Source organism: Anolis sagrei, chromosome 4, assembly GCF_037176765.1.
Source record: "Anolis sagrei isolate rAnoSag1 chromosome 4, rAnoSag1.mat, whole genome shotgun sequence".
Classification (NCBI taxonomy): Eukaryota; Metazoa; Chordata; class Lepidosauria; order Squamata; family Dactyloidae; genus Anolis; species Anolis sagrei.
Genome location: NC_090024.1, coordinates 221473087 through 221617265, shown reverse-complemented (window position 1 = coordinate 221617265; position 144179 = coordinate 221473087). Strand labels below are relative to the sequence as shown.

General features: G+C 42.0%; 1 protein-coding gene across 1 annotated transcript; it reads left to right on the top strand.

The window, feature by feature from the left end:
- Positions 1–51026: 51026 nt before the first annotated feature.
- LOC132773145 (opsin-5-like) lies at positions 51027–140488 on the top strand. Its single transcript, XM_060772130.2, has 6 exons — positions 51027–51239; positions 106421–106508; positions 116998–117160; positions 119282–119409; positions 132120–132448; positions 139590–140488. The coding sequence occupies exons 2-6, from the start codon at positions 106421–106423 to the stop codon at positions 140175–140177; spliced, it is 1296 nt and encodes a 431-aa protein (XP_060628113.2). The 5' UTR covers positions 51027–51239; the 3' UTR covers positions 140178–140488.
- The last annotated feature ends 3691 nt before the right edge of the window (positions 140489–144179 follow it).

Sequence of the window (144179 nt, the reverse complement as noted above, 5' to 3'; positions counted from 1 at the left end):
AGTTAATTTCCAAATTCCATTTTCCCCCTTTTTTGGTCATGAAGAATGGGGCTGTTCTCTTGACAGCTTTCTAATGGAAATAAATGACTTTCCTTTTTTAAAACCAAAACATCTGATCACATGAGACTCTCATCATGTGGAGTTTTGAACTAAGGTGGATTTGAAGTCATCCTTCATGTGTTGGGTAGAAGAGTATCCTTGAAGTCTGCTGAGAATCTAATTGTACTTGGAAAGTGAAAGAGAAGAAGAGAAAAGTTAATTTTGTGATAGAACTCGAATTGAGAGAAATCTCACTTAAACAGGGCAGTTCCATGGGGGAGATTCTTCTCCTACCCTACACTTGAAGGGGGATAGGTTCATTTAGGGCAGGGTGGGCAGTTCTGGAAGGTTAGGGGACTACGCTGGCACCTCAGGAGACTTTGGGGGACCAGGTTTCTATTGTGCACTCTGAAAAAGAAAATCTAAAATGCTTTTGCCCCACAAATATGTCCCATGGGTAAAGAAAGGTGGAGCAAACTTAGCAAACAAACAAACAAATATTCCACACCAAATTCTTTAGCTGGCGTTTTAGACATGTTCTAGTCTGCCATTTGCCATTTTTGGCCACAGAAAATTGACCAGACTGGGGTGAGAATGGCAAAAATGAGTGCCACACTCCTTGGAGGGCATTTGGGGGCACAACTGTAGATCCCGGGATTCTAGATGTGATACCATCTAGAAAATGTATATAATTTTTAATAACTACACACTTTGGATATAGGTACGGACTTGTCTTGCTGTTCCTACCTAGAGGTTTCTATATAAGGCAGTCCAAGGATTCTAGAATGTTCTGGAAGATGGGTACAAACATTTGGTGATGCATACATTGTTTTGAAGTCACATCTGATTTACAGGAACCCAAAGATAAACCTATCATTTGGCTTTCTGATACAATAGTGTGTGACATGCCTAAAGTTACCTAGAGCCCTTCAAGACAGGCCCTATATCCAGGGGCGGCTCAACCCATTATGCAAAATAAGCATTTGCAGTATAGTTGATTTTGCCCAGGGGCGCTCTTGAGGGAAAATAGACCTTGACATATGCGAGTTGTAGTTACTGGGATTTATAGTTCACCTACAATCAAAGAGCATTCTGAACTCCACCAATGATGGAATTTACCTAGGGCCGCCTTTGCCCACAGGCTATACAGGTTGAGGCATTTGAGAAGCTGTAGTTCAAGAAGTTACTTCACAAATTCTGTACCTGCATAATTCTGTACCTGTGAATCACCTATCCAATTTAAAATGTGGCTAATTAGTTCTAAGAAAAAGGCTGCTATGTATCTCATTTTTCCCCAGAGTGAATAACTTTTGAATGGTATGCCATTGGCAGTCACCCTGTTGAAAATTACCTAGAGCCACTTCTGCCTATATCCCAGGATCTGATCCCAGGATATAGGGGCTGCCTGGAAGGGCCCCCAGTGGGCTTTTATGACTGAACAGGGGCCCCATCCACACAACTGAATAAAATCCCATGTTATCTGCTTTGAACTGGGATATATGTTAGTGTGAAGTCAGATAATCCAGTTCAAAGCAGATATTGTGGGTTATTCTGCCTTGATATTCTGGGTTATAGTGCTGTGTGGAAGTGCCCTGGGATTCAGATCCTGTTATTTAGTGTCATAGGGCCCTTCCACACAGCCCTATATCCCAGAATATCAAGGCAGAAAATCCCACAATATCTTTGTTGAACTGGGTTATGTGAGTCCACCCTCAGATAATGTGGGATTTCCTGTCTTGATATTCTGGGATAGAGGGCTGTGTGGAAGGGCCCATATTCCAAAGTCAAACCACTGCTCCATTCTGGCTCTCATAGTTTCCTATAATTACTGGTGATGAACATCCATTAATGTATTTATGACAGCCAGTAGGGAGTATGAATCCAAATCCCTGCCCAGCCATGGAAATCCACTGGGTGACTTTAGGCGAGTCACATTCTCAACCTCAGACAAAGGCAAATCTTGCCAAAAACCTCCTTGATAGGTCCACCTTAGAGTCTTCATAAGTTAGAAATGACTTGAAGATACAGAACAACAAAATGCATTTTGATTTAACTTTTCAGTAATATAGGTTTATAGTATAGAGAGAGTTAGTACAGTATAGTGGTTTGAATGTTGAAGTACGACTGTGGAGATCAGGGTTCAAATTTCTGCTTAGCCATGGAAACCCGCCAGATGACCTTGAGAAGGTGATATGCTCTCAACCTCAGAGGAAGGCAATAACAAATCCCCTCTAAACAAACTTTGCCAAGAAACCCCTGTAATACATTTCTCTCGAAGTCTCCATAAGTCATAAATGGCTTTAAGTCACACAACAACAACAATATAGGAGAGAAATACTGGGGGGGGGGGGGGGGGGGGCATATATAGCTGAAAAATATCTAATTTCTTAACCAGCCAGCAAGTCTATGGCAAGCAGGGAAGAGGAGAAAAGGGGATAGAAAATGACAGCCCAAAGATCATTTGTGATTAATCAATATCATTAGTACATACTAACCAGCCATTAAGAAAATTATCCTGAGAAATGGGAAATCCATATGTTTTGACCTGATCTCACTTTAGAGGAAGGAACTGGCAAGGAACTACACCAGCACATTGTACTGGTTTGAGCAATGGACAAGGACTCTGGAGAACAGGGTTTGAATCCCAACTCAGTCATGGAATACTAACTGGTAACCTTGGGCCCTTCCACATAGCCCTATATCCCAGAATATTAAGGCAGAAAATCCCACAATATCTGCTTTGAACTGAGTTATGTGAGGGCCCGTCAGCGTTCTGGCCAGTCCCGCATTAATTCAGCACAAACTAGGAAATCCAGTACTTCTGGGTCTGGACTGCAGAATACTTGGGGGAAGCGGGGGAGGGCCTACGGATGTTCTCTTGTGCTAGTCTCAAGAGAACGTCTAGATACCCATGCCAGAAAGCTTGCACTTCCTAGCGTGGATGCAGACAGCCCCCAAAACATCTGCATGTCTTTAACGTGAATGCTTCTGGAATAAAGGCCTATGTGGAACTGCCCTGATTCTACACTCAGACAGGCCCGTAGCCAGGATTTCGTTTCGGGGGGGGGGGGGGTGTGTGAATTTTTTTCAGGGGGGGTTTGGGTGGGGGCTGAGTTTCGGGGGGGGGGTGAGTCTGAGTGAAAGAGGGTCTAGCCTAGCAAACCTTTTGTATCATTACCCCAATACCCCCATGCATATGGGATATATTGAGTATGGTGATCAGATCATGATATGAATAAACATAACAGTTTAAATAATGCACCAGTAAGGCCTTTTCGCGAACCACCATGAGAATTTCGGGGGGGGGGGGGCTGAAGCTACATGCCTGCACTCAGATAATGTGGGATTTTCTGCCTTGATATTCTGGGATATAGGGCTGTGTAGAAGGGACCCTTGAGAAAGCCGCACTCTCCACCACTGGGAAAACTGCCCCTGAATACATTTTACTCCCCTCCCCAAATAGTAGGTTTGCCATAGGGACACCAAAAGTTAGAAATGAGTTTGGAGGCACAAAACAACAGAAAACCCCATGAAAACTCATGTGGTTGCCATATCAGATGACTTGAAGGCACACACACACAGATACCATACTTTAACACAAGAGATAACATGTTTCCTATATTGACTTGCAACAAATCAATACTTTTAACAATGATTAAAGTGCGCTCAATAGAGTAATAGATAAGCTTATCTAATGTGAAAATAAAATCTGTACAAAATAGCCAATGAATTCACAAATTACCTCCTGACCATAATGTTGTAAAATACTCAGCTGCAATTCTGGGCTCCTTCACATTCTTCAGAAAGAAGAAAATCCTATATGAATTTGGGAGGGAAGTGGGAAGTACGTATAATAAAACCAATCCCAGCTGTCTCATGAAGGGGTCAGTTACATTCAGAAGCCTAATAGCTGCTTTATACTGAAGCTGGAGATGCTTGCAGACGTGGGTGATCCATGTGCAGGTTTTTCCATTCCAGAGGCAGAAGCAGGGAACTATGTTTTAAGCAGCCCAGGTGTATTGTATTGGCTGATTAATTCACTCTTGCAATGGCAAAAGTCATAAACAGCATGCTTGGGTGTGAGTTCATTTCTGAAGTTCAGTTCCAGAAGACTACTAATACAGTCCACTTCTGGCTTCATATATTAAACCCTTGAATCCATACCTTATGGGAGCTCTTCCAAGTGTTCATCTACAATACATTGTAGAATTACTGCAGTTTGACAGTACTTTAACTCTCATGGTTCACTGCTATTGAATCATGGGAATTTATTTATTTATTTATTTATTTGTAGTGTTCCCTCACTTATCGTGGGTGTTATGTTCCAGGACCACCTGCAATAAGTGAAAATCCGTGAAGTAGGGGCACCATATATGTATATCGATTTCCAAGGGTGAAGCCGAAGCAAGGAGGGATTTAAAGGCTGTTACAGTAAGTCATAACAGGATCAAGTATGTGTGTGTGTTAAAGAAAACCTTATACTGTTGATTATTATGTGCAGCTGCTAATGTAGGTCAACTAGTAAGTTTGGTCCACACCCAGTGGGGTATAACTGTATGAGTTTTAGTATACAGTTCAGCTTTTTTGCTCTGAGGAGCCTTTGCTCAGGCATTTTGCTCAACTATCTGTACTGTTCTCTCATTTGGATGAAGAAGCCTTATTTTGTATTGCTTACAAGGACTATATAAGTTTGTCTCACTGTTTGTTTTTGTTTGCAACACTGCAAGTTTATGTTTTAACTCTGCTGATAAAAATAAAGATATTCTGTTCATTTTCCTCTTGCTTGTGTGGAATTTTATTGTGTCTTCTGCATTAGACCTGACTGCAACTCGCTATGCGCAACAAAGGCACCACACACCTTTTTTTATTTTGCTAGCTATCTCTACTTTGCTTTGCAATCTCTCTTGATTGGCTGCCTCTCTCCCGAGGAGGAGGGTGAAACCCCCTTCCACACTCCATTGTTGCCAGGAAGCGGGATTAGAATGCCGCTATGGGCAATGACAACCATTCATAAACTGGGAGGCAAAAACCCACGAAATAGCGAGTCCGTGAAAAGTGAACCACAAAGTAGCGAGGGAATACTGTATTTATATTTCACCCTTCTCACACTGCAGGGGACTCAGGGCGGATTACAATGCACCTATACATGCCAAACATTCAATGCCATTTACACATAGAACATATAAAGACAGACATAGAGGCAATATAACATTTCAGCATGTCTGGCATCATGAGGGCATGCTTGGTTCCAGCTACGTGGGGAGCTGCTGCTTCACCGTCCACTTATGACACCGGGTCCTTTGATGGAGTACTTCCTCATTCTTCTGCACGCTGCTGGAAGGTTGTATTGCATTGTAAATTAGTTCAATTAGCCTCCCCGCATAAACGATACCTACATTTCCTACTTGACAGATGCAACTGTCTTTCGAGCTGCATAAGTCAACAGCAAGCTAGACTATTAATGATCGGGAGCTTACTCCGACCCAGGCTTGCATTGAACTCATGACCTCTTGATCAGTAGTGATTTAATGCAGCTGGCTACTAACTAGCTGTGCCATAGCCTGCCACAGTTCTAGTTTTACAAGATCTTTAGACTCTTTGCCAACGAGTTCGCCTGCCCCACCAAACTACATCTCCCATGATTTCAAAGCATTAAGCCATAGCAGTTAAAGTGGCATCAAACTACATCAATGTAAATGCATCTCTACTCTGTTAGTAGGAGAATATTTCCTGCTTTGTTAGTAGTGACTTATACATCTGCCATTGATCCACATGCTTCGTGTGAACGTGACAAAAGCTTTTCTACATCCAGTTTTATTTCAGATAAACTTAGCATGTCATTGTTTTTTTTTTTTAATCATGTTCATTAAAACTGCCCCAAAGTATTTCAAGATTAGTTATTTCAATTGTTAGTTTCTAGCTACATTAATCCTACGGGATACTAGTGGTCGCATTGTTGTTTCTGACTTATTGTGACCTTAAGGCACATCCAAATAATTTAAAGGCATGAGATCCCACCTGATCTTGGAATCTAAGCAGGATTATCTCTGGTTAATACTTGAATGGGATACTGCCAATGAATACCAGTTTGGATTCTGAACATATTGCTAACCAGCAAACAGTAGGAAGTAATTGCTAGCCATTCACAACTCACATCTGTGGATTCTGTGTTATGTCATTTATTCGACAATTTTACTAGGAGTGCCTTTGGCTGCACGATAAAGATGCCAGCAGCCTGATACATGAGCTAAGCTCTACATGTGTCAGAGAAAAATGAGCTGAGAAATGCAGGGAAAATATTTGAATATGTGATTATCATTAATTCAAGGACCTATCTTGCAAGTCCTTGGTCCACAAAAATTCTCAACCGCACACATTGATGATATGCGAGAGATTTATTCATCTGCCGAATGGTGTGACACTTCTCAGCTCAGCACTGTTGGCCCTTAGTGTCTGCTGGGGCTTGGTTCCAGGATCATTTGTGGATATCAACATCTGTGGATGCTCAGGTTCCATTATACCCAATGTCAAAGTACAATCATGTGCCTTTTATAAAACAACAATATCAATGTATTGTGGAAGGCTTTCATAGCTGGAATCACTGGGTTGCTGTGACTTTTCTGGGCTGTACAGCCATATTCCAGAAGCATTCTCTCCTGATGTTTTGCCCACATCTATGGCAGGCATCCTTAGAGGCTGAGGAGTCTATTGGAAACTAGACAAGTGGGGTTTATATATCAGTGAAATGTCCCGAATGGGAGAAGGAACTCTTATCTGCTCTAACAACTACCATGTCAGACTACACAGAGAAGCTAATGAAATCCACAAGCATGTGAACAATTTCAACAGAAAGGAGGAAACGATGAAAATGAACAAAGTCTGGCTACCAGTATTTTTAAAAAGCTAAAATCAGGACAATAAATAAAGTTCAACACTCAAAAAGCAGGGGAATTACATGCAAGAATCAATCAGGGCCAGCTAACACCTCCAAATGAAGGATTCCCCCAGGCAGGAAACAGCCAAACTTTGAAGCTGCAAAGCCATTAAATGCTAAGCAAAGTGGTCAATTGCAACATTCACACTTGCCTCAAGCAGACAAGAGTTCTTTCTCCCACTTGGTACATTTCACAGATAAACCTCATTTGCCTGTTTCCAACAGACCCATCAACTTCTGAGGATGCCTGCCATAGATGTGGGTGAAACGTCTGGAGATAATGCTTCTTGGAACATGGTCAGACAGCTTAGAAAACTCACAGAAACCCAATCATATCAAGCTTTGCTTTGGGGATTATTACAATTTTGTAAAATATGGTTAAATCCATGGATACAACTGTAGCTTAGTTTTCTTAAATGGCACTGGCAGCTAATGGCTCAAATGACAATAGGAGGCACTAAATCCATTCTGAGTTTTAGTGTGAACTTTAAAGGCATGCAGTTTTGCTGCTTGGGGAGTAAACTAAATCTTGATGCCCTTTTCTAGACAGAGATCTGTGTAGTTTAACAGTAGGGAGAACCTTTCAGGGCTGGCAATTGACCCCATGGTAGGAACTGGGCCTCAGGAGGTGATCAGTGATGCAAACTGTTGGCACTGATGCAACTTATAATTATAGGGAAGGTAAATCCTTTGGTTATGGAGAAATACCCTTTGGTCAATCCTTTCCTCTATTGTCACCAAGGAGGAGTTAGAGATGGTCTAAGGTAGGGGAAAGGTTTTCCCCTGACATTAAATCTAGACATGTCCGACTCTGGGGGTTGGTGCTCATCTTCATTTCTAAGCCAAAGAGCCAATGTTGTCCATAGACACCTCCAAGGTCATGTAGCTGGAATGTCTGTATTCAGCACCGTTACCTTCCCACCGGAGCGGCACCTATTGATCTACTCACATTTGCATGTTTTTGAACTGCTAGGTTGGCAGAAGCTGGGGCTAACAGCAGGAGCTCACCCTGCTCCCTGGATTTGAACCTGCAATCTTATAATGAGCATGTTCAGCAGCTCAGTGGTTTAACCCACTGTGCCACCAGGGTCTCCAGAGATGGTCTGTTTGTTACAAAAAAAAATAATTATAATCTGCACAAAGAACATAGACTCATTTTCTTCAAAGAGTGTTCAAGGCCACTCCTGGGACTAACAATATGTTATTTAAATGTAAGAGATAGCAAGCACACATTTCAAATGAGTAACTGCATTGTTCAAGTAGTTTATTTTAAATGTGATGCTACTTAATACTCCTTTGTGATTCATAATGTCCTTCAGAGTTAATACAGTCATTGCAAACTGGTCTTGTTGATTGCTAACACATAGTTTTTTTCCTCTGGCAGAAAGTAAATAATTTTTCCATGCCATGTTGAAAAAGTCTACGCCAGATTGAAATTTTAAGACACACAATTCTATCTTTTTGAAATAATCTGTGCAAGACATTTGCATGAATATATATATGTGTGTGTGTGTGTGTGTGTGTGTGCGTGTGTGTGCGTGTGTGTGCGTGTGTGTGTAGGTCTTTCTTTCTGAGATGTCAATGTGGAAATTAGGGATGAGAGAGAAACCTGTTTGGTTTGCTATGCATTTTATACAAACTGACCTAATTTGGACAGCTTTCAGTGCTGAAGGAAGAAAACAATACAGCTCTCTGAGCAAAACAGGAATGCGCATATTTCAAATGTCTTTATTTGTAAAGTGGTCCTTCATCTAAAACCAATATGATTATCATATCTATCAATATTGCTTTGTTTTGTTTTCCATCATACTCAGTCAAAATGGAGGTAGTTACCATATTCTGTGAAGCTTGTTATTCAGAGGTAGCTGTGTTGACCATGCAGCAAAACATAGCAAAAATTAAAAAGCACATGGAATGGGTGATCCTTTTATTAAGTCAGCTCAAAAGGCACAAAATACATTATACTTTCTCTGGTCATTCACAGTGTTGTTGTTTTTTTTTAAATGAGGCATGCATGTAAAACCATCCATGCTTGATGAAGTGGCTTGTGAGTACCAAAAACTTACTTAATGTGTTTTGTGCCTTTTCTTGGCACACTGAAGGCATCACTGAAATTGGATTTTGCTGTATTGTGTAACTCATGTCAATGGTTTATGTTACATGCTTGATGGAAAAACATATCAAAAATGCAGATTTAATGTATATTTTAAAAATTGTCCTTCCATATACAAAAGAATGATGTCTGCTTACCTTAAGGTATCTTCATTTCAGAAGCAGAATTTTGGGCTAAAAGAGGGATCATGCTTTGATATTGCCACCAATATATTGCAGATCATGCAGAGACATACCAGTAGATCTAGATGCTAGAATAATTTCTGCCCACTCCTGGTGTAAAGGAACACTGCATTGCACAACCAAAACTAGTATTATATCGGGTTGCTGTGAGTTTTCCGGGCTGTATGGCGATGTTCCAGAAGCATTCTCTCCTGACGTATCCGCAGAGGTTGTGAGGTTTGTTGGAAGCAAGGCAAGTGGGGATAATATACCTGTGGGATGCCCAGGGTGGGAGAAAGAAATCTTGTCTGTTGGAGGCAAGCATGTATGCTGCAATTGATCACCTTGATTGGCATTGAATAGTCTTGCAGCTTCAAGGCTTGGCTACTTCTTGCCTGGGGGAATCCTTTGTTGGAGGTGGTTAGCTGGCCCTGAGAGTTTCCTGTCTGGAATTCCCCTATTTTTAAAATGTTGTTCTTTACTTACTGTCCTGATTTTAGAGTTTAATTTAAAAAAAATACTGATAGCCAGATTTTATTCATTTTCATGGTTTCCTCCTTTCTGTTGAAATTGTCCGCATACATATGGATTTCAATGGCTTCTCTATGTAGTCTGACATGGTGGTTGTTAGAGAGGTCCAGTCTTTCTGTGTTCTCAAATAATATGCTGTGTCCAGGTTGGTTCATCGAGTGTTCTGCTATGGCTGACTTCTCTGGTTGGATTAATCTGCAGTGCCTTTCATGTTCCTTGATTTGTGTTTGGGCAACACTGCGTTTGGTGGTCCCTATGTAGACTTGTCCACAGCTGCATGGTTTACAATAGACTCCTGTAGAGGTGAGAGGATCCCTCTTGTCCTTTGCTGAACGTAGCATTTGTTGGATTTTTAAAGTGGGCCTGTATATAGTTTGCATGTGGCTTTTTCTAGGAGAGAATGCTTCTGGAACATGACCATATAGCCCAGAAAACTCACAGCAACCCAGTGATTCTGGCAATGAAAGCCTTTGACAAGACTATTTTTCCTGGGTCTTGTTTTTATTTTTCAGTGCCTGTGTAGTTTATGTAAAGTTTTAGCATAATATAACTCAGATGTGGGCAGCTCTGGAAGTGTAGGTGTCTCTATTAGCTTCCCAAAAGATAGATAGACAGTCCTCTCCTGGGACTAAAGTGGCCCTGCTTTTCTGAAAAATCTTTTCTGAAAAATCCTGGAAATGTATCCATTTGCCCTGAAGGGCATTTTGAGTCAAAACAGTTTAATTGCTTTTTTTTTCAATCTCCAAGGGAACCAGGGTGATTCTCAAAATGCTTGAAATCTCCTCCACTCCTATAGAGCATCTGGAAACAGTGTTTTTAGGCCTTGGGGGGCACAAGCAGTTCATGGGCTGTGCATTGTTCAAAACCACAAAATATAGTCTTTTTATATGCTCTTATTTTACAAACATTTTATGCTTTATTTGTTCCCCAGGATAGCTTTGTGTGCTGTGCCTTGTATACTTCTGTTCAGTAATGGCCTTTGTCTTTGACAGCATAATGTGTCTCAATATGATTATGGGGAACCACTTGCTCAACTGAGTTTCCTTCTCAGAGGGGGAACTGCCCAGATAATGACATTCAATGCAACAGCCTACATAATGCCTTGCAAATATCTGGCTACAAACTCCAGGAGAAGAAATAGGAAATGATGGATTTCAATATAGCTGATGCTATTAAAGAAGTATAAAATATCTGGGGAACCCCTTGCTCAACCATAACTGCTAGGTCTTGTTTGAGATGATAAAATACTTTGATCAAACTGTACATGTCTGTTGAGTGATTTCAGCTCTGCTAAAACTAGGGGTTTGGGGGCCTGCCGTGTCTACCTTCCCAGAAGGCCAAATCACACACAGGCAGGAAGAAGGCAAAAGCAGAGGTTTATTCTCAATGGTCAAAGAGGATGTTGCGGAGAAAGCACTCCAAAGTAATGATATAGCACAACTGAAAATAAAGAGCATTTTTATTTCATTTGACAGCTATTCAAGAAACTTGTGCCAACTCCTGATTGACTCAGAAACTGTCCAGCTAGTATTTGTGCTCTGAGTGGCTTAGGACTCCATTGTCTGTCACTACTGGTTGGCTCTTGGATGGTGGGAAATTGGAGCATTTGAAGTGTCAGTCCATTTAGTGGTTCACTTCTGAGATGGTTCTCTATCTGAAAGGAATGCTGTGTGGCATTAGGTAATGAGTCCTTGATGAGCTTAATGGGCTGAATCCAGTGGAAACAATAGGGTGAGCTCATGCTTGGGCAAACTTCAGTCCTCCAGGTGTTTTGACTTCAACTCTAACAGCCTACCAGCTGTTAGGAATTGTGGGAGTTAAAGTCTGAAACACCTGGAGGGCCAAAGTTTGCCCATGCCTGAGTTAGCTTAAATTTCACAGTGGGTGCTTGATGATGATGACCATTTCAATAGGTGAGGCTGGCTTGGGAGCTAAGCCATTCCCACTGACATCTGGGATAATATCAAGGAAATCAGGAAAAGGAACCCAGAAACTCTGACGCAACTACATTATGTGCTCCCCTCACATCTCCCATTTCATTGTAAGGGGATTATGGAGATTAAAGTAAGGGGGTCTGGGTGTGATCAGGCAGCATTCCAGAGACAATTCAAACAAAGGGTTACTGTGAGACAAAGCTTGTGTGCGCTTGCTATGTCTTAGCAGAGCTGCGGGTTCTATTGTATATAGTTTTATACATTTCATCATTTGGAGGTCAAATTTCTCGATATCATTATCAGGATGAGAAAGGCTGCTGTAATGAAAATGTGTGTTTCTGTTATTTCAATTTTAAAAATATCTGTGACATTTTTTGCCTGGGCTAGTTTAACAGTGACTCTTGGAGGGTCAATAATGCCCGTCACTATCCTGGTTTTGGATGGACAGTTTATGAAGAATCCTCTGGCCTCCAGTTGTTTGGGCTGCTTTTAAAATGACCCAGTTGCTCTCTTTCCTCTTCTCATTTCCCCACTTTGTTCTCAACTTCCTTCACTTGGTGTTGTTTGCACTCAGCTCACTTGGGGTGTGGGGAGAGGACAGGGGCAGAATCATTTCCTTCTATATGGACTCAATCAAAAGCAAACCACTGCAGCTTGTTTCAGGATAAAGGCAATACATAACCCAGGATGCTGATGACAGCATTAAAGCAGATTATCTTTCTTACAGAGGTGGACCATGATATTTTGCTGACTGAGGTGTAGAACAAGGTGGCATTTCTCCTCCTGACCCATTCCACATACAAAAGTTAAGCCGGGATTTCAAACGAACACGTCAGAAATCTCAAGATAGCATGCTCTGCAATTGCCCCAATTTGTCTGGGCCAGTTCCAATGAATCTCCAGCCATCCCATTTTTTTCAGTTACATTGAAAATGTTCCAATTTCTCTCTACTCCTTCTCCAGGCTCACATCTATTGTCCAGGCTCACATCAAGGGGAATAGAGAGGTGTAATGTTGCTCCTTTTTCTAAATCTAAGTGAAAGGAGATGACCTCTTCTAGTTTCTATGCTCTTCTTTTTGACCCAACTTGGATACTGCTTGACCACATACATTCTGATTTTCATCTGTGAAATTTTGAAGAGTATGAGATAAACCATTCAGAATGCATTGTCCTGTCTTCTACCACTTTGCCATCCCTCTCATCTTCCTTTGGCGTCTCCTACTAAAAGCAAATACTTAATTATGTTTCATGATGGTGCTGGTTCTACTCTGAACTCATGGCTAAATTGTATGGCCTTGTGTATGAGTGGAAGTAGAAAAATGGCTTCACTAGCACAGCCCTGCTACCCTTATCAGAAAAAAAATCTTAGAACACAGAAGGAGACAAATATCTAATCTATTTTTTCTAATCTAATACACAAAAATGAGTTTTCCCATTGTTTAAAGCCTAATACTATAAAGGCAACAGATCCTATCTTAACTTGGAAGTGAAGCAAGGTCAGTTCCGGTTAGTGCTTGCTTTAATATGATACATAAAGCTAAAGCAATTCCTGACAGCATCAAGTGCATTATAGATCTAGATTGTGGGAAGTAATCATGCCAACTCATTGTTCGTCTTTGGTCAAAATTCTTCTCAAATACTGTGTCCTGTTTTGGGTATCATAATTTTGGAAATATGTTAACAAGCGGAAATGTGTCCAGGGGAAAACAATCAATATGTTAAGGAGCCTGGAGACCAAGAACTATCTGCTTAGTCTGGAGAAAGAGGTGGTTTGATAGCCATCTTTAAATATCTGATAGAATATCACTAAGAAGAAGGTAGCAAGTTTGTTGCATGCCGACCCAAAGCATAGAACCTCATCGAATGAATTCAAATTCCATGAAAAAAATATTCTACTAAAACTTTAAGAAGGTGAGTGTAAGAACTTTTCAACAGTGGAACAAACTACCATGGGAAAGGTTAACTTTCCTTCATTATCGATTTTTTTAAAAGTAAGGTTCTTTGAGACCTCATCTTCTTTTATGAACCGGCACAGGCTCTGAGATCTGTCAGGGAGGCCCTTCTCTTGGTCCCACCACTGTCCCAAGTACGATTGGTGGGGACGAGAGAGAGGGCCTTCTCAGTGGTGGCTCCCTTGCTCTGGAATGCCCTCCCTAGAGAGATTAGGTTAGCCCCGTTCTCCAAACCTTTTGGTCTAGCCTAAAACATGGTTTTAAAAATGGGCCTTTGACCTTGAGCAGACATCAATGGTGACATGTGAGGACTGATTGTTCCGTCTGTCATTTTAGCTTATTAATTGAAGACAGCTAGTTTCATTCGCAGGCCCTGCTGCATTTTATACACTTTAAAATCTTATTATGTGATGTTATGTAAATTCTTCTTTGTGGTTGTAATTTTATGTTGGGATTGTTTCATGCTTATGTATTGTTTATTTTATGTGTGGCATTCTGGAGTGCTTTTGTGAGCCATCCCAAGTCCCTTCGGAGAGATGGTGGCAGGGTATAAATAAAGTTGTTGTTGTTGATGATGATGACCTGACAAGGATGATTTGAGTGTGGATTCCTGCATTGACAGGAGAATGGACTGGATCACTCTTGCAATCTCTTCCTACTCAATGATTCTGCACATTTGTAGTGCCTGGCATTAGAGACTGTTGTGCACCTTCAAGTCTTTTCTGACCTAAGGCAAACCTATCATGTGGTTTTCTTAGCAATATTTGTTCAGAGAGGGTTTTCCTTTGCCTTTTTCTGAGGCTGAGAGAGCATGACTCATCAAAAGTCACCCAATGCATTTCCATGGAAGATTGGGGGTTTCAACTCTGATTTAGATTTAGGCATTTCTAATATGGCCTAATATAGAAATCTCTGCAGCACAATAAACATATGGTAGAGGCCAAGAAGGAAATCCCATTCCTTAACAGAAATTAGAAACTGGAATTATCAATGAGTCCTTTGTAATGATCCTCCAATATTGCCTAGCCACATCTGTTCATGAACTGATTCATCCACTGTGCTGCCTTGGTTTATATTAAAGGTGAGAGAGATGCCAATTGTTTCATCAGAATGAGATACCAATCAGTATAAACAAACTTCAAATCAATAGATTGTTACACAAGGTGCTATGAAAGGCAAAGCCATAGAGAATTCCCAAATTCCTTTCTGATCTGGAAGAATGCCCAAGAGGATGTAACATTTGTCCTCTTTGCTGATCTTTCTTGGTGCTGGAAAAGTCTCAAGCTGCAAAGCCACGAGAGATACCAGAATATTATGCACTTTTAGTTCTTGGATGTCAGAATGGTAGATCAAAGTTCCTTTGTGTCTCTAGGATGTTGGTTTATTTTTGCCTCTTTCACCAACCCTTTAACCTTGGTTTGTTGCTGGGTGGCCTGAAAGCTCAAACCATGTGAAAGGGCCATTGTTGAAATCATATATGAAAGGCAGAACTTTAATATATGTTTCCAACACTTCTGCTTTGATGGTTTGGAGTGGAGTCAGACAACATATTGATGTGTCAGTCAATTCACACACATATTTATCACTTGATTATTATAGCATAAAATAATGGTTTATAATCCAGTGGTATATGTGAGGCTGCCATTAAAGGTAACTGAGAAACTCAGATTCGAATTCATCGTTCAGAATTGGACCTAGCACCTATTCACATTAGTGTAACCTCAAACTATTGCTTTTTTTTACATCTGTAACAACTTTTAGGTGATTGAATCTTGAATACTTGAAAAAGTGCTTCTTCCATTATTAGCCTGCCCAGTGCCCATGCCATGCACACATCTGTAGATACGCTATTCCACATCTTCCCCTTACCATAAATTTGTAATGATGAAGGCCTTAGAATGACTTCTCTGGAGAGGCACAATGTTTTGATAAATTAATTTGTACAGCTGGACCTTCACATTTGTGGATTTAACTTTTGCCCACTTTATTATTTGCATGTTTTACCTATAAAGCTCTAGGTCTTCTAGTGCAAATCTGTGGTTGACTTTTGGCAGATGTTGACCATACTGTCATGATGAAGGCCCTAGAGATTCCTAGACAGCATTTCTTCTAAGCATTTGTAGGTACTCTAGAATGATTCTTTGGTCTATCTGTAACAAACGTTGACCATAGAGTTGCATGGGAGAACACAGAAATTCCTATGGAGGGGTTAATGGTTTTAAAAAGCTTTTTTTTTTTTCAAATTTCCTGCATGTATAGTCTCCATGAAAGTGGAGGACATAGAGTGATTGATAAAAAACCTTTTCCCCCAAAAGGATAGCTGCTATGGCAAAATAATATTGTGAGTTGGGATATATTGCCTATGAAATGCCTCAAGTCTCAGTCGTTTTCATTTGCTGCTGTTGAAGCACTCAAAGATAATCTGGAGCAAAAGCATAGCAGGATTCAGCTCTCAAACATATTCAGTGAGATATTAACAGATTGGCAGATGAGTCTTCTATAAGGAAGGAATCATCTGTAAGAAGCTGCCTTGTGCAGAAAAAGACTGGTAATCCACCTGAGCCCAGCACTATCAGCAGCTCCTGTGGTTCAAATGGGTCATATACATAATTCTTTTCTTATAAGACTTGGGGCAGATTGTTATAATTCTGCCATTGTTCCCCGTCAAAAATCTTATTTAAATGCATATTTCTGCACAGAGAATGCACAGCATTGAAAGAAAGAAATAAAGAAAGAAAGGGAATTGTTTGTTTGTTTGTTTGTTTTAAAAAAACCAAAACAATTAAACACTACTTCTTTTGGAAAAAATAGAGAGTAAGCTTATGGCCAACATCTTCTCTTCTTCATGTAAGCATTAGCAGTTCCTTCACTGCTAATACAGTGGTTCCCAACTTTTTTTGACCAGGGAACACTTGACCAGGGACCACCTTGACTAGGAACCAGTCTCCGACATTAGTACCAAAACGGTTACAAATCAGTTTTTGGTCAATTTTAGATTCGGTTTGGTTATTTGAGGTGCTGATTCAGAAAATTGAATTGGATAGACCACATCAGCTCTAGTTTCTGATACAGAACATATGCCATCCATTAGTTGCTATTTGCTTGCCCACAGAAAACCATAGTTAATAAACTTGAGCTGATGTGGTCTATCCAATGAAATTTGCTGAATCAGCATCCCAAATAATTCCAGTCCTAAAATGAGGCATCCTCGCTTCCAGTTGTCACATGGAATGGCTCCATTCAGGAGGAGGGAGGAAGAGGAGAAGGAGCAGTCAGGAGGCTTGTTATGCCTTTTGTGGGTAGTCAGCTTCTCCCCTACCAACATTCCCATTGCCTCAGCACTATAAGAGGGTTTTGTGAGACCAGTAGTAATGGTGAGGTCATGGACCATATTTTATTTCTTGGGGACCACTGGTGGTCTACAGACCACAAGTTGGGAACCACTGATATAATGTCTTGTGGTGGAAAAGAAAGAAAAAGGAGAAAGAGAAGGGATATCATCACAACCACCACCACCACTATCCTGATCAGTGGGGGAAATATGCAGTTTTGTAGAAATGATTGACTGTTAAGACCCTAAGCCAGCAGAGCCCATGGTGAAGAATGTTGGGAACCGCAGTCCCACACTCGGTAGGAGTATTCCTTGATTTATACCTCTGGCATAAATAAATTAACAACTCATGTTCACAATATATCAAACACCATGCACATTTTTTCTGTTACATAGTAATCATATGTTAAGATCATTCCATCTTCCATGATTTGCCATTTTACAAAATGAGCATCACTTAGAAAATATTATATTTCTGAAAGAAAAACTCAGACTTAAGAAGAGATATGTTGATGTCATACAGTTTATGAGAAACATGTGCTAAAATGGGTGGTACAGAAATGACCAAAGAGTTCATTTGTATTGAACATCTACAGATATCTCTATTACATCTGTAAGAGGAAAAGCAACATGTTGTGATTAATGCTCAGGCTCAAAATTATATTGGAAGAACACATTCTATTTGGGGAAAAGCAATTTCTTCCACAGAGTACCTAACTATACACCTACAAATAAGGGATCACATCATACCACTTCAGTGCTACGATAGTCCTTGCCCCACAAAATTCCCTTTGGATTTAGAAAGTGGCTTAACATACAAAAGAGCAGTCCTGCATTTGTTGGGAGATCATCTGGGAGCTATATGATGCTGTGGGTGATTCACTTCAGAGAATGGAAATTACTAATTACAAATATTTGTAGTTAATACGATCTAACCGTTTTTTCAATCACAAAGGGACTCCATCATATATATTCAAAACAGGATGGTGACATGGGATAACTCTCAATATAACAAACACTATTTGTCAAACAAGCTGCCCTAGCTGTCAGAAGGTTATTGACACTACATCCACATTTCTGAATGTTGTAGATACATAAGAAAATAAGAAGAGCCTTACAAGATCAGACCAAAGGTTCATCTAGTTAAATGATTATATTTTGGCAGAGCCTATTGGCTAGCAAAACCTCTCTGGGGCATAATGGATTGATTTAAAATCAAAGCAATATATGTCCGTATTCCTAAACATACTTATTATGGTGCAAGCTCCATTGGCCAGAATGGAAATAACCTCTGAATAATCATGCATAGGATTGTGTTGTATTCCATTATATTGTATGGCCATTACTCTATACAGCTGCATGCAGGATTGCTGACTCTAATTAAGATTTAAATCACTATGGAAAAAGTCTGTTCCATAATTCATTTAAAACATGTTCCCCAGTTTGCAATGCATGCATTCTTCAAGCAAATGTGCATAACATCTAGTTCTGTGAGAATGAAAATACTTCGGTTTGCAACAAAAGAGAACTTCTATGCTATTTTGGATTGTACCCAAAGCCATTTTCTCATGCAGTCAATGTGCTTTTTGCATTGCAGAATTACAGCTGCATAGACACCTAAGTAAGAGACAATTGTGAAATGAATGGATTTCGGTTTGCTTCCGAAGCCTCCACAAAGATGGTACAATACAGGCCACTAAGCAAGATCATCTACATGAAGATAAGGGCTGCAAACCTATGCACACAAACTTGGGACAAAGGACAGGACAGGAACAGAACATTTTTACTGCCTGAGAAGAACAACGTGGGAATGTCCTCCTTCCAATTCTATATTCCAAAGCTGATGTGACTGATAATTGAGTCTTATCTCAAACATAGATGGTGTGAGAATATGTTTTATTGCATTACAGGTAGCAGGATAACTTATAGAATATAGATCAGGCAGCAAAGCTCCTACAGCTTTGTTGTAGGAACATAGGGAGCTACTTTATATTGAATTAGACCATTCTTCCATCTAGCCCAGTGTCATCTCCTCTGATTGGCCGCAATGGGTCTCCCGAGTTTCCAGCATGACTTTCCTAACTCTCCCTAGAGGTCCTGGACATTTTCTGGTGGTCTCTCATTTGAGTACAACCAAATGCCCCACATTTTCACTGGGCTTAGGGACACAGCACACCCACAAAACTGAAGAATTGCAAATAATAAAATTGGCATATTTTTACATGACATAATATCTTTCTAGAAATCTCTAGTTATTATTATTACTAGCCATCCCCTGCCATGCGTTGCTGTGGCCCAATATGTGTATATGTGTTTTGTGTGTGCACATATATATGTGTGTGTGTGTGTTTGTTTGTGTGTGTGTGTGTATGTGGTTTTGTGCATGTGTTGTAATGTATTTTGTATTTTTTTGGCTTTTTAAGTCTCTTCTGCTGTGTTTTTCAGTGTTTTTATGAGTGATGGTCACTCGTTGGCCTGATAGGTGTATTGTGTGTCCATTCATCCAGTGGTTTTTGAGTTATGTTATTCCCACAAACAAACATTACATTTTTATTTATATAGATTATTATTTCCTATATTTACACCCTGCCCTTCTCAACTCCGAGGGGGGACTCAGTTCCTCTGTTGTAATTCCACGATCAATTTCCATTGGATCATACTGAAGGACATCCAGATTTCTAGAAATTTATTTTATTTATTTATTTCATATATTTATATCCCGCCCTTCTCCCCACAAGGGGGACTTAGCACGGCCTCACATGAGCATCAGAGGATGCTAACAGCATAAATGCCATAAAAATTACAATTCACAATAAAATCATATTAAAACATTATACAACATCATCCATAACATTTAACAATAAATTAATAGATTAACATGCCAGTAAAACCAAGCCGAGCCAGGAGAATCCATATAGCAAAATCCAAAGATATTCTGTCTGGAATTCTCTAAGTTCTCTAGCATGAATCTATGATCAACTTTCAGCAGAGGTTGATCATAGAGTTGCACTAGAGGATCTAGAGATTATTAGAGAGAACATTTTAATCAAATCCACGAATAATCAAATTTGCAAAAGTCAAATCATCAAATATGGGAGGCCAACTGTATTAACTGTATTAAACTTGCTTACGTTTGCTGCTGACCAGTGAGAAGGATGGAACATGAGCAACAAAATTGGCCATAGTAGCAACAGATATGAAACAAACCCAAGTGGACAAAGTGAAGGAAGAAAAATTATGCTGCCTTGGAGTATAGCAAAGTCTCCTTCTTTGGAGGTTTTAAACAGAGGCTGGATAGTCATATGTTAGAAGTGCTTTGCTTGTGTATTCTTGTATGCTGTTTGTTCAACTGAACAGCCCTTGTAGTCTCTTTCAACTCTATGATTCTATGAGTTTAAGAATAAGCAGAGGAAGGGGCTGGACTTCCAGGAGAGTTAGAACTAGGAGGCTGTATAGGCTGCCTTTGGGAAGACTTGCATGAGGCTGACACCATAAGATACTGGACTGATAGACACCAAACCTAGTGATGACACTGTTGGCTATCTCTCATCCAGCTATTAAACAGAGTGGAGCTGCTTATTTTTCATGATCAGATGGGATCTGATGTCTTTAGAATATTTACAGCAGTCATGGAGGCAAAACCTCTCATTTATTGCACTACAGGAACACTGAGTTCTGTTAATCTCATGCTAATTCAATGGGGAGAAGTGGGAGAGCAATTCATGACTAGGTTAAGAAGTGGTTCTCAACCTGTGTGTCCCCAGGTGTTTTGGCCTACAACTCCCAGAAATCCCAGCCAGTTTACCAAAGAAGATAGTGCCATCTTGTCTTCAGTGTCATCAGTTGGGAGCCCCTCCCCGCAACACCAGCTGCTGCTCTGGGACCAGAGTAAAGAGAGGGGTCCAAGAAGATATTGTATTTAGTTTATTTATTGTATTGTATATTACTTGTAAGCCGCTCTGAGTCCCCTTTGGGGTGAGAAGGGCAGCATATAAATGTCATAAATAAATAAATAAAAAACATCTGGGGACCCACAGGTTGAGAACCACTGAGGTAAAAGAAACTACTTGTTTTAACATTCAGACACCAAGGGCTGTTAATGAACAAATTACCTTATTATATTTGTTTGGGATAATGGGGTAACTACTAGCATGGAAAAGGCAAGAAAGCTTGGAGAAGAGAATGATGCTGGGCATAATAGAAGGTAAAAGGAAGAGAGGCCAACCAAGGGCAAGATGGAAGTGACTGGCTTGACCTTGAAGGTTCTGGGGAATGCGATGGCCGACATGGAACTTTGGCATGGGTTGGTCCATGAGGTCACGAAGATTTGGAAGCAACTGAATGAATAAACAACAACAATAACACTAGCAGGCAGTTATATTTTAGAGAATCACAGAGTTGGAAGGGACCACATGGATCATGGGTCCAACACTCTGACATGTGAGTTAAATTTATTTTGTTATTTCCAAGCTCTATTTTGAGCCCTATGTTTAGTGGAAAGGCAATATAGGCATTGAATAATTAGTATTTGACACCTGCTCCAGCAACCTCTTCTTGTATTTTTTTGGAATGTGTATGTTATCCATTACTCAGATCTTAAATTATAGACTTATGACATCATGGGCTGCTGGCTCATTCCAAATGTTCCTTCCCTGCTAATAAAATAAATAAAATAAGTATTAAAATGATTACAATATTTGCTCAAGAGTACTGAAATAGAAATGTGCTTTATCCAAATTAAAATATTGATTAAAAAACTAACTGGCAAAATGTCACATTTAGGTGTAGCTTTATTTCCCTGCTCACTCAGCTGTTTCATGCCTAGAATGTGAATTCATTTAAAATCACTATAGCTTCCATAACATGGAAAATAAGGTACAAATCTGTATGTTGCTAAGCGCTGGAAAGCAATGACTGAACAGCACCAATACTTACCAGTTGGCATCACCCTACAGACAATCTGAAGTAGTTTTGTGCAATGTAAGGTACTGAAAGGGTGATGTCATGATCTACCTCTGACTCAAGATCTGCACCAGTTTGAAAAGATGCTGAAATGAATCTATCCTGAAAGTGGGCCCAACATTGTTATGTTGAACAGGCTAAGACCAGACATATCTGTGATGTATGAAAAAATAATATGTGGTAAGTAGTAGACTGGGTTTTCCAGTCAGTAAAGCACTAAACGCTTTCCAAGTTTGAATCTGGACTTTAAATGAGCTATCCAGGGTGCTGAACCAATTTTGAAGGATATGATTCAGCACTTGGATAGTGCCATTGCAGTTCAGATTTAAGAGCTGACCCACTGTCCCAGTGATTTGGAAGCTTCCAGCTGCCCTATATGTGAACTAAAGGATAAGCTGTCTAGCTGTTCTACTTTAGATTATGGTAAGTATAGTTCCAAAATGCAACTTTCTAATTTCTGGGCTGTGTTAGAATGTAAACAACAGAGTGGAGAAACGTGAACAATTTCCTGGCTGATGTGGAGTTGTTTGTTCTCCTAAAATGCAGCAACAGGAGGCTGCAGATTGGATCAGGACATAGGCAGGAGGGAGAAAGAGTGGTGTTTAACCCATTCTAGATTAAAAAGGCCATTTTATGATAAAGATCTCCCTAATCAAGTGCTCTCTTCTGGTGAAAAGTTATAAAGACTGAATCTTCTCAGCTATGGGCAAGGAGGCAGCGGTAAAAGGCCAATATTTAATTAGAAATACCCACTCCCACTGCTGATGTACTAACTTCTTTTTTATTATAAAAGAGAAAGAGAAAAAAGGAGAGAAATAAAGAAAGAGAGAAAGAAGGATGGAGGAAATGCAGACAGGGATACTTTCATATTACGTTTGATCCAAAGCGCAGACTGGTATGTATATTACAAAAACCCCATAACTGTAGAACCCAAAGCCTCTGTAAGCATTTTTTAGGTTTCCAAGGTAATTCTATGATATGCTTCTCTTAGAAGTTACTATTGAGTTGCATTGAATTCTTACAGAGGAGACTTCTCTAGGAATTTCTAGGTCCTCTGACAAAACTTATAATGGAAAGGAGGTAATTTTGTCCATATCTGCAGTTTCACATAAACACACTCTGACCAAGGATGTATCATCTGTGGATACAGGGGTCTTATTGTATTCTCTCTTGCAACAGGAAGTGAATAAAAATACATGAAGGCCTCTGATCCTCTTTGGTCCTGGAAGCTTCAAACCATCCAAAGAAGCATTCCACTATTTCCATTTACAAACAAACACACAAAATGCAGATGGAGACATAGCAACCAAAATGTATTCATATGCACACAATGGACAACTGAGTGAAAGGCTTTGGTTGCATTTTCAGTTTGTTGGGCAGGGGTATCTTCCCATGGCCTAAGAGGCAAACACTTTTCTCAATGGAACAGGAATCCACATGGCAGCAAAAGAAACCCATCATAGTGGTCTGAAAGACACAGTAAGACTTTAACATGTATTGTTCCCGGCTTGGCTGTTTAATATCCACGGTTTCTCTCATTCCATTCCAGGTGCATGACAAAAACATCTATGAATCTGAGTCATTCTGAGGGCAAGATAGCACTCTATTGTGTAAATAGAGTGGAAGCCAAAATGTTGAAGAGAATAATGAGCAAACGAGCGTGAAGTACGACTGTGTGGCCAGAAATTTTGCCAAGTCATATGTGGTGGATCCACTGTGAGTGCCATTGGCCCAGACCTATTGTGAGTGCCATGGGACCCCCCACAAAGGACTTGGCAAAATTTCTGGCCACAAAGCTATAACTCCATATTGGGCTCACAACGCACTACATCAATGACTCAGCCCTCTTCATAGAAAAAATCAGTAACCTCAAGCTCAACACCGATGACATACTGATCAGCTTTGATGTGGTGTCTCTGTTTTCCAAGATCCCATTAACAGACACCATCACATTAATCAACCAGAATTTCAAGTCATTCCTGCCACGAAAAAAAAAATCTCAGCCCTGTTTCACTATTGCCTCACCCCAAGCTACTTCCAGTGGGACAATGAGTTCTATGAACAAAAAAGATGGAGTAGCCATGGGGAGTCCTCTCAGCCCAGTCATAGCAAATTTCTACATGAAACACTTTGAAAAACAAACCCTAGAAACAGCAAAAAAAAAAAAACCCACCACATGGTTCACATATGTGGATGACACCATCACCATTTGGAGCCATGGAGAAGAAGACCTGAACAAGTTACTGGACTACCTCAACAGCATCCCCAAACATGCAATTCACAATGAGAAAAGACAATGAAGGAAAACCGCCATTTTTAGATGTCCTAGTCATCTGCAAACTCAATTTACAGAAAATCTACATGCATGGATAGATATGTACATAAAAACTCCAGCCATCACCCAAGCACAATTAAAGCCTTGACAGACCAAAAAGAATCTGCGAATACCACCTCCTCTAAGGTGAACTGAACCACCTAAACTGGGCTCTAATGGCCAATGGAAACTCTGCCACAGACATCAGAAGAGCTGCAAGACCAAGAACAAGCCACAAGCATAAAGACAAAGATCCACCCAGAGGAAAAGTGTTCTTACCATACATCAAGGGAACCACTGACCGCATAGGGAAGCTGATGAGGAAACACAACCTACAAACGATCTACCCATTAACAAAATCCAACAAATGCTACGTTCAGCAAACGACAACAGGGATCCTCTCACCTCTGTAGGAGTCCACCATGCAGCTGTGGACAAGTCTACATAGGGACCACCAAACGCAGTGTTGCCCAAACACTAATCAAGGAACATGAAAGGCACTGCAGACTTCTTCAACCAGAGAAGTCAGCCATAGAAGAGCACCTGATGAACCAACCTGGACAAAGCATATGATTGAAGAACACAGAAATGCTGGACCATCCTAACAACTATCATGCAGACTACACAAAGAAGCCACTGAAATCCACAAGCATGTGGACAAGGAGGAAACCATGAAAATGAACAAATCTGGCTATCAATATTTTTTAAAAAAACTCTAAGATCAGGACAGTAAATAAAGAGGAACTCTCAAAAACTGGGAATTCAAGACAAGAAACAATCAGGGCCAGCTAATCACCTTCCAACAAAGGATTCCCCAGGACAGAAAGCAGCCAAGCCTTGAAGCTGCAAGGCTATTCAATGCTAATCAAGGTGATCAATTGCAACCTTCACACTTGCCTTCAACTGAGAAGAGTTCTTTCTCCTGCCTGGACATTCCACAGGCAGGAAAAAGGTTCTGCAATGGTTCTAGAACATGGCCATACAGCCTGGAAAACTCACAGCAACGCCTACCAAGCTTGATTTCAGATCTTGGTGGACTTCTCCAAGATGCTGAGCCCATCCCCCAAATCCCAGATTTAATTAACCTTCTGCATGTGTTTATGGCTAATTATTTGAGCATCTAAAAGGAGAGGGGTTCTGCCCTTTGTAGTCCAAAAAGTGACATTTGCAAGCATTGGATTCTGGCAGCCAATGGCTACTAGTCATGACAGGTATGCATGATTTCTAGCATCAGCGGGTGTACGTCTTTGCATATCAATTATTAGAGTAGACGTGAATGGGATGGTGCTTTTGCCCACAAGTTCTGCTTTTGGGCTTCCCACTGAGATATCTGATTGACCACCGCAGGAACAGAATGATGAACTAGACAGGCCTTTGATCAGACCAGCAGGGTTCCTCTTATATTCTGAGAAGATGCCCAACTTCTTGGAGTTTATCATTTGAGTGATATAGAAGCATGCTGCCAGGATGCAGGTGGAAGCTTTTATATATATTTTGGGGCCATTCTAGGAGAAAGCACAGAGACAGAGTTGCAGAGGCAGAAAAACTATCAATAGCAGCAGCATGCCAACAGAAATTACTATTTTGAACTACAGCTCAGAGAATCTTTCAGCCAATATGACTGATAGCTATGTTGGCCCATGGGTTCTCAGAGTGTGTTGTCATTAACTGTTGTCCCTTTGTCCCTGGGAACAAGTCACTGAAGAGTTGTATTCAAGGTTCTGTCTCTATTTCCATCACTTTTTACTTTTTGCCATGACTCCTTCTGCACAGTACTAGCAAACATAGGACTAATATGTACTTCTTTTTTTCTCATGTCAGGAGCGACTTGAGAAATTGCAATTCGCTTCTGGTGTGAGAGAATTGGCTGTCTGCAAGGATGTTGCCCAGGAGACACCCAGATGTTTTGATGTTTTACCATCCATGTGGGAGGTTTCTCTCATGTCCCCGCATGCGGAGCTGGAGCTGATATAGGGAGCTCATCCGTGCTCTCCCCGGATTTGAACCTGCGACCAGTTGGTCTTCAGTCTTGCCAGCACAGGAGTTTAACCCACTGCGCCACTGGGGGCTCCAACACGTACTAATTGCTGTGGTCTGTGAGAGATCCTCCACCACCAGTTGCACCTCCCACTACAGCCATTGCCCATTGGCACATTTGGTCTCTTTCCTTTCTAATAGCCTCTTGACTCATAGGAGCACATAAACGCATCACTCCGGAAAGGTTTATTTATCATATCAGGAGCGAACCAAGGGTACATTTGTATTGTATTTTAAAAAAACAAACAAAAAAACACAAAGTTTGAAAACTTGGCATTATATTAAATGCCCTTTGACCAGTAGTGGCCACTTGGAGTGCTTCTGGTGTCGCTGTGAGAAGGTCCTCCATTGTGCATGTGGCAGGACTCAAACTGCATTGTAGTAGGAGATGTGTGGTTTGCTCTTTTCCACACTCACATCTTGTGGACTCCACTTTGTAGCCCCATTTTTTAAGATTGGCTCTGCACCTCATGGTTCTTGTAGGTCAGAGAATGGTCCAAGGTAACTCCCAGGTTTTGGGTGTGATGCAATGCTTCAGTGGGATTCCTCCCCAGGTAATCCTCAGCGCTCGAGATGCTTGCCTCTTCTTAAGATGAAAAGCACACATCTGTGTTTTAGATGGATTAGGAATCAGCTGGTTTCCCTTGTAATAGGCAGTAAGAGCACCTAGAGCCCCATCTCAAAGTGCCCTGCTTGAGCGGTGATGGCATGATCGTCAGCATAGATGAAACTCTCTGTCCCTTCTGGCAATGGCTGATCATTTGTGCAAATGTTGAACATTGATGAAGCAAGCATGCTTCCCTGAGGCAGGCCATTCTTCTGTTTTCGCCATCTGCTTCTTTGGCTCTGGAACTCAACAAAGACGTTCCTGTTTTGTAGAAGATTTCCAACAGGTGAGGTGGTAGTACTTTGTGATATGTTTTTCTCAGGAGAAGGCGATTTACAGTGTCATAAGCTGCTGACAAGTCTATGAAGACAGCTCCTGTAATCTGCTGCCTTTCAAAGCCATCTTCTATGTGCTGAGTCACGTTCAACACTTGTGATGTGCAGCTTTTGCCTTTCCTGAAGCCAACTTGCTGTGGAATCAGACATAGGCCCATTTTTCCATAATTCTATGCAGAATAAGTCTATCCAGAACTTTGTACAACAAAGGGGAGGTAAGGTAATACCTTGGTGAGTCTGAGAGCTCTAACTCTCTATATTTGCTTGTTACAGCTCTATTTCAGTCATGTTTCCCATCCCAACCATGCCAAATCCAGTAACATGGCTCACTGCAATGACAACAAAACGTGTTCTGGAGAGAAAGAACATAGAAGGAACAGTGTGAACTTCCTGACTAGAATTTCATACTGGATGTTTACTAAAACATAAGTACGAAAACCCTATGTGATTTAAAAGACTGGTGCAGTGTTTATTAATGCTGCTAAAGGTGTGGAGCTTCAAATGTTCCATATTCCTAAGTGAAACTACCTGGAACTTGTTTGGTAAGTCTTTTGGTTCATGTTGTCTCATTTGGCAACAAGTGCTCAGTTTACACAATAGGGGCATGGCATGGCATGGAATAGCTGTTTATTAGGATGTATGGTTCCATTCACTGATGTCTTTGTAAAGATTTCCAACAGGATGTAATTGTTTTCAGTCAAAGAGGTATTATTCATTCTAGGATCTCTAACTGACATGCCATGCCAATGTTTCTGTTTTCTTAAGAACCTAAAGAAGCCCTTAATCATATAAGCCAATAAGGATTGTTCCTTCCTCTCTATTTACACATGAATACAAACAGCAGTGAAAAATTTGGCCGAATCACTCTCTAAAAGTTGATAGATAATATCTTAAACAAGCATTAAATGTAAAAGTTCAGCCATTTATCAGTTCTATTGTACATATGCAGTGGGATCAATAGGGATTTAAATACACTTAGAAACATGAACAACTGTGTTTAATGGGCCTTATTCCCAGGAAAATGTGCAAATTTCAGCATAGCTGCAATGAAAACTGGATTTGTCTTTTATGCAGCACATAACTTATGTGTTTTTTTTTCAAAAAAAAATCTTTGGCAAGTTACATAGTCACCATTAGTTGATGCTACCCTTGTTAAAGGATTTTTTTGTATCACTCTCCCAAAGACAGCTCCTGAGACAATGAAAAATTAAAACACTTAAACAGCACAAAGATAAAAAATATATATAAGTACATTAAAATATTCTTTTTAAACTGTTTCAGAACAGTTAAAATGCAGCAGTTTCAAGCACTGAAGACCATTTGGAAAAGTTTTGTTTTGACTGCCCATTGATGACCTAAATAGGTGAAAACAGTCTTAACTTTTTTGAGTAGGGGGTTCCACAATTTAGCTGCCCTGTTATATGTACCCATCAACCTAACATCACAGATCTGGGGGCATAAAACAGGGCCTTTTTCAGGACATCAAATTTCTAGAAGGCTCATATGGGAGGAGACAGTTTTTCAGGTGTACTGGCACCACATCATTCAGTGCTTTGTGGCTAAGAAACACTTCACAGAAGCCAATGTGGTGGAGTACTTTGAGCATCAGATTCTGGAAACCAGGGTTTGAATCCCCATTCAGCCATGGAAACCCACTGGATTACTTTAGGTAATTCACACTCTAAGCTTATGAGGAAGGCAAAGGCAAACCCTATATGAATAGATATTGCCAAGAAAACCCCGGGGAAGGTTCGCCTTGGGGTTTCCATAATTTGAAAGCTATGTAAAAACACGCGACAATAGGTCAAAACAATTTGAATTGAGCTCAGTGTCACACTCCAGGCCTGGAAAAACCTATGACCACTGCACCACACAAGAGTCCAGAAATATAAGCGATCGATTCATTGTAAAAACAAATAAAATGCATATAAAACATATTTTAAAAGCAGGAATAAGAAAAGAAGATGTATAATCCAAAAAGGTTTAGCAACAGGTGATAATCAAACAGTAATCCAAATGTCTCAAAAAGTTACAGTGGTAACAAAGTCCAAGAATAGCTAGAAATTACAGGTACAGCATAAGTCCACAAGCAAGAAGGTACAACTAGCAAAAACTTGGACAGGAATACAAGAACAAGAGCATAGAAAACTTCCAGGACATTTAAATCCAAAACCAAGGCTTGACTTGAACTACAAAACAGAGAACTCAGGCTTAGCTTCTCACTCTAACGTTACATTGCCTGAACGGACCTTAAGGTAAACAACTTGCTTAATAGACACCCATGAAATCATTCCATTTCCCATGAATTTTCTCCATATTTTTTCCCACGTAATCTCTCTCAATGATGCAGTCTATTTTCTGCTCTGATTTGTAAATGAAGGCTTTTGTTGATCTCCATAACTACAGGTGGTTTCTCATGGAAACCCTCCTTATCAATCAGCGCTTCACTCGATTCCTTATTTGTTCTTGCTACTTCTGAGTCCCCTAAATGCCCTTGAGGCCCTGTACTTTCAGAGTCAGTTTTCTCACATAGATAATCATTATTTCCCAGACTTTCCTATACTTGAGGGGCCATCACTTTGTGTCACAGGAAAGCTCACAATCCTCTCTAAATCATCAGTTAAACCATCAGCCTCTGGCTGATCTACAACACTCAGAAGCAAATTAGAAGCCAGTGCAGTTCTTATAAGACCGGTGTTAAATGATCTCTAAAATGCACACCTGTCACCAGTTTGGCTGTTGCATTTTGCATTAGCCACATCTTCAGAATGTTTTTCAAGGATGGCGCCACACAGAGCACATTACAGAAGTCTAATTAGGAGGCAGTGAAGGCATGAATAACCGTGGCCAGGCCTGCTTTCTCCAAGAAAAGGCACATCAGTTGAAGCTGGACAAAGGCACTCCTGACCATTACAGCAAACTGGTCTTCCAGGAGCAGTGCTGTGTCCAAGAGTATCTCCATGCTACAAACCTGATCTTTCAAAGGGCATATAATCCCAACACAGAACAGTAAGTCCATCTAACAACTTTTTAGCTCAGTATACCACTTACAATCAATCTCCAGCTTCTCTAATTTAAAAAGTATCAAATCTCTCTGTTCTCTGTCTCAGAATCAATGTGTGTGTTTTCCTTAAGGCTAGAAACTGATTTTGGTAACTGCTGATTTGTAAACAATAAGACCTCCCAAACTGTGGGGGATAAATTTCATGACTCTCATGGATGCCCAAAACCAAACCGTATATTTTTGTTTTCCTATAGGGAGAAGGAGTCTCCCTCTCCCTGATCACCTGCTGCCAAATAACTAATCCTATCCTAGCATTCTTCGTGTAGCTTCCTCAACATATAATTGAACAACTTCCAGTCCAAGATTACTATAGAATTACACTTGAGGACCAAGAGATACCTACAAACAATTTTGGTAGTGGCAACTGTGGGTTTCTGAAATCACAGAAAGTAACATTGCGGCTATAGGATCCTGAATTTTTAGCAATGGGATCAATTACCATTAAAGCCTGAGCCCAAGTTGCCATTAAGACTACATTCCTCCACCACATACTTGGAAGAGAGTTCTGCTAAATTAAATGGAACCTACTTTATTTATTTATTTATTTATTTATAGTATTTATATTCTGCCTTTCTCACCCTGACGGGGACTCAGGGCAGGTAACAATGCACACATACATGACAAACATTCAATGCCGTTTTTGGCATACAAGACATACAAGATAGATGGAGGCCATTCAGCAGTTTTTCCACTTCAGATCCTGGAGGTTGCTCGATTTGGCCACAGGGGGAGCGGTTGCTTCATCCACTATGACGCTGAGACTTTTGATTGTAGTTTTTTTTTCTTGTCAGGAGTGACTTGAGAAACTGTAAGTCGTTTCTGGTGTGAGAGAATTGGCTGTCTGCAATGACGTTACTCAGGGGACGCCTAGATATTTTTGATGTTTTATCATCCTTGTGAAGGTTTCTCTCATGTCCCCAAATGTGGAGCTGACAGAGGGAGCTCATCCACACTCTCCCCAGATTCGAACCTCCGACCTGTTGATCATTCAGTCCTGCCGGCACAAGGGTTTAACCAATGTGCCACCGGGGGGGCTCTTATCATAGTATTTCCTCCTTGCTCTCCGGCATTTTTATGGTGTCATAAATCAACCTCCACAATTTTAAGTAGTCCCTAATTTCTCTACTCACAGTTCACAGCTGTCTTCAAACTGCTTAGGTGGACAGTAAGCTGGGCTATTTTTAACAGCTTTTTTAAAAAAAACAAGTATTTACAGTCTTGTGCTCAACTGCGACTCAGGCTTCGAACTTGCCACCTTTTAGTCAGCAGTGATTTATTGCAGCTGATTAACCAGCTGTGCTACCAGCCGGGCCCAGCCCAGTATCAGTCTGGCGCTAATACTGGGTTACAGTGCAATTCCATGCGTCTTTACTTCTGTAACCCAGTATTAGCCATTTGTGTTCTATCTGAAGATTGTGACAGATCATAGACTTGATGCCTTCAACAATAAACCTCCTTCTTCATCCCCTGCTTCCTAAATGATTAACAAAAATGTTAATCCAGACTAAATTAAGCCCCATTGATCTGAATGGTCAGATTTAATGTTGACTAAACGACACTTATCCAGCCAATTCTATTTTTTATCCATTGGGGAAGAAGTGGTTCAGATGCTGAAATTATTTGGTTGACTTTGAATATATATGATGATGAAGGAAGAAGACACTGTGCTTTGATAGCAAAATGTCTTAGTCCTGTCCTTGGGAATTCTGCTGTCTACACAGAAGCTGGCTTTTGCTTTACTGTCACCTTAGTGATATTTTGTAGCCAAAAGTACCAGGAAAGTTCCAGGCTGCAGAAATAAAACTTTCTACAACTACTTATTTTATTTTACAGTCAGCCCTCGACATCCATATCCTTGTAGATACTGGGACCTGAGCATTTTCGTAACCACATAGGGTCATGGAACAAACCACAATCAATAGCAAAGGCCCACTGTACTTTGATTTATATTCTGCCTTTCCCCCAATATAAGGCTCGTGAAAATTATGGTTAGTGCAGAGGATGATGATGATGTTGTTGATGATGATAGAAACATAGAATCATAGTGTTGGAAGAGACCTTGTGGGCCATCCAGTCCAATCCCTTGCCAAGAAGTACGAAAATCACATTCAAAGCACCCCATCCAGCCTTTGCTTAAAAGTCTCCAAAGAAGGAGCCTCCACCCAGGCATGTAGCTGGGGGTGGGGGGCCTTTGGTGGCTTTGGTGGCTTCAGCCTCTCCCCCCCCCCCCCCGAAATTCTCATGGTGGTCTGCAAAAAGGCCTTACTGGTACATTATTTAAACTGTTATGTTTATTCATATCATAATCTGATCACCATGCTCAATATATCCCATATGCTTGGGGGTATTGGGGTAACGATACAAAAGGTTTGCTAGGGTAGACCCTTTTTCACTCAGACTCAGCCCCCCCCCCCCCCCCGAGACAAACTCACCCCCCACCCCCGAATCAAAATCCTGGCTACGGGCTTGCCTCCACCACACTCTGGGGCAGAGAGTTTCACTGCTGAATGGCTCTCACAGTTAGGAAGTTCTTCCTGATGTTCAGGTGGAATCTCCTTTCCTGCAGTTTGAAGCCATTGTTCCATGTCCTAGTCTCCAGGGCAGCTGAAAACAAGCTTGCTCCTTCCTCCCTATGATTTCCCCTCACATATTTATACATGGCTATCATGTTTCATCTCAGCCTTCTCTTCTGCAAACTAAACATGCCCAGCTCTTTAAGCTGCTCCTCATGGGGCTTGTTCTCCAGACCCTTGATCATTTTAATCTTCCACCTCTGGATACATTCCAGCTTGTCAACAAGGGAACTTGGTCTAACCAAGGCGGAATAGAGGGGTAGCATGACTTCCCTGGATATAGACACTATACTCCTATTTATGCAGCCCAAAAACCCATTGGCTTTTTTTTGCCACTGCATGACATTGTTGGCTCACGTTTAACTTGTTGTCCACAAGAATTCTAAGATCTTTTTCACACATACTACTGTCAACCCAGGCATCCCCCATTCTGCGTTTCATTTTTTCTGCCTAAGTGGATGTATCTTGCATCTGTCCCTGTTGAACTCATTTTGTTAGTTTTGACCCATCACTCTAATCTGTTTATCTGATGAAGATAAAGATCCAAATTCAGTTTACCATGATCAAGGGACCATATATGACAGGCTGATAACAATTGAAGACCTGGAGAAAAGAGAGCTGAGAAGGGGGTAAGACTAGCTTTCCATGAGAGGGAATTTCACACAGCTTGGGAGCAGTCACCAAGAAGGCTTTCCATCAACATGCCTGATTATAAGACCAAGCCAAAGCTCTCCTCTGAAGACCCCGAAACTTGGACAGACTCATATTGAATGATGCTAACTTTCAGACACTCTGGGCTAAATCTCTATAGGGCTTTATAGATCATAACCTGCATTTAGCTGGGACTCCATCCCACTGAATTAAACAGTGCTTACATCTGAGTATATAAAATTGCCATTCAGTCTTGATTTAGTTCCTGCAGTGTGATCAGGCACTCTCCCTTTCCATACCCATTTCATTTGCATGCCAGTCTAAAAAGGAAAGCAAGAACATCAGAGGGGTTCTCTTCTTTCCTTTCCTTTTTCATAAATACTCTTCCTATATTTAACTGGGAGCCAAAGAAAATATTTTCACGTAGACGAAATGAACCATACATGCATAAGTGATGGTCGTGACTAGAGACTAGCCAAGACAGGCAGAGCCAACAACTGATTTCATTTAATAAACACAAAGTGGGCCAAGCTTCAGTGCAGACTAGAAATCGCCTTCTGCTCTGCCTGCAAAGAGCCTAAAGCTTCGCACACAGCCCTTCGCCCCAAAGGAACGGAGCCGAGTGGCCGGCAAAGAGGTAACCAACTGCATTCTGATCTTCAATGTTTGCTTTTCTCTTCTCTTATTTAAAATTCATTCTTTAACAACAGAGTCCTGGGAGGTGCAGCATGCAAACACTTTTTTGTTGCATTATTAATTTATTAGTTGTGTGCATAGCATGCATATAGATATGCGATACACACACACACGTACATGCATACATGGCATAAATAAATATGATAATGATTTTGATAAGATGAAGTTTGAGTATGTATACTTAGAGGGCTTAGAAAAGTTATTTTAATGTCCCACAGTTCCCACAGGCAGGGGTGGCTCAACCATTATGCAAAGTAAGCATTTGCAGTATTGTTTATTTTGCCCAGGGGCGCTCTTGAGGCGCTCTTGGGGGAAAATAGACCTTGACATATGCGAGTTGTAGTTACTGGGATGTATAGTTCACCTACAATCAAAGAGCATTCTGAACTCCAGCAATGATGGAATTAAACCAAATATGGCACACAGAACTCCCACGACGAACAGAAAATATATATCAGTGATTGGTTTTGGGGGGGGGGGGGAATACTGTTTGCTTACCGTTGAAAATTACCTAGGGCCGCCTCTGCCCATTTGAGAAGCTGTAGTTCAAGAAGTTACTTCACAAATTCTGTACCTGCATACTTATATGTGAATCACCTGTCCACTTTAAAATGTGGCTAATTAGTTCTAAGAAAAAGGCTGCTATGTATCTCATTTTTCCCCAGGGTGAATAACTTTTGAATGATATGTCATTGGCAGTCACCTTTAATCTAGATATATTTGCAGTACTTTTGAAGTATTTATTCAAAGCGTTTATTTAGCACCTCTTGGCTCACCAACTGTCCGAATCTGGCAGGGACAATCCTGGTTAATCTTCCACTTTCTTCAAGTGTTTTTAAAATGTCCCAATTTCTTCCTCCATCTCCCAATTTCCCCTTCATCTGCAGCTTATATAAATAGGTGCAATCTTAGTTAACAATGCAAAAGTAGTTTGCATTTAAGGGAAGGATGGGGAAAGAGAAGAGGGGTGGAATCCAACCTTTCTCAGTAGGATCAGGAAAAAGTAAACTACTGGAGGCTTTCCTAACTTTTGTGTTCTTTCCTATCAGTAACTTTTCCCATCTTGAACACACTCTGATTTCACCAGGCCACACATGTCTGTGGTTTTAGTCATGAAACTGATTAAATAATTGGCTTTAAAGGTTTTATTATGTTCTAATGATTGATTTAATGCTTATGTTTTTATTATGTGTATGTTTTTGGCATCTAATCGTTGCCTATATATGTAAGCTGACTTGAGTCCCCTATGGGGTTGAGAAGGGCGGGGTATAAATACAATAAATAAATAAATTGATGAAGAGTATGAGAAACATGACTTAAAACGCTGAGCATAAAGATATCAAACAGATAAAAAAGTATTTTTTTAGCCAACAGGAATTTTTTTTATTTTTAAAATAACACTTGCAGTTAAAGGAGATAAAATTGTTTCTCCTAGTTTTAGGAACTAAGGTTTATACAAAATTATACAGTCTTAGCTGTCACCTGGAAGTTCTTGCAAGATGGAGCCAGACTGACTTCCCTTGACAGAGAGTTCCATAGCCAAGTTTAACTTCTCTGTAGCAAACATTGGACAAATTAAATCTTGCCATTTTTCTTAGTAAATATCTGTTTTTCTCTTTCTCTTTCATTCCCTTCTTGCTCCCTTAAACTTCATATTAGCCTGGGCCTCAATCTTCTTTCATTTCATGATTTATTTATTTAAACATATACTGTGGTTTCTCTTCAAATCGTATACTGTATTTCTTCAATCAGTTGGTACTCACCTTTAAGGCCTTGCATGGTCTGGGGCCAATGTATCTGAGGGATCGTCTCACCCCCTACCAACCCCAGAGATCCCTCCGTTCTGAGGACCAAGTTCTATTGGAAGTCCCCAGTGTCAAGACCTTGCATCTAACGGCAACCAGACGCAGAGCCTTCACAGCAGTGGCACCATCAGTCTGGAATGCTCTGCCACCTGAAGTTCGTGCCCTGCGGGACTTACCAGCTTTCCGCAGGGCATGTAAGACATACCTGTTCCAACAGGCTTTTAATGTTTGATACTGTTGTTTTTAAATTGTTTTAAATTGCTTTTAAACTTTGTTAGATTTTAGCTATTCTTGTAAGCCGCTCCAAGCCCCAGGGGAGTGGCGGCATATAAGTTTAAATAATAAATAAATAAATAAATAAATAAATTGTAAGATTCACAAAAAATTCAGCACCAGAAAAAGATTTATACAATAGAGTCTCGCTTGTTGTTGTTCATTCGTTCAGTCGTCTCCGACTCTTCGTGACCTCATGGACCAGCCCACGCCAGAGCTCCCTGTCGGCCGTCACCACCCCCAGCTCCTTCAAGGTCAGTCCAGTCACTTCAAGGATGCCATCCATCCATCTTGCCCTTGGTCGGCCCCTCTTCCTTTTGCCTTCCACTTTCCCCAGCATAATTGTCTTCTCTAGGCTTTCCTGTCTCCTCATGATGTGGCCAAAGTACTTCAACTTTGTCTCTAGTATCTTTCCCTCCAGTGAACAGTCGTGGTTTATTTCCTGGAGGATGGACTGGTTGGATCTTCTCGCAGTCCAAGGCACTCTCAGCACTTTCCTCCAGCACCACAGCTCAAAAGCATCGATCTTCCTTCGCTCAGCCTTCCCTAAGGTCCAGCTCTCACATCCGTAGGTGACTACAGGGAATACCATGGCTTTGACTAGGCGGATCTTTGTTGCCAGTCTGATGTCTCTACTCTTTACTATTTTATCGAGACTGGACATTGCTCTCCTCCCAAGAAGTAAGCGTCTTCTGATTTCCTGGCCACAGTCTGCATCTGCAGTAATCTTTGCACCTAGAAATACAAAGTCTGTCACGGCCTCCACAGTTTCTCCCTCTATTTTCCAGTTGTCAATCATTCTTGTTGCCATAATCTTGGTTTTTTTGACGTTTAGCTGCAACCCAGCTTTTGCGCTTTCTTCTTTCACCTTGATTAGAAGGCTCCTCAGCTCCTCCTCGCTTTCGGCCATCAGAGTGGTGTCATCTGCATATCTGAGGTTGTTAATGTTTCTTCCAGCAATTTTCACCCCAGCTTTGCATTCATCAAGCCCCGCACATCGCATGATGTGTTCTGCATACAAGTTAAAAAGGTTGGGTGAGAGGATGCAGCCTTGCCGTACGCCTTTCCCAATCTTGAACCAGTCTGTTGTTCCGTGGTCAGTTCTTACTGTTGCTTCTTGGTCCTTGTACAGATTCCTCAGGAGAGAGACAAGGTGGCTTGGGATGCCCATCCCACTAAGAACTTGCCACAATTTATTATGATCCACACAGTCAAAGGCTTTAGAATAGTCAATGAAGCAGAAGTAGATGTTTTTCTGAAACTCCCTGCTTTTCTCCATTATCCAGCGGATATTGGCAATTTGGTCTCTCGTTCCTCTACCTTTTCTAAACCCAGCTTGAACATCTGGCAACTCTCGCTCCATGTATTGCTGGAGTCTTCCTTGCAGGATCTTGAGCATTACCTTACTGGCATGAGAAATAAGGGCCACTGTACGGAAGTTTGAGCAGTCTTTCGCATTTCCCTTTTTTGGTATGGGGATATAAGTTGATTTTTTCCAGTCTGATTGCAAGGAAAGCCTTTCAACATTACAGTGATCCAAATATATGCCCCAACCACAGCTGCTGAAGAAGCAGAAGTAGATCAGTTCTATGAGGATCTGCAGGAACTACTGGATAATACACAGAGTCTCGCTAATCCAACATAAATGGGATGGCAGAACGTTGGATAAGCAAAAATGTTGGATAATAAGGACGGATTAAGGAAAAACCTATTAAACCTAAATTTATGTTATGATTTTACAAATTAACCACCAAAACATCATGTTTTACAACAAATCGACAGAAAAAGCAGTTTAATATACAGTAACGTTATGTAGTAATTATTGTATTTAAGAATTTAGCACCAAAACATCGCAATGTATTCAAACAGCTGTGGATCCAGGCAGGAGGCAGACTGCGTTGGATAATACAGAACGTTGGATGAGCAAAGGTTAGATAAGCAAGACTCTACTGTATATATATAGAACATGATCTACCTGGAAAAAATGTTAGACAAATTCATTCCCTTAAAGCTATTATACTTCAGCCATGGGTGGAGAGACACCTGAAAGTTCATATATATTGACAAAAAGGATTTATGAGAGTCTTGTATATTTGTGGTGGCAGTGGCAGAACGGGTTAAACGCTTGAACTGCTGAACTGCTCACCTAAAGGTTGGCAGTTTGAATCCGTGGGAAGGGGTGAGCTCCCACTGTTAACCTTAGCTTCTGTCAACCTAGATGTTTAAAAACATGCAAATGTGAGTAGATAACTAGGAACTGCTTTGGTGGGAAAAGGCAAAAGATGCTCCAAGCAGTCTTGCCGGCCACACGACCAGGAGGTAATAACGCAGGCTGCTTGGCTTGAAATGGAGAAGAACACCTCCCCCAGAGCCAGAACTGAGCACCGCCTCTAAAAGCCAGAAATGAAAAAGGAGAAGCCTTTGCCCTGTCTGTGTTTGTGTGTCTCATTGTATGTGACTGTAAGACATTGAATGTTTGCCTTTGTCTGCCGTAAATGCTGTAACCCACTCTCGGTCCCCTAGGAGAGAAGGGGGGGGGGGGGGATATAGATAAAGTGTATTATTATTATTGTTATTATTATTATTATAAGCATGTGGACAATTTCAACAGAAAGGAGGAAACCATGAAAATGAACAAAATCTGGCTACCAGTATTAAAAAACTCTAAAATTAAAACAGCAAAACAGCAGAGGGAAAACAATCAGGGACATCTAATAACCTCTCAACAAAAGATTGCTCCAGGCAATGGTAATCAAGGTGGTCAGTTGAAACATTCACACCTAGCTCCAGCAGACAAGAGTTCTTTGCCCCTGGTCTTTCCACAGATATATGAACCCATTTTCCTAGTTCCAACAGACCTCACTACCTCTGAGGATACCTCTGAGATGCAGCCGAAACGTCAGGAGAGAATGCCTCTAGAACATGGCCATATAGCCCGAAAAAACCCACAACAACCCAGTGATTCCGTCCATGAAAGCCTTCAACAATGCATTATTATTATTATTATTATTATTATCAAACCTCTTTGCTCCAGATGTATTTTCTTATAACTCTCGCCACAGCTGTATTTTCATGGAAAACGATGCCTGCCTGATCTAGTTAAATGGTTTCAGAAATCAAAAGTGTTGCAAACTGCCCTGAGAATCCAAATTGATGGTCAGCCATAGTGGTCCTTTTAACCTGCCTTACCTCAGCACTTTTTCTCCCTCCATGACGCACTTTATGTAGACACATCAGAATCAAGTGTTATGTCTATTGCACTTTAATAAGTGTTATGTCTATTACACTTTAACAACTTTTTATTATCTGTGTTATGCCCATTGCACTTTAACAACAAGTGTTACTCCTATTGCACTTTAACAACTTTTTATTACCTGTATAGTTGATATAACTTTGTGTGCACTTTAAGAACGAGGGATAAGCGGACTGACAGTGTTTTATTGTGAATTTTCTACATCCTCACCCATGCTACTGTCCATTCCCTGGTATTGGTATCTGTTAACCCTTCTTGTAACCAGTGGTAGTATAGATAAGGAATGGAGTGGACTGAGGAGTCCCGGAAGTAATATAGCATGGGATGAAGCTATGAATGCAGACTGCGTCATGGAGGAGGGAGGGTGTTCCAGTGGCCGGGGAGCCCCCATAGAAGTCGTGGTGGGGAGGGGGAGATACGGGAAAGGGAGACCTTTAATTCGGCCTAGGGAACGTGGATCAACATTAGTAATTCCAAAGCGGTCTCCTGATGTGGGAAGTTGGTGTAACCAGGAAGGCGGTCCCGCCGGGTTGAAGGTGGTGCTGTTGAACGCCAGATCTGTCAATGGTAAAACAGCTTTCATCCAGGATTTGATCCTGGATGAACGGGCAGATCTGGCGTGCATCACAGAGACCTGGATGAAGCTGGAGGAGTGAATTTGACCCAGCTTTGTCCACCAGGCTTCTCTGTGCAGCACTAACCGAGATCCGGAGGGCGGGGAGGCGGGGTTGCAGTGGTCTATAGAGATTCCATTCGTCTGACCAGGGGCACCATCCCGCAGTCAACAAAATTTGAATGCGTCCACCTGAGGGTGGGTGACTGGGACAGTTTAGGGATTCTGTTAGTGTACCGTCCACCTCGCTGCACTACGGACTCCCTGACTGAGCTAGCGGGGGTGGTCTCGGACCTGGCGTTGGAGTCCCAACGGCTACTTGTGCTGGGGGACTTCAACGTCCACGCCGAGGCCATCTTATCGGGAGCGGCTCAGGACTTCATGTCTGCCATGGCAACCATGGGGCTGTCCCAACAGGTATCTGACCACACCCACAGTGCTGGACATACATTGGACTTGGTTTTCTGTCAGGGATGGGAGGAAGGTGGCGGTGTTGAGGAGTTATCCATCTCTCCGTTGCCATGGACCGACCACCACCTGGTCAGCTTTAGACTCACTGCACCCCCTAACCTCCGCAGAGGTGGAGGACCCATTAAGTTGGTCCGCCCCAGGAGGCTTATAGATCTGGATGGATTCCTGACGGCTCTTGGGGAATTTCCCGCCTCCTCGGTTGGTGATCCTGTCGATGCCCTGGTCGCTCTCTGGAATGGGGAGATGACTAGGGCAATAGACACGATCGCCCCAGAACGTCCCCTCTCGAGTAGCCGAGCTAAACCAGCTCCTTGGTTTACTGAGGAGCTGGCAGCGTTGAAGCGAAAGAAGAGGGTACTAGAGAGCATGTGGCATTCGGATCCGAGCGAGCCAAATCGAACACGGTTTGTGTCCTTTCTAAGGGCATACGCCGCGGCAATAAAAGCCGCAAATAAGACTTTCTTTGCGGCCACTATTGCGTCTGCAAAGAACCGTCCGGCAGAACTGTTTCGAGTTGTCAGAGGCCTGTTAAAGCCCACCATGCAGGATGGGTGCCCTGATGACTCGGCAGCTCGCTGTGAAGCCTTTGCTCAGTTCTTTGCAGACAAAGTCGCTTTGATCCGCTCTGGTCTGGATACCATATTAACGGCAGTCTCTGAAGATGTAACACGAGCATCTGCTTGTCCGGTTTTGATGGATTCATTTCAATTGGTTCAATCCGAGGATGTGGACAAGGTGCTTGGAGGAATGAGAGCTACCACATGCATCCTAGACCCCTGCCCATCCTGGCTTCTGAAGGAGGCCAGAGGGGGATTGGCCGAGTGGGTGAAGATGGTGGTTAATGCCTCCCTTCAGGAAGGCATATTTCCAGCCAGCTTAAAGCAAGCTGTGATAAAACCGCTGTTGAAAAAACCATCACTGGACCCCACTCAATTCGTCAACTATCGGCCTGTTTCCAATCTCCCCTTCTTGGGCAAAGTCCTGGGACGTGTGGTGGCCTCACAACTCCAGGCATTCTTGGTAGACACGGATTATCTGGCCCCGGCACAGTCTGGCTTTAGGCCGGGGCATGGTACCGAGACAGCTTTGGTCGCCTTAGTCGATGATCTGCGCCGGGAGCTCGACAGGGGGAGTGTGTCCCTGTTGGTGCTGCTGGACCTCTCAGCGGCCTTCGATACCGTCGACCATGGTATCCTTCTGGGACGCCTCGCGGGAATGGGTCTTGGAGGAACTGTTCTACAGTGGCTCCGCTCATTCCTCGAGGGTCGGTCTCAGAAGGTGTTATTGGGAGACTCCTGCTCAACCCCACAACCTTTGTCTTGTGGGGTTCCTCAGGGTTCAATATTATCTCCCATGTTGTTCAACATCTACATGAAGCCGCTGGGCGAGATCATCCGGAGTTTCGGAGTGCGATGTCATCTGTACGCGGATGATGTCCAACTCTGTCACTCCTTTCCACCCGCTACTAAGGAGGCTGTCGAGGTCCTGAACCGGTGCTTGGCCGCTGTGACGGTCTGGATGGGGGCGAACAAATTGAAATTGAATCCAGACAAGACAGAGGTACTCCTGGTCAGTCGCAAGGCCGAACAGGGTATAGGGTTACAGCCTGTGTTGGATGGGGTCGCACTCCCCCTGAAGACGCAGGTTCGCAGTTTGGGTGTGATCCTGGACTCATCGCTGAGCCTGGAACCCCAGGTTTCGGTGGTGACCAGGGGAGCATTTGCACAGTTAAAACTCGTGCGCCAACTGCGCCCGTACCTTGGGAAGTCTGACTTGGCCACGGTAGTCCACGCTCTGGTTACATCCCGTTTAGACTACTGCAACGCTCTCTACGTGGGGTTGCCTTTGAAGACGGCTCGGAAGCTCCAATTAGTCCAACGGTCGGCAGCCATGATACTAACTGGAGAGGAGCGCAGGGAGCGCACAACTCCTTTGCTGCACCAGCTCCACTGGCTGCCGATTTGCTACCGGGCTCAATTCAAAGTGCTGGCGTTGGCCTTTAAAGCCCTAAACGGTTCTGGCCCAACCTACCTATCCGAACGTATCTCGGCCTATCAGCCCACCAGGACCCTAAGATCTTCTGGGGAGGCCTTGCTCTCTATCCCGCCTGCTTCACAGGTGCGGCTGGCGGGGACGAGAGACAGGGCCTTTTCTGTGGTGGCCCCTCGGCTCTGGAACGCCCTTCCCATGGAGGTAAGATCAGCCTCCTCGCTGATGGTATTCCGAAAAAGACTAAAAACTTGGATGTTCAAGCAGGCATTTGGTTAATTCGGTGCAATGAATGTGTCGACTACGGATTGGTAATATGGATGATGCAATTGGACCACGATTTTAGTTAGGAGATGTATTGGATTGTGATTTATGTGAAATATTGTGTATTATGTTTTTTACGGTTTTAATTGTATACTGTGTACTGTATATTCTGTTGTAAACCGCGTTGAGTCGCCAGTTAGGCTGAGAAACGGCGGTATACAAGGACAGTAAATAAATAAATAAATAAATAAATAAAAGTGGATAGACAGATATGATGATAGCTAAGAGAGACAAATGTGTCAGGTTTAGGAAGACCCCCTGCTAAAGGACATCATTGAGACAGTATTTTGGCTCAATGACAGTTTTGCATGTATACAGGGATACTGTTGGGAGAAGCTTGTATTCAAAGACAGAGCTGATTCTGAGATTCTAATTAAACATTTCTGTCTTTGAGGAGATTTGTAAAAAAAAATATTTTCACAATACATTCTTCTCCCTTTTTCTTCCTATTATATCTTATCTCCACTTTTGGAATATAAACCTGCAGGTATGGATTCTGCTGTTTGTAATCTCTGCAAAACATCTAGCATGTTGCTGTTGGCTTAGCTGTTGTTTTGTATGCAGCATGTTCTGAGATAAAGCTTCCTCCCTGCCTCTTTCCTCATTGCAAAGAACTACAGAATAACTATAAGATGGCTCAACTGATTAATGGAGAGCCCACCTTACCTAAAGGCAATTCAACTCTGCAGTTTTCTAAACGCCTGTTCCAAGGACAGTATTATTCAGTTCAGTGGGACTTTCTCTCAAGCAAGTGGGTATAGGATTGCTGTCCAATAACATCACTCTGAAACAATGAGGTTTATTTTTTTAAAGGAAATTCAATTAACAGACCTTAGAGCATGAAACTAAAGAATACGAATAAGATTATCTATAAAAGCATTATCTATTTCAAAGAAACAGCAGCCTAAAACAAAACAGAAAGTCAATTCAGGCTGGTGATTCTTTGAATGGAAGGACACCTTCTGTTCAAAGAAGAACTGGGATCCAGAGGAGGTTCCCTGCTGAAGAAAAGGTATGGGGAATCTTTGCAGAGTTTCCCTTTGCTTTCTACAAGCCCCCAGCCTGCATCTCAGGCGACTCTGCAGGGTTTCAGCCACCTGAACAGCATTTTCACCTATCCATCCCTTCATTTATAATCCTACCTTCCTCCCAGACTGGGATTCAAATTGGTTTACAAGGCATAGTAAAGGTAAAGGGTTTCCCCTGACATTAAGTCCAGTCATGTCCAACTCTGGGGGTTGGTGTTCATCTCCATTTCTAAGCCAAAGAGCCAGCATTGTCTGTAGATACCTCCAATGTCCTGTGGCCAGCATGACTGCATGGAGCGCCATCATTTTACCTTCCTGCCGGAGCAGTACCTATTGATCTACTCAAATTTGCATGTTTTTGAACTGCTATGTTGGCAGAAGCTGGGGCTAACAGTGGGAGCTCACGCTGCTCCCTGGATTCAATCCTGTGACCTTTCGCACAACAAGTTCAGCAGCTCAGCACTTTATAGGCAAACCCAGGCCCAGGGACCGGATGCAATCTATTGGGCTCTTTTCTCAGGCCCTCCTCTCTCTCATAATCCTATCCTTCCTTCCTTCTTGCTTTCCTTCCTCCTCCCCTCCCTTACTTCCCTCTTTCTCCCTCCCTTCCTTACCTCCCACCCTCTTATCCTTCCTTACCTCTCTCCTGCCTCCTTTCCTCTCTCCCTTTCCCCTTCCTTCCTTCCCTTTTGTCTTTCCTTCCTTCACTCTTTCCTCCCTCCCTCCATTCCCTTCCTTCCATCATTCTCTTCCTCCCTTTATTTCTTCTTTCCTTCTCTTTTTCCTTCCTCCTTTCCTCCTGGGGGATGTTTAGCTGGGAAAAGAGACAGTTGAGAGGGAGCATGAGAACCATGTTTCAAGATTGAGGAGGAGGAGGGAAAAACTAACTTTCTGCTGCTGGAATAGAAAGACCAGGGCACAAGGGAGCAATGGTTTCAAATGGCAGGGAAAGAGATTGGACTGAAAAGATTAGGAAGAACTTTCTGATAATAAGAGCTGTTGGAGAGTGGCATAGGTTGCCTTGTAAATGTGGTCGAGTCTCCTTCTCTGGAGGCTTTTCCACAGAGGCTGACTATAGGGAGTGCTTTGATTGTGCCTTCTTGCATAGCAGGGGGTTGGACTGGATGGCCCTTGGGGGTCTCTTCCAGCTCTAGGATTTTAGGATTATATATCACTAGTAGGCATTATGGGGTCTAATGGATAGACGTTTTCTCTCACATCTACCATTTCATCTTGATCAATGCTAACCTTTTCGGGATCCAAACGTTTCTCATCTTTACTTTCTGCCTCCGAAAGAGAAGAGGAAGGGGAGGAAAGAGCAGGGAGGGGACTTGGCAAGAACCCCCTCCCTCCAGGACTGTCCACCCCACTCCAACTTGCCATGCGGCCCTCAAGTTAGAAAGTTTGCCCATTCCTAGTTTAAAGCATGCTAAAGTTGAGATTTAAACAGTATTGAACTAACTATAGAATTATAATAATGGAGAAAGACCTTTAAATCAAGGATTAAATACTATACAGTACCATAAAACCCCTTCTCTTATTACCAGGCATTTTCCAAATACCTGTCAACTTATTGCAACCTACTGAATTTCATATGGTTTGTTTAGGTAAGAAACACTCAGAAGTGGTTTTACCAGTTCCTTCCTCTGAAATATAGCCTACAGCACCTGCTCTTCATTGGCAGCCTCTCATCCAAATACTGATCCTGCTCAGCTTCCAAGGATTTTTACAGTATTTAGGCCCTCTCTAAAACCTGCTGGAATAGAAAGTCTTATCATGCCACTAGAAAGGCAACAAGGAAGGAGCAATTCTAGCTACCTTGAGAAAGAAATTACAGAGTATAGAAGCAGGTACAAGGAAACACACTCCTATGTTTGCACCAAATGTGCCTCTCAAGGCAATAAGATAGAGATAAATGTGCCCCTTGAAGATCTCAGAGGTTGGGCCAGCTCATATGTCCAACCCCCCTGCCAAGAAGGAGGAAAAGCACATTCAAAGCACCCCAAACATACAGCCTCTGTTTAAAAGCATCCAAAGAGGGAGCCTCCACCACACTCTGGGGCAGAGAGTTCCACTGCTGAACGGCTCTCATAGTTAGGATGTTCTTCCTCATGTTCAGGTGGAATCTCCTTTTCTGTAGTTTGAAACCACTCAAACTACCACACTAGACTGGCTCCATATGGAAGATAAGAGTCTAAAAAAACACCTGGATCTGAACTGTAGAGCGCTTTTTAAGCCATAACCAGCACTTTGAATTCTACCTGGAAAAAAAGACCGGCAGACTCTGCAGCTGTTGCAACAAGAGAGCTGTGTATTTCCTGTAACCAGGACCCATTAGCAATCTGCTGCAGCTCTTTGGACCAACTGAACACTTCAAAGACTGCATCACAGTAATCCAATTGAGGTGTAACTAGCCATGTGTCACTGTGGCCAAGTTAGATGTCACAAGGAATGTATGCAGCTGGCAGACAATCTTTTCCAGAGGCACAGGGACTAGTACAATGTCAATTGTAGGTATGGTCAGGCACCAAGGGCTCCCAAGCTTGCAAAGAACCCCTTGGATTTGTTCTTTCTCTTTACAATTGCAGCCTGCTTCTTCATCCATTGCTTTCTCAGATGTTCAGTGGTAGTGGCTAGGAGGATGAACAATAGATGCTGCTGTATGTCAACATCCCAAACAAGTAAGTGGTGTCAATGATGACAAGTGGAGAAATAATTATAGTTCATGTCAAAGGTAATGGGAATGTTGACTCACTAAGGAACAGGATCTAATGAGGATGTCTGATCTAAAGATATGCAAAACACTGGAGCCTGCACTGCACTGGGGATTGTAAGGGAAAGGAACAGAGTTTAGGGAGGTTGTCTATACAAAGTAGACAAAAGTAACTTTTCAGAAGTTCTTGGAAATTGATATGAAAGACTTAGATGAAGGGTTAAAAGGCATGATCAGCAAGTTTGCAGATGACACCAAATTGGGAGGGATAGCCAATACTCCAGAAGACAGGAGAAGAATTTGAAATGATCTTAACAGATTAGAGAGAGGATGGACCAAAACTAACAAAATGAAGTTCAACAGTGACAAATGCAAGATACTCCTCTTGCAGAATTCTGGGGTTTGTAGTGTAGGGAGGAGCCTTTAACAGCCTCACTAAACTACAAACCTCAGAATTCTGCAGGAAGCAGAAACCGAATTTAAAGTGGATTCATTCTCTAGTGTGATGAGGTCCTTAATGTGAAGGGATCATCTTTATCTTTGAGAAGCTCAAATGTGTCCAGAGAAGGGCAGCTAAAATGATCAAGGGTCTGGAGAACAAGCCCTATGAGGAGCAGCTAAAAGAGCTGGGCATGTTAAGCCTGTAGAAGAGAAGGCTGAGAGGAGACATGATGGCCATGTATAAATATGTGAGGAGAAGTCATAGGAAAGCAGAGTGAGCTCCAGCTGTTAGCTCCAGCTTCTGCTAAACTAGCAGTTCAAAACACGCAAATGTGAGAAGATCAATAGGTGCTTCTTCTGCATGAAGATATGGCACTCCATGCAGTCAGGCTGGCCACATTACCTTGGAGGTGTCTACAGACAAAGCCAGCTCTTCGGCTTAGAAATGAAGATGAGCACCATCCCCCAGAGTCAGACACAACTAGACTTAATGACAAGGGGAAAGCTTTACCTTTTAAATATATTTCATGCCAAAATTCCATACAAAACTGACCCCAAAGAGCACATGGATTTGTATAGCATGACAGACATTTTAAATTTCAGTATCCATTTGTCAATGCAATGTGCTTACTATGGCAAAGCAATGCAAAACAGAGTAGCTACACTGAAGTTAAAGGGGGAGTTAAATGAGGAGCGGTTCCAAAAAGAAAAGAAACTGGACAATTGCTATAGAAAGGAGCTGTGGAGGAGCAAGCCTTCTGCAGCTGTGGAATACCAAAAATTTTAAGGTGTGCCGAATTCTTTGTTAGAGATTTTAAAAATGCTTTCAGGATGTTTGAGGTGATGGCTGTACAGTTATATGGCAAACATTCAGAAATGATCTGGATTAGTGAGCTGGTAGAAGATATATTACTCTCTCCTTCCAGGTCACAAAGAGAAATGACAGGTTGGGAAGAAATTAAAAAACGAGGAAGCCTGGAGCTCAGTGCTACCCAGAATCCTTGTTATGTATCTCTTATCCCTAACTCCAGATTGGGAGCGGGGGGGGGGGGGGGGATTGGTAATTGTTCACTGCTGAGGAAAAAGAACTCTTTCGGTGCTCAATTTTTCTGCTGAGCAATACAGTTTGTAGATTTGTATGGAAATTCCATCCATACTATGCGGTGGTGTGACCTTAGTAATACATGTGGGGAAAGCCTTTCACATCATTACTTTGCACTTGCTTGCTTTTTTTGCATCTGTTTCCTTTTTCTTTGTTAATTTGCAGACCTGTCGGCTTTTTTGAGTGGTTACTCCTGACAATTTTGCCGTCTCCCTGGTAATTACTTGGTTTGTATTATGTCTCAGTTTATATTGATCTTTTTTAGGTTAAAGTATGTGTAATTCTTATTGTTGGGATGGGTGTTGAAATGTATATTGGATCACCTGTGAGCTCCTTTTGAAAACCTTCGAGGGAGGCAGAGAGGAAGGAAGGAATGGCCGAAGGGTTTGAAACCTACTTAACAAACACTACACATCTTTCTGGACTGTATCAACATAAGCCAATACTGGGGAACACTTCACGGTTGTTTTGAGCAGTGCTGGTTTCCCAGCCCAGAAGGGGTGGTGGCATCCAGATGTGCCTATACAAATCCTATCATCATTGGCCATGCTGGCTTGCAGAGAATTGGAACTGCAGCCTAGAGGGACTTGGATTGAAGAAGGCTGAGCATTTGGACTTGGCTTGGTCTGGTCCTGCCATTTGGCACAGGGAGGCAGCCATCTAGGTGGCAGGTGATGGTGGGGAGATGTTGCAGGACACCTGCATGGGCCACCTGCTTTGTCTGGCTGTTTTTAAATGGCCCTCAGGGGAGTACTGTCCTTTCGTGGTGTGATCAGATCTTGGAAAAGTCTCACTTTTGGGAGAATCTCCTATGATTACTCAGCCAATGCTTCAGGGCTATTAGAGGTTGCAGTCAAAATGTAATGTCCCCCAAATCAGGCTCAGATGCAAGTGTTTGTGCATGGAACAAAGTGAATTCTGCTCGAAACAAACAACAAGCACACACAATCCTTCCAAGTCAGTCCTGTTGTAGTCCAGCCTTTGATTGTACCTGTACCTGATCTCTCTGGGGATTCTGGGCCTGTTAGGTAGCTGTTGATGACCAGCAAGAGAATCAGGGGATTCTAAGCCCTGAGAATGAGAACAAGGAAGGCCACATTCCAGAAGGACTGTTCAGTTCCCTTGAGTTGCAAGGTCAGAGGTAACTGAGCTCAGGGGAGGAAGATGCAACTCCAGGTGGACAGGCTAATGAGCAGCAGTTAGATAGGAGACTGATATTCCATCAACATAGAGTTTCTCATGAGGCAGTACACTTATTAGGAAAGAAGCCTTTATCAGGTTTTGAAAGAAAACAGCATGGTTTTCTGTCTATATTAGGGGCACCAGAAGATCATTTTCTCAGTCCACATTGCTTTTGGAGTGTAAAACTCTTGCCAAGTCAAGTCTTCCAAGGGGTTTCTAGTTCCAGGTTTCCTTGTGTTCATGTTTCTTGTGTTCATGTTTCATGCTTCAAATCCTAAGGACTATTCCTGAATTGCATGCTTTGGATTTATCCTGCTTTTATATTCCTGTGTGTGTGTGTGTGTCAGGAGTGACTTGAGAAACTGCAAGTCGCTTATGGTGTGATAGAATTGGCCATCTTCAATGATGTTGCCCAGAGGATGCCTGGATGTTTTTGATGTTTTACCATCCTTGTGGGAGGCTTTTCTCCTGTCCTCACATGGGGAGCTGGAGCTGACAGAGGGAACTCAACCCACTCTCCCTGGCTTTGAACTGCTGTCCTGCTGGCACAAGGTTTTAACCTACTGCACTACTGGGGGCTCATGTACTCTGAGGATTATTCCTGTTTTTGGACACTGGTTTTCACACTATCTTGCTGAATTGCTTTATATATATTCTTCAATAAACTGCTTTGTTATATTGCCTTGGACTGGTTCGTGTGTTAAGTACAGAGGTGAATTCCAGCCTTGGAGCACAACAGTCTCCCAAATTCGGCACCAGCTCAAAACCTCTGAAGATGCCTGCCATAGATGCAGACGACACATCAGGAGAGAATGCTTCTAGAACAGGCATCCTCAAACTGTGGCCTTCCAGCTGTTTGGGCCTCCAACTCCCAGAAGCCCTAACGAGCTTGTTCAATTGTCAGTAATTTTGGGAGTTGAAGACCCAAACAGGTGGAAGGCCACAGTTTGATGATGCCTGAATATGTCGATACAGCCCGAAAAACCTACAACAACTTGGCACCAGATCTTTACTCAACCAATGCGCCCAGTTGAACTCAGCAGAGGTTGGAGGGGAGAAAGGATTTGGGCTGAACCCGACAGCGTCGAAACCATTCAGAGGGACAGACCGACCTATCGATCCCTCCATCCATCCCGGGGACTTTTGGGGCACCCAAGTTCTTACGGAATGGAGGCATTCACCCACCCGCCTCCCTCCTTGGAAGGCGTGCGTGTTGACTTTGCCCAAGCTTGAGCTTAATGATAGAGAGTAACCTCCCTCCCACCCCAACCCCCTCGCTCCTTCAGGGCTGAAGATCAATGCAGATCCCCTAGATCGATGAATCGATCCCGAAGCCAAGTGGTTGATCTCCAAGGAGAGAGAGAACGTGAGAGAGAAAGAAAGCAAGCAAGCGCGCAGCCCAAGAGAAGGGAAGCCCCGGGCGGCTGGGCGGCCCCTTCCCCTCCTCTCCTCTCCTGGCCCCCTCCCACCCCTCAAGTCCCCCCTCGCTGCCTCTCTCCACCCCCCGTGCCTCCTCCCTCCTCTCGTGGCACTCCGTGGGTGGCAGAGGCAGAGAGAGAGAGAGAGAGAGAGAGAGGCAGGACTGCGGGCCACTCCGCGCCCTTGCGCTCCAGTCGGGCGCCGCAGTAGGGGCTGCTCTTGCCGCTCTCTTCCTCCTCCTCCCTCCCCGTGGGCCCCCCAAGTGGGGAGGAGGCGGAGGAGAAGCCCACGCTCGTGGCTGCTGCCATGGCGGCTCCCCAAAGTTTCCCGGTGCACAGGACGGAGCCCAGTTGAAGGAAGGAGGCGCCCCCAAGTCTCCCCTCGCGAAGAAGGTAAGGAGGGAGAAGGAGGAAGGTGGGACGGGACGGGATGGGAGGCAGGCATGGGCGAGAGGCAAGAGGGGCCCCTCTTTCTTCTTCCGTCCTTCCCCACGTCTCTTCCCCCGACCTAACATTGGGGAGAAGGTGTGCGCGGCTCTGAGCAAGGAAAGGGAAGAGAAGCGAAGAGAAGGGACGCAGTTGCAACATCCACACCTGCCTCAAACAGACAAAGAGTTCTTTCTCCCATTCTGGACATCCCACAGATATATAAACCCCCTTTTCCTAGTTTCCAACAGACCTCACAACCTCTGAGGATGCCTGCCATAGGTGCAGGCGAAACGTCAGGAGAGAATGCTTCTGGAACAGCCTAGAAAACTCACAGCAACCCAGAAGGGATGCTGTAGTAGCCCCAAAAGAAGAATACCGCTTTCCAAACCTTTCCAAGCCCCCCCCCATCCCGAGGTACTACTTACCCCTCTGTGCATGATGCGGAGTAGGAGTGGATGGCATTCCCCTTTCGCCTTTCCACGCACGCAAACGGAGCCGTCACCCGATTCCTATTATCGCCCGTAATGATCAGTGTAAATAAGCGAAAGGGCTGTGGAATAGAAGAGCCCGCGTTTCCCTTCTGCTCCTCCATCCTGGCCAGCTCTGAGTGGCGAGGCTTGGACCCGACGCAGGGGCCAGAGAGAGGCAGGATATCTGCCAAGGATGGAAGGATCCCGGCTGGGAAAGACGGGTTGAGTGTCTTCCTTCCTTCCTTCCTTCCTTCCTTCCTTCCTTCCTTCCTTCCTTCCTTCCTTCTCTTCCTTCTTCTCCTCCTCCTCCTTCCTTCTCCTCCTCCTCCTCCTTCCTTTCCTCCTTCCTTCCTCTCTTCCTTCCTTCCTTCCTTCTTCCCTTCCCCCTTCCCTTCCTTCCTTCTCCTCCTCCTCCTCCTCCTTCCTTTCCTCCTTCCTTCCTCTCTTCCTTCTTTCCTTCCTTCCTTCTTCCCTTCTTCTTTCCTCCCTCCCTCCCTTCCTTCTACCTTCCTTCTCCTCCTCCTCCTTCTTTCCTCCCTTTCTTCCTTCCTTCTCCTCCTCCTCCTACTCTCCTCCCTTCCTTCCTCTCTTCCTCTCTTCCTTCCTTCCTTCCTTCTCCTCCTTCTTTCCTTCCTTTCCTCTATTCCTTCCTCCTCCTCCTTTTCTCCCTTCCTTCTATTCCTCCCTTCCTTCTATTCCTTCCTTCCTTCCTGCTTTCCTTCCTTCCTTCCTTCCTTCCTTCCTTCCTTCCTTCCTTCCTTCCTTTCCTTCCTTCCTTCCTTGAACCCGGAGAGGGAAGGGGAGCTTCGCTTTCCCTCCGAGGAGGTGTGGTCCTCCAGCGGGAAATCTCTCCTCCTTCGGTGAGAAGTTTGTGTGTCTCTAGAACGCAACTTGGTGGGTGGATCAAGGTGCAGAGCTCACTGCATGTTATACTGCAAGGTGTCTGAGAGAAAGAAGAGAGAGAGAAGAGGAAAGAGAGGAAATAAGGAGGGGAAGAAAAGGGTGGATACGAAGGTCCTGTACCCCATAATACAGGCATGGGCAAACTTGGGCCCTCCAGGTGTTTTGGACTTCAACTCCCACCATTCCTAACAGCCTCAGACCCTTTCCTTTTCCCTTCAGCAGCTAAAGTGAAAAGGAAAGGGCCTGAGGCTGTTAGGAATGGTGGGAGTTGAAGTCCAAAACACCTGGAGGACCCAAGTTTGCCCATGCCTTTCCTAATAGTACAAACTTGTTTGGCCATTGGTTCTGTATAATATAACCAAGATGATGGGAGACAGCCAGAAAGCAAGAGCTGTGAGAAGAGAGCAGACATTGTTTTTGATGTCCCCATCCCCTCAAATCAAGGGCTAGATAGCAAGAGACAGTGGGGTGAGGTTAGTCACCTGAAGTATTATTGGGTGACCTTGAACCAGTTCCTTTCTTCAAAACTAATCTACTAACAAAGCCATTCTGGTGACAAAAATGGGGATTGTGAGGCCTGTATGCATAGATGGGTTGCATTCAATGGAGAAAGTGGAATCTTCCATCAAGACTATGCATTTTTTCTGTTCTTTCCCCCACACCCCTTGATTTCTTAAAAAAAATAAGTTGTTAGCAAAACTAGTACCAACTACTGCCCTGGTGGGGCAGCAGGTTAAACTGCTGAGCTGCTGAACTTGCTGACTGAAAGGTCAGCAGTTCAAATTGGGGGAGCGAGGGAACTCCCGCTGTTAGCCCCAGTTTCTGCCAACCCAGCAGTCTGAAAACATGCAAATGTGAGTAGATCAATAGGTACTGCTCCAGCAGGAAGCTAGCAATGCTCCATGCAGTCATGCTGGTTACATGACCTTGGAGACGTCTACGGACAACGCCAGCTCCTCAGCTCAGAAATGGACATGAGCACCACCCCCCAGAGTCAGACATGATTAGACTTAATGTCAAGGGGAAACCTTTGCCTTTAATATAAAATGATAAAGGAATCCAATAGTAGCTTTGAGAAAATTTCTAGCACAAACTTTCATGGACATTGTTTTGTTGAAGGCTTTCCATAGCTGGAATCACTAGGTTGCTTTGTATTTTCCAGGCAGTATGTCCATGTTCCAGAAGCATTCTCTCTTGATGTTTCACCCACATCTATGGCAGTCATCCTCAGGGGTTGTGAGGGCTGTTGGAAACTAGACAAGTGAGGTTTATATATCTGGAATGTCCAGGCTGGGAGAAAGAAATCTTGTCTGTGTGAGGCAAGTGTGAATGTTGCAAATGGCCACCTTGATTAGCCTTTGCAGTTTCAAGCCTGTCTGATTGCTGCTGAAATACACAAGCATGTCAACAATTTCAACAGAAAGGAGGAAACCATGAAAATGAACAAAATCTGTCCAACAGTAAATAAAGCTGTTGGACACTCAAAAAGCAGGGGAATTCCAAACAAGAATCAATCAGGACCAGCTAACATGTCCTGAGAAAGGATCCCCAAGCAGCAACCAGCCAGGCTTTGAAGCTTCAAGGCCATTAAATGCTAATCAAGGTGGCTATTTGCAACATTGATACTTGCATCACATAGACAAGAGTTCTTTCTTCCACCCTGGACATTCCACAAATCTATAAACTTCACTTGCCTAGTTTCCAACAGTCCTCACAATGTCTGAGGATGGCTGCCATACATGTGGGTGAAACGTCAGGAGAGAATGCTTCTGGAACATGGCCATACAGCCCAGAAAATGAATAGCAACCTACATTCATGGACATGCTGTCCGTGAACACCACTATAGTTGGCTACAAAACAATCAAGAAGACACAGGTGTTATCCCACAAGGAAGTTTACCAGAGAACTATAGGTGTAGAAGGCATACAGAATGAGTTTTAAGTTATCCACTGCTTATTGTTGTTGTACATTATGACCACTTATTACCACCTTAAGATGACTATCATGGGGGTTTCATGGTGAGATTTGTTACAAGGAGTTTACCATGGTCTTTCTGTGAGGCTGAGAGGTTGTGACTTGTCCAATATCTCTCAGTGGATCTCCAGAGTTGTTGCCCCATGCCCAAACCACCACATCTTCTCTAGGGCCCCTTCAATACAGCTGAATAACATCCAACACTATCTGCTTTGAACTGGAATATGTGGCTGTGTGGACTCAGATAACCCAGTTCAAAGCAGATATTCTGGGTTATTCTGCCTTGATATTCTGGGTTATATTTATTTATTTATTTACGACATTTATATGCCACCCTCCTCACCCCAAAGGGGACTCAGAGCGGCTTACAAGTTATATGTACATACAATATATTATCTTATTAGCATAGCACAATATTAGTATTATATATTACTATATTCTTGCGGGGGGAAGGGGCCCCCAACTGATGACCCAGGAGACATGGTGGAACTCTGTCTTCCTGGCTCCCCCTCTTCACTCTGGCTTCAGAGCATCAGTTGGTGCTGGGGAGAGTGTGGAAGGGCCCTACATCTGTTTTTTTTTAAGCCTGGGAACAAATAAATGTCTTTCCATCTCTATTCAATGACAGGCAATGGCACAAAAATATTTTGCACATGCTCAAAGACTCCCCCTTTTTCTTTAGCATTGTTTCACATTGCGTTCCGTAAAAGATAACTTTAAAGAGTCATAGGAACAGACTAAGGTTGTCTCAGTGAAAACTCTGGAGGGCTCCTGTATCTTTATGGTTGCATAGAAGAGGAAATTTGAGCTGCTGAGTTTCATAACAAGTTGTTTTCTGTGGCTGAATGAGAAGTCGAACCCTGATCTGCTAGAGCAGGCACAGGCAAACTTTGGCCCTCCAGGTTTTTTGGACTTCAACTCCCACCATTCCTAACAGCTTCAGGCCCTTTCCTTTCCCCCCTTAGCTGCTTAAACAGCTGAGGGGGGAAAGGAAAAGGTCTGAGGCTGTTAGGAATGGTGGGAGTTGAAGTCCAAAACACCTGGAGGGCCAAAGTTTGCCCATGCCTGTGCTAGAGTCCTAATCCAATATTCAGTCTGATACACCATTCTGGCTTTCATTCTTTGCTTTCATCCTCACAAATCTTGTGTAACATAACAAGAGCTGTAGATAAAACCCTAAATGAGATCTCTTTACAATAAGGTCTGGTGTTAGAGATGGTCCTTGCCAAGTGGCAGGCAAGGTGTGTGTGTAGTATCTCTATTGAGCTGAGATTCCCCCCACACACATGCATGCGCATCTGAGTAATGTGTGTCCTTGTCCTTAGTTTCGAGTGCAGCAATTATGCTTCTTTTTTTTCTACATATGTTCAAGAGGAAGGCTGTATAAAAGTGCAGATTATCTCATATCATCCGAGGTTCTAGATTAGAGGAAGTGTACTATGTGCAACATTGCTGTGTGTACATGGTGCCCAATTTAAGGACTGGAGTTAATATAAAGGATGGATTATAGACCAGGTCTGGCTTATGTGAATTCTATTAAGGAAAGACAAGACAGGTTTAGGATGTGTTGTAACACAAAGACACACTCTTGGAAAATACACTTATTGTAATTTATGTGATGCCATTCTTCCAAGGAGTTTGTCTATGTCCATAGCCGTGCCACCCATTTCATTTTATCCTCAGCACAACTGAAGATAAGAGCATATATACACTGAAGAATTGATGCAGTTTGATACCACTTTAACCACGAATACTCAATGGTATGGTATGGAATCATGGGAGCTGTAGTTTGGTGACCTGTCAGCACTCTTTGGAGGACACTGAAGACTTTGTAAAACTACAACTCCTATGATTGTATAGCATTGAGCCACAGCAGTTAAAGTGTTGTCAAACTGAATTGTTTCTACAGAGTAGATACATCCCTAGCCTAAGGTCATCTAGGGAGCTTCATGACTAAGTATGAAGTTGAGCTAATTGTCCCAGTTCAAATATATATATATATATATATATATATATATATATATATATATATGTTTATTTATTTATTGTTGTTGTTGGTAGTGGTAGTGATATTATCCCACTCTTTTCCTAGATCTGGGATTTGAAACAGTTGTACCATCTCTCAGTAATGTGTATCGGGCTATCCGTGGGTGGACCTACACTGTGGAATTAATGCTTTTTGACTCCACTTTAAATGCCATAGCTCAGTGGTTCCCAACCTGTGGTCTGTGGATCACCAGTGGTCTGTAAGAACTAAAATATGGTCCATGACCTCACCATTACTACGCCATTGCCTCGAAACCATGCAGCAACAAGGGCGACTGGTCTCGTGAAACCCTTTTATAGTGGTGAGGCAACTGGGATGTCGGGAGGGGAGAGGGAGACTACCCACAAAGATTACTATTACCACATCATCTCTAGATTATTAAATATAGTTTTCTGTGGATGAGCAGATGGTGACTACTGGATGGCATATGTTCTGGATCAGAAACTAGAGCTGATGTGGTCTATCCAATGCAATTTTCTGAATCAGCACCCCAAATAACCAAACCGAATATAAAGCTGACCAAAACTGATTCATAACCCTTTTGGTACTAATATTGGAGAGTGGTCCCTGGTCAAGTGGTCCTTGGTAAAAAAAATGGTTGGGAACCACTGCCATAGCTCAATGCTATGTAACCATGAGAACTGTAGTTTTACAAGGTCCTTAGCCTTCTCTGCCAAAGAGTGCTCAATCCTCACCAGACTAGAAGTCTCATAATTCCATAACATTCAGCCATGGCAATTAAAGTACTGTCGAACTGCATTGATTCCACAGTATAGATGCACACTGTGTCTCTGTGTCTGCTGAGAACAGAATCCCACAAAGAAAAAGTTTTCAGCTTGTATCTCCAAAGCATGTACCAGAAGTTCTGTGTAAGCTCCTGCTCATCACCACCCAATCCTCTTTTTCTCAGGATAGGAATTGTGAGAGAAATCAACTTCCTTTTGCCCAACTGGTGTTTTGTGGGCAGCTTCCCTAAGGCTGGGAAATCTCACCCCAGAGGCAGCAAATAAGGATGAAAGAACGATCCCATCAGGAAAGCTGTGACTATGAGTCAGAAACACCCTTCATAACATTGTTATTATGTACAGTACTCTCCCTCAGAGAAGGAGACGTGCGTGTGGGGTGGGATGAAGGGGGAGAGCAACGTCTGAGCAAAGACTGAGTGGGTGGTATGTCTGTGAATGTATTTGCGTGTGATTTTGAGGGTATACTCTTGCCGGCTTGTGGGCATACACATATTCCTCAGGCAGCTGCTGCAAGAGAGGTTCATTGGAGAGAATGCCGGTGTTTCCTTCTCATTTCTCTCCTGCAAAGCGGCCAATTCTGACGCATATGTTTTGCAAAACATCATGGCAGAATGAAAAATCTACATGGAGCCTGCAGGAATAGGCTCGGTTCCCTTTCCTGCAAAATCTGTAGATTTTTCATTTCCCCTTCAATACATGCTAATCAGCCACAAGGGGAGATGCTGTAATTTGCCTACCAGACAATGAGTCCATAATTGTATTTCTGTGTGCATTTGCGAGAGACAACAGAGGGTTAAAGTGGGGGCATATATAGGTAACCCCTTATTTAGCCGTAATCACTGAACATTTTTGTAAAAAACAAACAACGCTTCTCTAAAAGTAGACAGAGAAGAATCCAGTGCATGAATCCCCTCCCTGCTCCTTGTTTTTTTAGACACAAGGTGCACCTACACTGTGGGATTAATGTAGTTTGACACCACTTTAACTGCCATGGCTCAGTGTTGTGAATCATGAGAGTTTCAGTTTGGTGCAGCACCAGCATTCTTTGGCAGAGAAGTTGAAAGATCTTATAAAATGACAAATCTCATGATTCCATAGGACTGAGCCATGGCAGTTAAAGTGGTGTCAAACTACATTTATTCTCCAGCATAATACATCCTCAGTCTAAACCAGCGTTTCTCAACCCGGGGGTCGGGACTCCTGGAGGGTTCTCAATGGGGTTTCTGTTGAGAATGGGGGTTTTGTGTGGAAAGTTTGGCCCAATTCTATTGTTGGTGGGGTTCGGAATGCTTTTTGATTGTAAGTCATCATCATCATATTTAATTACTTATTAATCGTGGATTTACAAGCTAAATTGTAGGTGAAATGTAAATCCCAGGAACTCCTAAATGTCAAGGTCTACTTTCCCTAAACTCTACCAGTGTTCACATTTCGGCATATTGAGTATTTGTGCCAAATTTGGTCCAGATCCATCATTGTTTGAGTCCATAGTGCTCTCTGGATGTAAGTGAACTACAACTCTAAAACGCAAGGTCAATGCCCACCAATCCCTTCCGGTATTTTCTGTTGGTCATGGGAGTTCTGTGTGCCAAGTTTGGTTCAATTCCAACGTTAGTGGAGTTCAGAATGCTCTTTGATTGTAGGTGAACTATAAATCCCAGCAGCTACAACTCCCAAATGACAAAATCAATCCCCCCCAACCCCATCAGTATTCAAATTTGGGTGTTTTGGGTATTTGTGCAAAATTTGGTCAAGTGAATGAAAATACATCCTATATATCATTATTTACATTACAATTCATAACAGTAACAAAATTACAGTAATGAAGTAGCAATGAAAATAATTTTTTGGCTGGGAGTCGCCACAACAGGAGGGACTGTATTAAGAGGTTGTGGCATTAGGAAGCTTGAGAACCACTGGTCTAACCTATCACAGGATGTTGTTTTGGGAATATAGCCTGTATTCCTTGGAATACGGAACGGGGGAAGAATAGGCAGGGTACAAATGAGATATTGATAGTATTTACCTAATTAAAGAAGTCATCCCCAACTTGTTGACCTGCATATGTTTTGAATACAATTCCTATCACCCCAAATGCACAGCATGTGGATAGGGATGATGGGGGTTGTAGTCCCAAGCCCATAACATTGGTGGAGGCTAAGTTAAACATTTTAAACCCAACATTTTCCACCAGTGTTATCCTTCCTTCCTAGAACTAAGGCGACTCTCCATGCAATAACATCTATTCCTATACCTGCAATTTGTTGCTGTTGTTGTTGTTTGCTGGGCAGGTTGAATATCCATTTATGATCCTTACATGTGTGTGAAGAGTTCAGTTCTGTAGGTCTGTTGTAGGCAGTTTATACTGTTGAGAAAAGGCTCTCCAATAAAGAGCTACATTAACTGAACTTAGCTGTATTTCCGCAGGGAAAAGACAAAGGGTCTGCAGTTGCACTATAATTTGCTTGACTTTTTGTTGACATTTCATAGATTGTATCTTCACATAAACACGTGTGGCACTGCTTTCCATTTGTACTTTTGGTGCAGCTCCTTTTTGGATAGGTTTTGTGTGAGTGTCTTTCTCACCCCTGCTATCCTTTTTGCTGCAGGTGCAGGTAATCGGATACCGTATAGGGTCTTTTGCATGCAAAGCCATCTCTTACTTAACTATAGCCTCTCCCCATTGCTTAGGGGTATGATATCACTCTCCATTAAATATAGAACAGCAGGTTTATTAGTGACTGCCCCTTGCCCCCATTTTAGAGATACTTGACATTCTGAGCAGCTGAGGCTGAGATGAAATCTGCCAAATTACAGACCTAGGTAGTACCTTTCAGATCTCAAATCTTGCTAGAGCCCTTGCACTCTACACATTTATAGCACTGTATTTCCATTTTAACTGCCACGGCTACAACCTATAGAGTCCTGGAGTTTGTAGTTTGGTCTCTAGAACATACTGATGGAAAAGTGTGAAGCCCCTTCCCCAACTGCAAATCCTAGGATTCCAGAGGATGTTCCCATGGCATTTAAATGTGAAATGAGGAGGAATCTGGGGTTGAAAACCAAACCTAGTGCACGGTTTATGGAAATTTGCCTCCAAAGAAGTTATTGCAATATAATTTCTGTAGGTATCATCTGAAAAAAGTCCTACTTTTCAAAACTTGGTTGTGATGGGTGTTGCAGTCCAACATCTATGAAGTGCTCTGGATTATGGATTACAAAACAATACAAAACAATATTGTAGGGAAATTGGTGCTCCATTTCTACTGCTTGAGGTTAGATTTCTATTGGTTATGTTTAGTTTTTAATCTCAGCTTTCTCCATCAAGGCAATCAAAGTGATGTGTAGAACATGGTTCTTGTGGAAGTTTCTATTTATTCCCATCCCTGTCAACCTGCTTCTGTTCCACTGCTGTGGTGTCAAATATGGGGTGTTTCTAATGACCCTGTTGTACATTATTCATCTAATCCACCTCTGTATATTACTACTACTACTATTTTCATGTCAGGGGCAACTTGAGAAACTGCAAGTTGCTTCTGGTGTGAGAGAATTGACCATCTGCAAGGACGTTGCCCAGGGGATGCCCAGATGTTTGATGTTTTACCATCCTGTGGGAGGCTCCTCTCATGTCCCCACATGGGAAGCTAGAGCTCAACAGACAGGAGCTTACCCCATTCCCTAGATTCGAACCGCCAACCTTTCAGTCAACCAATTCAGCCAGCACAAGCGTTTAACCCATTTCACCACTTGTGCTGGCTGAACTGGTCAACCAAAAGGTTGGCGGTTCGAATCTGGGGAGCGGGGTAAGCTCTCATCTGTCGAATAACTATTATTATTATTTGAAATACAATAAGATGAGTCCAAAGCAAACAAGATCACTCTGCTGGCTGTTGTATTGGATCACACGTCGGACACTTCTCCAGTGTCTAGGACTGTGTGATGTATCGGCGAATAATGCATGCAGATCCCAGTAGGGTGGCCTTTTGCAGTTGGCAGCTGGCAATCTGGTCAGCGCCAATTGTATTTAAGTGCAGGCCAAGGTCTTTAGACACTGCACCCAGTGTGCCGATCACCACTGGGACCACCTTTACTGGTTTGTGCCAGAGTCTTTGCAGTTTGATCTTTAAATCCTCATATCATGTCAGCTTTTCCATTTGTTTCTCTTCAATCCTGCTGTCGCATGAGATTGCAACATCGACAATCCACACTCTGTTTTTTAACACAATTGTGAGGTCAGGAGTATTGTGCTCCAAAACTCTGTCTGTCTGAATTCAGAAGTTCCAGAGTAGTTTGACGTGTCCATTTTCTGTAAACTATTATTATTATTATTATTATTATTATTATTATTATTATTAGAAACACAACAAGATGAGTCCACAACAGATAATCTACTGGCTGTTGTATTGGATCACACGTTGGACACTTCCCAAGTGTCTAGGACTGTGTGATGTATCGGTGAATAATGCATGCAGTTCCCAGTAGGGTGGCCTTCTGCAGCTGGCAAAATTATCATCATCATCATCATCATCATCATCATCATCGTCGTCATCATCATCATCATCATCATCATTATCATTCCCTGCTTTTCTCTCTTGATTGAGACCCAAAGCAAGTCACCATTGAATAACTGAAACCACCATGGGCACCATGTATCTGAATATAAGCATTCCAATAACCTCAATGTAGTCCTCAAGTATATAATACAAAAATAACTCATTAACAGAGATTTAATACAAAGTCAACAATGATTTATTTCAAACATCTAAAATCTCACTACCCCAGACTAACTCACATCTCCCACTCATATTCCTAATCTTTCTTTCTTTCTTTTTCTTTTTCATTAGTATTTTTATTAGAAGTGTAAGTTTCAATTTGCATAGTATACTACATGTCACCTTTCATATATTGTGCATATCCAGTATTACTTAGACATTTTAAAATTTCCCTTTGAAAGTCTCCCCTTCTCTCAACCTAAGATGAACACAAAAAATAAATATTGACTTTCTGCTTTTGTATCCAGATATATTAAATGCAGAATTATCTATCGCCCTGTTAGCTTACTATATTTAAATCCTCCCTGTCTTCTAACATCATTAATATTTTATAAATCATCAAATCTTACAAGTATCTTCAAATTTTCTTTCTTTTTGATATAAGGACATAAAAGATCCCCATTTGTTTAAAAATGTCTATTAATTTCTCTTTTATCAGTCAAGATAGCTATTTTTTGGTATTTTTAAATAATCCAATATTCTCTTGAAGGTGGGTCCGGCTTCTCCCATTTCTGAAGGGAAAATATTCTTGTTGCTAAAATTATGTAGTGTAATATTCCAATTGTCAACTTTTTCCTGGTCTTCTCTAACCTCCACTTAGAAATTTTTACATCCCTTCAGCGACATCACCAATCAGCACCCAACCAATTATTATTACTACATATTACATTCATAGATATGCCTTACCATAATTAATCTCATAATCATAACAACATTTTTGCACAACTCCACAACATCACAGTTGTTATCTCCATTATAGGAGCCCCTGGTGGCACAATGGTTTAAACTCTTGTGCCAGCAGGACTGCTGACTGAAAGCTCAGCAGCTCGAATCTGGGGAGCAAGGTGAGCTCCCGTCTGTCAGCTTCAGCTTCTCATGTGGGGAAATGAGAGAGACCTCTCACAGGATGGTAAAACGTCTAGGCATCCCTTGGGCAACGTCCTTGTAGATCAGTGCTTCTCAGCCTGGGGTCCCCAGATGTTTTTGGCCTACAACTCCCAGAAATCCCAGACAGTTTACCAGCTGGGTTGTTGTAGGTTTTTTCAGGCTGTATGGCCATGGTCTAGAGGCATTCTCTCATGACATTTACCAGCTGTTAGGATTACCAGCTGTTAGGATTTCTGGGAGTTGAAGGCCAAAAACATCTGGGGACCACAGGTTGAGAACCACTGTTGTAGATGGTCAATTCTCTCACACGAGAAGCAACTTGCAGTTTCTCAGGTTGCTCCTGAGACACACACACACACACACACACACACACACACAAACCCTGCATTATATCTCTATAAAAACCCTGCAAGGAAAGTTAAACCTAAAAGAAAAAGATTGTGCAACTGAACTTCATGGCTGAGTACAGAATTTAAACCCTGGTCTCTGCCATTCCATCCTTCCAATAATCACCATAGCTACTATTAGCTGTTAAAGGATATATAAATTTTTGAGACATGTCATAGACAGTAGCAAGCCACTGAAGTGCTATGCTATTCTATTTATGGAAGAAATAAGCACTGACATTTGGATCTATCTGCTTCGGTGAAGAAAAGGTGGCATCCAGTGGCACGCTGCTCAAAGACCTCCTGACCACACTCTGCATTTCCATCTCTTTGCTCCAAGAGCAAGGTCAGCTTTTTCCAAAGGTCTGTGCCCGCCTTTTGATTTCTCCTGGCAGATCTTCCAGAGTGTTGAATATGCAGGGTAATCAGATGGCAAAAGGGTGGCTGGTGGGGATGGGAGAGGAGCACATTTGAAAAACAAAAGCCCAGAAAGCAGAAAGGTGGCAGTCATGGCTGCTTATTAAACAGGCACACAACACAAGCGCATCATTCTAGCAGAACTGGCCCATTATATACCTGAATGCTTTTATTTAACATTTTCTCCAGCAATACTAATAGAACTTTCCGTGATGTATCTGTGCTGGGCACAAGGTGAGTTTAAAGGACCTAGTTTATTGTCTCCTCTTGATGGCAAAATTGACAAATCTCCTTGTTTCGCCACAACTACTTTGCAGTAAGCGCACCTTACTGTTAATGATAGCAGCCCATCAATCACTCCCATCCAGACATGCCTTTCACTGTAATAGCTGAAGTGATAGATGAACACATAACCATAAAAATGGACACATCTGACGTAATCCATCAGAAATAAAACTTCATCTCCTGGATGTATTTTATGTTTTCATTCTTTCCAGCCAGCTTGTTTTTTGAGTATTTCTGACACCGCTGCACCAGGAAACATGTTGCTTTGACTAAAGGTTGAAATGGCAGCAAGGCAAATTTATGGGGAAGGAATCCTAAGATTTGGAGATGTTTGTTCTGGGTCCTGTAGACAAAAACATGTTTCCATTAAAGAAAGCAAAACTGGGTAGTGGGCAGAAACCACCACATAGATTTGGGGACTGGCAGATTTGGGGGGCAGCAGAATAGAAAAAAAAGATAAATATGGCCCTGAATTCTCAATTCCAGTTATATTGGCCTTCTCACGAGTCACACTAAACAGAGATTATATGCAAAGGCTAGTTTAAAAGTTAGCAACTCTGGTGTCAATCCTGTTCGATAGAAAAACCTACCTAGTAGAGTCAACCCAAATGTCACGAAAATATTACTTATTTATTTACAGTATTTATATTCCACCCTTGTCACCCTGCAGGGCACTCAGGGCGGATTGCAATGTACATAATATACATGGCAAACATTCAATGCATAGACACACAACATATATAGACAGACACACAGAGGCTATTTAACATTTCAGCTTTTTGATTAGAGCATTCTGGCCACCAGAGGAGCTGTCACTTCACTGTCCATTTGTGACACTGATGAAGTACTTCCTCATTCTTTGCATGCTTGCTGGAGACTTTTATGGTGTTGTAAATTAATAAAATTAGCCTCCCTGCATACGCGGTACCTAAATTTCCTTCTTGACAGATGCAACTGTCTTTCGAGCTGAAAAGGTCGACAGCAAGCTACACAAATTGGTTTGAAGCTCACTCCGACCTGGGCTGGCTTCAAACTCATGACCTTTCAGTCAGTAGTGATCTTAATGCAGCTGACTCCCAGCCAGCTGCACCACAGTCCCGGTGCTAAATATCCAAGTTTTGAAATCTCCAGACCCTTTATCAGGTAGGAATTGGCCTGAATGGAAGCAAGATGGTTCAAAAAATAATGAAGTTAGTGAGACTTCAACCTTTCTGCTGGAACCCCCAGTGGCACTATAGGTTAAACCCTTGTGTCGGTAGGACTGCTGACCGACAGGTTGGCGGTTTTAATCTGGGTAGCGGGGTGAGCTCCCATCTCAGCTCTAGCTTCCGATGTAGGGACATGAGAGAAGCTTCCCATGAGGATGGTAAAACATCAAATACCCAAGCGTCCCCTAGGCAACGTCCTTGTAGATAGCCAATTCTTTCACACCAGCAGTGACTTGAAGTTTCTTAAGTCACTCCTGATACAAAAAAAAAAAACCCTTTCTGCTCATTTTTGGAAAATTCAGTGAGGCAATAAATCCATACCAGGTTTTAGATATGTTCTGAAAGGTCCTAAACCTTTTCCTAAAAGGACTAGAACTTTGAAAAGGTGCTTCAAAACGATTCAAAATTTGGAATGGATTCACTGGGCCAATGGCATGGGAGCCATGAGCGGCCACTGACTCAATCTTATGCTCCTTTATGGCATTTTAGTTGATGCCAACAAAGCCATTGCATAATGCTATTTGTACTCACAAACTAGTTGTTGGCTGAGTTTCTCTTCTCTTTTTTAAAAATACAATAGATTAGCAGTGAGAATCACAAGGCTTTCCAGAAATTATTGGATTTAAACTCTCAGCAGCCCTAGCAAAGAAATGCTAGGACTTATAGTCCATGGTTCACATCTTTACCATAGACTATATGCACACCATCATTAAAACACATCTCCAGTGTTCCCTGCTTTTTCTCTTCTGTGCTGAGAAGATCCTTTTAACATCTGTTTACCTATCATTTATTGATGCTTTCTTAATTTGTGCATAAGTACAGCTCACCTCCTGTGTAGTGTTTCCAAAAAGGAATAAAACACAGCTCTCAATAACAGGGAGCTTTGGAAATCACTAGAGGAGAACTAAATAAAGATGATTTCCAATTATGTTAATGATGCTACTTTTTTAAAAAAAGAGAATGCATTGACATATTTAGAAAAGAAAGTGGAATCTTAGGATATAATTTTATTTTTAATTAAGGCAGGGAATGAATTGAAATGATACGATGCGGCAACCTCACTGAAACTAAGAAGGTTAGGGTTTGGTTTATGCCTAGATGGGAAATTGCACGCTGTGAAAGCTATGCATGCTGTTTGAACGGAAGCAAAGGATGAACATAATAAAATCAGTATAATTTGATTGGCCAGGTTTCTGTGCATTGTTGGAGAGAGAAATAAAAGATGCCTCATTCTCCTTCTGTGATAAGTATCATAAAGCGGCTTCCTTTCATTGTAAAAGGAAGGTTTAGATTCCCCAAGAGATTTATTCTCATCTAATGCAGGGTGGACATCTTGTGGCACTGCAGCTTCTCTTGTCCCCTTCACCACTGATTATTATTCCTTCTTTTGCATACAGCAATGTGTCATTTGGAGTGAATTGAAAGTCTTGTTAACAGCACTTCCAAAAGTTTTCTTTTTCTTTTGATTGAGGAAGGAAAGCAACTAGGATTCTCAGGTCAAAAATGGGAATGGTTAGCAAGAATATGGAGAGCCATGATGCTGTAGTCATTTGAGCATTGGACAAGAACTATGGAGGGTGGAGACCCACTGGGTGACTTTGGGAAGTCGCCGTCTCTCAGCCTCAGAGAAGGGCAAAGGCAAATCCGCTCTGAATTAATTCCTCAAAGGGAACTCCACAGCACGCTTAGCTCAAGGTTTCCATATGTCAACAATTGAACACAGTAACAGACAATTGCAGTGGCTCCAAAGACCAGTTTCCCATTCCACCCATAACCAATGAAAGATGCTACTTTTTGAAATCAAAACAAAATAGCTCAAAGTTTCCCCTTGACATTAAGTCTAGTTGAGTCCGACTCTGGTTGGGTGGTGCTCATCTCCATTTCTAAGCTGAAGAGCTGGCATTGTCCATAGATGCTTCCTAGATGCTTCCTAGGTCATATGGCTGGCATGACTGCATGGAGCGCCATTACCTTCCCACCTAAGCAGTATCTATTGATCTACTCACATTTGCATGTTTTCAAACTGATAGGGTGGCAGAAGCTGGGGCTAACACCGGGAACATACCTCGTCCTGTGAATTCAAACCACCATCCTTACGGTTGGCGAATTCTGCAGCTTAGCAGTTTAACCCGCTGTGCCACTGCAGCCCCCATCAAAACAAAATATGTGGGATATATTCTTTATGTAGAAACAATGTGAAGGCACACAAAAACACCAGCAGCAACCATTACAATTTTGCATGATTTTCTCCTGGTATTTTATGTCCTAAGATTTTGCAGAGCAATTATTTTGTAGAGTAAAACTCATGATTGTTTCTAACATCAGAACTGTCATGTGGTATTGCTAACGATCTAGTGAGAGTCTAATAAGTTTAAGCTTAGCATCAATTTAAATCAGTCCAACACAAAAAGAAGCAAGAGGTGAACTCGGCTAGACATTCATCATATAGAGCAGACTGAGATTGGATTTTCATTAGCTGTAAAATTAAACACTGCAAAGCAGCTTCTTCATTCTGACAATTATGGAAATATCCAAACAAAGTGATGCTCACAGGCTCCTTTTTCTCCCCTCCCCAAACCCTGGTTAGAAAATTCTAGTTAGTTAACAAGAAGCAGTCACCAAAAACTTGGATTTTGGAACCTCCTTGAACATGACCTCAGTGTGTTGAGGACGAAGAAAAACTCAGTCCTTCTTCTCACATTTGTTTTTCTTTGCTTTCAGTAATCCCACTAGCTAAAGTTCAATCGAAGCCAAACGGTTGTGCAAATACTTAAGCCAGGGGTCATATTACAAACAGAAGATCGATCCTGCATTCAAAAAAGCAAGCTCAATTAGCTGTAAATGTAAGGCACGCATATTTACAAGCAAGCTATCCTTTCTCCTGGCTTCAGGCACAGCCTTCCAAAAAGCAAATATTTGTTCCTAGCTCAAAGCAAGCAGGTTCCTGGAGGAGGGGGAACATTCAGTTAAACTCTGTGAAACTTGCGTTGAGGAAACAGAAATCCAGACCCTTGAGAATTAATATTTCACACTCGGTGGATAAACTATGCCAACAGACATTGGGGAGTATGTAAAAAATAGAATTAAACATTAGTAGCCAGATTTGACAAATAGAATTAAACAATAATAGCCAGACTTGACACTATCAAAATTAGAAGATTTCAGGTCATTACTGACGTGGTTTGGTGAAAATTAATTTTCTGTTTTTCCGCTTTTCCAGCTGTCCCAGTTTCTCTCTCTTCCTTCTCCTTTCTCTTCAACCAACTTCAATTATTGTTTACTGAATTCATACTTCAAAAGTAGTTTATGCTCAGGATGGAAAGGAGAAGCCAGGAATCTCATCTCTCCCAATAGGCTCAGGCAAAAGCAAACTGCTACCTAGCATGTGTGTTTTTCCACATTAATAGTTTTTGCCATCTTTGACAATACTCTGCAGTTGGTTGGCCACATGTGTCCCAGTTTTCGTCTTTGAAATAAATCATAAGCTCATAAATCTACAAGGGCCTACAAAGGCCATCTAGTCTAATCTCCACAATATAGGAATGAAGCACAGGTCACCTTTCTTTCCAAAAGTGTTTCTGGACTTGAGGTGCAGGATTACAAAATATAAATGGAAGAGGGCTATAGTCCAGTGTATGTTTTGAAATGTGGCTATGTAAAAATCTTTGCTATTTATATAGTGTTAGTTCTGTGAATTTGGGACTATAAAACAGGAGGGACATGCCAGCATCATGTAGTGGTTTGAATGTTGGATTAGGACCTTGGTGATCAGGGATTAAATCTCCATTAAGTGACTTTGGGCAAAGCCCACTCTCTCAGCCTCAGAGGACAGCAAAGGCAGCCTCCTCTGAAAAAAAAAAACTGGCAAGAAATCCCTGTGATAGTTTCACCTTAGTGTCACTGTAAATCAGAAATGACTTGAAGGCACACAAGAACAACACATGACATTTGCTTCTTCCCTGAGCAGTACCAGATTTCGTTTGCACCCTGAGGGCTAGAACAAGGACTAAAACCAGCTCACGTATAATCCAATCTTTTGAAAAATGGATTTTTCCTCCCCGACTGTTCCTCTGCTTGTAGCATTGGCTGGTTTAGATTTGTACAACTTATGCTCTAGGAAGCCTGGCATATCCCAAATGAAAGTAAACCAAGCCCATCTGTGAGCATGATGGACTCCCCCCACTGAAATGAATTCTTCTCTGAATTACAAGGCATTTACCCCACCATCCCAGGGTCTCTCCTGACTAAAATCAGTCCATGACATCTAACAATGCATTTAGATGGATTATCCTAGGAACATGGAAACTTGCTGGAAGACCTAGAGGTTCCCAAAGAAGGGCTCTTACTAGAAATCTCTAGGTCCTCCCGTGCAACTCTTCCAGTGATGGAGTTGGAAGAGTCACCCTAGTTGCCCTAGGGATCCCTAGAGATAACATACTCATCAAATCAGCAACTCTCAGTAATCAAAAACAAAAATGGAAGAAAGAAAAAAAATGCATGTGTGTATGATGGCTCACCATGATGCCTGAACATACATATTAGAAAATTGGGGTACATGAACATGAGAGGAGCTGTTAGCACAAAGTGGCTAAAATACTAGGACAGATTGGAGATGCTTAATCTCAGCAGTGGAACTCTCTGCCCCGGAGTGTGGTGGAGGCTCCTTCTTTGGAGGCTTTTAAACAGAGGCCGAATGGCCATCTGTCGGGGGTGCTTTGAATGTGATTTTCCTGTTTCTTGGCAGGGAGTTGGACTGGATGGCCCACAAGGTGTCTTCCAACTCTATAATTAATTGATTGTATGATTCTGTGATTCTATTCTATGATTATTCTTGCGTTTTTTAAAAATGTTTGTTCTATCTTGCTAGAGTGTTTGAAAATTCAAAGAAGGAGCAGAAGTTTTAATTCTGTCACATTTTGGTCAGCACTATCTGAATTCCAGATTCTGTCTCTTTTTGTCTTAGTGTTTGGAAGTGGCAAGTGGTGTTCTTCCATGCAAATGGAGTGGTGATGGTGAACCCACTCCAGGTTTTCATCTGAATGCTACAGAAGCTATCTGTAGCCAGCCATATTTTGAGGTTACAGTCTGGTACCTTGGATAGCTCCTTCAAGCTGGAGCTGAGTGGATTCAAGACATGGAAAGTTAGAGCCTGAAATTTTACAGAGAACCTGAAGAGATGGAAACAGTGTTTTCCTCCAGAACATCTTCCTCCAAGGAGGTGACAGGGTTAGCATGCTACTTCCCCTATGTGCATATATTATACACATTTTAGAAAGGCTGAAGAGATTTAGAATCCCAAGTTTGTAATTTGCTGGAATGGCCAAAGTGAGATAACAGGGTCACTCTTACCATTAGAAGAACTTACACACTCACCGTAGGTTGCAGAGATGGGTGTCAGCAGTTCCCCAGCTGTCCCCATGGTCCCTGTGGTTCTTCAGTATGTCAGACTGCATTGCTGTGTGTGCCTTCCTAGCCTATCTCAAAGTGGCCTGCTCCTCTCAAGTGCACCATGGAGTCTCCTAATACCTCTGATGGAATTATGGTTTAGTCCCTGACCAGTTGGCTTCAGTATAGGGAAACTGGAGATGTTAGAAGAGAGAGACCATCTTGTATTTTATCAAAAGCTGGGGCTAATTTGAGCAATGTAGAAAAAAGATATTCATGTGGCAGGAAGATTCTGTATACAGATGTGAAAGTGTATCTGGATGAGGGTCTATGGGTGCATCTATGAGAGAGAAGTGCATGCTTGCACTTTACCCACTCCCCAGGCCACAGTCTACTTCATTATACTAGCCCAGCCCACTCATAGTCATCGAAGCCCACTCTGAAATTCTGGCCATTGGAAGCTGAACTTGCCGATGGAAATTAGAACTGAACTGGCTTTTAATTTTAAATATGCATGACTGTTATATAGTATTATGTCTATGTTTTATAATGATTATTTTATATGTTTTTGTGTCAGTAATTGCATGTTTTACCTATGCTGGAAACTGCCCTGAGTCCCCTGAGACAGAGCCTTATACAAATAAAAGATTATTATCATCATCATCATCATCATCATCATCATCATCATCATCTCAATATTATGGAACCCTGAGATTCATAGCTCAGTGAGGCATCAGCACTCTTGGGTAGAGAAGGCTGCAGACTCCGTAAAACTACAACTCCCATGATTCCACAGTTAAAGGTGTGTCAAACTGCATGAGTTCTTCAGTATAGATGCACCTCTGTCACCATGCTTATGTGGGCTCTATCGCATCAGTAGCTCCTATCTTTCAATCTGGTTCTACATCTGTTTTAGATAATGCAGTTGTCAGGATTCCCACACCAACTGAATATCTTCCAACTGTTTCACTCTTTCAGCTGCTTTTAAAATGTCAGATTCTCTCTCCCTTCTATGTCCTTAATTTAATTTAATTGCTGCAAAGTGAGTTTAAAGTGTAGAAGTAGTGGTTTGTGCTTAACTCATCGGAGGGGAGAGGAGAGGAGAGGAAGGGGAAATATTATCCTTTCCTGGAGATAAAAACAAACCACTGAAGCCTCTCCAAGCTGCTCTGCTGTTCTGCATTAATAACTTTTGCCATCTTGATCACAGCCTGGTGTTCCTTGGCCAGATATGTCCTGGTTTTCATCTATGAAATGTTGGAGGATATGCGGCTAGGGAGGTCTGGTCCCAAAAAGTAACTTTCCACAGTTCTCAAATTTTATTGCATCCTTCCTCCAAATTGCTCAGGGTAGGCTCTTTCCCATTTTATCCACATTGATCCAAAATCACAAGTGAAATTCTGAGTGGAGTAGATGTTTGAAACCAGGCTTCTGCAAGTGTGCTAAGGGAACACTGTAACCACTGCACTACATTGCTTCTTAGCTGCGCAGAACGGGGGCTAGATCACAGCTCAAGCATATGAAACGACAACAGCAAAAAAAGTAAAGCCTTGCAGAGCAAAGGAATGAAAAATGACAAGTATAAATGATAATGACTTGATTCCATCACGTAATCAGGTCATGCGCTGCTATATCACACTTTTGTCAGGAAAAAGAGAACCAAGCCAATCAAGAACGAAAAATGAATCGGGGTGATATTCATAAAGGATCAAAGGAGGTGCCTAAAAATTAATCAAAAAAATGTAAATATGTAGAGGAGAGGCGGGGGGGGGGGGGGTGGCAGGCGGCGGTTGGAACATACTATTTGTTTCAGGTCTGTTTTAAATGGATATGGAAAGCCTATTTAAAGCTCTAGCTTATGTTCTTTTCATTCCCAAATACTACTTACCTCCCAAGATTAATTACCATTCAGCGGAAAAGAAGCCTTTACTGAATGGTTTAGTGCTTGCTTTTCTTCCATTAAGACAGCAGAGGTCCCTGAAATGTTATCTCTGCAAGTTTCCTGCATTCAGAGCTGAAAGCCACCAGCTTTTCTTATTTCGGGATTATATAATATACACAGATATGAAATAGTACATACTGTGATGTTATGAGCAGATGTTCTGCGTACTGGTATTGCCTCCCTCCACAGAGCCCTTTGCTATAGCTTCTCCTTAAAGCTTGAGGAAATCACATTTTAAATGTAGCTATTTTGGTTGAAGGATTCTGGGGATTGTACTCCAAATAAGTAACTTCTCCAGGCTCTGTTCCTCCTTGTGTGTGTGTGTGTTTGTTTGTTTGTTTGTTTGTTTGTTTGTTTGTTTTTTGCAGTTGCTGCCTGTTTTTCTGCCATCTTCAAGCATGTAATCAATGACAAGAGCAAGGACAAACAGCAGCAATGGTTTCTACTTTCTTGCCTTCCTTCTGGTGCAAAATGAGCCAAAAGGCAGGAGGCCAATGGATGGACAATAGTAACAGGGGGAAAAAGAAGTGGCCTCGCCAAGGGCACTTTGTCCTGGTGCCTGAACCACAAATTATGGAGGCATTTATTTATTTATTTATCTATCTATCTATCTATCTATCTATTTATTTATTTATTTCTCAACCCTGTAGGAGACTCAAGGCAGCTTACATACATAGACAACAATTCAATGCCATGTTAATATACATTCATAAAAAAAAATTTAAATAATCATTAAACACATATCAAACATTAAAAACACTTATAACAATCACATTGTCCAAAATCGTAGTACAGGCTGTTCCAAAATAGCATTGCACTATTTCATTATTCTCGTGGGTTACTAACTGAATGCTTAATCCTACGTCCATGTCTTTAGCCTTTTCCTGAAGGTCAGGAGGGAGGGAGCTAATCTGATTTCATTAGGGAGGGAGTTCCATAGCCGAGGGACCACCAACAAGAAGGCTCTGTCTCTTATCCCCACCAACTGCACCTGCAAAGGAGGTGGGACTGAGAGCAGGACCTCACCAGATGATCTTAACTTTCTAGTTGGCTCATAGAGGGAGATACATTCAGACAAGTAAACTGATCCAAACGTATCTTGGGCCAACAGTCCAAATGTTTCTCATATTGCTGTTCTGGTTGACTCTTTAAGACATCTCCAACATCTCTATAGTGACCTCATAAGGCAGTTGACACCTCTTTAACTGCCATGATCCAATACTAGAGTTTAAACAGGAGAGGAACCAAAAGGACTGCTGGATGTTGTCTTAATTAGTTGGAATGGATCACATCTCCTTTGTCAGATAAATCAGAAGCAATGCTTTTCACTGGGAGCAAAAGAAAGTTGGCTAATGACTTCTGAATCGTTAGCCATTTTCTGAAACATGAATACTTATTGCCTTATTGCTTCCATTCCTTAGGAAAGATTGAGTATGTGAGGTCTGAGGGAGAAAGAAAAATACAATTATGGTGCATCTACAATGTAGAATTTATGCAGTTTGACATCACTTTAACTGCCATGGCTGAATGCTGGGGAATCATAAGTGTTGTATTTTGATGAGACAACATCGCTCATTGGCAGTGAAGACTAAAAACCTTGTAAGACTATGACTCTCATGAGTCCACAGCATTGAGCCATGACAGTTATAGTGATGTAAAGATTCATTTATTCTACAGCAGTGTTTCTCAAATTGTGCTCATCCAGATGTTTTGGACTTCAGCTCCCACAATTCCTAACAGCTGGTAAACTGGCTGGGATTTCTGGGAGCTGAAGTCCAAAGCATCTAGAAGAGCACAGTTTGAAAAACACCGTTCTACAGTGTAGATACATTTTTAGGTGAGTATCAGCAGACAACAGCATGTTGTGGTGCTGCCTCACTCCTTTGAGATCTAGCATGGATGCAGTAGGTTTTGGCCAGCTGATGCAATTCTTGAGCCATATGTAGTCATTAGTACTGAACATTATATTTATTAATAAATGTAAATATTACAAAAGAGCCTAGGGATGGCTATAGCACAGCTGGTTAATTGTCAGGTGCAATAGATCACTGCCGACCGGAAGGTGACAGGTTCAAAGCCCAAGTTGGATTGAGCACTTGATTGTTAAGCCTAGCTACTGTCTACCTAAGCTGTAAGTAAAGAAATTAGGGACCGCTTAAAGTGGGGAGATATTTTAGGACACTTTAAAAATGCTGGAAGTCAAAGAGCAAAGAGGAAATACAATCAAAATGACTCGGCGTTATAGTGGATGAAGTGACAGCTCCCCCCCCCCCCCCCATGGCCGAAATCGAGCAAACCTTGACCGTGTATGTGTGCATTATTATCTGGCCTGAGTCCCCTTCGGGGTGAGAAGGGCAGAATATAAATACTGTAAATAAATAAATAAATAAATACCCACCCACCCCCCATGACACCTCTTTTAAGGAAACCAGTCCAAAGGAAGTGCTGTACCCCTAGCCAGTGTCCTCCTCTAAACAGTTGGGCCGTTTCTGGGAGATTCTTTCCATCTGCTCAGCTTATTAGTCTATAGACCAATATAGGCAAGCACTGGAGATGCAAGAGGTATTTTTCTGGTCACAGGAAACATAGTAGCCTGGCCACACCAGTCCTTAAAATATTTTGGTTGAAAACTTTTTCCTACTTTGGAGGATCCTGGGAGTTGGAAAAAAAAGATATCTCTCTCATGAATTGTAATCCCAAATGGATTGGAGAAATCCAAAGGGGTTGTGGTAGCAATTGGTGTCATTGTTCCTGCCAATAAAATGCCGCGATGCTTAAATCCCATGAGCCCTGGTTCCACTATAACATCAGTATGAACAAAACAAGAGGGTCAGGAGAACTTCTACCTCAACTTAAGCGGCCAGAAATAAGAAATGTAGAGTGACGCTGTTGCTCTAGATGAAAAGAAGCTTTGGTGTCTTTGTTTTCTTCAGTGAAAAGACACTGTAATGTTCAGTTTCTTTTTTATAAAGTAATATTAGCTGATTTTGAAGTGATGGTAGGGAGAAAAGTAGGAAAACTGGGAACCATGGAACACTTCACAACAGGGGCAGCATCATATTGCTTCCTGGGGAAAAAAACTTGTTGCAGAAGCAGCCGCTGCATCTGCAATCAGCTCACGTCTCAAAGTCAATAGCTTGTCTGTGTCAAAATGAAATTTCATTTTTAAAAACAACAGAAGCAGAAGTCTGGGTTAAGTACAATGGAAACATTCCCACCTGTTGCCCAGGAACAATTTCATTCACTTTTCTCGGAGACAAATGGGGGCAGCGAAGAAGAAAAATTGCCCGTTTGTTGTTCCACAAGCTGCAAGTATTAAACTGTTTGCTTTTGGTGCAGCAAAGACTGGGGGGGGGGGGGGGGGGGGCTCAGGTAGAATGAGATGTGCTCATTCACACATGAAGCAAACATGACTGCTGTCATTACATATCTGGCAGTGATGATAGGTTTATGCATTCCCGAAAACCAGAGTCTAATCCATTACTCCAAGGAAATACAGCTTCTAGATTTTTCTTCAGACAGCACAATGACTTGATTCTGGGCCCAAAATAGAAAGTTTTCTGAGCTTTGCTGTAAGCTACAAGCAGTAGAGAGAATTAACAGGCACAAAGAGATGCTTTATCATGGTTGTAGCCTAGAAATGGTGCTCCTTCTTCCTAAAGTTGTCAGACTACAGAAGTTGTTGAAGCCTTAGCACCTCACATCTCAACCATTCTCCAACAGAAAGGTGGGTAGATGTCAGGCTTGGAGGACTGGAACAAACATCAAATTTCAGTCACTGCATCATATTTGCAGGTTTAACTTCTGCAGATTTGAATAATATGGTTTCTCTGGGAATCTCCAGGTTCTCCAATGCAAGTCATTGATAAATCTCCATAGGAGATTAGCTCTAGAGGTTTGCTGGAGAACCTAGAGATTCACAAAGATACCACCTCATTAGGAATTTCTAGGTCCTTGAGCTCAACTCTGTGGTTAATGTCTGGTAGGAGTTGACTATGGAGTCACACTGGAGAACCTAGAAGTTTCTAGAGATGCAGTCTCTCTGAGTTTTTTTAATTGCAGTTTCCCCACTTTTGCAGGGGTCATGTACCCCTAACCCCAGTGAATGTGTTGGGCTGACTGCATTGGATTTGAAGCCCACATGTTTGTTTTCAGTATCAAAAACACAGTCCTAATTCTCCCTCATTGTCCCAAATAATAAGGATCAAGATCATAACCAAGCTATTTATAAAGATAAATCATTAGCAGAGGAAATGGAGGGGAACTACCCACAGGTCAGTCAAGAGAAACAAGACAATCCTATCTAAACATGTCTTCTCACAATCAGAAACAAGACCTATTGGCTTTTGTAAGATTTGCAATGTAAAAATACAGAGATCTGTGGTTCCCATGAAAAGAGGAAAAATCTGGAGAAACAATAAAGTAAGGCAGGAGAGGGAACACAGTTGTTGAGTGATTTCAGCTCCACTAAATCACAAGTTCAAGGGCCCGAAGTGTCTAGATTCCCAGAAGGCCAAATGAGATGCAGATGGGTAGAAGGCAAAAGCAGAGGTTTAGTTTCAATGGCCAGAGATGATGTCAGTGGAGAAAACACTCTAAAGTACTGGCATATCTCAATGCATGCATGCAGAAATATTTATAGCACTTAGACCACAGTTTGAAACAAAAGACTTCTCCTGCTCTGAGTGTCGATTGGTCCCGTTCGTTGCAGGCTAGGATCTGCAGGCTGGCTGGCTGGAATAGACTGTCTGTTGTTGTTACTGATTGGCCTCCAGGTTTTGAGGGAAATTTAATAAATTGTCATTGCTCAGTTTGAAGTTTTGTGATCATTGTGGCTGTGGGAACAAGCATTTGCAGATTAGACTGTTTTTTTATTGGCAATGATGAAATTTTATTGGTCCACAATTTGGATAGATTTGGATGGTGTTTTAAACCTGGCAAACTGTTTTAATCTATATTTATATTTATATTGTTTTTAGGTATGGATTGTATTTTATTATGTGTTTTATTGTTTTGGCATCAAATTGTTGCCTGTTGGTAGCTGTCCTGAATCCCTCTTCAGAGGTCAAGATAGGACGGGATACAAATGTTCCAAATAAATAAATAAAGCAGCTTGCAATTTAAAAGAACAATACAATTAAAAACATCCAAATAGTGAATACCGAAGTAGAATTAAGCCATTTACGGTATTTTTTTTTTAAAAAAATTACACCACAAATTAAAAGAAAAATGTAATTAAAATAAATAAAAAGCTCTTAAAAAGCTCAGTACTCCCTAACTCTTAAAAATCATTTTTGTATTCAAACCCTTTTTGAATAAAAAGGTTTTAGTGTGAAAGGATGGGACCATTCTGGCTACCTAAGGGCAGGCACCAAAAAGATCTTCTCTCGTGTGTGATGTGGTGGGATTGAGAGGATCCAGATGATTCAGAGCCCTGGTAGGCTCACACAAGTAGATATAACCAACTAAATTGCCAGGACTTGAGACAAATATGATCTTTATAGGTCATAACCAGGACTTTTATATCTGAAAAGAACCTAGTAACCAGTGGAGCTATTTCAACAAAGGCATTGTATGGCCTTTGTAACCTCTCCAGTTAATAGTCTAACCCTTTGGACCAGTTCAAGTTTCTGAACACTCTTCAAAGGTTGCCCCAAGTATAGTCCAAGTGGCAAGATCTGACGTGAAGCATGTGAGTTGTAGTTTAACAATGTCCTTAGCCTTCCCTGCCAAAGAGTGCTTCAACAAACTACTACTGTCATGATGCCGTAAACTTGTGTCATGGTAGATAAATTGGTACCAAACTGCACTAATTCTACAGTGTAGATGCACTCTGGGACACTTGCAACCAAGTAACATGAGGTTATGTTCAAGGTGACAAAACGTTATTAATAAAAATGAACAGGCAAACTAGGAGACGCTGCAGCAGTTTGCTTTGTCTTAGCCTTTTGAGACAGACACGAATCTTTCTCTCCTGCTGAATTAATTGAGTGCAAACTACTTCAGCACATTGAAGTTTGTAGCAAAGTACAAAATGGGACTATAGTGGCCAAATCAGGACTTTTTGTAGGCAATGCTCTTATGATTGTCTGAGGTTTCTGACAGTTTGAAATTTTCACTTTTCCAAACTCTGGGCTTCGCTGATAGCCCCCTGAACAAGAGCGAAACCACTGATCAAGAGCTCATCGAGGTAATGCTATGCTTATCCTACTTTTTTGCTGGATTGTAGACTAATTTCTAACAAGAAAACCCAGCAACATCAACACAGTGTCAAAGGAAGTTATAATCCTAGTGACTTAGAAGATTCTGCAAAGCACATTTGTCTCTTGTAGGTATAAAGCAAACAGTTTTCTTTGATTACTTAGCAAATGCCAGGGAGTGATATGCAAATCTATGCATTTGAGGAAAAGTTTGATCCTCCTCCTTGTACACAAACAACTTCTGTCAGATGGACAGAGTACATGAAGCTACTTTGCATCTTCTACAACGTTTTAAGAGCAAGAAAGAAATGATTTCCCTTTACTGCCAAAGGTCACTTGTGTGGGTAGAGGATATATGGTCTTTGGTATAATAAAGCATTATAATATTTTAAAATACCACACAGGGAAGGAAGGATACTGAGATGAAAGGTACACTCCCTGGCAATATGCTTATTTTCCATCACGTTGCAAGCAATTGCATCAGAATCGAGAAGGAGAGGATACAGGGAAGAGTTTTCAAAAGACATGGATAAGTTTTTAGTAGACTAAAAGCTTACAGGGTAAAATTAATGCAGTTTGATACTACTTTAACTGTTATGGTATTTACACCATGGAATCATGAGATATGCAGTTTGGTGAAGCACCAGCATTCTTTGCAGAGATGGCTCAAGACTCTTTAAAGCTTTACATCTGTTGTGTAACATAGAGTTAAAGTCGTAATGATAGCTATATTTTCCAAATGAACACACAAAATGCAAGTTATAACAGATCAGTGGTCAGGTCTGCTGACAGGTGTTAACAAGCAAGTGTTGGCAGGCAAGCATGTTGTGCATTGTCAGGAAGTTCAGCATGCACCATAAGGAATATGTGCATGTAATGATTTGTTTACAATATGATACTATAAATCAGTGATATATATGAAATGTAATTTAGATTGTTTCTAAACTGTGTAATGTGAATGTTGCTATAGTTGATTTTAATACGTAATTGTATAATTTCAACCTTCAAGATGTCTTATTTACAGCATCTTTTTACTATGTTGTAGGATGAAGGTAGAAATATAGATACATAAAATAATGCAAATTTGTCAATGCATCTTTATTTGCTCACTTACATTTCCAAGGGGGCACTGGGCAATTTTTTTCCCTGAAAAGAGGGAGGGAGGTCAAATAAGTTTGGGTATCTCTGATGTGGATGCACTTTTAGGACACTTCTACACTGATTTAAAAACGCAGTCCTATTTTACAGTCTCAGATAGTCAGAGGTGTGGCAGCCTCCTGCCAACTGGACTCAAGCCAAAAGGACATCCGGCTGTTGATGTGCTGAGAAGTGAAAGGAAAGCCAGGAACTGTACAACACATATCAAAGGAACATAGGATGTGAGAAATGTGACTTGGGGAAATGGACATAGTAAAACAAGAAATGGAACATACAAATACAACTGCATAACTCTAGTATTCTGGTACTAGTACTCTAGTTATAGTCCAAAGAAACGTGTTCTGTATTTTGCCAAGAAAATTTCCACACATCCACTTTTAAGAGAGTGCTCCCATTAACCATTGTCCCTCTCTGGCTACATGTTCCTTTTACATTGGGAAGATCGTGGTGTCCTTAGAATCATAGAATCATTCAGTTGGAAGAGACCTCGTGGGCGATCTCATCCAACCCCCTGCCAAGAAGAAAGAAAATCATTCCAAGCACTCCCAACAGATGGCCATCTGGCCTCTGTTTAAAACCTCCAAAGAAGGAGCCTCCACCACACTCCAGGGTAGAGAGGTCCACTGCTGAACAGCTCTCACAGTCGGGAAAATCTTCCTCATGTTCAGGTGGAATCTCCTTTCTTGTAGTTCCATGTCCAGAGAAGTAGAAAACAAGCTTGCTCCTTCCTTCCTATGACTTCCCATCACATATTTATACATGGCCATCATGTCTCCTCTCAGCCTTCTCTTCTGCAGGCTAAACATACCCAGCTCTGTAAGCTGCTCCTCATAGGGCTTGTTCTCTGGACCTTTGATCATTTGAGCCGCCCTCCTCTGGACACATTCCAGCTTAGAGTCAACATCTTCCTTCAACTGCAGTGCCCAGAATGAGACACAGTATTCCAGGTGTGGCCTGACCAAGGCAGAATAGAGGGCTAGCATGGCTTCCCTAGATCTAGACACTATACTCCTATTTATGCAGGCCAAAATCCCATTGGCTTTTTTAGACACCGCATGACATTGTTGGCTCATGTTTTACTTGTTCTCCATGAGGACTCCAAGATCTTTTTCTCATGTACTTCTTCCTTGCAATCATTGTCAGTATATTACCAATAGTTATCCAATATTTCTGGGAAGGGGAGATGGTGATAATGATTTGTTTTTAAAAACTAGAAAAATAGGGCAATAGTAAACAAGGCCATAGTTATAACTATGCATATCTCCTAAAAACAGACTCATTGAGTTAGATGTGACTTAAAACATTAAAATGCAAAGTATGCAATAAAATCTAGTAATGTTTTCAAGGTTGTCTTTGGGGCTAAGGAAGACTAACGAGTTAGATAGACAGAGAAGAGGTGGGAGGAAAGTATTGGGAAATATTGCGAATCTGGAACAAAGATTTATTAGCCACTTTATTGCCAATTCATCATAGGAAGACTTTCTTAGGAAATAATGGGTTAAAATAAGAGACAGTTGCTTTATGAGGATCTTTTGCATTTGGAACAAGATAGCTAGGAACTTATATCAAGGGAGATACTCCTTAAGGAGCAATTGGTTTGCTAATATGCAACTTTGGAAGAGATTTAATCAAGATAAAAGAACTTTAGCCAAAGAGTTGGGAGAGAGAATGAGTTTTATCTAGAACTTTGTAAAGATGATGTATAGATACATGTTGAAATTGGGAACACAAGATGAAATTGTAAAGGATTATATGATACTGTGGACCCAAAATGCTGGGCACAACATTTAAATGGGTATATAGGGAAAATTGTAGACCAAAGACATAAAATCTACTCTTTGTAATAGCTTAAAATGAGATGTGTATACGATGATTTTAGATAGTATCTAATTCCAAATAAGTTGTCAAAAACATCTAAGGGCCCTTCCACACAGCCCTATATCCCAGAATATTAAGGCAGAAAATCCCACATTATCTGCTTTGAACTGGAATATATGGCAGTGTGGACTCAGATAACCCAGTTTGAAGCAGTTATTGTGGGATTTTCTGCCTTGATATTCTGGGATATAGGGCTGTGTGGAAGGACCCTAAAAGTGCTTCAAATCAATGTTGGGGTTGTTAGGAAAGGAGGAGTCCTTTTTTCATATGTGGTGAACTATATGTGGTGGATGTATAGGAATGTGAAAAGATATTGGTATAGAGTCATATGTTATTACTTTTAAGATCTTACAATAGTACCAGAAATATTTTTGTTAGGTATTATGGACAAAGAACTGAACAGCAAATATGGATAATTTCTTTCACATATGACAATAGCAGCAAGAATACTATATGCTCGCACATGGAAAAGGTTTGAAAAACCGATGACAGAAGAATGGATTTTTAAGGTTACTGAATCAGCCCAAATTGCCAAAGTAATCTGAGCTTTAAAGAATATGTTGGAAAATGTGTGGGTTTTTTTAATGATTGGAAACTCTTTATGGACTTTTGAAGCAATAAGAAATCTAAGGATGCAATAATTTGTGGCTGTAGTTAATAAAGATGTGTTTAATTTTGTTTAGTTGGGTCTGTAATGGGACAGCAATATATTATTTGAATGTTTTACTTTTTTCATTACATGCAGTGGATTTCAGAGTTCTTTAGCATGTTAATACTGATGCTCTAAATAGTGACTTGTGTTTTGGGCAATATGTTTTTGATCCCACCTTTCTCTGGATATAGGAATTCAAAATGGCTAACAGCAAACATGGTTAGGGGTTTGGTAGTTGGTTTTAGCCCTAGTTTAGTTGAGTCCTGGTTTTGTTTTAGCCTTAGTTGTGTACGTGTTTGCATCATTGATACAGATGTATTTTCTTCCTTTGTTCTTTTTGCTTTACTTTTCCTACCATTAGGGTTGTGAATGGTAGCTCTTTTTGCTAAAATTAACATATAAAAATAACAACTACAAAAAAGTAGAGAAAAAGTGATGAGTACAATGGGAGAAGCGGGGATATAGAAAAATAAGAAAGAAAAAGAAAGGGATGGTGAAGGAGAGGTGCGGCTGGTGGGGACGAGAGACAGGGCCTTTGCTGTGGTGGCCCCTCGGCTATGGAACGCCCTTCCCATGGAGGTAAGATCAGCCCCCTCGCTGATGGTGTTCCGAAGAAGATTAAAAACCTGGATGTTCGAACAGGCATTTGGTTAATCGGTGCAATGAATGTGATGATTACAGGAATGGTAATATGGACGATGAAACTGGATCACGATTTTAGTCATGAGATGCATTGGTTTGTTATTGTTGTGTCAATATTGTGTATTATGCTTTTATGGTTTTAAATTGTATATTGTTGACTGTTGTACCTTTGTTGTAAACCGCGTTGAGTCGCCTGTTAGGCTGAGAAACTGCGGTATACAAGTAAAGTAAAGTAAATAAATAAATAAATAAGCTAAGGAGAGTCACAGGTTGGGGACAAGGAGAGAAAGATGACAATGGGGGAAGTAGGGTAGTGAATAAGGGACTGAAATTGGCATGAAACTGAAACATGTCAAGACAATGTGTGGATGAAGAAGAGAAACAACTGAAGTGAAGAATGTACATAGAAAATGACCACATATCTAAGCACAGCAGAATAAAAAATAAACCATTTGCACCATATTTTACCATACTTATGCAGACATTACTGTATAATACTCTAATGCTTCTCCAGTTTTAATACCGACTGGCTTTAGGTCTCCAAAGTTTCACAGTAGTCCAGCATTTCTCAACTTGGGGGTTGGGACCCCTGGGGGGGGGTCATGAGGGGGCATTAGAGGGGTTGCCAAAGACCATCAAAAAACACAGTATTTTCTGTTGGTCATAAGGGCTCTGTGTGGGAAATTTGGCCCAATTCTATCGTTGGTGGGGTTCAGAATGATCTTTGATTGTAGATGAACTATAAATCCCAGAAACTACAACTCCCAAGTGTTAAGTCCGTTTTCCCCAAACTCTGCCAGCGTTCATATTTAGGCATATTGAGTATTCGTGCCAAGTTTGGTCCACATCCCTCATTGTTTGAGTTCACAGTGCTCTCTGGATGTAGGTGTACTACAACTCCAAAACTCAAGGTCAATGCCCATCAAGCCCTTCCAGTATTTTCTGTTGGTCATGGGAGTTCTGTGTGCCAAGTTTGGTGGAGTTCAGAATGCTTTTTGATTGTAGGTGAACTATAAATCCCAGCAACTACGACTCCCAAATGACAAAATCAATATTTTTCCCCAACCCAACAATGTTAAAATTTTGGCGTAATGGGTATTTCTGCCAAATTTGGTCCAGTAAATGAAATACTTCCTGTATATCAGATATTTACATTAGGATTCATAACAGTAGCAAAATTCCAGTTATGAAGTAGCAATGAAAATAATGTTATGGTCCCAGGTCACCAAAACAGGAGGAACTGTATTAAGGGGTTGCGGCTTAGGAAGGTTGAGAACCACTGCGCTAGTCCTATTCAGAGATGGAACTTGGAACTTGCAAAGTATAATAAATGAACTACAGATCTTAGTTTAATATTCACTACCAATGATTGAATTCTGAATAGCAACAGAACCTACTCATAGATTTTGCTGGTAACTAGTAGAATTATTTCCACTATACTGCCCAATGACATGCTTTTTAAAAAAGGCAGGACAACTCAATGAATCTTAATTAATTAATTATTTTTAGGTGACCTTGTTCAACTGAGTTGTTTCCTTTCTGCATCTTGACCTCTTTTCGCTCTAACTTTAAGTAACATTGATTTATTCAGAGAGCTTGCTATCATTTCACAAGGAAGTGACATTGCTTGTTATAGGAAGCAAAGGAAGGGCTGCTTCTTTCAATTAATTCATCTCAAACAACAGCGATAACAAACCTTGCACAAACATTACTGTGTAAAACATGCTTTCGAATAATAGATCTCATGCCTTTCATTCATGACCGTGAGCTGTACCTTGGTTACAAAAAATGGGAACGACTTTGTTCTGTGCATGAACAAATATTCTGAGATGCAATGCTCACAAATTTGTTTGTTTCTCTCCCTGCACGCTGTCCCCATCCATTCATGAGCTTGCAAAACCCAGCTTATTCATTCTTTCTTCAAGTAGGTTTTAGGGGTTTTCCCCCCCAGGAAAAGCAGACGAGAGGGAAAAGGAGGAAAGAAATTGAGGATAGCAGCTTTTTAAGAGGCTCTTAAGACTCTGTGGGATGAACAACAAAAGGCTGTGACTTAATGCGATATTAAATGGGAGATTTGAATTCCCTACCCAGGGTACAGAAGGAAATGTTTAGAAAGAGGTGCACATCTGTACATATTTATAAGTGCTATAAATAGGTTTTTTTTATCTACCTTTCCAGAGATGTTTAGCATGGTTTGGACAAGTTGTGTTTTTGAACTACAGCTATTTCATTAAATGTTTGTATTTTTTGGTATTGTCACCTACCTTGGAGAGTGTAACAGCTTTAAGAGATTAATGTTCCATATATAGGTATAGGTATGGGTATGGTTATGGGTATAGGTATAGGTATAGGCAAAGGTAAAGGTTTTCCCCTGACATTAAGTCCAGTTGTGTCCAACTCTGGGGGTTGGTGCTCACCTCCATTTCTAAGCCAAAGAGCCAGTATTGTCCATACATACCTCCAAGGTCATGTGGCCAGCATGACTTCATGGAGTACTGTTATCTTTCTGCCAGAGTGGTACCTATTGAACTACTCACATTGCATGTTTTCAAACTGCTAGGTTGGCAGAAGCTGGGGCTAACAGCAGGAGTCACGCCACTCCCTGGATTTGATCTTGTGATCTTTCGGTCAGCAAATGTGTGTGTGTGTGTGTGAGAGAGAGAGAGAGAGAGAGAGAGAACTGCATGTGGTCTCTCTAACCTTGTGTTTGCCCCTTACTCCCATGCACCTGTGTACATCTCTCTTATTGAAGGCAAGGGTGTAATTAGACCAAAAAATGATTGGTAGTGGTATTGTGCTATGAAAAAGCAAATTCACGAACAAGTTTGTATTCAAAACTGGCATCCTTTTTTCCAATTTCAGAGTTTCAATGTAGAAGTCATTTTCAGTGGGACACAGATCCATATTCCTTTCCTGCCTCCCACGCCTCCCAAGATGCTCCCCGTTGGCTCCTATGGTGGTTTGCAGGACAACAAAGGCACGCGGCCTATACATGCTCATTGCTTTGGAGGATAGAGTCATTGCAGCATGTCATTGAATGTACAGCCAACCTGCTGGTCAGGTTAATCAGCCCGGGACTGAGCTGTGGTTCCAGCTACTTGGGGAAAGCTCACTGTCTACTGGCTGAGTGTATTGGCAGGTTAGCACCAATTAGGACGTTAAAATACACTTACTCTCTAAGCCAATTTACTTGCCACTTGAAGCAATTAGCTCCATCTGTCTGTGTAGAGTGTGTGTGAAAAAGTAAAGATAACAATTTGTGGCCGCTCCATTTGTGAGGACCAATGTCATCAGCACTTCACAAAAGTAAACACATTAAGGAATTCTCTAGGTAGTTTAACATCAATTAGAAGTTCCATCAAAGTCTATAATTGGTAGCATGGCCCAGAGAGTTAAGGGGAGCTATGGGAATAAGCAATTTGGAATCCCAACCTGACCCACAGTTCCCTTGATGGAAGCTCTCTACAGTGATTTGTTTGCTTGCTGAAAATTAGGATCCATTTTAAAAAAGCGATTCACTTCCTACAAACAATTGAAGAAGGAATGTTCTCATGCAGCTCCATCAAAGTTAAATCTCTCTTGGTGTTGGAAATGTCAGAATGGATACTGGGACATAGCATAATGCCAACTGTCCTGCTTTAAGTAGGATAGCCACATTTAGGACTCATCTAGAAGATGAATTGTGAAAGGCCATCAAATGCTAATCAAGGTGGTCAGTTGAAACATTCACACTTAGCTCCAGCAGACAAGAGTCCTTTGTCCCACCCTGGTCATTCCACAGATATATAAACCCTTTTTCCTAGTTCCAACAGACCTCTGAGGATGCTTGCCATAGTTGTAGGCAAAACGTCAGGAGAGAATACCTCTAGACTATAACCATATAGCCCGAAAAAAACCTACAACAACCCAGTTTGTTTATTTATGACATTTATATGCCGCCCTTCTCACCCCAAAGAGGACTCAGAGCGGCTTAAAAGATATATATACATACAATATATTATATTATTAGCATTGTACGATATCAGTATTATATATTACTGTATTATACTATACCATTATATTGTAATATTAGTAGTAATATTACATGTAATATAAAATATATAATTATAATACCGTATTATTATTATTATTATTAGTAGTAGTAGTAGTATATTGTATTACATTATAATATTATAAATATTATATGTATATACAATATATTATATTATTAGCATAGCACAGGAGACAAGGTGGAGCAGTCTTCCTGGCCCCCTCTCTCTTCACTCTGGCCCAGAGCACCAGTTGGTGCTGGGGAGAAGGGCTCTCAACCAATGACATAGGCAGGAGACAAGGTGGGACTGTCTTCATGCCCCCTCTTTTTTCACTCTGGCCCAGAGCACCAGTTGGTGCTGAGGAGAAGGGCACTCAAACAATGACATAGGCAGGAGACAAGGTGGGACTGTCTTCCTGGCCCCTTCTCTCTTCACTCTGGCCCAGAGCACCAGTTGGTGCTTGGGAGAAGGGCTCTCAACCAATGACATAGGCAGGAGACAAGGTGGGACTGTCTTCATGGCCCCCTCTCTCTTCACTCTGGCCCAGAGCACCAGTTGGTGCTGGGGAGAAGGGCTCTCAACCAATGACATAGGCAGGAGACAAGGTGGGACTGTCTTCATGCCCCCTCTTTTTTCACTCTGGCCCAGAGCACCAGTTGGTGCTGAGGAGAAGGGCTCTCAAACAATGACATAGGCAGGAGACAAGGTGGGACTGTCTTCCTGGCCCCTTCTCTCTTCACTCTGGCCCAGAGCACCAGTTGGTGCTGGGGAGAAGGGCTCTCAACCAATGACATAGGCAGGAGACAAGGTGGGACTGTCTTCATGGCCCCCTCTCTCTTCACTCTGGCCCAGAGCACCAGTTGGTGCTGGGGAGAAGGGCTCTCAACCAATGACATAGGCAGGAGACAAGGTGGGACTGTCTTCATGCCCCCTCTTTCTTCACTCTGGCCCAGAGCACCAGTTGGTGCTGAGGAGAAGGGCTCTCAAACAATGACATAGGCAGGAGACAAGGTGGGACTGTCTTCCTGGCCCCTTCTCTCTTCACTCTGGCCCAGAGCACCAGTTGGTGCTGGGGAGAAGGGCTCTCAACCAATGACATAGGCAGGAGACAAGGTGGGACTGTCTTCATGCCCCCTCTTTCTTCACTCTGGCCCAGAGCACCAGTTGGTGCTGAGGAGAAGGGCTCTCAAACAATGACATAGGCAGGAGACAAGGTGGGACTGTCTTCCTGGCCCCTTCTCTCTTCACTCTGGCCCAGAGCACCAGTTGGTGCTGGGGAGAAGGGCTCTCAACCAATGACATAGGCAGGAGACAAGGTGGGACTGTCTTCATGCCCCCTCTTTCTTCACTCTGGCCCAGAGCACCAGTTGGTGCTGAGGAGAAGGGCTCTCAAACAATGACATAGGCAGGAGACAAGGTGGGACTGTCTTCCTGGCCCCTTCTCTCTTCACTCTGGCCCAGAGCACCAGTTGGTGCTGGGGAGAAGGGCTCTCAACCAATGACATAGGCAGGAGACAAGGTGGGACTGTCTTCATGGCCCCCTCTCTCTTCACTCTGGCCCAGAGCACCAGTTGGTGCTGGGGAGAAGGGCTCTCAACCAATGACATAGGCAGGAGACAAGGTGGGACTGTCTTCATGCCCCCTCTTTCTTCACTCTGGCCCAGAGCACCAGTTGGTGCTGAGGAGAAGGGCTCTCAAACAATGAGATAGGCAGGAGACAAGGTGGGACTGTCTTCCTGGCCCCTTCTCTCTTCACTCTGGCCCAGAGCACCAGTTGGTGCTGGGGAGAAGGGCTCTCAACCAATGACATAGGCAGGAGACAAGGTGGGACTGTCTTCATGGCCCCCTCTTTCTTCACTCTGGCCCAGAGCACCAGTTGGTGCTGAGGAGAAGGGCTCTCAAACAATGACATAGGCAGGAGACAAGGTGGGACTGTCTTCCTGGCCCCTTCTCTCTTCACTCTGGCCCAGAGCACCAGTTGGTGCTGGGGAGAAGGGCTCTCAACCAATGACATAGGCAGGAGACAAGGTGGGACTGTCTTCATGGCCCCCTCTCTCTTCACTCTGGCCCAGAGCACCAGTTGGTGCTGGGGAGAAAGGCTCTCAATCAATGACATAGGCAGGAGACAAGCTGGGACTGTCTTCATGACCCCTTCTCTCTTCACTCTCAACCATAGCAATTGGTGCTGGGGAGAGGGGCTCTCAATCAATGACATAGGCAGGAGACAAGGTGGGACTGTTTTCAGGACCCCCTCTCTCTTCACTCTGGCCCATAGCGGCAGTTGGTGCTGGGGAGAGGGGCTCTCAATAGATGACATAGGCAGGAGACAAGGTGGAACTGTCTTCATGCCCCCCCCTCTTCACTCTGGCCCAGAACAGCAGTTGGTGCTGGGGAGAGGGGCTCTCAATCGATGACATAGGCAGGAGACAAGGTGGAACTGTCTTCATGCCCCCCCCCCTCTTCACTCTGGCCCAGAACAGCAGTTGGTGCTGGGGAGAGGGGCTCTCAATCGATGACATAGGCAGGAGACAAGGTGGAACTGTCTTCATGCCCCCCCCCCCTCTTCACTCTGGCCCAGAACAGCAGTTGGTGCTGGGGAGAGGGGCTCTCAATCGATGACATAGGCAGGAGACAAGGTGGAACTGTCTTCATGCCCCCCCCCTCTTCACTCTGGCCCAGAACAGCAGTTGGTGCTGGGGAGAGGGGCTCTCAATCGATGACATAGGCAGGAGACAAGGTGGAACTGTCTTCATGCCCCCCCCCCCCTCTTCACTCTGGCCCAGAACAGCAGTTGGTGCTGGGGAGAGGGGCTCTCAATCGATGACATAGGCAGGAGACAAGGTGGAACTGTCTTCATGCCCCCCCCCCCTCTTCACTCTGGCCCAGAACAGCAGTTGGTGCTGGGGAGAGGGGCTCTCAATCGATGACATAGGCAGGAGACAAGGTGGAACTGTCTTCATGCCCCCCCCCCCTCTTCACTCTGGCCCAGAACAGCAGTTGGTGCTGGGGAGAGGGGCTCTCAATCGATGACATAGGCAGGAGACAAGGTGGAACTGTCTTCATGCCCCCTCCCCCTCTTCACTCTGGCCCAGAACAGCAGTTGGTGCCGGGGAGAGGGGCTCTCAATCGATGACATAGGCAAGAGACAAGGTGACAGTGATTACAAGGAAGAACTGTCTTCATGGCCCCCTCTCTCTTCACTCTGGTTTTCAGATCGTTCTGTTTTAAATCTAACTTCATCTCCCCAAGTTTGCATCCAAACTCTCTACCGACTTCTTTCTTTACCCTTTCTTCCTCTTCCCTTTCCTACTGATCATGTGCTTCATCTAGACTTATGCATCAATTTCAGAATTGATATTTCTCAGTCTCTTCTAAGCTTTCAAGAGCTATAATCAAAGTTTATAAGGCAATAGGGGAAAAAAAGAAGCCCATATACCAGGTGGATAGACTCAATCAAGGAAGCCATGATGAAAGACTTGAGTGGGGCTGCTAAGGATAGGGAGACCTGATGATCCCTTATTCGTTGGGTAACTCCAAATCAAAGTCACCTTGATGGCAGGGTTGTTGTAAGTTTTTCGGGCTGTATGGCCATGTTCCAGAACCATTCTCTCCTGACATTTCACCTGCATCTATGGCAGGCATCCTCTGAGATTGTGAGGTCTGTTGAAAACTAGGAAAATAGGGTGAAATGTCCAGGGTCGGAGAAAGAACTCTTGTCTGCTGGTGGTAGGTGTGGTGAACCCACCACATCATGGCGTCTTTTTACAAATCCCCACATAAGCAACCCTTCACGGGGCAACTAGTAGTTTAGGTAAGTAGTTTTGGAACACACACACGCACGCACACACAGCTAATAGACTGCAGTTATTGTTTTTAAAGGAAACAATCAGTTCCCACCTTTCTGCATGATCTTCATTTTGTCTCAGTCATGTAATGTATCTGTTTTCTGTGCTCAAATTATCATGATTCAAGGTAACCCTGGGTACAGTATTCCATAATATGCTTTCTGGAAAAGAGTTACACATATTGAAGAGGACTCAGGGAAAAAAAGACTCTCTTTGTAGGGTCAGGAAAACATTAAGAATGCCAGATTGAGACAGCAAATCAATGCAGTGTTTGTAAACTGACAAAAGATATGTTCCAGATAAGATTGGAGGCAGCTGGGTTAACGGTGACATATGTTAAATACTAAGAAGCTTTACTGACTTGGCTGATAGAATATTTCAGTAACAACAAAGCTTGGAAATGTTACTTTTTTGGATGACAGTTCCCCAAATCCGATGTGGCCACACTGGCTGGAGAATTCTGGGAGCTCTCATTCAACGAAGTGATGTTTCCAAGCTCTGAAAATCCTACTTAATGTTAACTTGGAAATAGGTCCCACTGAGGCTTAAACCTAAATAAATGTGTACCTTAAGACATGTACCCTACGTACACTTATTTGGGACTAAGCCCACTGTGAAGGACTTTCATTTAAATGTGCGTAGGCTTAGTCTTTTGAAAGCTTTGGTCTCCTGGGGAGGCTTGGAAAGATTCATGCAAAGAGGCCAATCCTTAATTTCCCAACAGGCTACATGCAGGAACATCACCTGTTTAGAAACAAAACACAACAACAACAACAATAACCAAACAGCTGTATGAAGAATTAGCAAGCTAATTTGAGACCGCTTTGCAAACAGGGAAATAAAGATTGGCCAGGTAAAGCAAGCTAACAACTTAAAACTATCTAGGACCCTGCACACCAGCTATACTCTTCACAATGTGCAGGCTTACCTGATTGTTGCTGTGACTTGTTAAATACTAAGAAGCTTTAATGAATTGGCTGATAGAATATTTCAGTAACAGCAAAGCTTGGGAATGTTACTTTTAGGAATACAGTTCCCCAAATCCAATGTGGCCACACTGGCTGGAGGATTCTGGGAGCTCTCATTCAACAAAGTGATGTTTCCAAGCTCTGGCAATCCTTTTTAATGGTAACTTGGAAATAGGTTCCACCGACTTTGTTATTACTTTGCTAGCTTTGTCATTCTCTCCCAATCATTGTAGTGTTAGCGTTAACACTTTGGTCTGATCTTACCTGCATCCATCTTATGGCTAGAAGCAACTAAAATGATCAAGGGTCTGGAGAACAAGCCCTATGAGGAGTGGTCATGTTTAGCCTGAAGAAGAGAAGGCTGAGAGGAGACATGATAGCCATGTATAAGTATGTGAGAGGAAGTCATAGGGAGGAGGGAGTAAGCTTGTTTTCTGCTGCCCTGGAGACTAGGACGTGGAACAATGGCTTCAAGTTACTGGAAAGGAGATTCCATCTGAAATTAGGAAGAACTTCTCTACTGTGAGAGCTGTTCAGCAGTGGAACTCTCTGCCCCGGAGTGTGGTGGAGGCTCCTTCTTTGGAGGCTTTTAAACAGAGGTTGGATGGCCATCTGTCGGGGGTGCTTTGAATGCAATTTTCCTGCTTCTTGGCAAGGGGTTGGACTGGATGCCCCATGAGGTGTTTTCCAACTCTATGATTCTATGATTCAAGCTCTTGACCTTCCCAGTTGACTTTCAATTTCCTGTTGGCATCACAGTTGCGTAGGTGGAAAACACACACTTGTGTCTTGGCAGGGTTAGGCTTCAGCTGGTTATCTTTGTAGTAGCTGGAGAGATCTTTCAAGGCATTAGTAAGTTGGATTTCAACTGTTTCAAAGTCTTTTGCTTATGTTGTTAGGCCAAGGTCATCAGCATATATAAAGCTCTTTGTGAGTGGTGGTTGTTGCTGATCGTTAGTAAAGATATTAAACAAGGTGCAGACCCCAAATTAGTAAGAACATCAGCCCTAGCCTTGACTTACTCAACTGCCAAGTATGCCTGCCCTGTTTGGTATAGGTCTGCCCATGCAAAGCAGGTGAACACGGCATTGAATGAAACATGCAGAATAATCACAGGATGTCTTAAGCCTACACCTGTTGATAAATTCTACAAGCTATCTGGCATCCCCCCCCCCCCATGTGCGATGGGAAGTTGTGCTGCTAAATGTGAGAGAAATAAGGTTGACCACTGTGAAAGCCACTCACTACATGGCTACCAGCCTCCTCCCAATAGACTCAAATCAAGGAAAAGCTTTATGAGAACTCCTCTTGGCGTCCCCCTCAAAACAGCAAGGGTATCCCTCTGGGCAGCCAGACCAGGAAATCCCAACTGGATGGCCCCCCACGAGGGTCTTCCTCCAGGTGCAAACCAAGACTGGGCAACTTGGAAGTCCCTGAACAGACTCAGAAGCGGAGTGGGCAGATCAAAAGACAATCTGGCAAAATGGCACTACCTAAAAGAATCCCACACCTTATGTGACTATGGAGCAGAACAGACAACTCCGCATCTGTATGCTTGTCCACTATGCCCTGCCTCATGTACAGAGGAAGAATTGTTGGAGGCTACAGACAATGCCATTGCTGTTGCCCGTTTTTGGTCAAAAGATATTTAGCCACCTGCGCTCCTTCTATTTTTATCGGTTTTATACTAATTTATGCAATGCTTTTGATATGAAATAATAATAATAGTTCTATGATTCTGTGAAATAGCCTAGATTACATGCTCTTTATTCCATTTTCCTAATTGTGAGAAGAAATAATCCCTAATTAACTTGTAATCTCCATTTATACACAAACACACATATGACTTTTATATGACTTATCCCACAAATATATGTAATGTATCATGCTTTCCAAATCTTCTCTTTATCTTTACTATAATCAGAAACCCCCTTAGACTTTTTTTGTGAAACTGGCATCTCACACCAGATAGCAAAATGTGTTATCCCAAAACCAGTTCAAGCCAGCCCTTTAACTATAACCCTTATAAGTATGTATATCTAACAAAGATTTTATGCCAAATCTCAGCCATTATCAAGACTAGACATACATCATGCAAACAGACAAAAACTTGGATGAATAGTGACCATTCGTCTTATTCTGAGGTGCTCTTCCATATCTGCTTCAGCTTTCAGGGCAAAATTCTACACTTCTCCAGTCTTCTCTTCTTTTACATCATCTCACCTCTGAGATGTTCATCCCTTCCCTGATATAAGCATGTTTGATCTCCAAAGTAATATTCTTCTCTCTAATATTAAATCCCCTTATCTCAGCTGCTTTCTCTAAATTCTTTCAAAAGTTCAACACATCTTCTTTCCATAGTGACATTCCCATCCAGCTCTGAAACTATTATTCCAACTTGAAATCCCACATTTTTCAGATCTTCTACCACATGGCAAGTCTCTTCTACCATATTAACCACAGCTTTCCCAAAGATCCCCTCCATTTGCTTTTTATCAGCATCTGATTTAACTTCTCTCTCAACAGTTTCACCTCTTTTTATATTTTTTCAAAGAATGTATTGTCAAAGGCTTTTATGGCCGGAATCACTGGGTTGTTGTAGATTTTTCGGGCTGTATGGCCATGTTCTACAAGCATTCTCTCCTGACGTTTCACCTGCATCTATGGCAGGCATCCTCAGAGGTTGTGAAACGTCAGGAGAGAATGCTTCTAGAACATGGTCATACAGCCTGAAAAACACACAACAACCCATTTTCCAAGAATATTTGATCATCTTGACTTTCTAAGTCTTTCTTCCAAGGACCTTCCTCATTTCTTTTAAATGTTGTCATCTTTACTATCCAGAAACTGGGTTGCTGTAGGTTTTTTCGGGCTATATGGCCATGTTCTAGAGGCATTTTCTCCTGACGTTTTGCCTGCATCTATGGCAAGCATCCTCAGAGGTAGTGAGGTCTGTTGGAACTAGGAAAATGGGTTTACATATCTGTGGAAAGACCACAGATCAAGATCTGCTAATCAAGGTGGTCAGTTGAAACATTCACACCTAGCTCCAGCAAACAAGAGTTCTTTGTCCCACCCAGGTCTTTCCACAGATATATAAACCCATTTTCCTAGTTCCAACAGACCTTATTACCTCTGAAGATGCTTGCCATAGATGCAGGCGAAATGTCAGGAGAAAAAGCCTCTAGAACATGGCCATATAGCCTGAAAAAACCTACAGCAACCCAGTGATTCCGTCCATGAAAGCCTTCGACAATACATTATCCAGAAACTCCTTGGTGCAGTCAGGAAGATAGATATCTTCACTTATAATCTTGCAAATATGGTAGCAGTGCTAAGCTACTGGTCTTACCTGTTGTTTTTGTACCAGCAAGTACAATGTATCCCTTTATCAAAAAGTGTCCTTTCCCAAGAGAGGTGTAACCCTTTAATAACACCCCCAAATAGTTCCATCAAAAGAAGAAAGGTGTCAAATTTCCATTTTTAATATTACTGGTCGAAGTAATTATATCTCCATCCAGTTAAGCCTTTTTCATATATGATACAATCTTAAAAACAATTCTTGCAGTCTCTCTTCTTAATCCAGAAAGGAGGCATCTCACGGAGGTAATGATGTCACCGCAGAATTGAAGCTCCCTTTAATTATAATCCATAAATCCTTAATGTTAGATGAAAAGTTGATTAAAGAAAGTGAAGTGGCAGACTTTTTGTCCTTGTAAACTTGCTTTCAATAGTGTGATCAGGATGGTATCCTGTATAAGTGCTCTAAGTGCATTTAACTAAGAGTTGGAATTCATACTTGGCTGATAGGTCAGCTGGACCCTTCCTAGGACTGGAAAACCTAAAGATGTAATAAATGTACTGTCGACCTCAAGGTTGGACTTTTGCAATGCTCTCTACACTGAGCTACCTCTGTACCAAGTTCAGAACCTCTAGTTAATTCAAACGTGTCTGCCACATTGGTTGCAGGAACATCTAGGAGTGAGCATATTACACCTATGTATTAAAATCATTCCACTGGTTGCCAATTAGTGTCGAAGCAAAGTACAATGTGTTGGTCATGACCTTCAAAGACCTTACATGGCCTTCTCCCACACAATCCACTTGTTACAACACTGAGTTCCTCTGGGGTATGTTTACTCCAACCAGCTAGAACCCAATTGGCGACCGTCACCCAGAGGACCTTGTCACCGACTGCCCATAGAAGACTGTGGAATAACTTGTCAGAAGAGACTCAACAGCTAAATAAACTATCAGAATTTAAAACATAATTAAAACCTATCTCTTCCAGCAGGCCTACCCAGTCAATTTTAAAGTATGAATTTAAAATTTACATATTTATTAGTATTAGTGTTTTAGTCTTCATTCTCTGTTTTAACACATGTATTAAATGGTCAGGTGTTTTATCTGTGTATTTTAACTATACCGTATTGTACCCTACCTTGAGCTGTGAAGAGAGTTGGGTAACAAACAAACAAACAAACAAACAATAATGTTGTTGTTGTTATTGTTGTTGTTGTTACTATTTTACTAGAAACATATTGGCAACCAGTGTAGATTCTTTAAAGCTGATGGTATAGGGCTATGACACTACCATAGCTGCAATATCTAGTTGCAGTTTCTGTGTCATCTTCAAGAGCAGCCTCATGTAGAGTGCATGGAATTTATCAGAACATTTAATATTGTTGCTAAGTCTTCTGTAGCCAATGGACCAACTGAAACCACATGTCATGAGACAGACTGGATGTGGGTGAACCACAAAATTGTGGATCAATCACCCCGAAACCCTGCCAGAATGCATAGTTGGCCATTTTGGGTCTGTGTGCCAAGTTTGATCCAGATCCGTCATCAGCTGGGTTCAGTGCTCTCTGGATGCAGTCTGAACTACAACTCCCAGAATGCAAGGTCAATCACTCCCCAATCCCAGTATTCAAAGCTGGCTATGTTGGGTTTGTGTGCCAAGTTTGGTCCAGATGGTTCGGTATTCTCTGAATTCAGGTGAACTATAATGCCTGGATTCCAAAGTCAATCACCCCCAAACCCCTATTCAAAATTGGCCATGTTGGGTCTGTGAGGCAAGTTTAGTCCAGATCCATCATGGGCTGGGTTCAGTGCTCTCTGGATGCAGGGTGAACTACAAATCCCACCCTGATGGGTCGGTCTTGCCAAAACCCTCCAATATGTTCTGTTGGTCAATAGGGTTCTGTGTGCCAAGTTTGGTCCAGATCTGTCATTGGTACCATTCATAGTGCTCTTTGGATGCAGGGTGAACTACAATTCCCACCTGGGTGGATCAGTTCCTCCACAAACCCTTCTAGTATGTTCTGTTGGACCTGGGAGCTCTATGTGCCAAGTTTGGCTCAGATCTATCATTGGTGGGCTTCTGTGTGCTCCCTGAATGCAGGGTGAACTTCAACTTCCACCTGGGTAGATCAGTACCTGCAAAACCCCTCCAGTATGTTCTGTTAGTCCTGGGGGTTCTGTGTGCCAAGTTTGGTCCAGATCTGCCATTGGTGGGGGGTCACAGTGGTCTTTGGTAGTGGAAGCCAATAGGAAATCTGCTGCATACATACGCCGTCGCCCACATACATACGTCCACTTTTATTATATACACTAGCTTGGGGCCCCACTGCTGCCCGGGTTATTTGAGAATTGCATTGTTTGTCTGTGCTCCAAGTGTAGTCTAGATCCAATGTCAGCTGGGTCCAGTGGGTGCAGGTGAACTACAACTCCCATATGCAAGTTCCATCGTCCATGGTCCATTCCCCTCCAAAGTGCACCAGGATGTAGTGTGGGTCATGGGGGCTCTGTGTGCCAAGTTTGGTTTTGATCAGTCATTGGTGTGGGTTGGTATCAGGATAGAAGATAGATATTAAAATGGATTCTGGAATTTCAAAGCTGCACATTGGTATCCCAAGGGCCACAACTGATCCATGGGGTACACTTGTCACATATCTTTCCTGCCTTCAGTTTGGCTACAGACCCATTCTTAGGAATGTTTCGTTTTTGAAGAGAAATAATTTCTCATTACGGAGAGGATGGCAAGAAACTAAACTCACTAATGTGTGTGCATAAAAAACAATACAGTGGAAGGTAGCAAGTGATGTTCACTTTCTCAAGAGCGCCTGACAAAATCATCATGCTTTATTGCCCTAATTAGTTTCCCTGGTATTTCATGCAAAGGTTCCAGGGTGCTTAGAAAGTTAATAGGGGGTAATAGAGTGGAACGTGAGGAGGTATACTCCCCCCACTTCCACAAGTACTCCTTTCTCCTGCTGATAACAAGGGAGCAGGGGAAAATATTTTGCTTGCTTTAAAAGAAGCAAAAGTTCAGAGAGTGGGTAGGAAAAGCAGAGAGTGACATCACAATACGTTTTAATGGCTCTCCCTGCTAGCTAGTTTGCATCTGTGACGGTGAATGCCAAACATTAATTGTGTTCCATATCTGCACACCTGTACAGGATATGAGTCTTTAACTTTAAAAAAAATCACTTACAATTGCCGCATAATAAAAACAGTAGGCATTTACAATGAAGGACCAAGTTGAAAAGGCCTCCAGAGTATAGTAACTCCTTGCGATGCCCTTGGCATGGGCTTTGGCCTCTTTGACACAGCTGTATGAAATACACATTAAATTGCATTATATGGCAGTGTGGACTCAGATAATCCAGTTCAAAGCAGATACTGTGGGTTGCTGCCTTGATATTCTGGATTATATGGCTGTGTGGAAAGGCCTTTTGTTAGCAAATTCCTAGGTATGGACTTCATTAAACTTGCAAAATTCCTGAATCTCACCATAGAAAAATGTTATGCTGCTGTGTTCCTTCAAGTTGTATCTGACTCATAGGGGTCCTAAAGCAAGCCTATCACAGGGTTGTCTTGACAATACTGTATACATTCAGGGTGGGTTTGCTTTTGCCTTCCTCTGAGGCTGAGAGTGTGCGATTTGCTCATGGGATCACCCAATGGGTTTCCATGGCCATCCAGGGCCAAGAGAGAACTCTAGTCCTGGTTTCCAGAGTCATATTTCACCCTTTAACACAGTGAAGATCTTCTTCGACCACAGCTCTAGATGTATCCCATCAAACGATGCAGGCCATGGTCCCACCCTATCAGTTGGCAAAACAGTGAGAGGTTTCCTCGCCACCACGGTAAGCCTTCCGTCTTTTGGACAGCTCCATTGAGCTAGCACCCAGGTTTTTTTCTTGGTTTTGGTGCATTCCTCTGTGTGATGGGGGATGCACCAACACAGCAAGGCATGTTGCTGCAATTTTGCCACCCTTCCCTTTGTCTGATGGGGAAGTGGCAACACGGCAGCACACCTTGCCACAATTCTGCCATGTGTTGAGAGAAAGAGGGAAGGTGTGTAGGTTGCTACATGGTGCCACTTGTGCTTTCTGTTTTGCTGGTGATTGCCAGTGAAATGGAACAAAGTGATGAGGTCCTTACTTTTGTCAATGTGATGAGATTCTTGGTTCCTAAAGCTGGTGGTCCTGGTAGGCCTACACTGCCTGCTTTGTGGCACACTCTCTCTATCATTATGTCTGGAATCACTCTGAAATGGAACACCTTCAAATTTAGAATTGCACCACATAAGGAAAATCTATTGTAAAAAAAAAACTGGCAGGTAGATGAGTCCCCCTGGCCAATGGGGCTCTGTGTTTAAGCACACCTAAACTTGGTGGTAAATCTGGTACTAATCATCATAAATCAACAGGAGACTTGCAACCTCATCACCCTCCTGGTGCCATTTTGTCAGTCTCTGTGGCAAAACAGCAGGGACTCCTGTGTTGCCCCGTGTGCCACTCCTGAGCAGTATTTCTTTCCTCATCCAACGGGGGAAGTGGCTAATGGGGCCTTGTGTTTAAGGACACCTAAGTACAGTGGTAAATCTGGCACTGATCATCATAAATCAACAGGAGACTTGCAACCTCATCCTGCTCCTGGTGCTGTTTTGTCAGCCTCTGTGGCAAAACGGCAGGGACTCCTGTGTTGCCCCGCGTGCCACTCCTGAACAGTAATGCTTTCCCCATCCAACGGGGGAAGCGGCACTGAAGAGGTTCTGAACTGTGCTGGTTCCAATGGAGCCAGCACAACACAAGAGCCTTCCCATGTAAGGAGGGAAGTGTCCTACCGCACTTCCACTCCAGTTGATGGCAGGGGCTTCAACAGGAAGTCCAACAATGTTGTGGGATGAACAGTGTGGTCATCCATCACAGGACTGTTCCTTTAGCATTCTAGGACAATAAAATGTTAAATGTGATGAAGTCATTAAAGACAGATACACACACTTCTGTCTTCCCAATTTTAGCTGTTTTAAAATACCCCCTATTTCTCTCTTCTTCCAATTTTCTCCCTTTGTCCTCGGCTTACCTAAACTGCTGCAAACTAAGGGACCTTCCACACAGTCAATATCCCACAATATCTGCTTTGAACTAGATTTTTTGAGTCCACACTGCAATATAATCAAGTTCAATGTGGATTTTACAGTATATACTTGTGTAGAAGGGGCTCCAGTCAAAAGAGCAACTTGATTTATTTGGAGAGATATCCTATGAGCTCAGAAAAAAACAAAGTGCAGCAGCCTCTCCTAGCTTTTGTGCTTTTCCATATTTTTGGCATCTTGAATCCACATCTTGGCCACACTTCTTCTAGTTTTCATTTGTGAACTGCTGGAATGCATGCAAGGGCAATTCTCTAAAGGCATATTTTACTTCAGAGGTGAATGGAGGTCAATCTGGTCAATCAATACTAGATTGCAAGGCAAGAATTTCTGACTCCTAAGTATTTGATAACATCAATAACCATGCCTCACTAATACAGAACTGATCTGTCTAACACGTTACTGTTGAGCAGTCAGACTGACCATAGATAACAATAGGCACAGGGGGACTAATTCTGTAATAGCTTTTTATCTGGAAATAGTGAATGCTGGGAGTTGTACACAAAACCTTATGCTCTAAAACTGAGCTATAACCCTTTCCAAAAATAATAAGAGAAGTAGGGATGAATAAAAGAATACTGAGTGACTATGCATGCAAACAAGTTTATGCATGATTGTATGAGAGAGGAAAAAGAAATCATTTTGGATGACAGCAGAATTCCCAGGCAACATCTAAAGTTATCATCCAAAAGCAACTTTTCAAAATTCTTTTAATTGGTTATTTTCTGCATCCCAACATGGTAATCATATGATGCAAACCAGCATTGACGTCCTTCTAGTTAAGGACAGATTTTGACAGATGTTTTAATTTTAAAAAACCAGTTTATTTAAATGCTGGAGGTTGTAAGAAAGATTAATAGTGTTGTTTTGTTAAGTGGGGCCTTTTTTAGACCCCACTGCAGAAGGCCAACAAAGATTCGTTTCCTTTTTTTAAGGGTTATGATAGCAAACCAATATAAACATGTTCAGGAAGCTGTTTTCTCTATTTTGGAAGAAACAAACGAAAAAAGCTCCTAGTGAATGTCTTGAGCTCTGGATTACACTTGACAGTAAATCTTTTCCTTTGGCGGCTGTAGTTATAGACTTCTCCCTCACAGATGGGAAGCTTGATGGAGCCCCAAACGATCTTTTGTTGTGGCAAAACATTATCGGGGGAGATTTGCTTTCCCCTTTTCACTTGTGGCTTTGGGAAGCCTGCCCTGATTCTGTGCATCTTGGCTTAGAAACAAATCTAGCTGTCTTCACCAGTGCTAAAAAGAACTCTTCTGGATCAGATGAACATTTGTTCTAAATTATCTTTATCATAGTGCAGCCAGGTATTTTGAGGAAACCCAAACAGTTGTAAGATATGAAGGAACAGCATACTGTTAATCTTTTCTTCTGGTTTACTGAATTCATACATTTGGCATCATGTTATTTCTTTCTCCAAAATATAGTGGCTTCTCTCCTAACTAGGTTGTACAAATACGTACCTTTCTGGAATACAACATCCAGAATCTCATAGCCATGGATTGTCTATCAAGCCTTAATATGAAGGCATTGCATGACCAATAAGAATTCTCCCGTTGGCCCACCACAAATAAATTTTTCCTGCAGTCCCTAATATACTACTACTACTACTACTAATAATAATAATAATAATAATAATAGTAACAACAACAACAATACTTTATTTATAACCCATCCTATCAGGTAAAACAATCTCAATAAAATTATAAAAATAACAGCTTAAATAAACAAATGTAATACATAACAAACATTTACAACACGATAAGTTCTTTAAAAACCTCTTTAAAATTAGACTCAAAATATTGAAGCTAAGATGGTTTACAACTTCTAAATTTCCAGTATTGCAGTAACTTGAATTTCAGGTGAACCCTTAGAAAAACCCTTTAGCCATCTAAAGAAAAAGGGCAGGTGGAGTGACCAAGGAAATGCAAACACAGCAAATATGAGAGTTCTATATGTGAATGATATTCCATAGACTTCATTAGATGGAGCGGGGAAAATGAGGAAAGAGGAGGGAACTGTCTTAACTAGTTCCCTCCCATCTTTCCCTGTGTTCTGGGATGGCCAGCCATTCTATGTGTTTACCCTGTCTTTCCCTGTCTTTCCACTACTTTCTCCTGCCTTCTGATGCTTGGAGTCAGGTAGTACCCAACTCCTAAAGATGGCTGCTAGGCTCCATTTCCGTGTGTTGTGGAAACAGAGTCCCACCAGAAGTTCCATTATGTCATGTGATGGCCTCCGTGGGACTCCCATGGGACTCTGTTTCCACAGTGCATGGAAACAGACCCTAGCAGCCGTTGGATCAGGTCCAATGTGTCTCTGGAATGCTAAAAAATTGGGACTGAAGGTAAAGTTCATTTTGGAGGACAACATTCATATAAACTCACTAGCTGTGCCCTGCCACGCGTTGCTGTGGCCTATAGTAAAACTTAGCAAAGTTGAGGTAGATATCTGGACTATTATGAAAGAGAGGTCCCTACCTATTCCTTCCCCCTTTTCCTCCCCCTTTCTCTCCTTTCTTCCTTCTCTACCTCTTTCTTTCTTTCTTTCCTTCTTTCACTACTTGGTTTCATCCTTCTCTCTTTCCTTCATTCCCTCCCCCTTTCTTCCTTTGCCTTTCTTCCCTCCCTGTTTGCTTCCTTCTTTCACTTTTTATTTCCTTTTATTTCACCACCATCATAACAATAACAATAATGCAATGCATTGCCTCCGGGACCTGACACCTCTCCCATTCCCCCTAAAAGGGTCTCATAGGAACAATAGCATAATAATAATAATAATAATAATAATAATAATAATAATAATAGAAATAACAACCTTTACCCGCCACGTGTTGCTGTGGCCAATCTTCCCTCTTTCCCTCCCTCCCTCCCTCCTTCCTTCCTTCCTTCCCATCTTTCCTTCTCCTCTTCTTTCTCTATCTCTTTCCTTCCTTCCCCCTTTTTCGTTTTCTTCTGCTGTCTCTCTTTTCTTTCCTTCCATCTTTCCTTTTCTTTCCTTTTCTTCTTCCTCTAACTTTCCTTCCTTCCCCCTTTTTCTTTACCTCCCTTTCTCTTTCTTCCTTCTTTCCTTCCTTCCTGTCTTTCCTAGATTTTGACAGGGCGGGAAGGGGCGGGGTGGGGTTTGGAGGTGGCGTGAAGTAAAAGAAGGTAAGATTGGGGTGGGGGAGTGATGGAGCGTGGGATTGCGTGTGTGTGTGCGGCAGCGAGGGGAGTCATGGAGCGTGGGGTTGCGTGTGTGTGTGCGGCTGCGGGGGGAGTGGGGTTGCGTGTGTGTGCGGCGGTGGGGGGAGTGATGGAGCGTGGGGTTGCGTGTGTGTATGCGGCAGGGGGTGTGTGTGTGTGGGAAGCGGCGCGGCGGGGCTTGGAGTGGGCATGGTTTCCGCAGAGGGAACGTTGGCCGGAAGGCCATGTGCGCGCGCCAGGGAACTTGCGGCTGGGCGCCAATGCGCATGCTCAGTTGTTTTGCCGTTTTGTAAGTGTGTTGTTGTGTTGTTTTTCATTTTGAGTAGATATGTTTGTACCTTATGGGTTGTGTTATGGGCACGGGGATTTTAGTTAAGTTTTGTTGGGGGATTTTTGAGTTTTGTTGTTTCGCCGTTTTGTGAGTGTGTTGTTGTGTTGTTTTTCATTTTGAGTAGATATGTTTGTACCTTGTGGGTTGTGTTATGGGCACAGGGATTTTGGTTAAGTTTTGTTGGGGGATTTTTGAGTTTGGTTGTTTTGCCGTTTTGTGAGTGTGTTGTTGTGTTGTTTTTCATTTTGAGTAGATATGTTTGTACCTTGTGGGTTGTGTTATGGGCATGGGAATTTTGGTTAAGTTTCGTTGGGGGGTTTTTGAGTTTTGTTTCCTCGTTGGATGCCCCTAACAAATTTATATATATAGATTTTGTTCTATCCATGATTGCACTCCTGAAATCTGGGCAGTCTTGTGTTAAAGGCTCTTTGTTTCTTCCTTTCATTTTTTTTAAAAAAACTTGTTTCCTATCCTTCTCTTCCTCCCACTAAGTGCAGTAAGTCTGCCATCTGCCCCAATCCTGAACCAGGCACAGGTCATCCTTTTCTTTCCCATACAAGGGCCCATCCCAGTGACAGCTGCTTATTTCTTGCATTATTTCTATATGACAGCAATACTTATGCTTTCATCAGCACTTAGTGTAAAGCCTTCAGGTAGTTGGTGCAGTGAGCAGAGCAGAGAAGAGAGGTTGCATAAGCCCAATGTGGGCTAGTTGAGCCCATGCAAGGACATGGACGTTACCACCCTTTCTGACATTATAGCATTCCCATATCAAGAAGCAAGGATATATATTGCAAACCGTCCAACTGTCCCAATTTGGCTGGAAGACTCTTGGTTAATGATCTGTCATCCTATTGCCACTGAACCAGTGCACAGAAAGACCATTATCAGTGGTAGGAAATCACTCAACACCTTTTATTAGATATTCTGTAGAAAAGGGCCAACTGTGAGGTCACCCTTGCAAGTCCAGTTAGTCAAAGCTTGCAAGCTTGAACATATTTTTATAGTATTAAGTTTCTCCTTTATTAATATAAAAAAGAAGGAGGACTTTGCTCTGCAAGACTCTGCAAGGCTCAGGACCTTTTCACACGGGACATGTTTTTAATTGTGGCAAGGACGAGGTATGTCATGCACCATCACATGACGCACAGCAGGTCCTGCCCACATTTCTCCCAAAGTGGAGGGGAAGCACCGAAAGGCACTTTCGCCTCCACTACAGGGAGGAAAGTGTTGTTTGCATAGTTCCAATGGAGCTACTTACACTTTTCTCCCCTTTTTGCCATGCAATGGCATAAAGGGCAGCAGAGCAACTGGCATGGGCCCCATCAGATGACAGAAAGAGCAGCAGTGTGTGTTGCCCTGCAGCCCTTTCCACCCTTTCCCATCCTCACCATGTGATGAGAGGAGGAGGTGCAACGGCATGGCCTGAAAAGGCCATGTGAAGAGGTTGTATGTCTGCATCTACATTGTAAAATTAATGAAGCCTGACACCACTTTAACTTCAGTATATGAACTCTTGGGATTTGCAATTGGATGAGGCATCAGAAGTCTTTGGCAAATAAGTCTAAATACATTGTTAAACTACACCTCCCATGATTCCATAGCTTTGAGCCATGATAGTTGAAGTGGTGTCAAACTGCATTAATCACACCATGTAGATGCACCCTATGTCTCCCAGAATCTCAGAACCCCTATATCTATGGCAGGTTAACCTGGAGATTCTAGATGTTGTAATCATTTTTTTCTTCCAGGGTACGACTTTCTGTCAGGTTGTTTTAGTAAGTGATTTAATTTGATCCTGATACAGAGGTCACCTAGAACCTGACTGAAACTGTGATCGCTGGCTGCTCCTATCCTGATTAAACAGGTAAAGCTCATTGCAATTAACATGGAAGCTCAAACAGGCAGTCCCCAGAGTATCCCAAGGAAGAGGAGATCAGAAGCTGGCAAGAGACAAATAGTATTGACAGAAGTAAACAGCCGGGCTTCAGGAGTGGTCTTCTCTGACTGCAAAGTACCAAAGTCAAAAACTTTCCTTCGGAAAACAAATCACTCTGCGGCTAATCAGCATAATCTGTAATTAAATGCATAAGACTGTAATCAAGTGGGATTACTTGGTTTGGTGGACCAGCCCAAGCCTATTATCAACCTGCTGCACAGCCAGAATGTATGTGCCGTCAAAAAAAGGAACGGTCCGTTCTTTCCTTCAGCGCCGTGTTCTCACAGATCTGGTGGTTGACTTTGCTTTTGCTGCAGTGAGAAAAGGGGAATCACGCCAAAAGCATGGCAACTTTTCCATTCCTGGGCAGCCGGCAAAGTAGTAGAGTTACCCAAATGTTTCCTGACTTGCCTTTTCTTTCTCTTTTGCTTTTGTTGCAGATGGAAAATGTCTCCAGTTCCACAGCGTTCCTGTCCTCCTTATCTGAAGGAGAAGACCTGATTTTTGGAAGTCTCTATATACTCTTTGGTAAGGATGTGCATGTCTGTGAATGAGAAGCAGACCTTGGCATTTGCTTAAACAAGCATTATTTTCTTTTTGCTTGAAAGTACTTTGCTCTTTGGCTTCAGGGTAAAGTCACCAGACTCTTGTGTCAGGGAAATGCTACCAGACATAGGATCCCCGAATTTGAAGCCACTTCCTGAGGCGGAGTTTATTCTTACTTCTTTTAAAATATGTTTATCCTGATGGTATCTTGCTGTTGTGTGCATGTCCTATTTATAGGTTTCTAATCAGTATCTAGATGCCCACAGTGAGAACAAAGTGCTGGATTATATAGGATTTTGGCCTGACCCAGCTCGACTCTTTGCAGTTTCTTAATCATTAATAAGGCAAAGGATGTGATGAGAAACCAGAGCTTGGAAAGTTACTTTTGAAAAGTAATGTGCTGTACAGTTCATTATAACCCTTTTATTCCATTGATTGTCACTCTTGTTACTTTTTAAATTCATTTAAAAAAAATCCAACTAAAAATACTGTTAATCCTCCATAATCACAGATTTTGCATCCACTATGGTGTGATTTTTTTTTAAAAAAACCCAAATCAAACCTTGATTTTCCCATTATATATAAGGGATAGTATTTTACAGCACCACTATATATGGTGGGACTTGAGCATCCATGGATTATGGTAACCAGGGAGAGCCTTGAAACCGAATCCTAGCAGATATCAAAAGTCGTCTATAGTAATAAAGCAGACTAATGTTTTGAAGATAAATACCCCTAGAAAAGCTTTTTTTATTTTGCCCACCTCCATGAATATAAATTTTTTTTTACTAAATTTAACATCAAAAAGCACTATCAGTTGTGACATCATTGGCAAAAGTAATGGCCTTATGCTGTCAGTATCCAAATACCGTATTTACTCGTATCTAGTGCGCCATCGAATCTAATGAGCACCTCAGTTTTCAAGACCCTGAAACCAAAAAAAGAATTTGCTGGCAAATATAATGTGCAGCAGAAACAGAATTGAAAGAATGTACAAGAAGGAAGGGAAGGAAGGTGCCTTGAAAGAATAGGTAGAGAGAGGGACAGAAAATAGAAAGGAAGTTACAAGAAAGAAGGGGAGGAAGGTGCCTTGAAAGGAAAGGCAGCAAAAGGGAAAGAGAATAGAAAGAAGGTACAAGACAGAACGGGAGAAAGGGGCCTTAATAATAATAAATAATAATACTTTATTTATATTTCACCCTTCTTACCCTGAAGGGGACTCAGAGCGGATCACAGTACATATACACCGCAAACATTCAATGCCGCTTTGCATACACAATACACAGACAGACAGAACCAAAGGAGGTGGTTTGTTTCAACTCAGTGTCCAGTTGTTTTTGGTGCCATGAAAGGTTGGGCTCCAGTCCAGGAGGTGTTGTTGCTCTATCCTCTATGATGAAGAGCCATCAGGATTTCCTCCTTCCTTTTGATCGCCCAGCATTTTCTGATATTCTTTATTTATGGTGTTGTAAAACACCTCCCCCACTTTTAGCGGTACCTAATTTCTCTAATTAACAGCTAAAGCTTTTTTCGAATTGCTTAGGTAAACAATGAGCTAGGCTGACAGTCAGCAGCTCACGTCGAACCGGGGCTTCGAACTTGCAACCTTTCGGTTGATAGATCTTATAATTGCTCGTGATTTACCAGCTGTGCTAAACCTCTGACCCTTGAAAGCAAAGACAGAGAGAGAGAGAGAAAGAGAATAGAAAGAAGGTACAAGAAAGAAAAAGCAGAGAGAAGGAAGAGTGGATGGGAGAGAAAAAGAAGGAGCTCTGGGGCAGCAGAGCCAAGGCTCAGTTCTTGTGGGTTTTTTCGGGCTATATGGCCATGTTCTAGAGGCATTTCTCCTGACGTTTCGCCTGCATCTATGGCAAGCTTCCTCAGAGCCAAGGCTGTTTCTGCTGAGAGGGAGGCCGGGTGAGCCAGGGTGAAGGAGGCCCTTCAACGCCTCCTCCGCTTCCCTAATAATAATAATAATAATAATAATAATAATAATAATAATCTTTATTTATACCATACCATCATCTCCCCGATGGGGACTCAGAGCGGCTTACATGGGGTCAAGCCCGGACAATATATTACAGCAAAAATGAAACCAAAACATAAACAGCTAGCGAGGCAGCAGCCCTGGCAATCTAAGGAGGAAATTGTGAAGGCAACCATGATGCCTTCGTCGGCTGTTTGCTGCAGGCTCGAGGAGCCAAGAATGCTGCTCCTTGCTGCTTTTGGAGCCACCTTGCCTCTTCCTCCTTGGCTCCTGGGGTTGCTCACCACTTGGCCTATTCACCCTTTACCAGCTGCTTCACCGGCTTGCCTTTCACTGCCGCCCCCCTTCACTGGCCACTTAGGTGGCTGGCCTCCTTTCCAGCTGTCTTCACCGGCTCACCCTTCACCAGGTAGTTCACTCCTTTGCTGACCACTTCGCTGGCTAGCCCCTTTGTTGGCTTACCCCTTTGCTGGCCGCTTTGTCAGTTCCCAAGGAATATTATGCAAATCTAATGCGCACCCCAATTTTGGCAGGGCCATTTCACCAAAAAAAAGATGTGCATTAGAACCATGTAAATATGATAAGTAATGCGTTTTAGTACAATCATTGCAACATCTGCTAAGGCAGGAATGGGAATCATATTGTCTGCATGGGGTCTTGACTGAAACCATAAATAACATTTAAAAAATCTAAAAGTATTTTACAGTTGCTCAAAACATCACTTCCAGTTGCTGCAAACCGCATTGGTGTGGTTGCTGGAGGTCAACGGGTACTGAAAATGGCTGTAGTTTCTGGCCCTATCTACACTGGCAAATAAAATCCAGATTACGGCATCTGCTTTGAGTCATATAATCCAGCTCAAATCAAATGATTTGATAATCTGGAGTATATCACAGTGTAGATCCAGCCTCTGATGCTAGGTACACAATCACCTTGGTCTAAGCTCTGATGATACAATGGCTCACCAGTGATGCTTGTTCCAAGCTTTACTTTACTGTGATCCAAAGCATGTTATTGGGCACAGCAGTCATCACTAAATTTAAAATGGCCCTAATAAAACATAAGGCTTGATTAAAAATGTACATGTTGACCGCCAGACTCAGCTGGAAATTCATCTGCTTCATCTTACAACAGTTGTCATTTCTGAATGGTCTTTAGTGGCCTCCCTGTGTGAATTTGTTGATGGATTTAGATATATCCCTCTGCCTGGTATGCTCCAGTGTTCTTACACAAGGGAGAAGATCATTAAATTCCTGCTGTGTGAGCTAGTTAGCCATGGCTTTGAGGATATAAAGACATGCCTGAGAGGTGAATGTGAGCCAAATGAAGATGAGATGAGTCCCGGAAGGGGTTGCTCTTTCATAGCCACCCGCTTACATCAACATAAAAGCCAGAACAGTGGAAATTACTTTTAAGAAGAATTGCTATTATGAATAAACTGTTGCTGTACAAATTACCATATTGTTAAAAGTTTAATTAAATTTTAATGTTGTCCGTTTCTATATTTTACCTATATTGTAGTCATTTTAGTTTGTAAACTGCTTTGATTCCTACTCTTAGGGGAAGGTGAGATATGTATAGATACATACATTGTATTTATTTAAAGCATGTGTGTTTTTCCTCCCACCACATAAGGGATCCTGAGGCAATATAATAAAATTTTAATGACAATACATTATAGTGTAATGCAAACAACATAATACTCTTTGCCAATATTTTATATTGATGACTTAGTTATGTATGCATAACTAAAAGAGGGATCTCAAAAAGCTAAACATATGGGTGATTAAATTCCAGATGCAGCCAGAGAGCATCAGTATGTTACATTTCGAGTCTCTATGCTGTTGCCTAAGTTTAAAAAAAGAAGATAAGCACCTATCCTTGACAGGAGAGAATGGTTGATCCAAAGTACCGGATCCATATGAAAAGTCAGATAGATAAGTGGTCCAATTTTGTTTTGTCTCTGTCGTGCCAGTCTTTGTACTGTGCTGTCGAAGGCTTTCATGGCCAGAATCATTAAGTTGCTGTGAGTTTTCCTGGCTGTATGGTCATGTTCCAGAAGCATCCCCTTCTGACGTTTTGCCCACATCTATGGCAGGCATTCTCAGAGGCTGAGGGATCTGTTGAACGTTTCCAATAGATCCCTCAATTTCCGAGGATGCCTGCCATAGCTGTGGGTGAAATGTTAGGAAAGAATGCTTCTAGAACATGCCATACAGCCCCGAAAACTCACAGCAACCCAATCTTTGCACTCATTTATTGACTTGGCTTCTAAATTTATTGACTGGGCTTCCAAATTCAAAAACATTTCACAGTATAACTGCATTCCACTTTGTGTGTAGTTTCTTTTGTCAGGGGCTATTATATTTGGATGCATACTGAAAAAATGCAGCCTTTGTGGTTCTGTAGTCTTTTTGCTGCTAAAGGCCATAAGTCAACTGTTCTGATCCTCCAAGGCCACCCATAGAAAAGAGTGGGCTGCCTACATCCAATCCAGGATATTTCAACAAATCTAGTCCAGATCAAGAAGTGGATTTGCTCCAAGAATGAGGCTATCAGTTTAGTACATTTGAATTAACTTGCATTACACTTTGTCTTTAAAATATCAACCAAATTCCACTCTGAATAGTCTTGTCTGGTTTAGAAAGCCAAGTAGAGTCAGACCTGTTAGTTGTTGGTTGAAAGACCCACAAGTCAACCCTTCGCTAGATAGGTTTAAAGAAAGAATCTTGCCAGAAACCCTGGAGAGGAATGCTCCCATCTCACTCAAAAATAATAATAAAAAACAGACAAAGCAGGGATGGGCATGTTTTGGAAACAATGGATTGTACAACATCATGTTGTCTTTCAGCATCCATGGTCACCATTTGGGGTGAATGGAATTGATGTTGCCTTACTCTTGGTTGCCTTCAGGACCTTTCAGTGGTGGGAAGTTAGACTTCAAAGTTGAGGCTTCCAAAACAACATTCCAAGGCATAACTTTCTTCCAAAAATGAGCAGATGTCTGAAATTTGGAGGGGGACACCTCATCAGATTCTACACACAACTCTGTCAGCTGGTTTTAGCCTGAACCCCATGTAACTCCTACTGCAGTGTGAGATGAACCAATGTCTGTGTAGATAGCAGCATCCTTTGTTCTAGACCAGGCATGGCCAAACGTTCTAACTTGGGGGCCGCATGGTGGGTTGGACCAGGGTGGGCAGTCCAAGAGGGAGTGGGTTCTCCTGAAGCTCACCCTCCTGCCCTTTCCTCTCCTTTCTCTTCTCTTTCGGAGGCAGAAAGTGAAGGAAAGGCAAGAAACATTTGGATCCCAAAGTATATCCATTAGACCCCATATTGCCTACTCCTGATATAGAATCCTAGAATCCTAGAGCTATAACAGATGTTGAAGGGCTATTCAGTCCAACCCCCTGCCCTGCAAGAAGGCACAACCAAAGCACTCCCAATAGACAGCCTCTGCGGAAAAACCTCCAGAGAAAGAGGTTCTGCCACATTCCCAGGCAACCTATGCCACTCTCCAGGAAGTTCTTCCTAATCTTTTCAGTCAAATCTCTTTCCCTGCTATTTGAAACTATTGCTCCCTTGTGCTCTGGTCTCTAGAGCAGCAGAAAGTCAGTTTATTCCCCTCCTCCTCAATGGGACACCCTTTTAAATATTGAAACATGGTTCTTATATTCCCTCTTTACCTTCTCTTCTCCCAGCTAAACATTCCCCAGGTGGAAAGGAGGAAGGAAAAAGAGAAGAAAGGGAGGAAGAGAAGGAGGGAAGGGTGGAAGGGAATGGAGGGAGAGAGGGAAGGGAGAGAGGGAAAAGAGAAGAGAGGAAAGACAAAGGGGAAGGAAGGAAAGAAGAAGGAAGGAAGGAGAAAGAGAGAGGGAAGGGGGAGGAAAGAGGGAAGGAAGGAGGGGGGAAGGAGAAAGGAAAGAGAGAAGGAAGGAAGGATTGGATGGTGTGAGATAAGAGGGCCTGAGAAAAGAGCCCACGGGGCTGCATCCAGCCCCAGACCTGGGTTTGCCCATACCTGTTCTAGACCTGGTCATAGTGGTAAAGGGCATGGGACTATAGCAGCTAGTCACAAAACTAACAGCATTCGAGAAAGAGAATTAAGAAACACAATGCACACAATCCCGACCATCTGCCTTTCTAGGGACTTGTCTGTTTCAGCCTCCCAAAAGCAGCAGGGGAAATTAATCAGTGTCAGTCCTGTCTTCTTCCTGGAGATGCTTAATGATGCACTGGAAAAGGGATCACTGCTGTCAGAGAGAAAAGGAACTGATAGTCCCTCGGCAAAAATAACTTGTAAAATGAAGGGATCAACCTGTGTGTCTGGTCTGGCAAAGGTGCTGGCCTTCAAGACACAGTTGCACATCTCTGGAGCTAATATACATAAAGCAGGAACCTGCCTAATGGGGTGCAGGAAACGTGCAATAGACAGGCCACAAGAAGAATTATGTAAGTGCAGATATGCTCTCAATGCAATGCCAAAATGCCGTTCAGAAGTGCCAATAGTTGTGGCCTAAATAGCTCTCCCTTGTAGGCCAAGAATAACTCCGGTTTGGGTTTGCATTGCTTTTGCTACTAGTGGTGCCAAGTTGGATCATGAACACATTGTAATTGTTAGCAGGAAATAGTGGTCACGATGCAGAAATCTCCTGGAGAATGTCTGGATTCCTCCCCTTGAGCTGCTATTCCCCTTTGGCCACCTTCTTGGCTACTGGTGACCTAAGTTATTGTTTTGTCCTTTGCTATCCATCCAGTCTTTAGCAATCATTTGGATGTTGTGAGTCAGCCTGGTAATAGCTTTGCAGTCCCAGCTCATGCTTTTCTGATGACAATGTACGCCAAAGTCAGTGTTAACAAAAGGCATCCTTCTCCAGGGACTTTCTTCAGCAGAAGGTGAATATTAGACACTGTCTGCCCCCGTATTACAAGAAAAAAAGAGAAAGGCCAACCTTGTCCTGCAAAATCTCAGTTGTACAAGATTTAATACTTACTGAACACTGCCTATAGTTCCCATCTTATTAGGTGGGCTGCTAATCCTCCGTCCATTAATTGTGTGATAAGCCTGTTGATGAATATTGGCAGGGATTCTTGGCTTTGCCCCATCCATGCCATAGCTCTCAGTGGTAGAAGTTCGATAATGTACATGTTGAAGTTCGGTCTCTTTGACTGATGCACCTTAAGAGTGATGCATTTTGAAGTTTGTAGGCTGTAGGATCATAGAGTTATAGAATCATTGGGTTGGAAGAGACCTCATGGGCCATTCAGTCTAATCCCCTGCCAAGAAGCAGGAAAATCACATTCAGAGCACACCCAACAGATGGCCATCCAGCCTCTGCTTAAAAGCCTCCAAAGAAGGAGACTCCACCACACTCTGGAGCAGAGAGTTCCACTGCTGAACAACCATCACAGTCAGGAAGTTCTTCCTAATATTCAGGTAGAATCTCATTTCCTGAAGTTTGAAGTCATTGTTCCAGATCTCAAACAATACTTCTTTTCAAACACTGAGAGGAACTGGGTGAATGTGCTTATGAGCCACCTTCCCAGGGATCAGTGTTATGCACTGGTTACAACAGCCTTTTTCAACCTTTTAACCCTGGAGGGGTCCTTGAAATAATTTTCAGATCTCACGGAAACCCTGCTTTAAGATTATATAGATACAGCTGTATTAAAAGGTTGTTTTTCTCAATTATGATCTCTCACAGAACCTTTAGCAACCACGCTAGGAATTCTAGGTTTCCAAGGACCCCAGGTTGAGGAAGCCTAATTTAGGCTGAATCTACACTGCCATATAAAATCCAGATTATCTGCTTTGGATTATATGGTAGTGTAGACTCACAGAATCCAATTCACCCCAGTTAATCTGTTTTGATTATCTGGATTATGTGGCAGTGTAGATCCAGCCTTGGAGTCTTGATTTGAAACTATGATTCATCTATGAGGCTCACTAGGGTCTTCATTGCACTAAGAATTAAGCTGCACCGAACCCCAAAGGGGAGATGGAATGGGATATAAATACAGTTGAACTGACTTGACTAAGTTGAAACCTGGACTCATGTTGAATCCACTACTGTCCATCTCCACAACACACAGCGATACCCAGTGCTTTGCACTACAAATCGTCAAGAGGAAAGGAAAACAGAACATATAGATCTAAGTGATTTGCACTCAGTTCTGATATGCATGTGGTTTAGGAGTGATGGGCTGTTGCTGCTGAAGATCTGGCAGAGGATAATATTGCTAAAGCAGCCTTTCCACATCCCTAGCCTGTTACTGTTATCATAATATTTAATTTGCAAGCTAATCTATCAGGAAGTCATTCCAATCGCCCCAAACCTGCCCTTGGATTAATCAGGACCTCCTTTGTGGTTATATAGGGAAACTCTTTTTAAATGAAATTAGCATGACTTAATAGAAAAGGAAAATCCTGGGCATTAAATTTTAATTACCACTGTTGTCTCAACTATGTTCAAACAAAAGAACAGCTTGTCCCTGCAGCTTCTGCTGGATTTTACATAATCTTCACGATGTTCCTTGTCCTGTTTGTTTTGCACACATAATATATTATTGTATAAAACAGATCTATAGGAGGAAAGTTGCCAGGAAAAAATAATTTGAACATCACTGATTTCAAACTGTTAAGATGGGTCTTAATTGAAAATCTCCCATTCTCTCAAGTGAAGATTAGAATTTGTGGCCCAAATCATTCACAAGCAAAGCTATTCTGATTAGAATAACTTCTAACTATCACTAACATTAATTGAAAAATACTCAGTGAATGCTTAAAGATAATAGTAGGCTCTTTGAAGTCTTATTTTATTTTTGCTCTGGGACGGTGGTGGTGATGGGAATGATGGCATTGCTCACCCAAAACCAGTGTTTTCCCTTGCCTTGAAATTTCCCTTTATCCCCAAATTTCTATCATTGCAGAGAGCAAAGTAGTGAAAATTATTCATATCAGAATTTTTGTATCTGGTACATTTACTTTTTCTTTGGTCAGTTTGGCTGTCTCTTTTCTTTGGATGCCTAGACTGTCTTTCCAAATGGCCAATCAAAGTTTTAAGTTACCATGATACACTTTGAGACTGGAACAAAATTTCATGGAGAAGCATAGTTTTTATGTGGGCAGTATTTCCATTTTATGCCTGTTGCTATATTCTCATTCCGGCCCACAGAAAATAAGGAAATGCATTGCTGAAATGTGATCCAAGATTCAGCGAATTCGGAAAGTTCTGTAGGATTTTTTTTTCTTGTCAGGAGCGACTTGAGAAACTGCAAGTTGCTTCTGGTGTAAGAGAATTGGCCGTCTGCAAGGAGCAATCTCAGGGGACACCAGGATGTTTTGATGTTTTACCATCCTTTGTGGGAGGCTTCTCTCATGTTCCCACATGGGGAGCCAGAGCTGACAGAGGGAGCTCATCCACGCTCTCCCCGGATTTGAACCTGCAACCTGTCGGTCTTTAGTCCTGCTGGCACAAGGGTTTAATCCACTGCACCACTGTTAAATTCTTCTATGTATTACCAGTAACAGCATCTATCTGTGAAATAGGATGTCTTACAAGGAAGATATGAAGGGTTTTTTTTTAAGAGTGGTAAGATCATGCCCAGTGGCAGGAATGCAGGATATATGGTCATCCATGTGTTATTGGACTGCTATTCCCATCATCATTAGCCACTGTCTTTGGCTGCATCTGTAGTGTACAATTAATGCAGTTTGACAACATTTGAACTGCCATGGCTCAATGCTATGGAACCACGAGACTCATAGTTTTATAAGCCTTTTAGCCTTCTCAGCCAAAGAGTGCTGGTGCCCCATCAAATTACAAATCCCTGGATTCAATAGCACTCAGTCATGGCCATAAAATGGTATCAAACTGAATTAATTCTATAGTAGATGGAGCCCCCAGTGGTGCAGCGGGTTAAACCACTGAGCTGCTGAACTTGCTGATTGAAAGGTTGGCGGTTCGGTTGGCAGTGGGGTGAGCTCCCACTATTAGCCCCAGCTTCTGCCAACCTAGCAGTTCGAAAACATGCAAATGTGAATAGATCAATAGGTACTGATTTGACGGGAAGGTAACGACGCTCCACGCAGTCATGCTGGCCACATCACCTTGGAGGCATCTATTGACAACACTAGTTCTTCAGCTTAGAAATAGAGATAAGCACCAACCCCAGTCAGACATGACTAGACTTCATGTCCAGGGGAAACCTTTACCTTTATATGTACTCAATGATGGCTTAGGCTGATAGAAGTTCAGCTCCAGAAACATCAAGAGAACCATTCATTCATTTCTGCCTACTGCCAAAATAAACATTGTAATTCCCAACAACCAGAAGAACAACAATGTTGCACTGTAAACAAATCAATGTATTGTGTCATTCATACTTTTATGTTTGTGAAGAGTGAGAAAATGTGACACTATGTACAAATATTTCTGAATCATGCACTGACCCTTTGTGACTTTCAGTTGTTTTTGTTCCCAGGTGTAGTGTCTCTCTTTGGAAACTCTCTCCTCTTGCTGGTAGCATATCGGAAGAGAACCATCTTAAAACCTGCTGAATTCTTTATTGTGAATCTCGCCATCAGTGATGTGGGCATGACTGTGATCCTCTTTCCACTGGCCACATCATCCTTCTTTGCACACAGGTAACTGGATTCATTCATCCACAACTCACATCTTCATGAATTCATTCTTTCCCAAGTTCACCGAGGCTGGTTAAGAGTTAGGCCTGATGGTCCTTGCAGTCCTTTCTCAAAATACTATGATGTAAAATGCGGCTTCTCTTGGCTCCCATCCAGGGAATATTCCCTCTTTTCTGTAGCATCAGCAGTTTTACAGCATCAGTTCAACCTGGATTTTGCAAGAATCTTCCATTCTTTTGTTGCCAACTTTGTTTTCTTTAGAAACAACAGATTGGATTGGGTTGCTGCTTTAGGGCAAAGAAATAGGGATTATCTTCATTTTCTCTAATTTCTTCATCCAAACATACTAATAGCCATGAAGAGGAAAATATAAGAACTTAAGCTCTCTTCCCTTCTACAGTTAATACGAGCTATGTGTGGTGGGGCAAGTTTGCATTGAGGCTGCAAGGCACAGATGAACATTAAACTATCTTCCCCACATCACAGTCTCAGTGCAAATTGTATCCTCCCACAACTTCCTATATATCTAGACTATATATGTTTCTATAAGCAACATATATAGTGTGGTTCAGCCTTGGAACTGATGTACAGGACCACTCTGCTCCTCACAACTGAGTCCTTTCCATTCTAGAGCTTTGAAGGCTCACTTTGTTTCTTAAATACAAGCCAGTAGCCTTGCTAACTTGATAATTCTGAGAATTGCAATTCATAAGCATTTTTTTTATACAGAGATTTAATAATTGTCTGTGGGAAGCAGCTCATCTGAATAATGTGCCATGAAAAAGAGATCTATATCTAACTAGTACTCCATGATCTCCATACCTAGAACTCTTCTGTAAAGCTTGGAAAAGGAGACTGAGAGATGAGTTGATAGTTAAATGTAAATATCTCAAGGAATTTCATATAGAAAAAAAGATCAAACTTATTTTCAGTTCCTCCAGGTATCAAGGCATGAGCCAGAGGATTCAAAATACTGGAAAAGATATCCCATGTAAACATTAGAAAGACATTTTTTTTGCTTATTCAGTGGTGGAATAGACTAGCTAGAGGTGGCCTGGACTCTCCAAATCTCTACACAAAGGCTGGGTGGATATTAGAGCTGTGCAAATTTTTCGTTAGTTGCTGTAAGTCAAATCAAATTCGTTAAATTCGTACTTACACTGCAATATCCAACTTAAGAATTGAAACTTACCCAATACTTTTTCGTTTGAATTTTGTAAACCTTGGAAGCCTCCCAAAGTCAGTTTCAGTTGCTTGTTCAGTGCAAGCAAGCCAAGCAAAGTCAAAAAGACTGCAATTCCTCTTTAAATTAATGCCCTCTCCCCATTAGGAGAGGAAAGCAGCAGAGAGAAAGCAGAGTTCACTAGGAAATAGACTGAGAAAGTACAGGATTATGGGAAATGTAGTTTGGGAAAGCAAGGAGCCCTATGCCAGAGGATTCAAAAAGACCCTGCTCTAAACTACATTTCCCAGAAATCTGCTTGCATCAGAAAACCCCAATAAGGATAGGGGAGAGCTATTTTCTCTCCGTAGCAGCAGCCGGCCAGAGTTCAAATAAATAGTTGAATCTGCAAAGAAGAGGACTGACTGATACTTCTAGTAAGTAAATCTCTGTGCTGGGCTGGGAAGAAATCCCTAAATGGAAGTTCTATTGGTTAATATGGGAGACATTCAATGAGATAGCTGTTGTGGCTTTTTAAAAGCATTTTTGTCAAAATGTATGAAAGTTGGGGAGAATGATCCCCTGTTATTTTGTGTCATTGTATAGAAAATTCAAGGAGTTTGGTCTTGTGTGGTTTTTAAAAAAAGGAAAAGTTGTTTATAAAAGTTTTGGAAATTCCCAAAAAAATCATTGGGTAAGTAAAACGTTTTGAAACTTTAAAAACGTATTTTTATTAGTGATGTTAGACTGCATCAGATCTACAGGGTAGCTGGATCCCGAGTTTCTTCTTGTGTCTCTTATGGAGCACACACAGATCTTGTTCTTTAGATGATTTTGGACTGACGACTATGCAAATGATAGCTTGGACCAATGATGTTGAATCATCCTCTCAGTGCTATGCCGGCGACAGAATGCCTCCTTAGGAAGTTCATTTATTTTCCCTGGTTATCTCTCCCTTCCAGGTGGCTGTTTAGCCATGCCATGTGCACCTTTTATGCCTTCTGCGGAGTTCTCTTTGGCCTGTGCAGTCTCACCAGCCTAACAGCATTGAGCGCCGTTTGCTGCATGAAGGTCTGTTATCCGGCATATGGTAGGTCCTGTGAATTGGTGCAAGTAAAAATCCGCTTTCTCATCCTAAATATTCCTATTCTCTTTTGCTTTTTCTCCCTCCCTCCCCCACCCTTTCCATCCCAGAGTCTGCCAATTCTTTCACAGGGTGAGGAAAGTCATGAATCTCTTAGCAACATCTCTCTTAGGAGGATTTTCCATTAGGGAACCTATTTATCAAGTGTTTGAAATTGCAGTAATTAGCACCAAAAAATTGCAGCTACCCATTTTCCCTTTTCATTTGCATATGTAGATTAATCACCAGCTTGTGTGCTGTTTTGTGTCCAGTCTCCAAGTCCTGAGATATATTATTGTGTTGGTGAGGGGGTATTTTTCTCCTCTGCCAGTCACTGGTGCATTTTTTGTCTCTTTCCGGCATTGAAATAATTTGGAAGCTTTTGCTTCATTAAGAGCAAAGGAAATAAGCACTTGTGATAAAGAAAATATTAAATCAAATTGAAATCAAATCATAACTGAATGTTGTAATGGCAGGACCATAAAAGCTGCAATTTTCAAGAATCTTCCTTTAAGGGTCACTTTGTTGAACCCCTTTTAAATGAAAGGCATGGATAAGGAATACAAAAGGGCCAGAACTGACCATTGAGGGAACCTCTCTGGGCATGTGCAGGTACAGCCGTACCAGGAGCTCCAATTTTGTTTGCTTTGCATCTAATGTTTGTTGTAGTCCTAAGTTTCAGGGACTCTGCAGATAGGTGGCTTCTTTTGGCTGTAATCATAGGGCAAGCCACCTGTCAATTATCGTTAGGTTCCCTGGTCCCGCCCTCTTTTTGGGTTTTGGAGGGAATAGGAGCCATTTTGGGTCCAGTCCACACAGAGAAGCCTTTCATACAAGATATAAACCAAGAGCTCCTGTAGAAAACTTCATCTTCTACAGCTTGGGCGGGGAGAAAAGGCTCTACGGCTTGGCCGGGAGATATACAGCCTCACAGTTCCTTTGCTGAGGGAATCCAGTCCCACAGCACTTCAGCCAGCCATCATGGAAACCTGAATTCCTTTTCCCCTGGAAGTCTACAAAGCTCTGCTTGGTAAGGGTCACTCGCGGAAGCCAGAAGCAGTTGGTACCGGGTGCAGGGGCTCCACGCCAACAGAGGCAAAGACAGACTGCCCAGATTAGAAGTTAAGGATTTCCCCATTAGCTAAAATACAGTTTATGAAGATAGTGCCTGTCCCCTATGGACAAGATTGAGAGAGAGAACTAATAGACTATCAAGAAAGCCTTAAAGTACCTGTTTGTTTTCAATAATAAAGAACTTTGTTGAACCTTTAAGCAATCTAAAGACTCTGTTTTAAGGAAATCCAAAGGTCTTTAATCTGAGGCAGCCCCGGCGTTCCGTTGGGCACACAGAATTTATGTCATGTCTACAGTCTTATGCACAGGCCCAGCGTGCGACAGCACACGGCACATAATTGCCAGTATCAAGCATATAAAATAGCATATGAATCATGCCAACCAGATTTGGGAAGTTTATTTATTTATCGTATCCAAAGCAAACCAAGGGTACAGTTGTAATGTATTTAAAAAACACAAAGTTTTTAAAAAAACCTTGGCATTATACTAAATGTCCTTTGACCAGTAGCTGGCCACTAGGAGTGACTCTGGTGTTGCTATAAGAAGGTCCTGCATTGTGCATGTGGCAGGGCTCAGGTTGCATTGCAGTAGGTGGTCAGTGGTTTGCTCTTCTTCACACTCGCATGTTGTGGACTCCACTTTGTAGCCCCATTTCTTAAGGTTGGCTCTGCATCTTGTGGTGCCAGAGCGCAGCCTGTTTAGTTCCTTCCAAGTTGCCCAGTCTTCTCTGTGCCCAGGGAGGAATATTTCATTTGGTATCAGCCATGGTTTGAGGTTCTGGGTCTTAGCCTGCTACTGTTGGACTCTCACTTGCTGAGGTGTTCCTGCGAGTATCTCTGTAGATTTTAGAAAACTACTTCTTGATTTAAGACATTTGTGTGCCGGCTGGTATCCAAACAGAGGATGGGCCAGAGGTATCACTGCCTTGGTCCTTTCACTATTGGCTACTACTTTCTGGCAGATGTGAGGTGGTGCAATACTGGATAAACAGTATAATTTCTCCAGTGGTGTGGTGTGTAGACATTCTGTGATAATGGGGCATGTCTCATTAAGAGCCACATCCACTGTTTTAAGGGTAGTGATATATGTTCCCCACTGGGCATGTGAGCAGGGGCGGCTCAACCCATTACGCAAAGTAAGCATTTGCAGTATATTTGATTTTGCCCAGGGGCACTCTTGAGGCGCTCTTGGGGGAAAATAGATCTTGCCATATGCGAGTTGTAGTTACTGGGATGTATAGTTCACCTACAATCAAAGAGCATTCTGAACTCCACCAATGATGGAATTGAACCAAATATGGCACACAGAACTCCCACAATGAACAGAAAATATATATCCGTGATTTGTTTTGGGGGGGGGGGGGATACTGTTTGCTTACCATTGAAAATTACCTAGGGTCACCTTTGCGTGTGAGGGATATTAAAGAAGCCTCCTCACAGGATTGCAACACATTTGGGTGTCACCTGGGCAAACGTCTTTGTATACGGCTGATTCTCTCACACCAGAAGCAACTTGCAACATTTGAGAAGCAATAAGTTACAAATAATAGGTTAGTTGTGTAGGCCTTTCCTGCAGGATCTATGTTTTTCAGAGTTACATTATAGCTCAACCCTAGTTAGAAATAATATCACTTCTTTTATACTGTGCACCTTCTGTTTTTGCTATGTTTTGGTTCTAGGACATCCTGTGGATACGAAATTTGTGGATGTTCAAGTCCCATTATAAACAATGATGTGCCAAAATGGTGCCTCTTATATAAACAGACAAAATCATATTCTAGCCATGGATGGTTGATTCCATGGGTACAGAATGCCAGCTGGTGTACAACTGCAATCCTCCAGTCCTTCTGCAGGACTCACGGTTCTTTATTGAGGCAAGCAAACTAAGGAGAATGCATGTTGTTCTCTAGCACAAATTGATTGAAACAGAAATATAATCCAAATAAAGGAGACTGACTTGATTTGATGACAAACTCCACTAGCCCTCCAATAAATTTCTTTGGCATCAAGCCGGAATGAATAGCATCAATCCTAAGTATATAGATTTTGGTGCATTGACATCCATCTTGTGTGCTAAGTATGATACACTGCTTATTTATCCTCAGTAATGTCTAGCAATGTACTTCAGTAGCAAGAATGGGGAACCTGGGCAGATTGCAAGAACTTGTGCTTTCTATAGAGTTTAAATTAAAGGGATGATGTGCCTTAATATGAATAATCGCAAAACTGAAAAAACTGTAGCTTTGCCCCTATTTGGAAACAAACACCAGTATCATCTAGGGTTGCCAGAATGTGTTACGAAACCCTGATGTTGAGTGGCAACTTTGTACAGGTGAATATTCAAGAGTATATGCAACCAAATGTACAACTAGATGGAAACTGAGCATGTAACTGAAATTGTTGTTGTTGCTGTTGTGTGCTTTCAAGTAATTTCTGACTTATGGCCACCCTGACGTGAAGCTATCACAAGTGTTGTCTTTGCAATATTTGTTCAGAGGAGGTTTACCTTTGCTTTTCTCTGAGGCTGAAAGAATGTAACTTGCCTAGGTCACCCAGTGGGTTTCTATAGCTGAGTACGTATTTGGATTTTTCAGAGTATGTTTTCCTTTCCTTACCTCTGAGACAGAGAGTGTGACTTGTTCAAAGTTACCCATTGGGCCCAGAAGGAATTAAAATTCTCTTCTTCCTGTACTAATGGAAACCTGTCCTCATTTCCATATCTATGGGTCCTTCCACACAGCCCTATAGCCCAGAATATCAAAGCGGAAAATCCCACAATATCTGCTTTGAACTGGGATATCTGGGTCCACACTCAGATAATGTGGGATTTTCTGCCTTGATATTCTGGAATATAGGGCTGTGTGGAAGGGGCCTCTGACTAACATATTAGTGCAAAAGCAAGTCACTACAAATGCAAAGTTATTTTTTTTTTTTGACAACATAAGGTTAAGGTTAAGGTTTTCCCCTGACATAAGTCCAGTTGTGTCTGACTCTGGGGGTTGATGCTCATCTCCATTTCTAAGCTGAAGAGCCAGCATTGTCCATAGACACCTCCAACATCATTTGGCCAGCATGACTGCATGGAGTGCCGTTACCTTCCTGCCAGAGCAGTACCTCTTAATCTAATCACATTTGAATGTTTTCGAACTGCTAGATTGGCAGAAGCTGGGGTTGACAGCAAAAGTTCACGCTGCTCCTTGGATTCAAACCTGCAACCTTTCGGTCAACAAGTTTGGCAACTCAGCGGTTTAACCCACTGCGCCACTGGGGGCTCCTTTTGACAACATAAAATGGTCTTATCCAGTGTATTCACCTGACAGTGCAGTTGCACACGTGAGACTATTATGCATACAGCAGCACATTAAATTGGAGTAGCATGGCAAAACACATTGCCTCTATGTCTTTGCTTGCTGTAGTGTCACAAGGGGTTGTCTGTTATGTGAGTTGGCCATTGAGCCACATATTTCATGCCGTATTGGTTCTGGAGTTGCATAACACAACTCCACTGGTGATGCTTATGCTACACTGAAGTTATGTAGTGTCCTGGCCCCTGTCTGTTCCAAAGGTGAGCTAGATAAAGATTTTAATAAATATTGGAGGAAGCCCCTAGAATGCTTGCAGCCTCCTATTTGCAAGTGATCCATCTCCTTGTTCTCCTGTTCCAACCCAGTCCCGTCCAAAAGAAAGTGTTTAGAAAAAGCAAGATTCCCATCTAGATTAAATACAAATGCTAAGTGCATATAGGAACAAACTCATTTGCCGAAGAAATAGGCAGACTCTTACAAAAGGCAACTTACATAGCCTTATGCAACCAATTGACATTTATTTTTAAATGTACATTGGGCCAAGCTACGCAGCCAATGTGAAGCTTAGGGGACAATGCTTGGTAGCTGTGTGAATAACTGAAGAAGGTGGAAGGAAAGATAAAGACTAACACCAGCTATTAAATGGCAGCCAACAAACCACCTCTCCTCCCTCTGCAAAGTCAGTTACTGTTTTCTGATGAGGTGGAATACAGTTTCCGTGGTCTCACCAGCTTATCTTTTCTCTAATGCACTTTTGCGTTTCCCCACCAGGCAATAACTAATCTCAGTGTATCTTTAATTGCTTAGTTTCAAAGAAATGTTATCCCTACATATGTCTGAAGACTTAGGTTGGATTTTTTTTTAATTAAGCCTTTAGAAGATCAGAGCATTTAGGATTTAAGCGGTAGAGGAAGGAAAAGCAAAGAAATTCTGGCTTGTCTAGTACAAACTGACTTTTATGACAGAAATACTGATAAAAAAAAGGTTTGATTTGATTTTACATTAAAGCGCCACTCTTCTGCTCTTTTACATCTCTATGTTTAGAATCCTTCTTCTGACTTTTTTAAAAAGGTATCCCCTCCTCCCAAACCTACAGAAGTAACCTTGAAACAAAATAGGAATAAGAAGAAAGGCTAAACATTATTTTTAGGCAGAAGGAGAAGGGAAAAAGAAAAGACAATGTTTCACATGGTGTCCATTCGGATTGATCAAAATGACAGCTTGAATGGACCTCCAGGACAACCTGAAACAGCTCAATGTGGCCCTCCAACTCTTGGCACATGGCTATTGCTAGTTTAGAGGCTGCCATGGAAGTATTCAGCTGTGCCCTGTACTGAATAGGTCTGGATTAACAAATATGGCTTTGGAGCAGTGATTCTCAACTTTCCTGATGCTGCGACCCCTTAATACAGTTCCTCATGTTGTGGTGACCCCCAACCATAAAATTATTTTCGTTGCTACTTCACAACTGTAATTTTGCTACCGTTATGAATCATAATGTAAATATCTGATATGCAGGATATATTCTCATTCACTGGACCAAATTTGGCACAAATGCCCAATATGCCCAAACTTGAATACTGGTGGAGTTGGGGGGGGGGGGGGATTTGATTTTTGTCATTTGTGAGTTGTAGTTGCTGAGATTTATAGTTAACCTACAATCAAACAGCATTCTGAACCCCACCATCAATGGAATTGAACTGGACTTGGCACACAGAACTCCCATGTCCAACAGAAAATACTGGGAGGATTTGGTGGGCATTGACCTTGAGTTTTGGAGTTGTAGTTCACCTACATCCAGAGAGCACTGTGGACTCAAACAATGATGGATCTGGACCAAACTTGGTACGGATACTCAATATGCTCAACATATTCAATACTCAACATGCCCAAAAGTGAACACTGGTGGTGTTGGAGGAAAATAGACCTTGACCTTTGGGAGTTGTAGTTGCTGGGATTTATAGTTCACTTACAGTCAAAGAGCATTCTGAACCCCCACCAACAATAGAATTGGGCCAAACTTCCCACACAGAACCCCCATGGCCAATAGAATATACTGTGTTTTCTGACACCCCCTCAGACTCCCCCAGGGGTCATGACCCCCCTCTCCAGGGGTCCTGCCCCCCAGGTTGAGAAATGCTGCTTTGGAGGCATAGAGATAGCTTCCTAAAATGGCAACATCTTTCTAATTTCTCCTTCCTTGGGTATTTACCCTCTGGACTTCAAAGTAGATTACATAAATGGGTCTAAAACCAATGCAGGTTTTGCAATGGTAATATACCTGTTATCAATTGGAGAGAAAGCTTTCCAGATCCCTGCTGTTCCTGTCTAGTAAAAGAGGAAAGCAAAAGTGAATTTGTCAACCAGGTTGCTGATGAATCCACACACCAGCAGGGCTCCAAGTGAGTCATTTACCATGGCTTATCATTTACCCAATGAGCGGTGTATCAGAGGCAAAGAAGACAACATTTTCTTCATTAGAGGGGCACCATCAATATGCTGTATGTTCCTTTGTAAAGCGAGCATCGAGGCATCCATATGACCACTCATCTTGAAGCAAATGGAAGTTACTCTTGCATACTGAGAAGAAAATCCAGCCCTTACCGCTGAAGCTTTCTATCAGGCCTGACATTAAAGGTAATGTGCTGAAAAGGCTTCTGAAAATATTTGCCAGTGCAGGCCCTGCGTGTGCGTGTAAATATGCAGTTTCGTGCTCAAAGGGCTATTTGTCAGAGCGTTTACTGCAGCTTTCGTTGAAGGCAAGGAAGGAGAGCAGGCATGCAAATACTGCTTCTCTCTCCCACCTCCTCCCCACAACTTTTCTTTGAAAAAGGTCATTCAGAGACAATATAAATCTCAAGACCGAAAATGTAAATCTTTTCCTTTGGTGGAGGGCTAGTTATTGTTTCCTGAGATGAATTCTCTAAAGAGCAAAATCTGAAAATAGTACGTTATTCCAAATCATGTCAATGACGGAAAATGGGAAGGTGGAAACAGCTCCTAAGAGGATAAGTCTGGCAATGTCCCCATCCACCTTCAAAGAAATGAACACACAAGGGCTAGCATTGTTTTAGTGACATGGACATGTCTAAGTTGTGTTATGCATATGGAGCAAAATATTTGCCAGATCTGAACAGATGTATTCTGCTGACAGCAGTGGAAATGGAGTTATGTAGTCTGTAACTTTGTGCACTGTGATTTGCATTGCTCATTACAAGATTATGCATGGCAATGACTAATTGGCACATGTTACACATTGTTGCTATTCTACATAAGAGTTATAGAGTACTGGCATTATGTATCTTGGCATGCAAATATTTGTGCTATGCTAAAGAGATGTGACAGCCAATGTTGTGTTGACTTACATAAGTTGACACAAGAACCACAGATATTAGCTATGGGGTGAGACGTTAGTTAAGACAATGCCTAGAACTGGCTTAGTTGGACTTCACTTGGCCAGTTCTCAAAACACTGGGGCAGGAGGGTTCACACTACAGACTAAGAAAGGGAAGCCTCAAATTTGGGACGCATCCACACTGAAGTTTGATACCACTTTAACTGTCACATTACAGTGCAGTTGTAGTTGGTGAGACACCAGCAAACTCCATGATTCCATAGCTTAGAGCCATGACAGTTAAATTAGTGCCAAACTGCACTAATAATACAGTGCAAATGTATCCTCAGTCTTATTCCACTATAGCTCAACCCCTGAGATTATCCAGATTTGGACCCACAATTCACAGCAATCCTTGGTAATATAGTCAGTGATGAGGGATTCTGAGTCTAAAAAATCTGGAAGGCCATAATTGTCTAGCCTGGTATAGATCCTCAACCTGAGATTTATGACTTCTTCACACACAATTTTTGCCACATTTCTGAACACTTAAGAAACGGTAACGTAGAGCCCATCAGATGATGCATAGTCATTACATGGGTTTCAAGTCAGTCCTTGTTTTCTAAGTGTTCATTAAACCACTGATTCAGAAGTTGAAAGTTAAGCAACTTTATTTTGGTTTTCCCGCATAGAGACAGGTAAAATTGGCAAATATCATGTGAGATGGGAATCAATATGATGACATGTGGGCGCTGCAGAAATGGCCAGTAATGCTCCTTTTCTTCCTCCAGTAACACAAAGCACCACGGAGTAAGGGTCAGTAATTTATTGTGTTCTTTCCATTTCCTCAACTGAGCAATTTTGTAAATACGCTAATTTGCAATTCTTGCCTTCCCCTTTTTCACAGGAAAGGTATCCCAATGTAGCTTGTGTTCCAAAAGTGAAAAGAATTTTTTTCATTGGGAGATGGGGTTCCATTTTTGACATGTTTATGCTATTTTTAAGATTGAATGTTTATCAGTGTTTCCTTAAATCTAGCCAAACTTCTATATTTTTAAACATAATAGGTGGGAAGGGAAATATACTGCAAAATTATTTAAGAACAATCTAATAAAACTGGGTTGCTGGAACAAGCATCCGGAACATGGCCATACAGCCCAGAAAACTCACAGCAACCCAGTGATTCAGGCCATAAAAGCCTTCAACAACATAATCTAATAAAACCTTTTAAAAAGAAATGGAGAAGGGACAGTGGGAGGACAGATATCTCTCTCGTGTGATGGTACAGCAAGCAGATAATTTCTAAAGAAAGCAGAACGGTGGAAACATGTGATGGTGGTAGGATAAACATTTGTTTAATTTCACAATGGGGCATCCCGAAGTGCCACGTCAAAACTACAATCCTTCAAGTCTGTCTGATTCAAGTGGCCATGTGGGATGCTTTATGGAATGCAGTCCTCTGCTTGAAGGAGTGGTGGATTACTGCCTTCAGTTGGAAGGTGTCCATTGTTTGAAGTCCTGTCTGGTCCATGCCTGGTTTAAACTAAGAAGGCAAATCGGACAGCACATGAACAGTAATCTGATTCTGAACAGGCACATGTGTTCCACTGGTCACATTCTCTCCCTCTTCGCTAACAGATGCAAATTTAGTTCTTTCAAAATTTGTATGTGTTAGCATATAAAAGAACTTACTAGGAAGAATTATGCAATTTTTTGACCTCTTCTGTCCTCTTTTGAGGGGGGTTGCATTTCATCTCTTTCATAGGGTGGCATCCTGTTTGTGACACCTGCAGGTGCTATTTGTGCTTTGCATGTAGATTTTTTTAAAAATGATGTGAAATAGTCATAGCCAGGTGATGGTGGCAACGCATCAGATGGGAGAAAGGATGGCAACGCACGTTGCCCCACTGCCCTTGCCCCCATCATAGAATAATCTTTCCTCCCCATGGTGGAGGAGGAAGCACATTTTGATGCTTTGTGTCATCTGATGGAGGTTGCCAGGCCCTATCCAAGTCCTGGCTAAAAGTGGCAAAACGGGACTATTTTGCCCCATGTGAAGAGGTCCTTGAACATGCACAAGAGCACATAAAGCAGAATGACACACTTAATCATCAGTCCTCCAACATTTACTGTGGCTACACCTCTGAAAAATAAAAGTTGTAGTTGTGCTATAGCCCTCTGTATTGATAGATGCAACTATCTATGGCTAGTAATTGTTAGATAGATAGATGGATAGATAGATAGATAGATAGATAGATAGATAGATAGATAGATAGATTCAAAAAAATCCAAAAATATGATTTTGCCTTTTTATATACTTGAATTTGCTCTCATGAGCAAATGCACAGAGATGTAGTACATTGGAAATTCAAGTGTATCAGCAAAAGCTGTGTTGCTGTTCACATGGGTTTCAAATGAGACATTTGCCAGGCTCAAGGAATGACTCACCGGGCACAATGTTGCTGGCCTTTCATCTTTATCGGCCCTGCTCAAAATGTGTTGCCAACCAAGCTGATATGCTATGAGCTTTATCTGTCACTAAGGATTCCCAGATGCCAGCTGAAACTCCATCCTGTGAAGATGTAATTTTATGTAAAGCTGTCTCGGGATAGAGGAATGGGTCTCCTCTAATCCATGCAGGATCCAGTGGATGCTCTGTCCCCTCCTTGGACCTCCACCCACTCTTTTCCTGTCCACTAACATTCCATTTTCTGTTCTTGAATTGGAAGGAGAGTAACTGCTTTGGGAGATGGTGATCGGCCACCCACCAATAACTGGAGAGATGCTGAGCTTCCCAGTTAGGGCTCTCAATTAGATTATCTTTCCAATTAGATTTTTTAATGAGAAAACAATACAGATTGGGGAATTGGGGAGGGGGCCGAATTGATATAATAGGATTTCCAACTTATTTACATTCTCCACTGAGGGAAGATAACAAGGGTGGGAAGGCATGGCCGTTTTATCTCTAGTCCAAGATTGGTGATAAACAGGAGTCTTCTCCAAGCAGTAAAAAATCACAGATTTCTGTGCCTCTTTCTCATTTAATTATTTTAACAGTTTTACTTGTTTAATGGACTTGTTTCAATAATTGTATGTTTGATTCTATTTTAATATTTATATGTTGTAGTTTTTTAAAAGTGCATTGTTTTTAAGGCTGTGAGCCACTTTGGGCCTCATTCAAGAGAGAAAAGTGGGATGATGGTGATGGTTTACCTGGAATAATTATAAGTATGATTTACCTTGAAAAATGAATGCCTGGTACAGGGCTAGGTGGAACACATAGTCTAAATCAGTGCTTTCCAACCTGTGGTCCATGGACCATCAGTGATCCACAAGAACTAAAATATGGTCCGCCACCTCATCATTACTACACCATTGCAACAAAAGCGACTGGTCTCGCAAAACCCTCTTGTAGTGCCAAGGCTTATTAAATATGGTTTTCTGTGGGTTTCTGTCATGGAAGCAACCCTCGTTTAGGATATGGGGAGGTGGGGGGAAAGGGAATAACCAGTGAAAACGGGGGGAATGGTTTTCCTTCTTCAACTCCTCCTCTCCCTAAATGGGTAGCCTTCCCTCTCTAATGCCCCCTTGTGGCCTTCGCCTGGATAATAGAAGGGTACCAGGAGTTGTAGTCACATTTCCAAGTTTCAAACATTCATGGAATATCAGGGGTATTACTGTTTCCCTGAAGCCAGCATACATAATCATTCTGTTTAGGTGTTTAACATCAGGATTGAAGAACTTGTTCCAACTGCACAAAGAAGCCGTGAAAGAAAAATATTTTTTTAAACAATTTGTTCAAAGGTTTGCTTTGATATTTTCAGAACCATTAACAAAGCAAACAGTGAACAAAAACAATATAAAATGATACAGGATTCTACTTGTAATATCTCAAAAGATGTTATTTTATGCTTCATCAATGAATAAATAGGAGGAAGTTAACTCTGAATGACAGAGTTTTCTACTTTTGGCACTTCTCTTCGGGTGTGTAATGTGTTACCCTCTTGGTTCTTACCCATTATGATCTGTCCATGCCTTCAAAAGATTGCAGAGGCTCTAACATCTCACCCTCTGGTAATACAAAAATCTTCTCTACAAAATTCTTCCATTCCTAACATTAGTCATAAAAGCTGTTGAAATGCATTGGACCTGAATGTACAGGCAGTCCCCAAGTTATGAGTCAGATAGGTTTTGTAGGTTTGTTCTTAAGTTGAATTTGTTTGTAAGTTGGAACAGGTCCATTTTTAAGTGCATCTCCAGCCATATATGGATCAGGACCACCACACACGAGTAGGAAAGACTGAAATGTTTCTTTATGACCTAATCTTCATTGCCAGTCTCCCATCCCTTGTCAGCCCCATATCTGTTTTCTTTTGCAGGATAATTCCTGTGCAACCATTCAGGACATTTGTATTGTTGCTGTGGTGTGTCTTAAAGCCATTTGTGACTTACGGTGATCCTAAGGTGTATCTATCAGAGGAATGTTTGTTCAGGGAGGGTTTGCCATTGCCTTCCTCTGAGGCTGAGAGAATGAGACTTGCCCAAGGTAACCCTATGTGTGTTCATGGCTGAGTGGAGATTTGAACCCTTGTCTCCAGAGGTGTAGTCCAACACTCAAACCAATAGACTACACAGAATCTTGAATATCAGGAGACAATGGCTTAAATTTCTTACTTACACTCGTACTGGCAGGCACATTGCTATTAATATTGCCAACATATAAGTTTATATTTTGAATGAAACAGGACACAGAATGCATCATATGAAAAGAATATAAACCGAGTAAAACTCTTTTGGTAACTCCCAGTCTTTTCAGTGGTGTTTCCCGACTGTTAGGAAGCTCATTTTTTTCAACCTTGGAATTAATAATTGCAACTATTCTTTGCATCCATATCTCCTTATCAGCAAAGGCTCGAACCATCAGGAATGATCTCTCTCTTTCTGTTTCCTTCCCTCCCTTTCCAGGCAATAAGTTTTCTCCCACATATGCCAGTGCACTGTTAGCATGTGTCTGGGCTTATGCTCTCATCTTTGCCGTGGCTCCTCTAGCTGACTGGGGCAGTTATGGACCAGAACCGTATGGGACAGCCTGCTGCATCAAGTGGAAAGCATTAACCAGAGAAGCAAAATACTACATCATGGCCCTCTTTATCTTCTGCTACATCATCCCATGCCTCCTGATCCTCATCTCTTACTCACTCATCCTTTGGACTGTGAAAGTCTCCAGAAGAGCAGTGAAGCAGCACATGTCCCCACGGAGTAGAGCCAACAGTGTTCACAGTTTGATTGTCAAGGTAAAAAAAACTACTCAATATATATAGACACAAACAGAGAAAGAGAGAGGAGTGGGGGGGGGGGGCATTCACTCAATGTTGTGTGTTACTTCAACTACAAATCCTTGAACTTCCAAATCAGCATCATGAATTTGCATGGACCAAAACTCCCAGGATGCCCAATCATGATGGCAATAAGGTTCTGGAATCTGTCTTCCCAAAAGTAAAGCAATTTCTCATTTTGAACTTGTTCTATACAGTATAGTAGGGCCTCCACTTTCTTGGGGATTTTACATGAAAGCATATCTCTGGAAACTTTTAGATCAATGGTTCTCAACCTGTGGGTCCGCAAATGTTTTGGCCTTCAACTCCCAGAAATCCTAACAGCTGGTAAACTGGCTGGGATTTCTGGGAGTTGTAGGCCAAAATACCTGGGGACACACAGGTTGAGAACCACAGCTTTAGATCATCCAGTGTGACTCTAAAGTTAGCCTCCACAAAAAGCTGACCATAGAATAACACCAGAGTACATAGAGATTCTTAGACAGACTAGTTAGTGAAAATTGACTGATTTAGCAGAAATTGGCAAATTATCTTGCTTGCTTAGAGAAAAACCATTGGTGCCATTTCTAAAAGATTGGAAGCCCCATATATATTTTTTGCAGAAAGATTTTGTTATTGGAAGAATAAAACAATGTGGTTTTGGAAGCCAAATTGGAAGCCATTTTTGTTTTGGTTTATACTCCAACCTGTATTCTGCTCCTGTCACCGCCCTTTTCTCACTTTTTTCTTTCTTTGAATGTCTATAGTTTTTATTGGAGTTGGAAAGATTTTTATGTTGGTTTTTAAAGAGTTCTCTGGAGGAGCTAAATAAGCTGAATCTTATGAAGGTAGAGGCCAAACCCTGGGAGAGAAGCTGTTGAAAGCTTTTAACTCCTGGGCTGTTTGATGGCTCTCCCTTATTCTTTTGCCTTTTCCAATGGTACATAGTCTACTTTAGCAGGGACAGTTCTAATTAATCTTTTGTTTTCCCACTTTTTCAGCAACTCTAAAGATATCCCAGTTTCTCTTTTTTCCTCTCAGTTCCCCCTTTCACCTCACTTCAGGGCCCTTCCACAAAGCCATATAACCCAGAATATCAAGGCAAAAAATGCCACAATATCTGCTTTGAACTGGGATATCTGAGTCCACACTGCCATGTAAGAAGGTTTTCCCCTGACATTAAGTCCAGTCATGTGTGACTTTGTGTGTTAGTGCTCATTTCCAATTCTAAGCCAAAGAGCTAGTGTTGTCCGTAGACACCACCAAGGTCATGTGGCCGGCATGACCGACACTGCCATGTATTCCAGTTCAAAGCAGAAAATTTGGGATTTTATTCAGCTGTGTGGAAGGGGCCTCAGTTGCTTCAAGCTGAATTAAAAGTCCCGGAGTAGTTTGTAGTCATGTAACTCAACAGGAAGGATAGGATAGCATCAGGTTGAGTCTTGCTCTTCCTAAGTGTCTCGGTCAAAAGCAAGTCATGCAGCCTCTCCTATGCTGTCAGTTCTTAAACACTAATGCCATTTGCCATCTTGACTACATTTTAATGTTGCTTAGCCACATGTGTCCTGGTTTCCATCTGCTATTGTTTGAGAATATGTGTTCTTAGTAAGGGAATCAAAGGGAAAAAAGACTCCCGGCAGGCCTTAGATCTGCCATTTAAAAGGCACAACATTTGAAACAAAGCACAACTTTGGTCCAGTTTGGTCCAGGGAGCCAGTTTTGGAAGCAAGTAAAACAAAGAGTGATAACTTTGAACAGTTTGCCTTTGAGCTTTTTAGAAATTCTTTTCACTGATTACTAAAGATGTAGAATTTGACCCACATTATTTAGAAAAGAAAAACAGGCTAGGCATGATTGGGTAAATACAAGGGGCTCAGTGCCCTGGCAAAGCCTACCAGCTATTGGTGCCTCTTGCTCAGTCTCCGTCCTCTCTTCCATGCATTGGATAATGCATCACCTTTAATACTTGCCCCCTCCAGTGTCTTCCTGCAGCCAAATGATCAATCAGCTACCAGCATCCTCCTCATCTCTAGTCAGCACAACTATTGGTAGTACCCACAGTTTGTTAGAAGGAGCAGGAGAGGAAGCTAGTAGGTTGGTCATCCCTGAAACCCCTCACCATCAGTCATTATTTATCAGCCTGACCAAGCTCACAGAGTTACTGTTACAATGAGTGCAACATGCTGTTTGCACTCCTTGGAGGCAAAGCAGAGTACAAGTACATAAAAACAAATGGTGAAAACTGGATATTTTTGCTAGTTTGGAAAGCTTTTCTAACTCTTCAGATGGACTCTGGAACTGCAAAATAGCAGTAGTCATCAAGTAAAACAACATTATGGTGGTAGGAAGAGAGACAGGTGGTGCCTTTTATCTTGCTACTTTATTCCTGTGTTTAAAGTACAGTACTGTTGCACTGGATTATAAAAGTAGTTGGATTTTAATTGAATAGTTCTTCAAGAATCACCTTCAGGTGCGGCCATACAGGAAGAAAGCTAGTACAGTAATACCCCACCCCCCAATATCCGTGGTGGGATACATTCACAGCTAGACTGCAGTTAACTTTTTTCTTGTGTCAGGAGCGACTTGAGAAACTACAAGTCGCTTCTGGTGTGAGAGAACTGTCCGTCTGCAAGGATGTTGCCCACAGGATTCCTGGATGTTTTACCATCCTGTGGGAGGCTTCCCTCATGTCCCTGCATGGGAAGCTGGAGCTGACAGATGGGAGCTCACCCTGATCCCTGTATTCAAACTGCCAACTTTTTGGTCAGCAGTCCTTCCTGCTCAAGGGTTTAATCCATTGTACCACTAGGGGCTCCTCTGTAGTTAACTGAAACACCTTTAAACTACCTTTCTCTCAGTTCTAGCATACCGTAGAATTGTGTTCAAGGACATGGAGAATCCTATAGAGGAATTTGCTAAGTCCTCCATCCCATTTCTATGGTAGCATAGTATCTCCTGGAGCATATTCCTATAGAGACCATTTATCCCTGATGTGGGTGAGTGAAATCACAGATATTGGTTATGGGAGTCATCTACAACTGTCAGAAGAGAAAACCAGCATGACAGCCCTCAACACAACACAGTGGTGGCAACTGTGTGGAAATAGATATATTCAGGGTTTTAATCCAAAATTGATAGCTGCTATTAAGATTCTGAGCCCATCTGGGGGTGGAATTCAATACCTTGGAAAAGCAAAATACGGCAAGGTGATGAGACAACACAACAGTCATCAAAAGTAATAAATAATTTTCATAGCTAAAGTTTTTTCAAAAAAAGAATTTGAGGTGTTGCAGAAACTTATGGCTAGACTAAGCTTTGTGTAAGATCAGTATTTAGATCACAAACATGAACATCAATTTCAGTCGGGTGATGTGAATGGCGCTACGCACAACAGCAATAATTTGCTTCAGAGTTAGACATAATTTGGGAAAATTCCCTTTTTTGACTATACATCCAAGAATTTTCCAGCCAGGCTAGAAGAATATGGGAGTTGTAGTTCAAAAAGGAAACTTTTCCAAGTCCTGTGGTGCTTGGCTCAGAGTGCGCCAAATATGAATGCATTCATTGGTCTTTCCAGGGGATTTTGATTTGTTCCATGGGAACCCCTGTGGAACCAAATGTGAAGAATTTTCAACAAAGAAGATTTGTTAGAAATTGTTTCTCCCACACAGATTCCCAGTAGGCTGTGTCAGGGGAGAGTGAGAGTAAAAAAATAAAATAACGATAGATGCGCTGCAGCAGGCAAAGATAAAATGTAACCAAGTTCTATTACACTGAGATGATTTGCTCACTCACGTTGCATGGCTGTCTGTCATGACTTGACAACTTAATTTCACCGTACGTACACCTGACTCTCTGGATTCGCAAGCATTCTGTCAGAGAGAGATCAGGGGTTTCTTATCTTAAAACGTAGAGGAACTCCAGTGTGGGTCCCCTCACCAATTCACTGCTTCAGTTAATTAACTCATTAATTACAGACAATTAATGCAGATGCTCATTGAATATGGTTCTGAAGTGTGATATACAGAAGTCAGGAGCTTATTTATTTCTTTATTTGAACTTCTATGCTGTCTGACTTCTAAGTAATGCCAGGAACTTTTCAGTTCAGGACTTTGTTACATGAGGTGCAGTTATGGCAGGATAAAAGCACCAGTTGATAGGGCTTGCCACACAATGTTGTGGCTGTCTTGTAGTCACATTGTGTTTTATTTATTTACTGTATTCGTATACTGCCTTTCTCAGCCCAAAGGTGACTGATTAGATCTTCTCTTTGCACTGATAAGAAAAACCCTTCGATGAATTTAATATCACTGTTGTTGTATTGTTCTTCCCTCCATGATAATTTCCTTCCACTGCAATTTTGGTATTGCACAGCAGAGGAAAGTCTCACAAGAATGCCAAAACTGCATGCCTCTAGAATTGCAGCAAAATTGGGGAAGAAATTAAGAAAAATATGAAAAAATACAATATGTGTGTGCTAAGTAGGGCAAAGATGAGTAGGAGATGAGGTTGTGTGTAAGAGTGATTGTGGGAATTCCCATTAACCAAGTGTCAACATAGCACAATTGCACCAAGGTGTGAATGTTGCACTCCATGGCTGGGAACCACCTCTGTCCTTAACACATACTCCAGTCCAAGGTAAAATTGCAAAGCAGTTTATTGAAGAATATATATGAAAAGCAATTCAACAAATTATTATTTTAAAAAACTACAGTCCAAATATCAGTAATAATCCACAGATGTCAAAGTATAGGAGTAGCATCAAAAACCAGGAACACAAAAGCAGAATAAATCCAAAACATGAAATTCAGGAACAGTCCTCACAACTTGAAATCATGAGACATGAACAAAAGGAACATGGAACTAGAAATTCCTTGACTTGACCATGGATGCCTGGACTTACGAGCCCATCTGCTGAGCTAGTTAATATAGAGAGAAAATCATGCCATCTCCCCTGGGAAACTGCTAAAGCATTTTGACCTTTGTACTCTCCCTTGAGAAGCCCTATGTTGACAGAACGTACATCTCCTATCTAACTGATCATTAGACTGTCCACCTGGACTTTCATTACCATCCTCTGAGCTCAGACCTGCTCCTGACCTTGCTTCCCTAGCAAACTGCCTTTCAGAAATATTGCCTTCAGACACATACTGCTCATTTTCAGGGCATAAAATTTCTTCCCAGAATCTCCAGCGTCATCAGAATGACTAACAGGCCCAGATTCCCCAGAAAGATCAGGTGCAGGCACAATCGAAGGCTGAACTACAACACTGAAATAGATTATTCTAGTAACTGCATATATCCATTTACGTAGGCAATGCAATTGTGACGAGACAACAGGTTGGCATGACAAAATCCTTAAACGGGGTTTAGAGTATGACTATTAAGAATAAACAATTTTCTCAAACATGCCATCTGTGCAAATCTTTTTTCTGGTATTGAAATAACTCCTTCATTACGTCCATTACTCTTGAAAGGTGATCAATGAAATAGCTTGTCCACACACATTGGTATTATACTAAAGTAAATGTGCATGAAAAGAACTCTGGCCAGTATTGTACATTAGCTACCTAATCAAGTATACTTAACTAAATAACTTCTCTTGGCTCAAACCTGGTAGAAACTTCATTAACCCACACTCCAATTGCTGGCAGAATAGATCTCCTTTTCCTCATGTAGCTGATGCCAAGAAAAGTGGGGTATGGAGCTGGGGGTGGGTTATAATCCTGATAACAGTTTAATAATTATGAATATGGAAGAGTAATGAATGAACAAATCTACCACTATTCTTAATAAGGCTTTGTTTCCAGCCCCATTAGTATCCTGATCATCCCCCACAAGACATATTCTAACTGGTTGATACCTTCTTATTGGAGACAGTATTCTGGATGAGGATCAGTATTATAAATTGTGTTGTCGAAGGCTTTCATGGCTGGAATCACTGAGTTGCTGTGAGTTTTCCAGGCTGTACGATCATGTTCCAGAAGCATCCTCTCCTGACGTTTCACCCACATCTATGGCAGGCAACCTCAAAAGTTGAGGGGTCTATTGGAAACTAGGCAAGTAGGGTTTATATATCTCTGGAATGTCCATGGTGGGGAAAATAACTCTTTCAAATGGCTACATTGATTAGTATATTATTTGAGAACACAGAAATGCTGGACCACTTTAACAACGACTATGTCAAACTACACAGAGAAGCCACTGAAATACACAAGCATGTGGACAATTTCAACAGAAAGGAGGAAACCATGAAAATGAACAAAATCTAGCTATCAGTATTTTAAAAACTCTAAAAGTAGCACTCAAAAAGCAGGGGAAATCAGACAAGAATCAATCAAGGCCAGCTAATACATCCCAACAAAGGATTCCCCAGGCAGCAATAAGCTGGGCTTTGAAGCTGCAAGGCCATTCAATGCTAATCAAAATAGCCATTTGCAATATTCACATTTGCCTCGGGTGGACAAGAGTTCTTTCCTCCACCGTGGACATTCCACAGATATATAAACCTCACTTGCCCAGTTTCCAACAGCCCTCAACCTCTGAGGATGCCTGCCATGGATGTGGGGAAAACATCAGGAGAGAATGCTTTGGGGACATGGCCATACAGTCAGGAAAACTCACAGCAACCTAAAATTATAAATTATCTTGATCAGGAGATTGTTATTCTATTGATGCTACCTAGAATTACATTGGCTTTTGATTCCGTTATTTCTGTTAACCGCTGCATCACTGACTGTAGACTCATTTTTAGCTTGTGGTTAACTAGATTCATTTCATGTATATGCCTGGCTTTTGAGTTGGGTTTGACATTAGGTAAAAAAAAAATCAACATTGTTTCCGACAGTTTTAAGTTTGTGTGCCTAGATGCAGGTGACTATAACTCCTCCTATAATGGAACAATAGTTGGTTATCCTAGATTGACAAAAGCTGTTTGATGTATGTTTAGCCTATGGTCAACTAAAACTACAGGTTGTTTTCACAAGTCAGGCACCATCCATCTTATGTTTGTGCATTTGATTTTTTTGTCTAAATGTTATTTCTTGCATGTATGCTTATTTCAAATCAATTGCGTACACTGGCATTTTCATGTTAGTTATTCTCTCTCTGTCTCTTCTAGCTCAGTGTTTCCGTGTGCATCGGGTTTCTGGCTGCTTGGACCCCCTATGCCATTGTTGCCCTGTGGTCAGCTTTTGGTGATGTCGGCCAGGTGCCCGTCTTGGCTTTTGCCCTTTCGTCTGCATTTGCCAAGTCCTCAGCAACCTACAACCCTCTGGTTTATCTGCTCTTCAAACCTAATTTCCATAAATACCTGTCCAAAGATCTCTCGCTGTTGCAGGCTCTCTGCGCTGTCTTCTGCTGTACTCGGCCCAGGGTCATTGCCCTCCAGTCCTTCCACACACGAGATGGCAGAGCTTCCATGAGATTCTCCAATGCTTTCACTGACCATCGTGGATCTTGCAGGAACTGCGCTGACACTTTTGAATGTTTCCGTAACTATCCCCGGTGCTACAGGCTCAGCCAGAAGCGTGACACAACCTCCAAGAGCAATCCCCTGGCAATCCTGGCGGATGGAGCTACTTGCCGGCCAAGTCTGAAGAGAACCGTGCAGGTCATGGTCCTCGTTACGAGGAAGAAGACTGGAATGGGGACTATGAATGTGACAGGGGATGTTCTGCCCTCAAACATTGCAAGAGACCTAATGTAAGCATGCCAAGAGGAAAGGGAGGGAGGGTTAGCCCCTTTCTTCCTAGGGCAGACAAGAACATTTGATAGCAATCTGAAGCAGAGCATAGGAAAGTTCCTTGGGGAGACTACAACTTCCAGAATCTCCATGCTAGGTGTGATGACTGGGGATTCTGGGAGTTGTAGTCTAAACTGTCCTAAGTTCTGACATCTACAAGTCCATCTTTTGTCCATATGTACTGTGGTTCCCAAAGTGTGCTTTGCAGGTCAGAGGATACTTCAAATCTTACACCAGCATATATTTTTTTTCATCATGAACTTTTTCACAACTTATATATTTTTTACAGTTGCAATTTTGTGCCAACAATTTGCACCTGGACGAAAAAAGCAAAGCAAATTGATAATGTCCCATTCCTTCCTACCCACCTATCCCCACCACAAACCTCTCCAGTCACCCCTTTTGGTCATTTATAACATTACATGGCACAAATGTGAGAATTGGTTTCTACCTCTGCAACCTGCATAGTGCTGTGGTTAGGTTATCAAACTCATGTTCCAGCAGTCCCATGCAGTTGACATCAGAGGCAGATACAAATTAATTCCTTGCACAATTAGAAGCTAATGTTTTAATCCAATCAAGCTGTGTTGGCAACCACTCAGATGTACCATAATACAGATTAGGTGCATGTCCAATATGCAGCCAAACCAGCAGGCTGGTACAGAGACTGCTGCAGTCACAATGTCAGCACCTCAGTTCTGTAAGTTTTCTTTTGAAGTCTAGCTTGGGCCTAAGTGCTGAAACAGCTCAAAACAGAAGTTGGAAACACTCCTTTTTTGAATGTCAGCTTCCAGAATCACTCAGCCAGTATGGCCAGTAGGGATCCTGGGATTTGTCATCCAAAAGGTGACATTGCAAAAATGTATTTATTTGATTTCCAATGGTTTATTTCACATGCACACATATGTCTTCATTAGTTTTTCTTTTGTTCAATGTTGGAAGAACAAATTTCTTCCAAAAAGCTTCCATGATGGAAAGCTAAGCAATTTAAGGTGCTACTCCAACCAGTTTCCTACCTTGACTTCGACAGCCTCAAGACAACAATGGAACCATCTGGTGAAAGTGTATCATTTCCTTGTGAGGGGTAATGACACACCTATCTACCTCACAAGAGAGGCTTGTATAGATGGAACACCCTAATATCTACAGGTGCTTTGAATATGGCGGCATTCAGTATTACTTCATCTGAATGTATGTCTACCATGATCTGAGAAAACAACAACTACTAAGGCCAAAAAATAAATGCCTATTCTATAGGGAAGAGTTTCCTGATAAACAGTCGCTCAATGCATAGAAGATACTGGACTCCAAGGACACAGCATCCACTCTGGTTGGACTAGAGTCACAAAGTCTGGGTTTGACAATGAGAATTTTGTCATCTTTTTAGCACTAAGAAGAGAAGACATTTCCTAGAATGGCAGGGCTACAGCCGAAGAAATCGGTGCTGAAGATTTAAATGACAGATCCACTGGTGTCAGTGAAAATAATCCTATCCCTGTTAGTCTGGCACAAAAGAATATACCTGATTTCAACACCAACAAAACTATGTTGACTACATGATATGACAATGTGGCCATTCTGTTGTTTAGACAGCAACACGTTGCCTTTGTCTCTTTTTCAGTAATGTTGCAAGAACAATGCTCCTCCTAGTTAACCCTCTGCAATGTCCTGTTTGGCAAAGTTCACCAACAAAATTTACTTCTTTGGACTACAACTCTCAGAATCCCCCAGCCATTGCCCTTGCTTTAGTGTTTGGAAAAGGAGACCTTACCTTTTTTCCCCCAAAACTAAAACTATACTTCAAAGAATTTCCAATTTTGGAAAATTTACACTTCCAATGGAAACGTTGCACCTAGTGGCTGCCAAAACAAAACTGGTCCTTGGGCCCATCTAAATTGCCAATGCCACCTATCAAAGATATAAGCAAACCAACCCAATTCATTGTTCCATTTTTTAAAGGTATGTTTGAAATGGGGAGTTCTTGATATCTTACAGAAACCTTACAGATTAGGTACCCTCCAGATGTTTGGCCTTCACCTTCCAGAAGTTCTAGCCAGCTTGTTCAATGGTCAGGAATTCTGGGAGCTGGAGAGCCAAACAGCTAGAGAGCTGCAGTTTGAGGATGCCTGCTAGAAATCTTGCTCATATTATCTGTAAGGATTCTATAAGATGGAGAACAGACATTTTGAGAATTTGAGGAAGAACATCCCTACCACCACCACCAGTTGCTTTAGTTTTGACGACAAATCAAAGAGAAAATATGGAAGTGAAATGTATCTAACCATTCATCCAAACACTGTAATTGTCTAATAGATATTAAAACAAAGGATAACATTAGATTAAAATTCCAACCATCCCCAGGCAGTATGGATATAATTGGGGGCTGAGATCCAACTTTGGAAGAGCCCAAAGGCACAGTTTGGTGAAGGCCAGTATGCTTGAGTAACAGTGGCTTGTGTCCAGCAAAAATAACTCCTTTCAACCATCTAACTAGTCACCCTAATCAGAGGTACCATGACTTGATTCTGTAAACCAGGGGTCCTCAAACTAAGGCCCGAGGGCTAGATGCGGCCTTCCAAGGTCATTTATCTGGCCCTCACTCAGGGTCAACCTGAGTCTGAAATTATTTGAAAGCACACAACAACAACAACAACAACAACAACAACAACAACAACAACCCTATCACATCAGCCAAAAGCAGGCCCACACTTCCCATTGAAATACTAATAAGCTTATATTTGTTAAAATTGTTCATTTTAATTATTGTATTAAGTGTTGTTTGCACTACAAATAAGATATGTGCAGTGTGCATAGGAATTCATTCATGTTTATTTTTGTTTTCAAATTATAATCCGGCTCTCCAACAGTTCGAGGAACTGTGACCTGGCCCTCTGTTTAAAAGGTTTGGGGACCCCTGCTATAAATAGACTATCTAATCTCCATGTGGTTCCCCTCCTCATATAACAACAACATGCTTTTGGAACACAAGTGACAAATGCCACCTCTAGAGACCACTATGATACAAGTAAATGCTTGAGGCCAGTCCATACAACCATGTTACTGTGCAAATTCCAACCCAAAATGTTTTTCGTTACCTGTTTTTAAGCCATTTCTGTTTTCTCCAACCCACTTTAGTCTCAGTAATCGTGGTCCTAGCAATCTCCCTCTGCAGCTTTGCACATCTCATTTCATCTGCAAAACCATCTCAGGATGGCTTTGCAGTCAGCAATCCATCACATGCACTGGCATATTTGCTGCAAGGTGTGCGGGCTTATTATCCTGCCTGTTTCGGCAAAGCAGGAAGAACCGACTTAGGAGAACATTTAGTAGTTCCCTTCAAAGGAGTCTGAGAAAGAGATGAGGAAACCAATCTATAACCCTCCAGTCACTCTCAGCCTGTGGTTGCTCTGCCCTCCCAACCTCATGATGATGAATTAAATATTCGTGATAGAGATTAGAAAAATTACTTTGATTATGACATGTCTCAGAATTCCCCACTGGAATTTTGGGATTTATAATCAGAAACATAATGCTTCCAAACTCTTACCAACAGCTATAACATTTTTTTCAATTGGCCAGTATCATTCGAAATAGTGCTGTTCCATCTCTGCAAGTTACCCAAAATCCTGTGAAAAGGAATGAGAAGGTGGCCAGAACCTATCTTCAAATGTTTAAGTAATGGTCAAATAGTTTTTTTGTGCAGCAATCCAGAAGAAGGAGGGCACTGCTATATCACTTTGCTCTATATTCTCTCCACGGCATAGGATAAATTACTTGTCTTCCTGAATTCTCTAATCTGATTCTCACCTCCTTCTCGTGGATTCCTTCTCTCCAGATACAGACATTGCTATTCTCAGCGTGAATTCTTGCAGAAGCAAAATGCCAGCACTGTACCTTTTTTTGTAGACTCCTCAAATAAAATTTGCTGGGATGACAGGGGAAACCTAAGCTGGGATCCCACTGCTT

Excerpts from the sequence above, each read along its gene's own strand:
- LOC132773145 (XM_060772130.2), top strand. The coding sequence starts at position 106,421 with ATGGAAAATGTCTCCAGTTCCACAGCGTTCCTGTCCTCCTTATCTGAA. Across the intron at positions 106,509-116,997 it reads AAGTCTCTATATACTCTTTG|GTGTAGTGTCTCTCTTTGGA; the intron begins GTAAGGATGTGC and ends TTTTGTTCCCAG. Across the intron at positions 119,410-132,119 it reads GGTCTGTTATCCGGCATATG|GCAATAAGTTTTCTCCCACA; the intron begins GTAGGTCCTGTG and ends CTCCCTTTCCAG.